At 50.8% G+C, this 119,574-nt stretch overlaps 2 protein-coding genes across 6 annotated transcripts; one reads left to right on the plus strand and one right to left on the minus strand.

Moving 5' to 3' along the window:
- Positions 1-4,237: 4,237 nt before the first annotated feature.
- On the minus strand, positions 4,238-89,505 carry fam234b (family with sequence similarity 234 member B). 4 transcript variants are annotated; one of them, XM_070861556.1, is made up of 13 exons: positions 89,466-89,505; positions 81,285-81,695; positions 66,271-66,387; positions 63,539-63,727; positions 61,674-61,804; positions 59,004-59,163; positions 47,764-47,905; positions 39,482-39,628; positions 30,127-30,208; positions 27,540-27,689; positions 26,160-26,277; positions 16,602-16,828; positions 5,314-5,399 (listed from the first exon to the last, which is right to left on the minus strand). In XM_070861556.1, exons 1-13 carry the CDS (start codon positions 89,503-89,505, stop codon positions 5,397-5,399), a joined length of 1,917 nt encoding a protein of 638 aa, XP_070717657.1. In that variant the 3' UTR covers positions 5,314-5,396. The 4 variants fall into 4 exon arrangements, 3 of the variants coding, with proteins under 3 accessions (XP_070717656.1, XP_070717657.1, XP_070717658.1); XM_070861557.1 differs by having other exon boundaries at positions 5,317-5,399; positions 16,734-16,828; XR_011587864.1 differs by lacking the exon at positions 5,314-5,399 and adding an exon at positions 22,476-22,757 and having other exon boundaries at positions 16,766-16,828.
- A 53-nt stretch (positions 89,506-89,558) lies between these two features.
- On the plus strand, positions 89,559-117,803 carry ddx59 (DEAD (Asp-Glu-Ala-Asp) box polypeptide 59). 2 transcript variants are annotated; one of them, XM_070861559.1, is made up of 8 exons: positions 89,559-89,626; positions 94,871-95,638; positions 100,044-100,226; positions 106,464-106,553; positions 107,386-107,637; positions 110,533-110,685; positions 113,407-113,535; positions 117,279-117,803. In XM_070861559.1, exons 2-8 carry the CDS (start codon positions 94,979-94,981, stop codon positions 117,546-117,548), a joined length of 1,737 nt encoding a protein of 578 aa, XP_070717660.1. In that variant the 5' UTR covers positions 89,559-89,626; positions 94,871-94,978; the 3' UTR covers positions 117,549-117,803. The 2 variants fall into 2 exon arrangements, with proteins under 2 accessions (XP_070717660.1, XP_070717661.1); XM_070861560.1 differs by lacking the exon at positions 89,559-89,626 and adding an exon at positions 89,971-90,130.
- Positions 117,804-119,574: the final 1,771 nt, after the last annotated feature.

The following is a 119,574-nucleotide window of genomic DNA, read 5'->3' on the forward strand; positions in this document are numbered from 1 at the left end:
TCTTGTGAATGGCGGTGCAGGCTCGAAGGGCCGAATGGCCTACTCCTGCACCTGTTTTCTATATTTCACCGAGGATGGGGAACAGGTCAAAGGGCATGAGGACAGCTGCATTGAGACCAGTGAGTGAGTGGGGATTGGGGTCATTGAGAGGGATTGTAAAATAATTATTGTCGTGTATTACAAGATTACTTATACTGTTAATGCGCGCACTTTCTGCTGCCACCTTTAAGCTGCATTTTTGTGCAAACCTTCTGATCATAAGATGAGGCGTTACATCAAGGCCCCGTCTGCTCTCTCAGGTGGACGTAAAAGATCCCGCGGCACTATTTCAAAGAAGAGCAGGGGAGTTATCCCCGGTGTTCTGGCCAATATTTATCCCTCAGTCAACATAACAAAATAGATTATCTGATTATCACATTGCAGTTTGTGGGAGCTTGCTGTCCGCAAGTTGGCTGCTGCGTTTCTCACATTGTAACAGTGACTACACGCCAAAAGTAATTCATTGGCTGTAAAGCGCTTTGAGACGTCCGGTGATCGTGAAAGGTGCTGTATAAATCCAAGTCTTTCTTTTCATAAATCCCAGTATTCACGTTTAGAATGGGAAGTTGCTATGTAAACATGTCACACTGCAATGACATCCTCCCACCACTTGTGGCGATGGAGTACATCAGCCGGCACTGCAGAGAAACTCACTGCTCCGACCAAGTCCACTTCACTCAGAATGCACGGCTTTAAAGCTAGGGACTGAATTACGACTGCATATAATATCCCTGGCTTTTGACCCGCATTACCTGAAGACTACTCTTGATTGCGACTGTCCATGGGAAGCACCACTGCAGAGTGTCCAGTAATGGAAACAATCTACCACCCTTAAACCATCAGGGCGTTATCAAATTATCATCATACGTGGTCCCTCGAACGAGGAGGACTTGCTTCCACACGAGTTTACAGATGTTTCAACGAAGGACCTGATGTTCCAGTCCTGAACTGCAATTGAGGGGGTGGAAGATGCCTGTGCGTGGATTTGTTTAACGTGTGGTGAACGTTGTACACCAGCCACCACACGGGCTTGACAGAGCTAGGTCTTCGTCCAGTGGCAAGGGTTAACCAGGACGACTGGAGACCTGCTCTGCTGCACGGACCTAGTGCGCACACATATCGCAGTGTGGGCTGGCCCGTGCTGCCCCTGGGCCCTCGCCTCTTCTGGGCCACATACCCTCATTCAACTTAACCCTGTTAACAAAAGCTGTTATTAACCAGTAATAAATAACAGTCAGCTCACACCTCCATACATTTTATGGCACTTTACTTCTACGATTCATGATCTGTGTCAAGCATCACACAAGGAGACAACTGGTGCCATTCTGGATTTACACACCATCCTTACGCAGATAGCTGACTAAAACGGCAGACAATTACATCTCGAAAAAGCAGCGAGCGTTCCCCCACACCCCCGTGATTATCCACACAGCCCCCGTGGTCTGGGTTTGTCTGCTGCATGAACTGGTGTCATCAATCCCGGATTATCGCAGTAACACACTCCGGAGTGACACGGAAATAACCCACACTCTCCAAGCACAGTTTACAAGGAATGCGGTTTTCATTAAAAAAAAATAGGAATGGATAAGGGAAAATACAGCACAATAAATGAAGGAAGCTGGCTACAGATTGGTGAAATAGAGAACAGCTTGGGACATGAACATACCCAGCCCCCTGAAAACTGGTGCAAGATTAAAAACTCACTGCACTCAGAACGGTCATGGGGAGAGTGCCCCCAGCTCAGTCCCGTGTGATGCACGGTTACGTTTTGGGGGGGCGGGGGGGTACTGACTCTTAATTGTTGGCCTCTTTTTGCATGTGACAGATGTTAATGTTGACACTGAAGGCGGGGTCCTCCCTGTAAATGGTGCATTGTTCGTTTTTCCTACAGTCAAGGTTTAATTGTCAGTAACCAGGGCAAGTTTATTTGGAATTACAGTAACCATCAACGCCCTGAATCCCGCTGAATCCCGAGAGACACACGACTCTGTAAAGAGGTTCGAGGTGACCTTGTCCTCCTGGCCCGGGGCGGGCACAGGTTGATGCAAAATAAATACCGTAAACACACACAAGACAAAGATTATATATTACATTTGCTTAAACTACACATAATACTAGTTTCGGGTATATCTTTCTATTTATAATCTGTCTATATATACAAATAAATAATCTATGTAACATCAATTTTTGTATTTGTATCAATATAGGTTCACATTCAAGTTTTCCGATTGGTTCAGTGAAGACATGTTCCATTTTTCTGATTGGCTTGGTGTTGCTACTGTCAAACAATCAGATGTTGCTAAAATGTTCCTGGCTCCCTGTTTGCCACGGTCGCTGTGTCCGTTCGCAGTCAGCCCAGGAAACAGATAGAGAGAGAAACAGAGGTCATTTCTAATTATCTGACCGTCTGCCCCATCGCCTCTTTCCCATCCACCTCTCCCCCTTTACCGCTGATGCCTGCACTGTGCGGGACCAAAAGTCTCTCAATACGCAGTCTGCCCAACGTTTACAACAATGGGAATAACCACCGGCCCCAGGTCTCGGCCCAGCCGCTCACTGGCAAGATGGCAGAGCAAGTCACTAGCTCCAGCCACACCCCTCACCGCATCTCCTCCACACCCCCCTCCCCTCAATCCATCTCCTCCACACCCCCCTCCCCTCAATCCATCTCCTCCACACCCCCCTCCCCTCAATCCATCTCCTCCACACCCCCTCCCCTCAATCCATCTCCTCCACACCCCCTCCCCTCAATCCATCTCCTCCACACCCCCTCCCCTCAATCCATCTCCTCCACACCCCCCTCCCCTCAATCCATCTCCTCCACACCCCCTCCCCTCAATCCATCTCCTCCACACCCCCTCCCCTCAATCCATCTCCTCCACACCCCCTCCCCTCAATCCATCTCCTCCACACCCCCTCCCCTCAATCCATCTCCTCCACACCCCCTCCCCTTAATCCATCTCCTCCACACCCCCTCCCCTCAATCCATCTCCTCCACACCCCCCTCCCCTCAATCCATCTCCTCCACACCCCCCTCCCCTCCCCTCAATCCATCTCCTCCACACCCCCCTCCCCTCCCCTCAATCCATCACCTCCACAACCCCCTCCCTCAATCCATTTCCTCCACACCCCCCTCCCCTCAATCCATCTCCTCCACACCCCCCTCCCCTCAATCCATCTCCTCCACACCCCCTCCCCTCAATCCATCTCCTCCACACCCCCTCCCCTCAATCCATCTCCTCCACACCCCCCTCCCCTCAATCCATCACCTCCACACCCCCTCCCCTCAATCCATCACCTCCACACCCCCTCCCCTCAATCCATCACCTCCACACCCCCTCCCCTCAATCCATCTCAACACCCCCCTCCCCTCAATCCATCTCCTCCACACCCCCCTCCCCTCAATCCATCACCTCCACACCCCCCTCCCCTCAATCCATCACCTCCACACCCCCCTCCCCTCAATCCATCACCTCCACACCCCCCTCCCCTCAATCCATCACCTCCACACCCCCCTCCCCTCAATCCATCTCCTCCACACCCCCCTCCCCTCAGTGCAACTCCTCCACCCCCCTCCCCTCAATCCATCACCTCCACACCCCCCTCCCCTCAATCCATCACCTCCACACCCCCTCCCCTCAATCCATCACCTCCACACCCCTCTCCCCTCAATCCATCTCCTCCACACCCCCCTCCCCTCAATCCATCTCCTCCACACCCCCCTCCCCTCAATCCGTCACCTCCACACCCCCCTCCCCTCAATCCATCTCCTCCACACACCCCTCCCCTCAATCCATCTCCTCCACACCCCCCTCCCCTCAGTGCAACTCCTCCACCCCCCTCCCCTCAATCCATCACCTCCACACCCCCCTCCCCTCAATCCATCACCTCCACACCCCCCTCCCCTCAATCCATCACCTCCACACCCCCCTCCCCTCAATCCATCTCCTCCACACCCCCCTCCCCTCAGTGCAACTCCTCCACCCCCCTGCCCTCAATCCATCTCCTCCACACCCCCCTCCCCTCAATCCATCTCCTTCACACACCCCTCCCCTCAATCCATCTTCTTCACACCCCCTCTCCTCAATCCATCTCCTTCACACACTCCTCCCCTCAATCCATCTCCTTCACACACCCCTCCCCTCAGTGCATCTCCTCCACACCCCCCTCCCCTCAATCCAACTCCTTCATACCCCACGCCCCTCAGATTTTGAATTAAGAAATCCAAAAAGGGCTAGACTATTAACGGAGTGAAGGTGTGGCCAAGATTCGGAGTGATGGTTGGAGAGAGACAGCTCTGGCTGGATTGGAATGAAAGGGAATTTGTTTCATAAAGAGAATGATAATCAAGGAAATGTTCCAGAGATAATGACATCTTCAAGATATAAAATGGGACACTGACAAGGCAGCTCCAATGTAGAGTAGGTACAAAGACAAGCTTCTACAATGGCCAGTAGCCATTGACAACAGTAGAGTACAGTAAACAACAGATTGAATGGGACACTCTTGTACACAGGAACTAGAATAGGATGCTCATCGAACGATGGCTGCCGTTTAGATCTTGCCGACAATAAGACACAAGATTGCTCCTTTCTAAAGTGCAGTTACGGAGCGAGACTCTTGTAAAGATGGGTGCCTTAAACAGGGCCTTGTGGCGATGACTCCCCCATCGCTATATCTAAAGATGGTTCTTGTGGACAACAGGCAGATCTGGACCCGCTTGTGGAGACAGCTGACTCGAGGCAACTGCAGCATGGAGGTGATCTGGCAGATGGTCGATTGTAGCAACGGAAGGAACTCCATTCTTTCCAAACACTGTTCTGCAGTAAGCGGAAGCTCTCAGGAAAGCTCCGGCTAGGATTCTGTCTCACTACCTCCAGCTCAAATGAGATGCTCCCATGAGGATAGTGGCTGGAAGGCTGTGACTGGGAAGGAATGGGACATTGCGCTCAGTGGCTGGATAGGGATGAGTGGATATGGCATCGTATGGGATAGGCTGACTGGGATGGGACAAGGTGCCTGGGATGAGAGATGGAAACCGGGATGGGACACATGGACTGGGGATGGGAGACAGGGACTGGGAATGGGAGACGGGGACTGGGAATGTGAGACGCAGACGGTGATGGGAGACAGAGACTGGGAATAGGAGGCAGAGACTGGGATGGGAGACTGGGAATAGGAGGCAGAGATTAGGATGGTAGACGGAGACGGGGACTGGGATGAGATGGGACAAGGAGACTGGGAGGAGACCTTCCTGTAGACAATGGTGGATGAGCGTCTTGTTTCGAACGTTGCTTCTGTTTGGTCTCTGGAGTGAGTGCAGGCCGTTATCGAACCGATAAGCAGACAGAGCCACTTCACTGATGGGGAAAAATGCAAAGTTAATAAAAGGGAAAGAAAGTATCAAGTTAGCAATGAATTGACAGCCTGCCATCTATTTCTAACCTCAAGGTTCCCCCAGACCCTCCGCACCACAGGCATTGCTGTACCCAGGTGGGAGGAGGGTCAGTTCAAGCTGGGAGTACCTCCATTCTACAGACACCCCGTTACTGAACATCAAACAGTAGGACGAAGCACAGAGCATGGAACAGTGTGGCCACAGGTATGGGGCTAGTCCACCAGGAAACTGTTCTGGTGGATTTACGAAAGGATATATTTGCTTTGGAGGCAGTTCAGAGAAGGTTCACTAGGTTGATTCCGGGGATGAGGGGATTGACTTATGAGGAAAGGTTGAGTAGGTTGGGCTGCTACCCATTGGAATTCAGAAGAATGAGAGGTGATCTTATCGAAACATATAAGATTATGAGGTGGCTTGACAAGGTGGATGCAGAGAGGGTGTTTCCACTGATGTGTGAGACTAGAACTAGAGGGCATGATCTTAGAATAAGGGGCCACCCATTTAAAACTGAGATGAGGAGAAATTTCTTCTCTCAGTGGGTTGTGGATCTGTGGAATTCGCTGCCTCAGACAGCTGTGGAAGCCGGGACATTGAATACATTTAAGACAGAAATAGACAGTTTCTTAAACGATAAGGGGTTAAGGGGTTATGGGGAGCAGGCGGGGAAGTGGACCTGAGTCCATGATCAGATCAGCCATGATCTTATTAAATGGCGGAGCAGGCTCGAGGGGCCGAATGGCCTACTCCTGCTCCTATTTCTGATGTTCTTATGATGGAGCCCAGTCGATACACAGGGCCACATGGACCAGCAGGTTCGATCCCAGGACGGTGCTGGTTGGTTGGGCCTTTGTGGGGATGGCAATTAGGGGGCGACACTTGCTTCTGCACCCCTGGGAGGAGAGGGTGGAGTGGGAGGTCCTCCTCAAACAGCCCAGTGCGTATGTGTGTGTGTTGGGAGAAGGCCTGGCCACTCTGTCCCTCGGGTTTGAATATCGTCCTCAGACGTATTGTGGCTGAGACGCCAGGGATGGCCCTTTGGAACCTTTACCCCAGAAAGGATCGGTGGGCAATGAAAAAGCAGTGTGACAAAGAGAGCCTGCCCTGACGGTGACAGCCTGGGGTGAGGGTGTACCCCGTGCCCACCTGATACTGCTCGGAAGCTGCAGAACCCCAACAAGAGCATCCAGTGACACAGCCATGGACTGTGGCCTGACAGTGATACACAGGTCTAACACCTCCCCACACCCCACAGGAACAGCGGGAGCAGACGCAGTACGGCGGCCCAGAGACAACGCTTGCTTCAAATCGCAAACAAGTCCCCCTCCCTCTCCCAGACACCGTTACAGGGCACACACAGCAGTTTCACAGCATCGACACAGGGCCTCGGCATACAGACACATGGAGAGCTTTCTCTTTTCAGGCCATGCAGCGAGGTCTGACCAAAAACCAATTGTTCCTGTTAACTGGATGGAACTGAGACGTTGCAGTGAGGGGGTGGGGCGTTCAGTGAGGGAATGGGGCGTTCAGTGAGGAGTGAGGGGGTGGGGCGTTGCTGTGAGTGTCAGTAACCAGAGGACAAAGATTATAGTTCAAGAAGTACAGGAGCCTCAGATTAAGCAGGCGAGGCCGGACTGGCTGCAGGCATCAGCCTCTTTATTCTGCGTCCTGTCTAGGAAGACCTAGAGGGGAAATGAGCGAATGATTTTTCCACACAAAGGGTTGTTAAGATCTGGAACGCATTACCTGAAATGGTGGTGGAATGAGCTTCCATGGTCACTTTCAAAAGACATTTGGACATATATTTGAAAGGGACAAATTTGCAAGGTTGCGGAGAGAAAGCTGGCTTATGGAACTAAATTCGACACAAGCTCGATAGGCTGAATGGCATCTTTCTGTGCTGTACCATTCATGACTGGTTGGTGTCAGTGACTGGGACTGGGACGGGGTGTTAGTGTCAGTGACTGGGACTGGGACAGGGTGTTAGTGTCAGTGACTGGGACTGGGACGGGGTGTTAGTGTCAGTGACTGGGACTGGGACAGGGTGTTAGTGTCAGTGACTGGGACTGGGACAGGGTGTTAGTGTCAGTGACTGGGACTGGGACGGGGTGTTAGTGTCAGTGACTGAGACTGGGACAGGGTGTTAGTATCAGTGACTGGGACTGGGACAGGGTGTTAGTGTCAGTGACTGGGACGGGGTGTTGGGTGTCAGTGACTGGGACTGGGATGGGGTGTTAGTGTCAGTGACTGGGACTGGGACGGGGTGTTAGTGTCAGTGACTGGGACTGGGACGGGGTGTTAGTGTCAGTGACTGGGACTGGGACGGGGTGTTAGTGTCAGTGACTGGGACTGGGACAGGGTGTTAGTGTCAGTGACTGGGACTGGTTCAGGGTGTTAGTGTCAGTGACTGGGACTGGGACAGGGTGTTAGTGTCAGTGACTGGGACTGGGACGGGGTGTTAGTGTCAGTGACTGGGACTGGGACGGGGTGTTAGTGTCAGTGACTGGGACTGGGACGGGGTGTTAGTGTCAGTGACTGGGACTGGGACAAGGTGTTAGTGTCAGTGACTGGGACTGGGACGGGGTGTTAGTGTCAGTGACTGGGACTGGGACAGGGTGTTAGTGTCAGTGACTGGGACTGGGACGGGGTGTTGGGTGTCAGTGACTGGGACTGGGACAGGGTGTTAGTGTCAGTGACTGGGACTGGGACTGGGACGGGGTGTTGGGTGTCAGTGACTGGGACTGGGACAGGGTGTTAGTGTCAGTGACTGGGACTGGGACGGGGTGTGTTGGATGTCAGTGACTGGGACTGGGACAGGGTGTTAGTGTCAGTGACTGGGACTGGGACAGGGTGTTAGTGTCAGTGACTGGGACTGGGACAGGGTGTTAGTGTCAGTGACTGGGACTGGGACTGGGACGGGGTGTTGGGTGTCAGTGACTGGGACTGGGACAGGGTGTTAGTGTCAGTGACTGGGACTGGGACGGGGTGTTGGGTGTCAGTGACTGGGACAGGGTGTTAGTGTCAGTGACTGGGACTGGGACTGGGACGGGGTGTTAGTGTCAGTGACTGGGACTGGGACGGGGTGTTGGGTGTTAGTGACTGGGACTGGGACTGGGACAGGGTGTTAGTGTCAGTGACTGGGACTGGGACAGGGTGTTAGTGTCAGTGACTGGGACTGGGACAGGGTGTTAGTGTCAGTGACTGGGACGGGGTGTTGCAGTGAGGGACTGGGACTGGGTGTCAGTGTCAGTGACTGGGACAGGGTGTTAGTGTCAGTGACTGGGACTGGGACAGGGTGTTGGATGTCAGTGTCTGGGACTGGGACGGGGTGTTAGTGTCAATGACTGGGACTGGGACGGGGTGTTGGGTGTCAGTGACTGGGACTGGGACAGGGTGTTAGTGTCAGTGACTGGGACTGGGACAGTGTGTTAGTGTCAGTGACTGGGACTGGGACAGGGTGTTAGTGTCAGTGACTGGGACGGGGTGTTGCAGTGAGGGACTGGGACTGGGTGTCAGTGTCAGTGTCAGTGACTGGGACAGGGTGTTAGTGTCAATGACTGGGACTGGGACGGGGTGTTGGGTGTCTGTGACTGGGACTGGGACAGGGTGTTAGTGTCAGTGACTGGGGCTGGGACAGGGTGTTAGTGTCAGTGACTGGGACTGGGACGGGGTGTTAGTGTCAGTGACTGGGACTGGGACAGGGTGTTAGTGTCAGTGACTGGGACTGGGACGGGGTGTTAGTGTCAGTGACTGGGACTGGGACAGGGTGTTAGTGTCAGTGACTGGGACTGGGACTGGGACGGGGTGTTGGGTGTCAGTGACTGGGACTGGGACAGGGTGTTAGTGTCAGTGACTGGGACTGGGACTGGGACGGGGTGTTGGGTGTCAGTGACTGTGACTGGGACAGGGTGTTAGTGTCAGTGACTGGGACTGGGACGGGGTGTGTTGGATGTCAGTGACTGGGACTGGGACAGGGTGTTAGTGTCAGTGACTGGGACTGGGACAGGGTGTTAGTGTCAGTGACTGGGACTGGGACAGGGTGTTAGTGTCAGTGACTGGGACTGGGACTGGGACGGGGTGTTGGGTGTCAGTGACTGGGACTGGGACAGGGTGTTAGTGTCAGTGACTGGGACTGGGACGGGGTGTTGGGTGTCAGTGACTGGGACTGGGACAGGGTGTTAGTGTCAGTGACTGGGACTGGGACTGGGACGGGGTGTTAGTGTCAGTGACTGGGACTGGGACGGGGTGTTGGGTGTTAGTGACTGGGACTGGGACTGGGACTGGGACAGGGTGTTAGTGTCAGTGACTGGGACTGGGACAGGGTGTTAGTGTCAGTGACTGGGACTGGGACAGGGTGTTAGTGTCAGTGACTGGGACGGGGTGTTGCAGTGAGGGACTGGGACTGGGTGTCAGTGTCAGTGACTGGGACAGGGTGTTAGTGTCAGTGACTGGGACTGGGACAGGGTGTTGGATGTCAGTGTCTGGGACTGGGACGGGGTGTTAGTGTCAATGACTGGGACTGGGACGGGGTGTTGGGTGTCAGTGACTGGGACTGGGACAGGGTGTTAGTGTCAGTGACTGGGACTGGGACAGTGTGTTAGTGTCAGTGACTGGGACTGGGACAGGGTGTTAGTGTCAGTGACTGGGACGGGGTGTTGCAGTGAGGGACTGGGACTGGGACAGGGTGTTAGTGTCAGTGACTGGGACTGGGACAGGGTGTTAGTGTCAGTGACTGGGACTGGGAGAGGGTGTTAGTGTCAGTGACTGGGGCTGGGACAGGGTGTTAGTGTCAGTGACTGGGACTGGGACAGGGTGTTAGTGTCAGTGACTGGGACTGGGACAGGGTGTTAGTGTCAGTGACTGGGACTGGGACAGGGTGTTAGTGTCAGTGACTGGGACTGGGATAGGGTGTTAGTGTCAGTGACTGGGACTGGGAAAGGGTGTTAGTGTCAGTGACTGGGACTGGGACAGGGTGTTAGTGTCAGTGACTGGGACTGCGACAGGGTGTTAGTGTCAGTGACTGGGACTGGGACAGGGTGTTAGTGTCAGTGACTGGGACTGGGACAGGGTGTTAGTGTCAGTGACTGGGACTGGGACAGGGTGTTAGTGTCAGTGACTGGGACTGAGATAGGGTGTTAGTGTCAGTGACTGGGACTGGGATAGGGTGTTAGTGTCAGTGACTGGGACTGGGACGGGGTGTTGGGTGTCAGTGACTGGGACTGGGACGGGGTGTTGGGTGTCAGTGACTGGGACTGGGACAGGGTGTTGGGTGTCAGTGACTGGGACAGGGTGTTAGTGTCAGTGACTGGGACTGGGACAGGGTGTTGGGTGTTGGGTGTCAGTGACTGGGACTGGGACAGGGTGTTAGTGTCAGTGACTGGGACGGGGTGTTGCAGTGAGGGACTGGGACTGGGTGTCAGTGTCAGTGACTGGGACAGGGTGTTAGTGTCAGTGACTGGGACTGGGACAGGGTGTTAGTGTCAGTGACTGGGACTGGGACAGTGTGTTAGTGTCAGTGACTGGGACTGGGACAGGGTGTTAGTGTCAGTGACTGGGACGGGGTGTTGCAGTGAGGGACTGGGACTGGGACAGGGTGTTAGTGTCAGTGACTGGGACTGGGACAGGGTGTTAGTGTCAGTGACTGGGACTGGGACGGGGTGTTAGTGTCAGTGACTGGGACTGGGACGGGGTGTTAGTGTCAGTGACTGGGACTGGGACGGGGTGTTAGTGTCAGTGACTGGGACTGGGACGGGGTGTTAGTGTCAGTGACTGGGACTGGGACGGGGTGTTAGTGTCAGTGACTGGGACTGGGACGGGGTGTTAGTGTCAGTGACTGGGACTGGGACAGGGTGTTAGTGTCAGTGACTGGGACTGGGATAGGGTGTTAGTGTCAGTGACTGGGACTGGGACGGGGTGTAAGTGTCAGTGACTGGGACTGGGACAGGATGTTAGTGTCAGTGACTGGGACTGGGATAGGGTGTTAGTGTCAGTGACTGGGACTGGGACAGGGTGTTAGTGTCAGTTAATTGGACTGGGATAGGGTGTTAGTGTCAGTGACTGGGACTGGGACAGGGTGTTAGTGTCAGTGACTGGGACTGGGATAGGGTGTTAGTGTCAGTGACTGGGACTGGGACAGGGTGTTAGTGTCAGTGACTGGGACTGGGACGGGGTGTTAGTGTCAGTGACTGGGACTGGGACAGGGTGTTAGTGTCAGTGACTGGGACTGGGACTGGGACTGGGACAGGGTGTTAGTGTCAGTGACTGGGACTGGGACGGGGTGTTAGTGTCAGTGACTGGGACTGGGAAGGGACTGGGAAGTGGTGTTGCACTGTGGGACTGGGACTGGGACAGGGTGTTAGTGTCAGTGACTGGGACTGGGAAGGGGTGTTGCACTGTGGGACTGGGACTAGGACGGGTTGTTGCAGTGTGGGACTGGGACTGGGACAGGGTGTTAGTGTCAGTGACTGGGACTGGGAAGGGGTGTTGCAGTGTGGGACTAGGAGTGGGACTGGGACGGGGTGTTGGTGTCAGTGACTGGGACTGGGACGGAGTGTTGCAGTGAGGGACTGGGACTAGGACGGGATGTTGCAGTGTGGGACTAGGACGGGGTGTTGGAGTCAGTGACTGGGACTGGGACGGGGTGTTGCAGTGTGGGACTGGGACTGGGACGGGGTGTTAGTGTCAGTAACTGGGACTGGGAAGGGGTGTTGCAGTGAGCGACTGGGACTAGGATGGGATGTTGCTGTGTGGGACTGGGAGTGGGACTGGGACAGGGTGTTGGTGTCAGTGACTGGGACTGGGAAGGGGTGTTGCAGTGAGGGACTGGGACTGGGACGGAGTGTTGCAGTGAGGGACTGGGACTGGGACGGGGTGTTGGAGTCAGTGACTGGGACTGGGAAGGGGTGTTGCAGTGAGGGACTGGGACTGGGATGGGATGTTGCAGTGTGGGACTAGGAGTGGGACTGGGACAGGGTGTTGGTGTCAGTGACTGGGACTGGGAAGGGGTGTTGCAGTGTGGGAGTGGGACTGGGACGGGATGTTGCAGTGTGGGACTGGGAGTGGGACTGGGACGGGGTGTTGGTGTCAGTAACTGGGACTGGGAAGGGGTGTTGCAGTGAGGGACTGGTAATTGATTCACACAGGCTGCAGGTTAACTGTAAGTGGCTGATTTGAAATGAGGAGAAGCTTTTTCACTCAGAGTTGTCAGGATCTGGAACACGACCAGAAAAGGTGGTGAAAGCTGACTCCATCAATAATTTTAAAAGGAGTTGGATAGGTAGTTAAGGATGAGGGACTTACAGGGTTACGGACAAAAAGTGGGGATGTGGGACTAAGCACGATCGCTCCTACAAACGCCAGCACAGGGTCGATGGGCCGAATGGCCTCCCTCTGTGCTGTACGTTTCTATAGTTCCAGAAGTACAGGAGCCTCAGATTAAGCAGGCGAGTCCGGACTGGCTGCAGGCATCAGCCTCTTTATTCTGCTTTCATGGTTCTTGGACGTCAGGCTAAAGCTGCCGCTAACAGGAAGCGGTGAGCAGCGATGGTATGAGCAGCACCTGCTGCTGTTATAGCAGCCTGCAGCCTCTCAGTCCCATGGATAAATCTGCGGTTTTACTTCCAGAGCAGATACGAAAAAGATAAAGAAAGACCTGCATTTCTCTAGCGCCTGTCACGACGGCCGGGCGTCCCAAAGCCCGTTACAGCCAATGCAGAGCCGTCGCTGTTGTAATGTGGGAAACGCAGCTGGCAATTTTCGGACAGCGGTATCTCACAAACAGCAATGTGATAATGCCCAGATGATAAGTTTTAGGTGTTGGTTGAAGAACACGGGGATAACTCCCCTGCTCTTCTTCGAAATAATGCCACGGGATTTTTTACATCCACCTGAGGGGGCAGACGGGGCCTCGGTTTAACGTCTCAGCCGAAAGACAGCACCTCCGACAGTGCGGCACTCCCTCAGCACTGCCTAAGAGTGTCGGCCTAGATTTTAAGCTCAAGTTTCCAGTGCTGAATTTCGCGACTTCCTGACTCAGTGGTGAGAGTGCGGCCGACTGAGCCACAGATGAATGAGAAGGGAAGATCTGCACAACCTTAACCCCAAAGGGTAATAATGACATGGAATGATTTACAAGGGAGGGAAGCCAAGGAAATGATAGAATTAGAGTGAATTGGCTGCATTTCTAGAGAGAGAAGGTAGAGAGCGTTATGGTGAGAGAGTGGGTAAGGGTTGCTCTATGAAAAAGGGATGGCGGTTGATGGACCCAATTGTGCTACCGTACTGTGGAAAGTTCTAAAGCCAGTGTGGCTCTCTGAGTCAGAAGCCTGTGGGTTTAAATGTAAGGTTGGAGGGGCAGCACTGAGGGAGCGCTGCACTGTCGGAGGGTCAGTACTGAGGGAGTGCTGCACTGTCGGAGGGGCAGTACTGAGGGAGTGCTGCACTGTCGGTGGGGCAGTACTGAGGGAGTGCTGCACTGTCGGAGGGGCAGTACTGAGGGAGTGCTGCACTGTCGGAGGGGCAGAACTGAGGGAGCGCTGCACTGTCGGAGGGGCAGTACTGAGGGAGTGCTGCACTGTCGGAGGGGCAGTACTGAGGGAGTGCTGCACTGTCGGAGGGGCAGTACTGAGCGAGCGCCGCACTGTTGGAGGGGCAGCAGTGAGCGAGCGCCGCACTGTCGGAGGGGCAGTACTGAGGGAGTGCTGTACTGATGGAGGGGCAGTACTGAGGGAGCACCGCACTATTGGAGGGGCAGTACTGAGGGAGCACCACACTGTTGTAGGGGCAGTACTGAAGGAGCACAGCACTGTCACAGGGCAGTACTGAGGGAGCACCGCACTATCGGAGGGACAGTACTGAGGGAGCGCCGCACTGTCGGAGGGGCAGTACTGAAGGAGGGCTGCACTGTCGGAGTGGCAGTACTGAGGGAGCACCGCACTATCGGAGGGGCAGTACTGAGGGAGCATCGCACTGTCACAGGGCAGTACTGAGGGAGTGCCGCACTGTCGGAGGGGCAGTACTGAGGGAGGGCTGCACTATCGGAGGGGCAGTACTGAGGGAGCATCGCACTGTCACAGGGCAGTACTGAGGGAGTGCCGCACTGTCGGAGGGGCAGAACTGAGGGAGCGCTGCACTGTCGGAGGGGCAGTACTGAGGGAGTGCTGCACTGTCGGAGGGGCAGTACTGAGGGAGTGCTGCACTGTCGGAGGGGCAGTACTGAGGGAGTGCTGCACTGTCGGAGGGGCAGTACTGAGGGAGCGCTGCACTGTCGGAGGGGCAGTACTGAGGGAGTGCTGCACTGTCGGAGGGGCAGTACTGAGCGAGTGCCGCACTGTCGGAGGGGCAGTACTGAGAGAGCACCGCACTATTGGAGGGGCAGTACTGAAGGAGCACAGCACTGTCACAGGGCAGTACTGAGGGAGCACCGCACTATCGGAGGGACAGTACTGAGGGAGCGCCGCACTGTCGGAGGGGCAGTACTGAAGGAGGGCTGCACTGTCGGAGTGGCAGTACTGAGGGAGCACCGCACTATCGGAGGGGCAGTACTGAGGGAGCATCGCACTGTCACAGGGCAGTACTGAGGGAGTGCCGCACTGTCGGAGGGGCAGTACTGAGGGAGGGCTGCACTGTCGGAGGGGAAGTACTGAGGAAGCACCGCACTGTTGGAGGGGTATTACTGAAGGAGCGCTACACTGTCGGAGGGGCAGCACTGAGGGAGCGCTGTATTGTCAGAGGGAAAGGATCGTTGTTTTGGATGAGACATTAAACATTGGCTTGCTCAGGTAAATGTAAACGATCCCATGGCACTATTTAAAGAAGATCAGGGGCATTCTCCCCGGTGTCCTGGGGCCAAACATCACTAAAAACAGATGAACTGATCATTATTAAATTGTCTGGTTAAGGGGTTTGCTGTGCGTACACTGGCTGCTGTCATTGCCTGCATTACACCAATATGGATTTCAGCAAGGCTTTTGATAAAGTCCCACATGCCAGACTGGTCACCAAAGTAAAAGCCCATGGGCTCCAGGGAAAAGTGGCAAGTTGGATCCAAAATTGGCTCGGAAGCAGGAAGCAAAGGGCAATGGTTGATGGGTGTTTAGTGACTGGAAGGATGTTTCCAGTGGGGTTCTGCAGGGTTCAGTGCTGGGCCCCTTGCTTTTTGTGGTATACATCAATGATTAGACTTGAATATAGGGGTATTATTAAGAAGTTTGCTGATGAGATTAAAATCGGCTGTGTGGTTGATAATGAAGAAGAAAGCTGTGGACAGCAGGAAGATATCAATCAACTGGTCAGGTGGGCAGAACAGTGGCAAATGGAATTTAATCCGGGGAAGTGTGAAGTAATGCATTTGGGAAGGGCCAACAAGGCAAGGGAATACACATTAAATGGTAGGACACTGAGAAGTGTAGAGGAACAAAGGTCCCTTGGAGTGCATGTCTACAGATCCCTGAAGGTAGCAGGCCAGGTAGATAAGGTGGTTAAGAAGGCACACGGAATGCTTTCCTTTATTAGCTGAGGCATAGAATACAAGAGCAGCGAGGTTATGCTTGAACTGTATAAAACATTGGTTAGAACACAGCTAGAGTACTGTGCGCAGTTCTGGTCACCACATTACAGGAAAGATGTGATTGCACTGGAGAGGGTGCAGAGGAGATTTATGAGGATGTTGCCAGGACTGGAGAATTTTAGCTATGAGCAAAGATTGGATAGGCTGGGGTTGTTTTCTTTGGAACAGAGGAAGCTGAAGGGAGACCTTATTGAGGTGTATAAAATTATGAGGGGCCTGGATAGAGTGGATAGGAAGGACCTGTTTCCATTAGCAGAGGGATCAACAACCAGGGGGCATAGATTTAAAGTAATTGGTAGGAGGTTTAGAGGGGAAATTTCTTCACCCAGAGGGGGTCTGGAACTCACTGGCTGAAAGGATGGTAGAGGCAGAAACCCTCATCACATTTAAAAAGTACTTAGATGCGTACTTGAAGTGCTGGAACCTACAGGGCTACGGACCGAGAGCTGGAACGTGGGACTAGGCTGGGTAGCTCTTGGTCAGCCGGCGCGGACACGCTGGGCCGAAATGGCCTCCTCCGTGCTGTAAATGTCTGTGATTCTGTGCTGCGCTGGTTGGTGTAGAGGACGTGCCGGGCGCTCCCGTTACTTGTGTACTCACCCTTCGCTGCTGCACAGCGGAGAAGCGGAGCTGGGAGAAGAACTTCCTGATGGGCTCGGTGCCGATGGCCTCGCCCCCCAGGGTCACCACCCCGCCGTGGGAAATGGCCCACTGCAGGCCCAGGCTGCTCACCAGCAGAGGCCCGCTCCGGCCTTCTTGGGCCCCCTGTGCGGCGTCCGTCGTCACGGCAACGTAAAACGCGTCCTTCCCTCGCTCCCGTATCCCAGCTACATAAAGGAGGAGACAAGTGGCAGAAAGTTCCACAGTTACGTCATACAAAGCAGCAGGGGTAAAAAGATAAAATCGGCAATTTAGAAGGACGTGTGAATGGTGCATCGATGACAGGTTGAGGAAAGATGCACCCGGCCTGCTGGGATAAGCTGCTTCGAGCGCTTGTGCAACCCCACCTGCATTCGATGGCTGTGGAGTACACGCTGTCCCAGACCGAGCCGGATAGATCAGGCACTTCCCGCCTGGGCCAGGTTTTGCTGTTCTGAGACGGAGCGGGGAAACAGGGGAAATCAGCTCCTGATCATCAACCAATCACCCCGCTCGGCTGTGATGCCTCCCACTGCCGAATAGCTGCTGGCACACCCTCCATGTACAAAGGACGCACTGGAGGATGCACGGTGTAGTGACACTGTCCCTGCCCCCCGCCCAGCGAGGTGTCAGCCTCGTTTTGTAAAATTTCATGAAATCATGCCCAGAAGGAGGCCATTCAGCCCATCATGTCTGTGCCTGCTCTCTGAAAGAGCGATCCAATTAGTTCCACTCCCCCTGCTCTTTCCCCATGGCCCTGCAAATGTTATTTTTGAAGTATTTCAAGTTACTATTGAATCTGTTTCCACCGCCCTTTCAGGCAGCGCGTTCCAGATCAGAACTCGCTGTGTAAAATAAATTCTTATCAGCCCCCTCTCCCCCCCACCCACAGCTCTTTTATCAATTATTTCAAATCTGTGCTCCCTGGTTACCGACCCTCCTACCAGTGCAAACAGTTTTCCCTCTGTCAAAACCCTTCATGGTTTTGAACACCTCGATTAAAGCTCCCCTCCACCTACTCTGAGGACAACAATTCAGTTCTCCACGTAGCTTAAGTCCCTCATCCCTGGAGTCATTCCAGTAAGTGTCTCTGCGCCCTCAGGAGAGAATGGGAAAGGGGGGGGGGCGGGGGGAGAAATTGCTCAGTAAATATTCCTCACCCACTCAATATTACAGTGAAAGCTTGCATTTATATAGCGCCTACTTACATTATACTGAATAATGCTTATTTATAATGTGGTTAAAAACCCTCAAGGCTCTTCACAGGAGCGTAATCAGACAAAAGGTTAACACCGAGCCAAAGGAAGAGATACTAGAACAGGTCATCATCATAGGCAGTCCCTCGGAATCGAGGAAGACTTGCTTCCACTCTTAGAAGAATGAGAGGGGATCTCATAGAAACACATAAAATTCTGACGGGATTGGACAAGTTAGATGCAGGAAGAATGTTCCCGATGTTGGGGAAGTCCAGAACCAGGGGTCACAGTCTAAGGATAAGGAGTAAGCTATTTTGGACAGAGATGAGGAGAAACTTCTTCACCCAGAGAATTGTGAACTTGTGGATTTCTCTACCACAGAAAGTTGTTGAGGGCAGTTCGTCAGATATATTCAAAAGGGAGTTAGATGTGGCTCTTACGGCCAAAGGGATCAAGGGGTATGGAGAGAAAGCAGGAATGGGGTACTGAAGTTGCATGATCAGCCATGATCATATTGAATGGCGGTGCAGGCTCGAAGGGCCGAATGGCCTACTCCTGCACCTATTTTCTATGTTTCTATATTTCTCAGGTGACTGAACAGTCCAATACAGGAATTACAGTCTCCGTCACAGGTGGGGAAGGCAGTCGTTGAAGGAAAGGGTGGGTGGGGAGTCTGATTTGCCACACGCTCCTTCTGCTGTCTGCACTTGGTTTCTGCATGCTCTCAGCGACGAGACTCGAGGTTCTGCAGTTTAGTTCCACTCCAGCGGAGAGCTTGTTGAGAGTGAGATGGCGCATTGCAGCGAGGACAACTAGGGCAGGTGGGTGGGTTTTAAGGAGCATCTTAAAGGAGGACAGATGCAGTGGCATCTAGGGAGGGAATTCCAGAGCTTAGGACCTGGGCAGCTGAAGGCTTGGCTGTCAATGGTGGAGCAATTAAAATGGAGATGCGCAAGAGGCCAGGATTGGACAAGCGCAGAGGTCTCGGAGGGGTTGTGGAGCTGGAGGAGGTTACAGAGGCCATGGAGGGACTTTTGAATTTGAGGTGTTGCCGGACGAGGAGCCAATGTCGGTCAGTGCGCACAGTGGACAGAGCAATAGGACAGGGTGCCACATTACGACAAGGAAACATTGGGATAGATTGACTGCCACATTTGAGATGCATTAATAACCTTAAGGGGTGTGGGACACCACAATGAAGCTCAGTGAAGCGTTTGATCCCTCGGGGGATTTGCACCCCCTGAAACTGGCCTCTCTCCCAACATTCATACTTAGCTGGCGCTCGGGTTCCTGCGCACAGGGCTCTACTGTCCCAGGGCGGAGAGTAATGCAGAGCAGGCAGTATAACTCGGGGTTATGTGCTCCGTGTCACACTGCACAGATCTGGGAACAGGCCTCTTACAGCTCGTCAAATAAGAGTAAAGAGTTTCTTCCAATATTTAACTTTTTTTTTAAATGAATTGGTCGGAAAGCCAGTGGACACGAGTATAAATTTCCACTGCAATGAGGTCATAGATGGTGCTTTTGTCCCAGGTAAATGCTGAGTCGATTAACTCCTTTCAAAGGAGCTGGATGAATGACTACGCATTGTAGCAATGAGAAGGGAGTGAGGTGATCAAACCCCATGTGAGACACAATGTCTGCTGTGTCAGGGGTTCCCCCAGGAGTCCCAGTAGATTGTCCCTGCCCGCTGAGTGCTGTGGACTGCGACAGCTGATATCTGGAGCCCTGCAGGTTTTACTTCAACACCTTTTGGGACCATGGAGAAAATTCAGACTTTGTTATCTCCTGACTCCACTGTTCCAGCGCGCTCCTGGCCAGCTTCCCACCCCCCACAAACTGAGAGCTCATTCAAAACACGGCTGCCTGTGTCCTGACTCGCACTGTGTCCCGCTCACCCATCACCCCCTGTGCTCACTGCCCATGTCCTAACTCGCACCAGTCCCGCTGACCATCACCCCCTGTGCTCACTGCCCATGTCCTAACTCGCACCAGTCCCGCTGACCATCACCCCCTGTGCTCGCTGCCCGTGTCCTAACTCACTCTGTGTCCCGCTCACCCATCACCCCCTGTGCTCGCTGCCCGAGTCCTAACTCACACTGTGTCCCGCTCACCCATCACCCCCTGTGCTCACTGCCCGTGTCCTAACTCGCACCAAGTCCCGCTCACCCATCACCCCCTGTGCTCGCTGCCCGTGTCCTAACTCACACTGTGTCCCGCTCACCCATCACCCCCTGTGCTCGCTGCCCGTGTCCTAACTCACACTGTGTCCCGCTCACCCATCACCCCCTGTGCTCGCTGCCCGTGTCCTAACTCGCACTGTGTCCCGCTCACCCATCACCCCCTGTGCTCGCTGCCCGTGTCCTAACTCACACTGTGTCCCGCTCACCCATCACCCCCTGTGCTCACTGCCCGTGTCCTAACTCGCACCAAGTCCCGCTCACCCATCACCCCCTGTGCTCGCTGCCCGTGTCCTAACTCACACTGTGTCCCGCTCACCCATCACCCCCTGTGCTCGCTGCCCGTGTCCTAACTCACACCAAGTCCCGCTCACCCATCACCCCCTGTGCTCACTGCCCATGTCCTAACTTACACTGTGTCCCGCTCACCCATCACCCCCTGTGCTCACTGCCCGTGTCCTAACTCACACTGTGTCCCGCTCACCCATCACCCCCTGTGCTCACTGCCCGTGTCCTAACTCACACTGTGTCCCGCTCACCCATCACCCCCTGTGCTCACTGACCATGTCCTAACTCACACTGTGTCCCGCTCACCCATCACCCCCTGTGCTCACTGCCCGTGTCCTAACTCGCACTGTGTCCCGCTCACCCATCACCCCCTGTGCTCACTGCCCATGTCCTAACTCGCACCAAGTCCCGCTCACCCATCACCCCCTGTGCTCACTGCCCATGTCCTAACTCACACTGTGTCCCGCTCACCCATCACCCCCTGTGCTCACTGCCCATGTCCTAACTCGCACCCAGTCCCGCTCACCCATCACCCCCTGTGCTCACTGCCCGTGTCCTAACTCACACTGTGTCCCGCTCACCCATCACCCCCTGTGCTCACTGCCCATGTCCTAACTCGCACCCAGTCCCGCCGACCATCACCCCCTGTGCTTGCTGCCCGTGTCCTAACTCACACTGTGTCCCGCTCACCCATCACCCCCTGTGCTCGCTGCCCGTGTCCTAACTCACACTGTGTCCCGCTCACCCATCACCCCCTGGGCTCGCTGCCCGTGTCCTAACTCGCACTGTGTCCCGCTCACCCATCACCCCCTTGCTCACTGCCCATATTCTAACTCGCACCAAGTCCCGCTCACCCATCACTCCCTGTGCTCACTGACCCGTGTCCTGACTCACACTGGGTCCCGCTCACCCATCACCCCCTGGGCTCGCTGCCCGTGTCCTAACTCACACTGTGTCCCGCTCACCCATCACCCCCTGTGCTCACTGCCCGTGTCCTAACTCGCACTGTGTCCCGCTCACCCATCACCCCCTGGGCTCGCTGCCCGTGTCCTAACTCACACTGTGTCCCGCTCACCCATCACCCCCTGTGCTCACTGCCCGTGTTCTAACTCGCACTGTGTCCCGCTCACCCATCACCCCCTTGCTCACTGCCCATATTCTAACTCGCACCAAGTCCCGCTCACCCATCACTCCCTGTGCTCACTGACCCGTGTCCTGACTCGCACCAAGTCCCGCTCACCCATCACCCCCTGTGCTCACTGACCCGTGTCCTAACTCGCACCAAGTCCCGCTCACCCATCTCCCCCTGTGCTCACTGCCCCGTGTCCTAACTCGCACCAAGTCCCGCTCACCCATCACTCCCTGTGCTCACTGACCCGTGTCCTAACTCGCACCAAGTCCCGCTCACCCATCACCCCCTGCGCTCACTGACCCGTGTCCTAACTCGCACCAAGTCCCGCTCACCCATCACCCCCTGGGCTCGTTGACCTACACTGGCTTCCATCCTTGTTTACAAATCACTCCATGGCCTCGCCCATCCCTATCTCTATAATCCCCTCCAGCCCCACAATGCCCCCCCCCACCCCACGAGATCTCTGCGCTCCTCCAATTCTGGCCTCTTGCGCGTCCCCACCATCGGTGGCCGTGTCTTCAGCTGCCTGGGCCCTAAGCTCTGGAATTCCCTCCCTAAACCTCTCCGCCTCTCTCTCCTTCTTTAATTCACTGCTTAAAACCTGCCTCTTTGACCAAGCTTTTGGTCATCTGCCCTAATATCTTCTTAGGTGGCTCGGTGTCAAATGTTGTTTGATAACGCGCCTGGGAAGCGCCTTGGGACGTTTTACTACAGTACAGGCGCTAACTCAATGCAATTTATTGTTGTAGGCTCTTGAATAAGGTCAGAACATGTGGAATCAGGGGATCTATGATAGAACGGATAGCAAGCTGGCTCCAAACAGAAAACAGAGAGTAGGGGTTAAATGTATTTAGTCAGACTGGCAATAGGTGGGAAGGGGTGTTCCACAGGGATCGGTGCTGAGACCAATGCTGCTCATCAACGATTAGGACCTGCCCTAATATCACCTGAAGTGGCTCAGTGTCAAGCTCTGTTTGATAATGTTCCTGGGATGTTGTCCTCGTTACAAGCTCTGTACAAATAGGAGTTGTTGTTTTACCTGAGATATTCCCCTCTCGGGACAGTGAATGAACCAGGGGCATACAGCAGACTGCACATAGTCCGCAGGGTTACTGGCCCCGTCTTGGGCTTTGAAATCTCCAGGAATTGTTTTTGTTCCGATTAAGGCAGATGATCTGTGGATTATTTGTAATCCTCCGCAATTTTCACTCCCTGACGCTTCCTTCCTGACGCGGGATACATCTGCTGCCATATGTTACTGACCCCACCTCAGCCTGGGCTGGGATCAGCTATCTGAGTGAGGTAATGCATTTGGGGAGGTCTAACAAGGCAAGGGAACACACAGTAAATGGTACGGCACTGAAAAGTGTAGAGGAACAAAGCCAACTTGGAGTGCAGGCCCACAGATCCCCGAAGGTAGCAGACCAGATGGATAAGGTGGTTAAGAAGACACACGGAATGCTTGCCTTTATTAGTTGAAGCATAGAATACACGAGCAGGGAGGTTATGCTTGAACTGTATAAAACACTGGTCAGGCTGCAGCTGGAGTACTGCGTGCAGTTCTGGTCACCACATTACAGGAAAGATGTGATTGCACTGAAAAGGAGATTTACGAGGATGTTGCCTGGACTGGAGAATTTTAGCTATGAGGAAAGATTGGAGATGCTGGGTCTGTTTTCTTTGGAACAGAGGCAGCTGAGGGGTGACCTTATTGAGGTGTATAAAATTATGAGAGGCCTAGATAGAGTGGATAGGAAGGACCCGTTTCCCTTGGCAGAGGGGTCAACAACCAGGGGGCGTAGATTTAAAGTAATTGGGGGGAGGATTAGAGAGGAAATTTCTTCACCCAGAGGGTGGTGTGGATCTGGAACTCACTGTCTGAAAGGGTGGAAGAGGCAGCAAAGTACTTGGATGTGCACTGGAAGTGCCGTAACCTACAGGGTTATGGACCAAGAGCTGGAAAGTGGGATTAGCTCTTGGTCGGCTGGTACAGACACGATGGGCCGAAATGGCCTCCTTCCGTGCTGTAAATTTCTATGATTCTATGATCTCGTCACAGAGCAGGAGTTGAGTACGGCTTAGTACCACACTGATCATTTATCCATCGAGTCAAAACTGAGATGGGCAAAAATAGCAGGAGGATTTAAACAATCAGCATTGAAGGTTTTTTAAAGTAATTACATGTTTTTTTTTTAAAGATTTTATTGGTTTTCTGATGCAGTGAGGATGGCCATCTTGTAAGCACAGTCGGTGCTGAGCTCCAGTAAGTGTCAGCTGTGGCTCAGTGGGCAGCACCCTCGCCTCAGAAGGTTGTGGGTTCAAGTCCCACTCGAGAGACTTGAGCACAAAATCTAGGCTGACACTCCCAGTGCAGGGCTGAAGGAGTGCTGCACTGTCAGAGATGCTGTCTTTTAGATTAGACATTAAACCGAGGCTCTGTCTGCCCTCTCAGGTGGAAGTAAAAGATTCCATGGCACTATTTTGAAGAAGAGCGGGGAGTTATCCCCGGTGTCCTGGGCCAATATTTATCCTTCAATCAACATAACAAAAGCAGATTATCGGGTCATTATCATATTGCTGTTTGTGGGAGCTTGCTGTGCGCAGATTGGCTGCCGCATTTCCCACATTACAACACTGACTACATTCCAAAAGTACTTCATTGGTTGTAAGGAGCTTTGGAATGTCCGATGGTCGTGTAAGGCTCTATATAAATGCACAACTTTCTTTCTTTGAGCTACACCAGCCTCTGATGCAGTAGGTGCTGAGCAGAGTAATCGCTGAATCTAACCTGGTGCGTCAGACATTGAGTGACGGATGTGGAGCGGCGGGTTCGGAGTGGCGACGGGTTCGGAGCGACAGGTTCGGAGCGGCGGATGTGGAGCGACGGGTTCGGAGTGACGGGTTCGGAGCGACGGGTTCGGAGCGACGGGTTCGGAGCGACGGGTTCGGAGTGGCGGATGTGGAGCGACGGGTTCGGAGCGACGGGTTCGGAGTGGCGGATATGGAGCGACGGGTTCGGAGCGACGGATGTGGAGCGATGAATGTGGAGTGACGGGTTCGGAGCGACGGGTTCGGAGCGACGGATGTGGAGCGATGGATGTGGAGTGACGGGTTCGGAGTGGCGGATGTGGAGTGACGGGTTTGGAGTGGCGGATGTGGAGCGACGGGTTCGGAGCGACGGATGTGGAGTGATGGATGTGGAGTGACGGGTTCGGAGCGACGGGTTCGGAGTGGCGGATGTGGAGCGACGGGTTCGGAGTGGCGGATGTGGAGTGACGGGTTCGGAGTGGCGGATGTGGAGCGACGGGCTCGGAGCGACGGATGTGGAGCGACAGGTTTGGAGCGATGGATGTGGAGTGACGGGTTCGGAGCGACGGGTTCGGAGCGACGGATTCGGAGTGGCGGATGTGGAGCGACGGGTTTGGAGTGGCGGATGTGGAGCGATGGGTTTGGAGTGACGGATGTGGAGTGACGGGTTCGGAGTGCTGGATGTGGAGCGACGGGTTCGGAGCGACGGGTTTGGAGTGGCGGATTTGGAGTGACGGGTTCGGAGCGATGGATGTGGAGCGATGGGTTCGGAGCGACGGGTTCGGAGTGGCGGATGTGGAGCGACGGGTTCGGAGCGGCGGATGTGGAGCGACGGGTTCGGAGCGACGGATGTGGAGTGACGGGTTCGGAGTGGCGGATGTGGAGCGACGGGTTCGGAACGACGGGTTCGGAGCGACGGGTTCGGAGTGGCGGATGTGGAGCGATGGGTTTGGAGTGACGGATGTGGAGTGACGGGTTCGGAGTGCTGGATGTGGAGCGACGGGTTCGGAGCGACGGGTTCGGAGCGACAGGTTTGGAGTGGCGGATTTGGAGTGACGGGTTCGGAGCGATGGATGTGGAGCGATGGATGTGGAGCGATGGGTTCGGAGCGACGGGTTCGGAGTGGCGGATGTGGAGCGACGGGTTCGGAGTGGCGGATGTGGAGCGACGGGTTCGGAGCGACGGATGTGGAGTGACGGGTTCGGAGCGACGGGTTCGGAGTGGCGGATGTGGAGTGACGGTTCGGAGCGATGGGTTCGGAGTGGCGGATGTGGAGTGACGGGTTCGGAACGACGGGTTCGGAGTGACGGATGTGGAGTGACGGGTTCGGAGCGACGGGTTCGGAGTGACGGGTTCGGAGCGACGGGTTTGGAGTGGCGGATGTGGAGCGACGGGTTCGGAACGACGGGTTCGGAGTGGCGGATGTGGAGTGACGGGTTCGGAGCGATGGGTTCGGAGTGGCGGATGTGGAGTGACGGGTTCGGAGCGACGGGTTCGGAGTGGCGGATGTGGAGCGACGGGTTCGGAACGACGGGTTCGGAGTGGCGGATGTGGAGTGACGGGTTCGGAGCGATGGGTTCGGAGTGGCGGATGTGGAGTGACGGGTTCGGAGCGACGGGTTTGGAGTGACGGATGTGGAGTGACGGGTTCGGAGCGACGATGGGTTCGGAGTGACGGGTTCGGAGCGACGGGTACGGAGTGGCGGATGTGGAGTGACGGGTTCGGAGCGACGATGGGTTCGGAGTGATGGGTTCGGAGTGACGGGTTCGGAGCGACGGGTTTGGAGTGGCGGATATGGAGTGATGGCTTCGGAGCGACGGGTTCGGAGCGACAATGCTCCGACCTGCAGAAGCCTGCTCATGTCCGACAGCGCTCTCTCTCACAGTCAGAGGCTGGGTGTTGGGCCTGTACTCACCGGCTGACGCAGTCACGGCCCCTGTGCTGTTGGCCAGCTGCAGCAGGACACTGGGGTACAGCGGGTGCAGGAGGTAGAGGTGGTGCTGGCTGTATGTGTCGGAGTCCGTCCTCTGAGCCTGTGATGAAACACAACAGTGAGTAATCAGCAACAAACACAGCCCTGGAAGTGACAGCCTTGCAGCGGGAGCTTGTACACTTCGCACTCTGTGAAGCAATGGCGGTGTCAGAGCAATTCAAACTGCCGACTTCCTCCCACCTCAGGATGTCAGTCATTTGTTTCTCGTGGCCGCCTCCCCTGATGGAGTAGACTCGCTGCTGAGGAACAGTCCTCAAGCTCCCAGCTCCCTCTGGTACCTCACCCAAACTGACACTGTTCACGTGAGCCCAGACCGAGTGTGGACCAGTTACTGGACCATGGACAGCACCAGAGCCGACCTCCATCTTCACTCGAGGGACTGACCCCCGGGGGGTGAACGGCGGGACCTGACCCACTTCCTGCCCGCTCCCCATAACCCCTTATCCCCTTATCGTTTAAGAAACTGTCTATTTTTGTCTTAAATTTATTCAATGTCCCAGCTTCCACAGCTCTCTGAGGCAGTTAATTCCACAAATTTACAACCCTCTGAGAAAAGAAATTTCTCATCTCAGTTTTAAATGGGCGGCCCCTTATTCTAAGATCATGCCCTCTAGTTCTAGTCTCCCCCATCAGTGGAAACATCCTCTCTGCATCCACCTGGTCAAGCCCCCTCATAATCTGATACATTTCAATAAGATTACCTCTCATTCTTCTGAATTCATAGAAACATAGAAAATAGGTGCAGGAGTAGGCCATTCGGCCCTTCGAGCCTGCACCGCCATTAAATGAGTTCATGGCTGAACATGCAACTTCAATGAGTAGAGGCCCAACCTACTCAACCTTTCCTCATAAGTCAACCCCCTCATCCCCGGAATCAACCTAGTGAACCTTCTCTGAACTGCCTCCAAAGCAAGTATATCCTTTCGTAAATATGGAAACCAAAACTGCACGCAGTATTCCAGGTGTGGTCTCACCAATACCCTGTATAACTGTAGCAAGACTCACTCACCGAGGGGTCACTCCCGACTCACTCACCGAGGGGTCACTCACTCACCGAGAGGTCACTCATTCACCGAGGGGTCACTCTGCACTCACTCGCCGGGGGGGCACTCCGCACTCACTCACCGAGGGGTCACTCCGCACTCACTTACCGAGGGGGTCACTCCGCACTCACTCGCCGAGGGGGCACTCCACAGTCACTCGCCGAGGGGGTCACTCCCCACTCACTCGCCGAGGGGTCACTCCGCACTCACTCACCGAGGGGTCACTCCGCACTCACTCACCGCGGGGTCTCTCACTCACCGAGGGGGTCACTCCGCAGTCTCCGGCCCAGAATAGAAAGACCGATCTGCCGTCAGACAGTGGTATCGCGGCTGCCTGCGAGCCCTGGCTCCCACATCCCAGCTCGGCCTTCCACAGCTGCTTGCCCGAACTTCCATCAATAATTAAACTCTAGAAGAGAGAGAGGTTTGTGAAGGCGGTCGGACTGTGCAGCCCATCGAGCGGCTCCAGCTTCGAACACTGGCATTCACTCAGAGGCAGCGGCCAATTGATAACAGGACACACACAGTCAGAAACACAACAAGCTCCCTCTGGAACCTTTGCCACACTCTCACTATCCCGGGGAGTTTACACATAGTTTTATACACGAATCAGTGGGATAACTTTAGGAGGAGTGAATATGAAGCAGGGAGCAGCAATATTAAGAGGAAGCGAGGTAAGTACATGAGGGAGAAAGGAATTGATGGGGTGAGATGAAGAGGACTGGGAGGAGGGTCTTGTGGAGCATAAACACCGAATGGCCTGTCTGTGCTGTACATTCTATATGTAACATAATTCTGTAAACAGAAACCCCAAATAAAACTACAAAATCCTAGAAACACGGAGCAAGTGGGTGAGCACCTGAGCCCAAAAGACGTCAACGTTTCCTGGGGGGGATTTCTGACGGAGCATCTCCACCCAAAACCAGCTCTACTCTCAGTGTCGGCCGTGGCTCAGTGGGCAGCACCCTCGCCTCCGGGTCAGAAGGTTGTGGGTTCAAGTCCCACTCCAGGAAAACTTGAGCACATAAATCTAGGCTGACACTCCCAGTGCAGTGCTGAGGGAGTGCCGCACTGTCGGAGGTGTCGTCTCTCGGGTGAGACATTAAACCGAGGCCCCAACTGCTCTCTCAGGTGGATGTAAGAGATCCCTTGGCACTATTTCGAAGAGGAGCAGGGGAGTTATCCCCAGTGTCCTGGCCAAAATTTATCACTAAAACAGATTATTTGGTCATTATCAACAGTGCTGTTTGTGGGAGCTTGCTGTGCGCAAATTGGTTAACGCCTTTCCTGCATTACAACAGTAACTACACTCCAAAAAGTACTTCATTGGCTGTAAAGCGCGTTGGGACGCCCAGTGGTCGTGAAAGGCGCTATAGAAATGCAAGTCTTTTGTCGGGTGCTATCGAGCTTGCTGTGTTTCGACACTGTTATTTGGTTTTAGTCGATTGGTTTTGCATCGAGCTCCTACTGTGTCTTCTCTACGCCGGGATGTCTGTGGCTCGTGATTACTACAGCCTGGATGGTGGGGTTGGGGGCTGGAAGCGGCCACACAGTTTCTAGCCATGCTGGGAGATGTTGCACTCACGTGGTGGTGACAGCGTTGTGGAACGTGTGGGAGCAAACGCCCGTATATTCCGAATGCCTCGCTTTATGGCGCGGTGTGGAGATGAACACACGCTGGATTAAACGTTGAAGCAGCTTTTCTGATGAGCATGGAGTGTATGAAGTTTGGACTAAAGCAGAGGATGCCAGACGGTGCGAGAGCCATTCATTGAGTCAATCTGGTCAGCTGTGTGTTTATGGTAATTCATGGCAGGGGTCGATTGCGGCAATAAGACCTGATCTCAGGACAATGGGAAGCTGGTCCTTTAGTCTACATCGTCTGTTTGTTAGTATTTGTTGATGTACCGTTGATAGTATGTTTGCAGGATCTTGTGGAGACACTGTATGGCTCAGAGACATGGACCATGTACAGTAGACACCTGAAATCGCTGGAGAAATACCACTAACGATGCCTCCGCAAGATCCTGCAAATCTGCTGGGAGGACAGACGCACCAACGTTAGCGTCCTCAATCAGGCCAACATCCCCAGCATCGAAGCACTGACCACACTCGACCAGCTCCACTGGGTGTGCCACATTGTTCTCATGCCTGACACAAGACTCCCAAAACAAGCGCTCTACTCGGTACTCCTACACGGCAAGCGAGCCCCAGGTGGGCAGAGGAAACATTTCAAGGACACTCTCAAAGCCTCCTTGATAAAATGCAACATCCCCACTGACACCTGGGAGTCCCTGGCCAAAGACCGCCCTAAGTGGAGGAAGAGCATCCGGGAGGGCGCTGAGCACCTCGAGTCTCGCCGCCGAGAGCATGCAGAAAGCAAGCTCAGGCAGCGGAAAGAGCGTGCGGCAAACCAGTCCCACCCACCCCTTCCCTCAACCACTGTCCCACCTGTGACAGGGACTGTGGTTCTCGTATTGGACCGTTCAGCCGCCTAAGGACTCACTTTTAGAGTGGAAGCAAGTCTTCCTCGATTCCGAGGGACTGCCTATGATGATGATGGTATGGAATGTTGAGTTCAAAGACCAGATTTTGTATAAGAGTGTTGAGCAAAGACTGTTTTAACAGAGACCCTAGAATTGGAGCGTGTTTTAAGCAGGGAGCACGCACTGGTTTTTGTGAAGTGTTTGTCTCAGTAACTTTCATTCTGCTTTATGTGTAGTGTGAAGATTTAAATAAAAACCTGATCCTGCCATTACTACAATTGAGAATGCTACGTGAGTTGCGGAGACACCGACGGAGATTAAAAAAAAAGAACTCCCAACAAAGCAAGTTGTCGCTCCCACCTTTCTCGTGTTGTTCCCGCTGGTGATCTGGATCAGGAAATCCAGGATCCTGTCCTCATTGAAGAACCCGGCCACAGGAGCGCTGCAAGGGAAACCATTCCTGTTAGTATTGCACAGACGGAATGAAGTGGGCACGCCCGAGCACGCGAAGGAACTCTCCATCTCCCACCTGCAGTCCCCGGCCCCTTCCCCCCGCCAACCCAGAGAGCGGTGTGGACATTGCACAGGCAGATCCACACCCAGGTTAACCCATGGACCACCCACCAATCGTACCGAGCAGTGAGCGCTTAGGGCAGTGCACAATAGACTGTGTTCTCCGGTATGGGGCCCTGGAACTTTGTGGGCCGCCCCGACCTGTGTGAGACCACCACCGCAGGTCAGGGCTATAAATGGAGCTGGAGCGCCGGGCCCGGGAACATCGTGGGCGAATGAGGGTACGGGGCCCAGAAGATCCGAGGGCCCAGGGGCAGCACGGGCCCAGCCCACACTGCGATATGTGTGGGCACTAGGTCCGTGCAGCAGAGCGGGTCTCCAGTCGTCCTGGTTAACCCTTGCCACTGGACCAAGACCTCGCTCTGTCAAACCCGTGTGGTGGCTGGTGTGCAACGGCCACCCCACGTTAAAACAATCCACGCACAGGCATCTTCCACCCTTCAACTGGAGTTCAGGACTGGAACATCGGGTCCTTCATTGAAACATCTGTGGACTGTTGTGGAAGCAAGTCATCCTCGTTCGAGGGACCGCCTATGATGTTGATAAGATGTTCTCTTATATCCGTTCCTGGGATGTGGGCGTTGCTGGCAAGGCCGGCATTTATTGCCCATCCCTAATTGCCTCTTGAGAAGGTGGTGGTGAGCCGCCTTCTTGAACCGCTGCAGTCCGTGTGGTGAAGGTTCTCCCACAGTGCTGTTAGGGAGGGAGTTCCAGGATCTTGATCCAGCGATGATGAAGGAATGGCCGATATATTTCCAAGTCAGGATGTTTTGTGACTTGGAGGGGAATGTGGAGGTGGTGGTGTTCTCATACGCCTGCTGCCCTTGTCCTTCTAGGTGGTAAAGGTTGTGGATTTGGGAGGTGCTGCTGAAGAAGCCTTCTTCGTTGCTGTAGTGCATCTTGTAGATGGTGCACACTGCAGTCATGGTGCGCCGGTGGTGGAGGGAGTGAATGTTGAAGGTGGTGGATGGGGAGCCAATCAAGCGGCTGCTTTGTCCTGGATGGTGTCGAGCTTCTTGAGTGTTGTTGGAGCTGCACTCATCCAGGCAAGTGGAGAATATTCCATCACACTCCTGACTTGTGCCTTGTAGATGGTGGAAAGCCTTTGGGGAGTCAGGAGGCGAGAATGACTAAAAAAAATAATTATGGGAAGATAGACTATGAAAGTAAACTAGCAGTTAATATAAAAACAGATAGCAAGAGTTTCTATAGGTATATAAAAAGGAAAAGAGTGGCTAAAGTAAATGTTGGTCCATTATAGCATGAGACCGGGGAATTAGTAATGAGGAACTTGGAGATGGCAGAAAGTCTGAACAAATATTTTGTATCAGTCTTTACAGTAGAGGAAACTAAAAATATCCCAACAGTGGATAGTCAAGGGGCTATAGGGGGGGAGGAACTTAACACAATCACAATCACTAAGGAGGTGGTACTCAGTAAGATAATGAGACTAAAGGCGGATAAATCCCCTGCACCTGATGGCTTGCAGCCTAGAGGCTTAAGAGAAGTTGCAGCAGGGATTGTGGATGCATTGGTTGCAATTTACCAAAATTCCCTGGATTCTGGGGAGGTCCCAGCAAATTGGAAAACTGCAAATGTAACGCCCCTATTTAAAAAAGGAGGCAGACAAAAGCAGGAAACGACAGACCAGTTAACCTAACATCTGTGGTTGGGAAAATGTTGGAATCCATTATTAAAGAAGCAGTAGAGGACATTTGGAAAAGCAAAATTTGGTCAGGCAGAGTCAGCATGGATTTATGAAGGGGAAGTCATGTTTGACAAATTTGTTGGAATTCTTTGAGAATGTAACGAACAGGGTGGATAAAGGGGAACCAGTGGATGTGGTGTATTTGGATTTCCAGAAGGCATTTGTCAAGGTGCCACATAAAAGGTTACTGCACAAGATAAAAGTTCACGGGGTTGGGGATAATATATTAGCACGGATAGAGGATTGGCTAACGAACAGAAAACAGTGTCGGGATAAATGGGCCATTCTCGGGTTGGCAATCAGTAACTAGTGGGGTGCCGCAGGGATCAGTGCTGGGACCCCAACTATTTACAATCTATGTTAACGACTTGGATGAAGGGACTGAGTGTAACGTTGCCAAGTTTGCTGACATTACAAAGATGGGAGGAAAAGCAATGTGTGAGGAGGACACACAAAACAAAAAACAAAAAAACGAATACAGTGGACAAGGGAGAACCAGTGGATGTAGTATATTTGGACTTTCCAGAGTCGGCGAGGGGCCTATAAAGGCCGCGAGTTCAGCAGTCGGAAGGTGCGTCGCTGAGGCGTGAGTCTGGGGTCGGCGAGAGGCCTATAAAGGCCGCGAGTTCAGCAGTCGGGAGGTGCGTCGCTGAGGCGTGACTCCGGGGTCGGCGAGAGGCCTATAAAGGCCGCGAGTTCAGCAGTCGGGAGGTGCGTCGCTGAGGCGTGAGTCTGGGGTCGGCGAGAGGCCTATAAAGGCCGCGAGTTCAGCAGTCGGGAGGTGCGTCGCTGAGGCATGAGTCCAGGGTCGGCGACAGGCCGATAAAGGCGGAGCTTGTGCAGCTACAGGGAGAAGGCAAAAAAGAAGTAGAAAGAAACAGAAAGGTGACGTCACAGCCAAGGGGGTAACTGATTGGCTGGTGATTGGTGAGTAGTTTTTCTTTTTTCTTTTCTATAACAGTGAGTAAACTTTAGCATTGTTGTTGCCAATTTAAGTGTATCTAAGGGTTAAGTCATGGCAGAAGAGCTCGGTCACGTGATATGCTCCTCCTGGTAACATGTGGGAACTCAGGGACACTTCCGGTGTCCCTGATGACTACGTGCGTGGAAAGTGTATCTGCCTCCAGCTCCTGACGGTTCGCGTTGTGGAATTGGAGCTGAGGGTGGATTTACTCTGGAGTATCCACGATGCTGAGAATGACGTGAGTAGCACGTGTAGCGAGTTGGTCTTACCGCAGGTGAAGGGTCCACAGCCAGATAGGGAATGGAAGACCAGCAGGAAGAGCAGTGCAAGGAAGGTAGTGCAGGGGTTCCCTGCGGTCATCCCCCTGCAAAATAGATACACTGCTTTGGGTACTGTTGAGGGGGATGACTCATCAGGGGAGGGCAGCAGCAGCCAGGTTCATGGCACCGTGGCTGGCTCTGCTGCACAGGAGGGCAGGAAAAAGAGTGGAAGAGCGATAGTGTTAGGAGATTCGATTGTAAGGGGAATAGATAGGCGTTTCTGTGGCCACAACCAAGACTCCAGGATGGTATGTTGTCTCCCTGGTGCAAGGGTCAAGGATGCCTCAGGGCGGGTGCAGGACATTCTGAAAAGGGAGGGTGAACAGCCAGTTGTCGTGGTGCACATTGGTACCAACGACATAGGTAAAAAAAGGGATGAAGTCCTACGAGATGAATTTAAGGAGCTAGGAGCTAAATTAAAACGTAGGACCTCAAAAGTAGTAATCTCGGGATTGCTACCAGTGCCATGAGCTAGTCAGAGTAGGAATTGCAGGATAGCTCAGATGAATACGTGGCTTGAGGAGTGGTACAGCAGGGAGGGATTCAAATTCCTGGGGCATTGGAACCGGTTCTGGGGGAGGTGGGACCAGTACAAACCGGATGGTCTGCACCTGGGCAGGACCGGAACCAATGTCCTCGGGGGAGTGTTTGCTAGTGCTGTTGGGGAGGAGTTAAACTAATATGGCAGGGGGATGGGAACCAATGCAGGGAGACAGAGGGAAACAAAATTTAGACAAAAGCAAAAGACAGAAAGGAGATGAGGAAAAGTGGAGGGCAGAGAAACCCAAGGCAAAAAACAAAAAAGGGCCACTGTACAGCAAAATTCTAAAGGGTCAAAGTGTAATAAAAAGGCAAGCATGAAAGCTCGGTGCCTCAATGCAAGGAGTATTCGGAACCCAGGAGAGGGCTCTGAGCTAGTGAGAGTGGGTGAGAGCTCAGATGAACAGGACCCCAAGAAAGAATGCAAAAGGCAGGAGGCAACAGAGCAGAGTAGCACTGGGGTACGTGTAAACCACAAGGTGATAGGAAGGACAATATGTATAAATATAAAGGGGCTGCAGGAGGGATCAAAACTAAAAATCATGATTTAAAAACTAGTATTAAAACACTCTACCTAAACGCACGCAGCATTCGAAATAAAGTAAATGAGTTGACGGCACAAATCATTACAAATGGGTATGATTTGGTGGCCATTACAGAAACGTGGTTGCATGGGGGCCAAGACTGGGAATTAAACATACAGGGGTATCTGACAATTCGGAAAGATGGACAAGAAGGGAAAGGAGGTGGGGTAGCTCTGTTAATAAAGGATGATATCAGGGCAGTTGTGAGAGACCATATTGGCTCTAATGAACAAAATGTTGAATCATTGTGGGTGGAGATTAGAGATAGTAATGGGAAAAAGTCACTGGTAGGCATAGTTTATAGGCCCCCAAATAATAACTTCACGGTGGGGCGGGCAATAATCAAGGGAATAATGGAGGCATGTGAAAAAGGAACGGCAGTAATCAAGGGGGATTTTAACCTACATATCGACTGGTCAAATCAAATCGCACGGGGTAGCCTTGAGGAATTCATAGAATGCATACGGGATTATTTCTTAGAACAGTATGTTACAGAACCTACAAGGGAGCAAGCGATCTTAGATCTGGTCCTGTGCAATGAGACAAGAATAATAAACGATCTCCTAGTAAAAGATCCCCTCGGAATGAGTGATCACGGTATGGTTGCATTTGTAATACAGATTGAGGGTGAGGAAGTAGTGTCTCAAACGAGCATACTATCCTTAAACAAAGGGTACTACAGTGGGATGAGGGCAGAGTTGGCTAAAGTAGACTGGAAACACAGACTAAACGGTGGCACAATTGAGGACCAGTGGAGGACTTTTAAGGAGCTCTTTCAGTGCTCAACAAAAATATATTCCAGTGAAAAAGAAGGGTGGTAAGAGAAGGGATAACCAGCCATGGATAACCAAGGAAATAAAGGAGAGTATCAAATTAAAAACCAATGCGTATAAGGTGGCCAAGGTTAGTGGGAAACTAGAAGATTGGGAAAATTTTAAACGACAGCAAAGAATGACTAAGAAAGCAACAAAGAAAGGAAAGATAGATTACGAAAGTAAACTTGCGCAAAACATAAAAACATATAGTAAAAGCTTTTACCGATATATAAAACGGAAAAGAGTGACTAAAGTAAATGTTGGTCCCTTAGAAGATGAGAAGGGGGATTTAACAATGGGAAATGTGGAAATGGCTGAGACCTTAAACAATTATTTTGCTTCGGTCTTCACAGTGGAAGACACAAAAACCATGCCAAAAATTGCTGGTCACGGGAATGTGGGAAGGGACGACCTTGAGATAATCACTATCACTAGGGGGGCTGTGCTGGACAGCAAATGGGACTCAAGGTAGACAAGTCCCCTGGTCCGGATGAAATGCATCCCAGGGTATTAAAAGAGATGGCAGAAGTTATAGCAGATGCATTCGTTATAATCTATCAAAATTCTCTGGACTCTGGGGAAGTACCATCGGATTGGAAAGCAGCTAATGTAACGCCTCTGTTTAAAAAAGGGGGCAAACAAAAAGCAGGTAACTATAGGCCGGTTAGTTTAACATCTGTAGTGGGGAAAATGTTTAAAACTATCATTAAGGAAGAAATAGCGGGACATCTGGATAGGAATAGTGCAATCAAGCAGACGCAACATGGATTCATGAAGGGGAAATCATGTTTAACTAATTTACTGGAATTCTTTGAGGATATAACGAGCATGGTGGATAGAGGTGTACCGATGGATGTGGTGTATTTAGATTTCCAAAAGGCATTCGATAAGGTGCCACACAAAAGGTTACTGCAGAAGATAGAGGTATGCGGAGTCAGAGGAAATGTATTAGCATGGATAGAGAATTGACTGGCTAACAGAAAGCAGAGAGTCGGGATAAATGTGTCCTTTTCGGGTTGGAAATCGGTGGTTAGTGGTGTGCCACAGGGATCGGTGCTGGGACCACAACTGTTTACAATATACATAGATGACCTGGAAGAGGGGACAGAGTGTAGTGTAACAAAATTTGCAGATGACACAAAGATTAGTGGGAAAGCGGGTTGTGTAGAGGACACAGAGAGGCTGCAAAGAGATTTAGATAGATTAAGCGAATGGGCTGAGGTTTGGCAGATGGAATACAATGTCGGAAAGTGTGAGGTCATCCACCTTGGGAAAAAAAACAGTAAAAGGGAATATTATTTGAATGGGGAGAAATTACAACATGCTGCGGTGCAGAGGGACCTGGGGGTCCTTGTGCATGAAACACAAAAAGTTAGTTTGCAGGTGCAGCAGGTAATCAGGAAGGCGAATGGAATGTTGGCCTTCATTGTGAGAGGGATGGAGTACAAAAGCAGGGAGGTCCTTCTGCAACTGTACAGAGTATTGGTGAGGCCGCACCTGGAAGTACTGCGTGTAGTTTTGGTCACCTTACTTAAGGAAGGATATACTAGCTTTGGAGGGGGTACAGAGACGATTCACTAGGCTGATTCCAGAGATGAGGGGGTTACCTTATGATGATAGATTGAGTAGACTGGGTCTTTACTCGTTGGAGTTCAGAAGGATGAGGGGTGATCTTATCGAAACATTTAAAATAATGAAAGGGATAGACAAGATAGAGGCAGAGAGGTTGTTTCCACTGGTCGGGGAGACTAGAACTAGGGGGCACAGCCTCAAAATACGGGGGAACCAATTTAAAACCGAGTTGAGAAGGAATTCTTCTCCCAGAGGGTTATGAATCTGTGGAATTCTCTGCCCAAGGAAACAGTTCAGGCTAGCTCATTGAATGTATTTAAATCACAGATAGATAGATTTTTAACCAATAAGGGAATTAAGGGTTACGGGGAGCGGGCGGGTAAGTGGAGCTGAGTCCACGGCCAGATCAGCCATGATCTTATTGAATGGCGGAGCAGGCTCGAGGGGCTAGATGGCCTATTCCTGTTCCTAATTCTTATGTTCTTATGTTCTTAAAAGGTTTTTGACAAGGTTCCACACAAGAGATTAGTGTGCAAAATTAAAGCACATGGTATTGGGGGTAATGTATTGAGAACTGGTTGGCAGATAGGAAGCAAAGAGTAGGAATAAACGGGTCCTTTCCAGAATGGCAGGTGGTGACTAGTGGGGTACAGCAAGGTTCAGTGCTGGGACCCCAACTATTTACAATATACATTAATGATTTAGACGAAGGAATTGAATGTAATATCTCCAAGTTTGCAGATGACACTAAGCTGGGTGGCAGTGTGAGCTGTGATGAGGATGCTAAGAGACTGCAGGGTGAGTGGGCAAATGCATGGCAGATGCAGTATAATGTGGATAAATGTGAGGTTATCCACTTTGGTGGCAAAATCAGGAAGGCAGAATATTATCTGAATGGTGACAGATTAGGAAAAGGGGAGGTACAACAAGACCTGGGTGTCATGGTACATCAGTCATTGAAAGTTGGTATCCAGGTACAGCAGGTGGTGAAGAAGGCAAATGGTATGTTGGCCTTCATAGCAAGAGGATTTGAGTATAGAAGCAGGGAGGTCTTACTACAGTTGTACAGGGCCTTGGTGAGGCCTCACCTGGAATATTGTGTACAATTTTGGTCTCTTAATCTGAGGAAGGGCATTCTTGCTATTGAGGGAGTGCAGCGAAGGTTCTCCAGACTGATTCCCGGGATGGCAGGACTAACATATGAAGAAAGACTGGATCGACTAGGCTTATATTCACTGGAATTTAGAAGAATGAGAGGGGATCTCAGAGAAACGTATAAAATTCTGACGGGATTGGACAGGTTAGATGCAGAAAGAATGTTCCCGATGTTGGGGAAGTCCAGAACCAGGGGTCATAATCTAAGGATAAGGGATAAGCCATTTAGGACCGAGATGAGGAGAAACTTCTTCACTCAGAGAGTTGTGAACCTGTGGAATTCTCTGCCACAGAAAGTTGTTGAGGCCAGTTCGTTAGATATATTCAAAATTAATTTAGATGTGGCCCTTACGGCTAAAGGGATCAAGGGGTATGGAGAGAAAGCAAGCATGAGGTACTGAGGTTGTATTATCAGCCATGATCATATTGAATGGTGGTGCAGGCTCGAAGGGCCGAATGGCCTACTCCTGCACCTATTTTCTATGGTTCTTTGTTTCTGATCACAAACATCTTCCTTTGTGCTGGGTATGACACCAGCCAGTGGAGAGTTTTCCTTCTGATTCCCGTTGACTTCAGTTTTAGTCAGGCTCCGTGATGCCACACTCGGTCAAATGCTGCCTTGATGTCGAGGGCAGTCACTCTCACCTCACCTCTGGAATTAAGCTCTTTTGTCCATGTTTGGACCAAGGCTGTAATGAGGTCTGGAGCTGAGTGGTCCTGGCGGAACCCAATCTGGGCATCTGTGAGCAGGTGATTGATAGCACTGTCGACGATACCTTCCATCACTTTGCTGATGATTGAGAGTAGACGGATGGGGCGGTGATTGGCCGGATTGGATTTGTCCTGCTTTTTGTGGACAGGACATACCTGGGCAGTTTTTCACATTGTCGGATCGATGCCAGTGTTGTAGCTGTACTGGAACGGCTTGGATAGAGATGCGGCTAGTTCTGGAGCACAAGTATTTAGCACGACAGCCGGGATGATGTGGGAGCCCATAGCCTTTGCTGCATCCAATGCGCTCAGCTGTTCCTTGATATCATGTGGAGTGAATCGAAACGGCTGAAGACTGGCTTCTGTGATGGTGGAGACATCAGGAGGAGGCCGATATGGATCATCCACTCGGCACTTCTGGCTGAAGATGGTTGTAAACGCTTCAGCCTTGTCTTTTGCACTCACGTGCTGGGCTCCGCCATCATTGGGGATCAGGATATTCATGGAGCCTCCTCCTCCCGTTAGTTGTTTAATTGTCCACCACCATTCACCACTGGATGTGGCAGGACTGCAGAGCTTTGATCTGACCCGTTGGTTGTGAGATCGCTTAGCTCTGTCACTGTTGTGCAATCTGATTATGCACAGACTGTGGGTCTTGAACGCTCCAAACTCTACATGGGAAGGGTAGAAAAGGACTGTGCCTTCAGTTACACTGAGAACCTACACGCACTGTACTCTCCACCTCCGGATTAAAATTCTCACCCTGCACACACCTTTCGATATAGGTGCTGTTTGCCGACCACACTTGCAGAAGGTGCTGTCCACTCAGGAGCAGCAGCCTGTTCCTTGTAGTGATCAATAAGTCACTGGAGTTCTCTCCAGGCCTGCCCAGGGTCTGCAGGTACCTTGCTGAGCCATTCCTGTTGGGTGGGAAAGACGTGTTCAGATCATAATTAACTGGTACAATTGCCTGTCACACACCGCGTGCAATCTCCGATATAGGCAGCTTAGATAGAGAGTAAAGATCCCTCCACATTGTCCCATCAAACGCTCCCAGGGCAGGTACAGCACACGGGTTAGATACGGAGTAAAGCTCCCTCTACACTGTCCTATTAAACACTCCCAGGGCAGGTATAGCACGGGTTAGATTGAGTAAAGCTCCCTCTAAACTGTCCCATCAAACGCTCCCAGGGCAGGTACAGCACGCGGTTAGATACGGAGTAAAGCTCCCTCTACACTGTCCCATCAAACGTCCCAGGGCAGAAATTGGACTGGGTGCGGGGACTGGGGATTGGGTTCTGATGATGTTGGGATTACCCCAGGGGTCCGTGAGATTTCCCCAGGGTCAGGGGTCAGTGAGATTTCCCCAGGGTCAGTGAAATTACCCCAGGGTCAGGGGTCAGTGAGATTTCCCCAGGGTCAGTGAGATTTCCCGCAGGGGTCAATGAGATTACCCCAGGGTCAGGGGTCAGTGAGATTTCTCCAGGGTCAGTGAGATTTCCCCCAGGGGTCAGGGGTCAGTGAGATTTCCCCCAGGGGTCAGAGAGATTAACCCAGGGTCAGGGGTTAGTCAGATTTCCCCAGGGTCAGTGAGATTTCCCCAGGGTCAGGGGTCAGTGAGATTTCCCCCAGGATCAGGGGTCAGTGAGATTTCCCCAGGGTCAGGGGTCAGTGAGATTTCCCCAGGGGTCAGTGAGATTTTCCCAGGGTCAGTGAGATTACCCCAGGGTCAGGGGTCAGTGAGATTTCCCCAGGGTCAGTGAGATTTCCCCAGGGTCAGGGGTCAGTGAGATTTCCCCAGGGGTCAGTGAGATTTCCCCAGGGTCAGGGGTCAGTGAGATTTCCCCAGGGTCAGTGAGATTACCTCAGGGTCAGAGGTCAGTGTGATTTCCCCAGGTTCAGTGAGATTTCCCCCAGGGGTCAGAGAGATTACCCCACGGTCAGGGGTCAGTGAGATTTCCCTAGGGTCAGTGAGATTTCCCCCAGGGGTCAGTGAGATTACCCCAGGGGTCAGGGGTCAGTGAGATTTCCCCACGGTCAGTGAGATTTTCCCCAGGGGTCAGTGATTACCCCAGGGTCAGGGGTCTGTAAGATTACCCCAGAGTCAGGGGTCTGTGAGATTACCCCTGGGTCAGTGAGATTTCTCCCAGGGGTCAGTGAGATTTCCCCAGGGTCAGTGAAATTTCCCGCAGGGGTCAGTGAGATTACACCAGGGTCAGGGGTCAGTGAGATTACCCAAGGGTCAGTGAGATTTCCCCCAGGGTCAGGGGTCAGTGAGATTTCCCCCAGGGTCAGTGAGATTTCCCCCAGGGGTCAGTGAGATTACCCCAGGGTCAGGGGTCAGTGAGATTTCCCCCAGGGTCAATGAGATTTCCCTAAGGGTCAGTGAGATTAACCCAGGGTCAGGGGTCAGTGAGATTTCTCCCAGGGGTCTGTGAGATTACCCCAGGGTCAGAAGTCAGTGAGATTTCCCCCCGGGGTCAGTGCGATTTCCCAGAGGGGTCAATGAGATTTCCCCAGGGGTCAGTGAGATTTCCCCAGGGTTAGGGGCCAGTGAGATTTCCCCCATGGGTCAGTGATATTAACCCAGGGTCAGGGGTCAGTGAGATTTCCCCCAGGGGCAGTGAGATTTCCCACAGGGGTCAGTGAGATTAACCTAGGGTCAGGGGTCAGTGAGATTTCCCGCAGTGGTCAGTGAGATTACCCCAGGGTCAGGGGTCAGCGAGATTACCCAGGGTCAGTGAGATTACCCCAGGGTCAGTGATATTACCCCAGGGTCAGTGAGATTTCCCCCATGGTTCAGTTAGATTACCCAGGGTCAGTGAGATTACCCCAGGGTCAGGGAGATTTCCCCAGGGTCAGTGAGATTTCCCCCTGGGGTCAGTGAGATTTCCCCAGGGTCAGGGGTCAGTGAGAATTCCCCCAGGGGACAGTGAGATTTCCCCAGGGGTCAGTGAGATTAATCCAGGGTCAGGGATCAGTGGGATTACCCCACGGTCAGTGAGATTACCCCAGGATCATGGGTCAGTAAGATTTCCCCAGGGTCAGTGAGATTTCCCCAGGGGTCAGTGAGATTTTGCCAGGTTCAGGGGTCAGTGAGATTTCCCGCAGGGGTCAGTGAGATTTCCCCCAGGGATCAGTGAGATTACCCCAGGGTCAGTGAGATTTCCCCCAGGGGTCAGTGAGATTTTCCCCAGGGGTCAGTGAGATGTCCCCCAGGGTCAGTGAGATGTCCCCCAGGGTCAGTGAGATGTTCCCCAGGGTCAGGGGTCAGTGAGATTTCCCCGAGGGGTCAGTGTGATTTCCTCAGGGGTCAGTGAGATTTCCCCAGGGTCAGGGGTCAGTGAGATTTCCCCCAGGGGTCAGTGAGATTACCCCAGGGTCAGGGGTCAGTGATATTAACCCAGGGTCAGGGGTCAGTGAGATTTCCTCAGGGTCAGCGAGATTAACCCAGGGGTCAGTGGGCAGTGAGATTTCCCCAGGGTCAGTGAGATTTCCCCCAGGGGTCAGTGACAATACCCCAGGGTCAGGTGTCAGTGAGATTTTCCAGGGTCAGTGAGATTACCCCAGGGGTCAGTGGGCAGTGAGATTTCCCCAGGATCAGTGAGATTTCCCCCAGGGGTCAGTGAAATTTCCCCCAGGGTCAGGGGTCAGTGAGATTACCCCAGGGGTCAGTGAGATTACCCCAGGTCAGGGGTCAGTGAGATTACCCTAGGGTCAGTGAGATTACACCCAGGGGTCAGTGAGATTTCCCCCAGTGGTCAGTGGGCAGTGAGATTACATGAGATTACTTCAGGGTCAGGGGTCAGTGAGATTACCCCAGGGTCGGAGGCAGGTCCGTGACTGAGCTGTGTAGCTCTGGTAGTTTGCAGTCTGGACACACAGCAATCCCTGGGCTGAGTAAAGCGGTCTGCGAATGAAACTCTCCCTGTACCGATTGAATGAAAGGTCTCGGATATTGAGGCCGCGGGTGGGATGACTTGGTCTGAAGCTATCGAGTCCCCTCACTCTCTGTCTCCACGAGAGAGTGGACTCTTTGTTAAATGATATTCTTTATCTCTGTCCAAATATCCTCGTAACCAACAGCCATGGAGCAAAGAGCTCCTGTCTGAATGGTGCGACACTGGAGGAGATGCTTGTGTTCCAGGGGACGGTGAAGCTGCTGACTGACACACAATCTGCCTGCTGCCTTGCCTCTCAGAGTTCTGTATTACATCCCTTCCGTGAGACTCACGGCAATGGAAAAATACAACTCAAAAGTTGAGCACAACCATTTAAACTGACACTCCCAGTGCAGTGCTGAGGGAGTGCTGCAGTGTCGGAGGTGCCATCTTTCGGATGAGACGTTAAACCGAGGTCCCGTCTGCTCCTTCAGGAGCAGGGGAGTTCTCCCCGATGTCCTGGCCAATATTTATCCCTCAATTAACATCACTAAAAAACAGATTATCTGGTCATTATCACATTGGTGTTTGTGGGAGCTTGCGGTACGCAAACTGGCTGCCGCGTTTCCCATGTTGCAACAGTGACCACACTCCAAAAGTACTTAATTGGCTGTAAAGCGCTTTGGTACGTCCGGTGGTCGTGAAAGGCGATATATAAATGCAAGTTTTTAATTTTCTTATCTGTCGTCGAGCCTTCACCTCTATTTTAGTAGCTAATTTTTCTTCTCTTTCGAGGTCTCCCTTCCCGCGTGCCCCACACACACAAATCCGAGCGCTGATGGAGAGGACAGACGGGCTGCTCGTGCCCGGGCTCCTGCCCAGACTGAGCAGTGTAGGTGACAGGGGTCGTGCCTGGGTCCCAGCCTGGAGGCCCTGCCACATTCACACCCTGTCCGATGGGCACTGGTGCTGCCCAGCACTCCGATCGGCATCGAGGGCCCACGTTCAGCCAGCAGAGGTCTCTCAGCCGATGAAGCCCCCAAAACGGCAGGCAGGGAGCGTGCACTCAGTTTTGGCTAATACGGCATCTGCCATCTTGGTAGAGGAGGTTGCGCTGGGGATAAGGACCCGGTGGCAGCAACATTCAGAGTCAACAACAACCCGTGTAAATGAGGGTCTGGAAAACACTGCACCAAAATGACAAAAACCCATCCACATCCCCAAACCACAGCATTCAACGCAGCCAGTACCCTGCGTCAACTCAGTCTGTACACTGGGGGGGGGGGCAGCGGCCTGCCCGCGGGGGAGAGCGCGGCATGCGCACGGGGGAGAGAGGGGCCTGCGCACGGGGGGAGAGAGGGGCCTGCGCACGGGGGGAGAGAGGGGCCTGCGCACGGGGGAGAGAAGGGCCTGCGCACGGGGGAGAGAAGGGCCTGCGCACGGGGGAGAAGGGTCTGCGCACGGGGGAGAAGGGTCTGCGCACGGGGGAGAAGGGTCTGCGCACGGGGGAGAAGGATTTGTACATGGGGAGAGAGGAGTCTGTACACGGGGTATCTTTGACCACACTTGATCAGCTCCGCTGGGCAGGCCACATTGTCCGCATGCCAGACACGAGACTCCCAAAGCAAGCGCTCTACTTGGAACTCCTTCACAGAAAACGAGCCAAAGGTGGACAGAGGAAACGTTACAAGGACACCCTCAAAACCTCCCTGAAAAAGTGCAACATCCCCACCGACACCTGGGAGTCCCTGGTCAAAGACCACCCTAAGTGGAGGAAGTGCATCCGGGAGGGCGCTGAGCACCTCGAGTCTTGTCGCCGAGAGCATGCAGAAAACAAGCGCAGGCAGCGGAAGGAGCGTGCGGCAAACCTGTCCCACCTTCCCCTTCCCTCAATGACTATCTGTCCCACCTGTGACAGACGCTGTGGTTCCCGTATTGGACTGTTCAGCCACCTAAGGACTCATTTTAAGAGTGGAAGCAAGTCTTCCTCGATTCCGACACGGGGGAGAGACAGCGGTCTGTGCACGGGAGGGAGAGTGGTCTGTATACGCAATGTTGCACTTGAACACCGTCTGTTCACACTCCATTAACTGTTGAGACTTCGCACCGACACAAACCCCCTGTATAGTCACCCCACCTGCCTTAGCAACACTTAACATGCACCCCACGGGTAAATCTTTCAGGGGTTGCTGCTGTCTTAGCCCAGTCACCTCAACTGGCCATGACCTTAGCTGTCAATGTCATGTTTAAAGTCTATTCTGCCTGTTTGTTGACAGGACAATGCAGTCATGTGAGCCCTGTGAGAAAGATATGCTCCAACAGCTCGCTCGTGTACGTGCCTGCCTGCAGAAGCAGGTCACTTTACTGCTATTCTGGGCTGCAGGATGACGAGTTTATTTTGGCATCGCTCCCACGACGTGACTGAGTGCTGTCTCCTGGCAGGCTTTCAGCATCACATGCACCCCCCACCCGAGGCCAGGCACAAAGGCAGGTACTGACCTCATACAACCATCAAGCCATGCTGTTCACCTCAAGCTAGCTCGTCAACAAGTCGTTGTTAGAAAGACTTTATTCTGCACAGACAACTGATACATCGTGAAATCTTTCTCTCTCTACCTGAGGCCCTGTCTGCTCTCTCGGGTGGACGTAAAAGAAGAAGAGCAGGGGAGTTCTCCCCGATGTCCAGGGCAATATTTATCCCTCAACCAAGTCACTAAAAACAGATTATCTGGTCATGATCATACTGCTGATTATGGTAGCTTGCAGTGTGCAAATTGGCTGCCTACACTACATTAAATACAGTAAAAGTACTTTAATGGCTGTAAGGCACTTTGGGACTTCCCAACCTCATGAAAGGCGCTACATAAATGCAAAGTCAGGTGACTGAGCTCCTGTGTTTCGAGGACAGAATATTTCCTAAAATAGTCATCAAATTCCAGTCAAATACGAGTCCAAGTGACATAGTAACAGTTGCAAGGTGTGCCCTTAATCTGTGTCTCAGGCTCATTCCTGACCAATGATTGGGGCCCACTCTCCCTGACCAATGATTGGGGCCCACTCTCCCTGACCAATGATTGGGGCTCACTCTCCCTGACCAATGATTGGGGCCCACTCTCCCTGACCAACGATTGGCCCCACTCTCCCTGACCAATGATTGGGGCCCATTCCTGACCAATGATTGGAGCCCACTCTCCCTGACCAATGATTGAGGCCCACTCTCCCTGACCAGTGATTGGGGCCCATTCCTGACTAATGATTGGGGCCCACTCTCACTGACCAGTGATTGGGGCCCATTCCTGAGCAATGATTGTGGCCCAATCTCCTTGACCAATGATTGTGGCCCACTCTCCCTGACCAATGATTGGGGCCCACTCTCCCTGACCAATGATTGTGGCCCAATCTCCTTGACCAATGATTGGAGCCCACTCTCCCTGACCAATGATTGGGGCCCACTCTCCCTGACCAATGATTGGGGCCCATTCCTGACCAACGATTGTGGCCCAATCTCTTTGACCAATGATTGTGGCCCACTCTCCCTGACCAATGATTGGGGCCCACTCTCCCTGACCAGTGATTGGGGCCCACTCTCCCTGACCAGGGCCCACTCTCCCTGACCAGTGATTGAGGCCCACTCTCCCTGACCAGTGATTGAGGCCCAATCTCCTTGACCAATGATTGTGGCCCAATCTCCTTGACCAATGATTGGGGCCCACTCTCCCTGACCAATGATCGGGGCCCATTCCTGACCAATGATTGGGGCTCATTCCTGACCAATGATTGGGGCCCATTCCTGATCAATGATTGAGGCCCACTCTCTCTGGCCAATGATTGGCGCCCATTCCTGACCAATGATTGGGGCCCACTCTCCCTGACCAACGATTGGGGCCCACTCTCCCTGACCAACGATTGGGGCCCACTCTCCCTGACCAACGATTGGGGCCCACTCTCCCTGACCAACGATTGGGGCCCACTCTCCCTGACCAACGATTGGGGCCCACTCTCCCTGACCAACGATTGGGGCCCACTCTCCCTGACCAAAGATTGGGGCCCACTCTCCCTGACCAACGATTGGGGCCCACTCTCCCTGACCAACGATTGGGGCCCACTCTCCCTGACCAGTGATTGGGGCCCACTCTCCCTGACCAACGATTGGGGCCCACTCTCCCTGACCAACGATTGGGGCCCACTCTCCCTGACCAGTGATTGGGGCCCACTCTCCCTGACCAGTGATTGGGGCCCACTCTCCCTCACCAGTGATTGGGGCCCACTCTCCCTGACCAGTGATTGGGGCCCACTCTCCCTGACCAGTGATTGGGGCCCACTCTCCCTGACCAGTGATTGGGGCCCACTCTCCCTGACCAGTGATTGGGGCCCACTCTCCCTGACCAGTGATTGGGACCCACTCTCCCTGACCAGTGATTGGGACCCACTCTCCCTGACCAGTGATTGGGGCCCACTCTCCCTGACCAGTGATTGGGACCCACTCTCCCTGACCAGTGATTGGGGCCCACTCTCTCTGACCAGCGATTGGGGCCCACTCTCCCTGACCAGTGATTGGGGCCCACTCTCCCTGACCAACGATTGGGGCCCACTCTCCCTGACCAGCGATTGGGGCCCACTCTCCCTGACCAGTAATTGGGGCCCACTCTCCCTGACCAGTGATTGGGACCCACTCTCCCTGACCAGTGATTGGGGCCCACTCTCCCTGACCAGTGACTGGGACCCACTCTCCCTGACCAGTGATTGGGGCCCACTCTCCCTGACCAGTGATTGGGACCCACTCTCCCTGACCAGTGATTGGGACCCACTCTCCCTGACCAGTGATTGGGACCCACTCTCCCTGACCAGTGATTGGGGCCCACTCTCCCTGACCAGTGATTGGGGCCCACTCTCCCTGACCAGTGATTGGGGCCCACTCTCCCTGACCAGCGATTGGGGCCCACTCTCCCTGACCAGTGATTGGGGCCCACTCTCCCTGACCAGTGACTGGGACCCACTCTCGATCTTTAACATCCCCCAGACTGAGGGAGTGGCTGAGCTCGGCCTGGTGACTGCAGTGAGTTGGAGCAATCTCCCTCCACATCCCAGCGCACCCCTGGCCAAAGGAAATGGCTGCTCTCGGAAGCTACTGTCAAATCCATCAGAGGTCATCACCAAAACACCTGTATAATCACCTGTACACCTCCAACAGTCCAGACCGGTTTCCCTCTCTCTTCGGTTCCCAAACGGAGTCCTGGATTTGTAGAGGTGGAGGCAAGCTGCCTTTGCCATTGGCCTGCTTGTATATGTCCCTCACGGACATAGCCTGGATGTTCCCTTTAAAAGCAAGGACTCTGGGTTAGTGAAGAGCAGGAGGATTCTCGACCGACAGCGCATGTTCCCCATTCGAGTAACTCGGAGTCTTGCTTTGTGCTCCCACTGTGTCTTTCTTTCAAATGTTTCAGCTGCTGTTCACTGATTTACAAAGCTGATCTCTGACCCAGGGCTGTCTGCACGGATATCATTGAAATTTATGGCACAGAAGGAGGCCATTTGGCCCATCGTGTCCGTGCCGACCGAAAAGGAGCTATCCAGCCTAATCCCACTTTCCAGCTCTTGGTCCCTAGCCCTGTAGGTTACGGCATTCCAAGTATACATCCAAGTACTTTTTAAAAGTGATGAGGGTTTCTGCCTCTACCACCCTTTTAAAGGGCAGTGAGTTCCAGGCCCCCACCACCCTCTGGGTGAAAAAAGTTCTCCTCAACTCCCCTCTAATCCTCCGACCACATAATTTAAATCTATGCCCCCGAGCTATTGGTCCCTCTGCTAAGGGAAACAGGTCCTTCCTATCCACTCTATCTAGGCCCCTCATAATTTTATACATCTCAATCAAGTCTCCCCTTAGCCTGCTCTGTTCCAAAGAAAACAACCCTGGCCTATCCAATCTTTCCTCAGAGCTAAAATTCTCCAGTCCCGATAACATCCTGGTAAATCTCCTCTGTGCCCTCTTGTAATGTACGCGATTGTGTCGAGCTGTTGCATTGAGTGGCTTAGCCAATCACGCGATGTTCACAAGACTCAAAAAAAACTCCAGCCAGTTGAATTTCGGTCATCCACGATGAGGTATGCAGATGTGAGCCTAGTGGACGAACCGGTAATGTGTAGTGCGATTGTTAAACCTTTGTTGTAAACCAACTTGTTCTTAATAACAATGTGTTGTTATGAATTCTTAAGCAAAGAACCCATGAAGCAAATACATTACACCTCGCCAGTGCAATCACATACTGCATGCAGTACTCGAGCTGTGGCCTAAAGAGTGTTGTATACAGTTCAAGTTATTTAGTTAGTTGTATGATGAGCGATGAAGCCACCAATGTACCCCCGCTCCGGATCTCCGGGAGTGACAAAGCGACAGATGCACCCAAACTCCAGAACACTGTGAGCGACGACACCATAGGGGATACACACAAGGAACAACCAACACCAGGCGAGAGCAGCCCAGTTGACTTGGAGGACCCTCCGTCCACACTGCTGGTGTCCCCTGGTCAAACAATCCCCAAGGCAGAGGACAATCCATATCTCAGCCAAGATGCAGTAGAAAAGTTTAAAGCTAACCTATGCATACGGGAACAGGCCACAGGGCCAAAGGACTGCGTGATCTAAATGTAATTTTTGGATTGTAATCACCAATTTAAAAATGGGTTTAAAGATTGCATCCATTAACGTGCATAGCATTAAGTCAACTACGCGATGTGTTTCCACCTTGGGGTAACTTGCCAAGGTCAAGGCAGACCTGCTGTTCTTGCAGGAGTGTGGCCTGCCGCACTTCAGTAGTTACCAGCATTGGTCGCAATCCGTCTGGTCAGGAGGCAACGACAGCCGGGCTTCCGGCCTGGGCATTCTGCTGCGGGGAGGCCACTTCACCATCACCGAAGTTAAGGAGGTGGTGGGCGGCCGCCTCCTCGTAGCAGATGTATTGTATAAAAATGTTCCTCTCAGGCTAATTAACGTGTATGCCTCGCCTCTCAAAAGCGAGCGGCTGGCCCTCTTCCAGCAGCTCCCACTGCTGCTGGTGACACCCAGACCGGTCATTCTGGGCGGTGACTTCAACTGCATCATCGATGCGGCTGGACGATCCAGCAGAGCCGACAGCAAACAGGACGCCACGTCCAAACTCCTGATGGACGCAGTAAAAGACGCCAAGCTGTGCGACGTCTTCAGCAACCCTGCAGACGGAGCACCGCGCAGATACACCTGGTCGAGACCAGACGGGTCCGTCTGTTTCAGAATAGACTTCCTGTTTGTGTCCCACACGCTCAAGGTCAGATCCACCGACGTCACGCCGGTGTTCTTCTCTGACCACTGCCTCCTACTGGCCGACTGTCGCCCACAGGAAAACCAGAAAGTTGGCAGGAGGATATGGAAACTCAACGTGAAACTGTTGACCCCGGAAAACGTTGAGGAACTCAAGAGGGATTACAAAAGTTGGAGAACCGTAAAACCCCTCTGTGATTCCCCAATGCACTGGTGGGAAACAATCAAGACGAACATCAAGAGGTTCTTCATCCTCAAAGGTGTTCAGGAGGCGAGAGGGAGACAGAGGGAATTGTCCCAACTCCAGAAGAGGATGCAAAACCTGCTCCTGCTGCAGTCGATGGGGTCGATGTCGCGGAGGAACTCGAAGAGGTGAAGGGCCAGCAAGCCTCACTCTTTGCCTCAGAGTCCTCCAAAATCATTTTCCGCTCCAGAGTCCGCTCCGTCGAGCAGGATGAGACATGTTCGCGTTTCTTCTTCCAAAAGGTACACAGGGGGAGCTCTGTGATCACCAGCCTAAAGGAAGAAGACGGTTCTGTGACGTCTTCGCAGCCCGACATGCTGAGGGTCAGCAAATCCTTCTATGCCGGGCTGTACGACGTCAAGCCCACAGACCGCGCAGCCTCTCAGTCTTTCCTGTCGTCTATCTCAGAGGTCCTAAACGACAGCGAGCGGGAGAGTCTGGATCACCTGTTAACTCTGGACGAGATGACAAAGTCCGTCCGGTCCCTTGCGACGAGTAAAATTCCTGGAAGCGACGTCTTATCGGTCGAGTTGTATTCGGCTCTGTGGGACTGGATGGGCCCAGACCTGCTGGAAGTGTACGGAGGTATGCTTCTGGCCGGCAGTATGTCAGAATCAATGAGGAAAGGCATCATCACCCTCATCTACAAGCAGAAGGGGGAGAGGGAGGAAATCAAAAACTGGCGGCCCATCTTGCTGCTCAATGTGGACAACATTTTCATGTCAAAGGTCATCGCCAACAGGGTCAAGTCTGCTCTTGAGCTGGTGATTCACCCGGACCAGACCTGCGCCGTCCCCGGCAGGAAGATCTCTGATAGCCTCGCGCTACTCAGGGATACGATCGCCTACGTGCGGGACAGGAGGGTGGACACCTGCTTAATCAGCTTAGACCAGGAGAAGGCCTTTGACAGGATATCACACACGTACCTGATGGACGTGCTCTCCAAAATGGGTTTGGGGAGGGTATCCGCAATTGGGTCAAATTGCTCTACAGAGACATCGGTAGTGCAGTTCTAATCAACGGGTGGGAACTGAAAGTTTTCCGATCAGATCTGGAGTCAGGCAAGGCTGTGCTCTCTCGTCTGTCTTGTTTGTGTGTTGTATCGAGCCCTTTGCTGAGTCCATCAGGAAGGATGCGGGCATTAGAGGGGTGACGATCTCAGGCAGCGGAGGCGCTCAGGTCAAGACCTCCTTGTACATGGACGAAGTCACCGTTTTTTTGCTCGGATCCGCAGTCGGTCCGCAGATTGCTCACAATCTGCGACTAGTTTGAACTGGCCTCGGGAGCGAAGGTCAATCGCAGCAAGAGAGAGGTCATGCTCTTCGGCAACTGGGCCGACCGATCCTTTATTGCCCTCACCGTTAAGCCAGATTACCTGAAGGTGTTGGGAATATGCTTCGGAACGGACGGGGCGTGCGCCAAAAACTGGGAAGAGCGTATCGCCAAAGTGAAGAAAAAACTGGGATGGTGGAAGATGCGCTTCCTCTCCATGGCAGGAAAGAACCTGGTCATCAGGAGTGAGGTGCTCTCGGTGTTGCTGTACGTGGCACAGGTCTGGCCCATCTCGCGCTCCTGTGCCATAGCAGTCACCCGGGCCGTCTTCCACTTTGTTTGGAGGTCCAAAATGGAACGTGTCCGCAGAGACACAATGTACAAATCTCTGGACAGTGGAGGAAAGGATGTTCCGAACGTGGCCCTCATCCTGATGGCCACCTTTGTGTGCGGCTGCATCAAGCTATGCACAGACCCCCGGTACGCAAACACCAAGTGTCATTACGTGCTGAGGTTCTAGTCCCCAGTATTGCGAAGGATGGGTCTGGCCACACGCCACGAAACACCCCCACCAGTTGGACCATGCCTGTCCACCTGTCCTTCGTGGAAAAGTTTTTCAGAAAAAACCCCTTTGACCACAAGGCCATAAAACAGTGGTCAGCACGTAAGGTCCTGGACGCCCTACGAAAGGAGAGGGTGGACCCTGTCAGGTGGTTCCCCGAGCAAACTGTCAAACTCGTCTGGCAGAACGTCTCATCGCCAGAGCTTTCACACAAGCACCAAGACGTAGCTTGGTTGGCGGTAAGGAGGGCCTTACCCGTCAGAGCGTTCATCCACAGCCGGGGTTTCAGAGACACGGCACTCTGCCCCCGAGTTGGCTGTGGTGCGGACGAGACTGTCATCCATCTCCTTCGGGATTGCCCCTTTGCAAGCAGGTCTGGATGGAGATGCTGTGGTTGCTGTCGAGGTTCATCCCGAGCAGCTCCGTAACACAGGACTCTGTGCTCTACGGGCTGTTCCCAGGGATACACACCGAGACAGACATCATCTGCTGCTGGAGGGCCATCAACTTGGTGAAAGATGCCGAAACTTGCTGGTCTTCCAGAGCAAGGAGATGTCCACGTCTGCGTGTTGCAGACTGGCACAATCCAAGATCCAGGATTACGTGCTGAGGGACGCACTTAAAATTGGTGCAGTTGCCGCAAAGGCACAGTGGGGAAGGGCCACAGTTTAAAGCCTTTCCGCCACGGTAAACCCAGGGGCTGGAATCAGTATAAAACTCCCCTCGGGCCGTACTTTTTGTATACATAGAGCACCGTGATCTGAAAACACCTATGTCGTGCCATGTATAATGCAAGTTCTGTTTAGTAATGTATGTTGCAAAGAAATGTAACTGTACCCTCACCCATTCCGTGTACTGTATAGTGTCACTAGTAAATTAATTTGATGACTGTATTACAATGTATCCTGGATTGTACTGAAATGTACCTTGAAATGTAAAGCAAGCAAATGAGTTGAACGGAACTGCGGTCAGCATCCAAATGTATTGTATGGAATTGCTGACTGCATCCAAATGTACTGAACTGTCTTCCAATGTATTGTGCAAATTTTTATATGAATAAAGTATATCTTGAAATTAAAAAAAAATGATGTTACAAATCAAGACCAGAATTTAAAAATAAAAGAGAAAACGTGAACTGTTGCGGGAATTGGGGCAAGTTTCTGGTGAAATCGCGGCTGGTTAGTTTGGGATTCACACGGTGTATCTCATCATCATCATAGGCAGTCCTTCGGAATCGAGGAAGACTTGCTTCCACTCTTAAAATGAGTCCTTCGGTGGCTGAACAATGCAATACGAGAGCCACAGTCCCCGTCACAGGTGGGACAGATAGTTGTTGAGGGAAGGGGTGGGTGGGACTGGTTTGCCGCACTCTCCTTCCGTTGCCTGCGCTTGGTTTCTGCATGCTCTCGGCGACGAGACTCGAGGTGCTCAGCACCCTCCCGGATGCACTTCCTCCACTTCGGGTGGTCTTTGGCCAGGGACTCCCAGGTGTCGGTGGGGATGTTGCACTTTATCAGGGAGGCTTTGAGGGTGTCCTTGTAACGTTTCCTCTGACCACTTTTGGCTCGTTTGCCGTGAAGGAGTTCCGAGTAGAGTGCTTGCTTTGGGAGTCTCGTGTCTGGCATGTGGACAATGTGGCCCGCCCAGCGGAGCTGATCAAGTGTGGTCAGTGCTTCAATGCTGGGGATGTTGGCCTGGACGAGGACGCTAACGTTGGTACGTCTGTCCTCCCAGGGGATTTGTCGGATCTTGCGGAGACATCGTTGGTGGTATTTCTCCCGCGACAATGCAGTGGTCACCTCACAACTGTGCCGCTCCTTGACTCTCCGTCGTCCTCTCCACCGACAAGCTGCAGGCCTTGAACACCTAGGCTTGCTGTCACCTGATCACCACTTCCTGAGTGACCTCCCCTTCTCAGTCACTTTCTCAGCCTCCGTGTTGTTCAGCACCGTGGCCACAGCCCACCTCACTGAAACTAAACCTGCGGCACTGCTCCGCAAAGTGTAACTCTTCGGATATTTCTTGTGCCGCCTTATATTCGCCAGGAGGTGGTGCTAGCGACTGTGGAACAACAGTCACCCTCTCATCCTGTTCCCAAAGATCGGTCTGTTGCCGTCAGCCATTCATAAACAACGAGTATTTAAAAGCTATTTCTGGTGAATTTTTTGCCTTATTGTTGAATATTTACATTAAAGGTGGTCTATAAATACAGGTTGTCCGTATATGTATCATCAGAGGCAGTCCCTCGAAATCAAAGAAGACTTGCTTCCACTCCAAAAGTGAGTTCTTAGGTGGCTGAACAGTCCAACACGGGAATTACAGGTGGGACAGATAATCGTTGAGGGAAGGGGAGGGTGGGGAGTCTGGTTTGCCACACGCTCGTTCCGCTGCCTGCGCTTGTTTTCTGCATGCTCTCGGCGATGAGACTCGAGGTGCTCAGCGCCCTCCCGGATGCACTTCCTCCACTTAGGGCGGTCTTTGGCCAGGGACTCCCAGGTATCGGTGGGGCTTGGAGCAGGCTGGAGAGCGAAAGAAGCAGCGTGGCGGCCTAGCCCAGCAGTCTGCGCAGTCCCCGGCCTGCGAGTAGCATCGGAGTAGGCCGGGGAGTGGAAGGAGCAGCGTGGGGCCGACCACTCCAGGGAACAGCACGTGCTGGAGCAGGAGAGCAACGGCAGTGAAGAGTGACATCATCAAGGTCCAGGTCAGTGATTGGAGCGTGGGCAGGTACAGCAGAAGCGGCGAGGTCGGGGCGAAGAAGCGGCCAGAGATTGTAGAGGGATGTGATCGGGGCCCGGGAGAGGCAAGAGTTCAGGTCCCAGGGGCAGCACGGCCCAGCCCACACTGCGATATGTGCACGCACTGAGTCCGTGAAGCAGAGCTGGTCTCCAGTCGTCCTGGTTAACCCTTGCCACTGGACCAAGACCTAACTCTGTCAAGCCCGTGTGGTGGCTGGTGTGCAACGGCCACCCAACGTTAAAACAATCCACACACAGGCATCTTCCACCCTTCAGGATTTAGTTTGGGACCGGGAATATTAGGTCCTTCATTGAAACACCTGTGAAAGCAAGTCATCCTCGACTCGAAGGACTGCCTAGGATGATGATGATGCACTTTATCAAGGAGTACTTGAGGGTGTCCTTGAAATGTTTCCTCTGCCCACCTGGGGATCGCTTGCCATGTAGGAGTTCCGAGTAGAGCGCTTGCTTTGGGAGTCTTGTGTCGGGCATGCAGACAATGTGGCCTGCCCAACGGAGCTGGTCGAGTGTGGTCAGTGCTTCGATGTTGGCCTGATCGAGAACACTGACGTTGGTGTGTCTGTGCTCCCAGGGGATTTGCAGGATCGTGCGGAGGCAGCGTTGGTGGTATTTCTCCAGTGATTTGAGGTGTCTGCTGTGTATGGCTCACGTCTCGGAGTCATACAGGAAGGCAGGTATTACTACAGCCCTGTAGACCATAAGCTTGGTGCCAGATTTGAGGGCCTGTGAGTAGCTGTAAGGAGCACACAGAAATGCCTCCTCCCTCCAGGACTGAAGCGCACAAGTTCAGGTCACCGTGCAAATTTTATTTGTAGCTTTTTAGAAGTGAGAGAGATTTACGAGAATGGTTCCAGGGATGAGGGACTTCAGTTACGTGTTGGATGAAAGAAGCTGGGGTTGTTCTCCTTAGAGCAGAGAAGGCTAAGGGGAGATTTGATAGAGTGTTTAAAATCATGAAGGGTTCAGATAGAGTAAATGAAGAGAAGCTGATTCCAATGGCTGAGGGGTCGATAACCAGAGGGCTCAGATTTAAGATGATTGGCAAAAGAACCAGAGGCGACATGAGGAAAACGTTTTTATGCAAGGAGTGGTTGGGATTTGGAACGCACTGCCTGATAGCGCGGTGGATACGTTCAATAGTAGCCTTCAAAAAAGAATTGGATAAATACTTGAAGGAGAAAAAATTGCAGGGATCTGGTGAAAGAGCGGGGGGAGTGGGACCGACTGGATTGCTCTTCGAAAGAGCCGGCGCAGATTCGATGGGCCGAATGGCTTCCTTCTGTACTGTATGATTCTATGGCAGCCCAAAAGTTCCAAAATGGTCACAATAACCCAGTTCATCCAATAAAAGGCTTTTCTTCCCCACTTACTCCGCCCCCCCCCCCCCCGTGACTTATGATGTTGCGCTATTATTTACGGAGATTAATTTTCATGGTAATTTAGATTTTTGAGGTGCTGCTCACACCGAGGGAGTGTCAGAGCGACATACAGAATGCACACTGAGCGGGAGGGGAAACATAAGAACATAAGAAATAGGAGCAGGAGTAGGCCATACGGCTCCTTGAGCCTGCTCCGCCATTTAATATGATCATGGCTGATCCGATCATGGACTCAGCTCCACTTCCCCGCCCGCTTCCCATAATCCTTTATCCCCTTATCGTTTAAGAAACTGTCTATTTCTGTCTTAAATTTATTCAATGTCCCAGCTGCCACAGCTCTCTGAGGCAGCGAATTCCACAGATTTACAACCCTCAGAGAAGAAATTTCTCCTCATCTCAGCTTTAAATGGGCCCCTTATTCTAATATCATGCACACTAGTTCTAGTCTCCCCCATCAATGGAAACATCCTCTCTGCATCCACTTTGTCAAGCCCCCTCATAATCTTATACGTTTCGATAAGATCACATCTATTTCATCTGAATTCCAATGAGTAGAGGCCTAACCTACTCAACCTTTCCTCATTAGTCAACCCCCTCATCTCCGGAATCAACCTAATGAACATTCTCTGAACTGCCTCCAAAGCAAGTATATCCTTTCGTAAATATGGAAACCAAAACTGCACGCAGTATTCCAGGTGTGGCCTCACAAATACCCTGTATAGCTGTAGCAAGACTTCCCTGCTTTTATACTCCATCCCCTTTGCAATAGCCAAGATTCTATTGGCCTTCCTGATTACTTGCTGTACCTGCATACTATCCTTTTGTGTTTCATGCACAAGTACCCCCAGGTCCCGCTGTACAGCAACACTTTGCAATCTTTCTCCATTTAAATAATAACTTGCTCTTTGATTTTTTTCTGCCAAACTGCATGACCTCACACTTTACAACATTATACTCCATCTGCCAAATTTTTGCCCACTCACTTAGCCTGTCTATGTCCTTTTGCAGATCTTTTGTGTCCTCCTCACACATTGCTTTTCCTCCCATCTTTGTATCGTCAGCAAACTTGGCTACGTTACACTCAGTCCCCTCTTCCAAGTCGTTAATATAGATTGTAAATAGTTGGGGTCCCAGCCCTGATCCCCGCGGCACCCCACTAGCTACTGGTTGCCAACCAGAGAATGATCCATATATCCCGACTCTGTTCATTAGCCAATCCTCTATCCATGTTAATATATCATCCCTAGCCTCGTGAACTTTTATCTTGTGCAGGGTTAGGGACTGGAGTGGGGGGGGGGGGGGGGGGGAAAGAGAGCATCAACGAGATAGGCTCGATGAAAGCTTCCGAAAGCAGGAAGGAACTTGCCGAGGTGGAGAGATTACGGGATGGAATCTCAGAGCATGGCGCTGAAGATGCAGCTGTTTGATTGAGTGGTTGGTAACAGGGTCAGGGAGGAGGAAATATTTCTCTCTATCTACTCTATCAACTCCATTAATCATCTTAAATAGCTCACTTCGATCATCATTTAATCTTCTCTATTCAAGTGAATACATGCCTAGTATGTGCACCTGTCCTCATAATTTAACCCTTTTTTATCCCTGGTATCATTCTGGCAATCTTCCCACAAAGACTTGCATTTATAAAGCGCCTTTCACGATCTCTGAATGTTCCAAAGTGCTTTACAGCCAATGAAGTACTTTTTGAAGTGCAGTCACTGTTGTAATGTAGGAAATGTGGCAGCCAATTTGAGCATGGCAAGCTCCGGAAACAGCAATGTGATAATGACCAGATAATCTGTTTTTTTATGTTGGTTGAGGATCAAATATTGGCCCCAGGACGCCGGGGTTAACTCCCCTGCTCTTCTTCAAAATAGTGCCGTGGGATCTTTTATGTCCACCTAACGTCTCATCCGAAAGACGGCACCCTCAGTGCTGCCCCTCAGACAGTGCGCAGCACTCCCTCAGTGTGCGTCAGGGGTGTCGGCCTGGATTATGAGCTCAAGTCCCCGAAGTTCATTCAGATTAGGTGTGCTTCTACAGCGAGCCAGTGGGCACAATGGCTTGCCTCGGTTGGCAATTGGTTTGGCGACAAATTAATTTGCGTCTGACGTTGCCCCCTCCCCAGGACGTAGACCCCGGCATTGCAGCGACTGAATGTCTCGTGGTCAGAAGCAGGAACTCCCTCCTCAGCCAACCCATCCCCTGAACCCAGCGGCCCAAAGTGTCAACTGCGGCACCCTGCTACCACCCCAGATCAGCTGACTCACCAGCTGGGGTTAAAGTTCACTCCAGCCTGAGTGGCCAATGTTGTCGCAATCCACCACCTCCCTAACCACCATCATCATAGGCAGTCCCTCGGAAACAAGGAAGACTTGCTTCCACTCTAAAAATGAGTCCTTCGGTGGCTGAACAGTCCAATACTGGAACCACAGTCCCTGTCACAGGTGGGACAGATAGTCGTTGAGGGAAGGGGTGGGTGGGACTGGTTTGCCGCACGCTCCTTCCGCTGCCTGCGCTTGGTTTCTGCATGCTCTCGGCGATGAGACTCGAGGTGCTCAGCGCCCTCCCGGACGCACTTCCTCCACCTAGGGCGGTCTTTGGCCAGGGACTCCCAGGTGTCAGTGGGGATGTTGCATTTTATCAAGGAGGCTTTGAGGGTGTCCCTGTAACGTTTCCTCTGCCCACCTGGGGATCGCTTGCCGTGAAGGAGTGCCGAGTAGAACGCTTGCTTTGGGAGTCTCGTGTCAGGCATGTGGACAATGTGGCCCGCCCAGCGGAGCTGATGGAGTGTGGTCACTGGGTCACACCACAATGAGGGGCGCTGAGGAGCAGAGGAACCAGGCGTGGAACGGTCGTGAAATGTTACAAAGGGGATCGGGGGAAGACAATTCTGTTGTCTCTTGCTTACCGTAACCAAACAGAACGTAGAACGCCCTTCCTCCGGACACGTAGGCCTTTGGGCCTATCAGCTTGCCGTCACCGGTGACGTTGAAAGAAACCGGCTGACCAATCAGGACCCCATTTGCTCCAGACACAAACACAAAGGACACGTCACGAAGCCGATTGTTCTGGAACAGAAACAATTCGTTAGGACAGTATGCAGCAAGGCTTGGCTCTTCTCTGGTGGTCCCGATTCCTCGCTCTATCCTGAGTGAACTCCTCGCCCCCAGCGCTCGCCCATTCCCCAGGCAAGGGCATGCAACGCAGCTACCCTGCGCCCAGTCATCTCCCCGTGCCGCTTCGTGGCTGGGTGCTGGGAGCATGGGGTGCATGGTTATGTCACTGGACCAGTAATCCAAAGGCCTGGACCAGTAATTCAGAGGGCCGTGTTCAAATCCGAGTCTGAGCATTGAATTTGGAATTAAAAAGCTGGTCCCAGTAAACACAGAAACATAGAAAATAGGTGCAGGAGCAGGCCATTCGAGCCTGCACCACCATTCAATACGATCATGGCTGATCATGCAACTTCAGTACCCCACTCCCGCCTTCTCTCCATACCCTCTGATCCCTTTAGCCGTGAGGGCCACATCCAACTCCCTCGTGAATATATCCAACCAACTGGCCTCAACAACTTTCTGTGGTAGAGAATTCCACAGGTTCACCACGCTCTGGGTGGAAAAAGTGACCCTGAAGATTGTCGTTAAAAACCCAACTGGTTCACTAATGTCCTTTAGGGAAGAAAACCGGCCGTCCTTACCCGGTCTGGCCTATACATGACTCCAGTCCCACACCAGCGTGGACTCTGGGGGTGAAGGATTTTGGGGTGATCTTATTGAATGGCGGAGCAGGCTCGAGGGGCCAAATGGCCGATTCCTGCTCCTATTTCTTATGTTCTTAACTACCCCCTGAAGTGGCCCAGCAAACCCCTGTTTGTATCAAACCGGTGATGTTGAAAGAAACCTGCTGACCAATCAGGACCCCATTTGCTCACCACCAAAGATGACCCACCACTTTCTCCGGGCAACTAGAGATGGGCAATAAATGCCAGCGATGCCCACATCCCGAGAATCAATCAAACGACTCACTGTCTAAGTCTATACGCTAAGAATGGGGAGTGGAGCAAGCTCTCCTTTAGGAGAGGGGAGAACATTGAATAAAGGCAGACCAAGTCCTGTAACATCCTCGAGCTGATTCAATGAAGCTGCAGCCCACTCGAGGGGGCATCAGAGCAGTCGTGTTTCGAGGGTCCTCCTGAGTGATGGGCCTGACCCACTCCATTTCACACGCAGCTCGCTGCTCCAAACCGCAAACGGCACCTTTCTGTCAGCTCGCGACAGGAGTTGTCTGATCAGTGCCCATTACCCACCGCCTACACATCAACACCAGGCAGCTTGGCCTATTGTTGATTGGCAAAATAACCATGGTGATAAGATGCCAGGGTCTGTTGCAATTGTTGTATCAGCAGCGGGCAGGGGTACTCGAGACTGGGCACTAGCTGTGTGCACGGGTACTCAGCACTGGGTGGGGCCAGGGAGCGTGTGCCCCCGAGACTGGCGCAGTTGGTACAGAGCTCTGGGTGGGGGCAGGGCACCTCTGGGTGGGGCAGTGCACCTCTGAGTGGGGGCGGAGAGTGTGTGGTCGAGATTGGCGCAGTGGGTACAGAGCTCTGGGGGAGGGGCAGGGCACCTCTGGGTGGGGGCGGGGAGCGTGTGGTCGAGACTGGCGCAGTGGGTACAGAGCTCTGGGGGAGGGGCAGGGCACCTCTGGGTGGGGGCGGGGAGTGTGTGGTCGAGACTGGCGCAGTGGGTACAGAGCTCTGGGGGGAGGGGCAGGGCACCTCTGGGTGGGGGCGGGGAGCGTGTGGTCGAGACTGGCGCAGTGGGTACAGAGCTCTGGGGGGAGGGGCAGGGCACCTCTGGGTGGGGGCGGGGAGCGTGTGGTCGAGACTGGCGCAGTGGGTACAGAGCTCTGAACGTGAGCCCCTGCGACTGGCTCGGTGGGTACAGAGCACTGATCAGCAAATGTCAAGAGACAGTTGGAAAGCACGATAGTTTTATTCCCACTGTAACCAAGCAACACACTCAGGCGTACCTAAACTGACTAGGGGCTGATGGGTTGCGGCTCAGTTGCGCATAGCAAGGTCCCACAAACACAGACTGTGGTGAACGGCCAGCGAATCTGCTCACTTGTTGGTGTTGATGGACGCAGGGATGCTGGCTCCAACAGTGCGACGACTCTCGGCTCTGTTTCGAATAGTGCCCCGGGATCTTTTACGTCCACTCGGTTTAACGCCTCATCCAAAAGACGGCACGCCTCTGACAATCGAGCTGCCCCTCAGTCGACTGTCAGCCGGGGATAAATTTCCACGGAGGCTTTTCTCCTTAACCGCTGCAACCTCGCCAGAGCGGGGGCATACAAGCGGGAGGATGCCTACAGAGATTTACCCCCCCCCCCCCCCCCGTGTGCCCAAATGCTGGAATGGTGATTGACCGAGTAAGCTTCGGAATCAAGAGGCAAGAGCGCTGCCACTGCGCTCAGTGGGCATGAACGGTGCCCGCCAGCCGAGGGTGCCATGCTGCGGCGGCCGCACTGGGAGCGCTGCAGTTCTGCCACGCGGAGGTCGTGGGTGGTTCCCTACCTGTGCAGCCGGCCTGCTCCCGAGCAGTAGGTCTGCGAACCCATCGCCGTCGATGTCGGGGAGCACCACGGCCGGGCCAACGGGGGTCCGATGGGCTCGGTACACACTCTTCATTTCCCACAGGCTACTTCCTGAAACACAACAGTGAACGAGGTGGTCACTGACCGCGTGGAACTGCTCTGTCACAACACAGGGTCCCGTCACCCCGAGGCAGCTCTCCAGAACAAAAGATTCGCATTTATACGACCACCTAAAGCGCTTTACAGCCAATGAAGTACTAACACAGGAAGTGGAGTCACTGTTGCAATGTGAGAAACACAGCAGACAATTTGCACACAGCAAGCTGCCACAAACAGCAATGTGATGACGACCAGGCCACTAATCTATTTGTGATGTTGATTGAGGGATAAATATTGGCCCAGGACACCCGGGAAGAACTCCCATGCTCCTTTTCGAAATAGTGCCACGGGATCTTTTACATCCACCCAAGAGAGAGCAGACGGGACCTCGGTTTAACGTCTCATCCGAAAGATGGCACTTACGACAGTGCAGCGCTCCCTCAGCACTGCACTGGGAGTGGCTGCCGAGATTTTTTGTGCTCAAGTCCCTGGAATAGGACTTGAACCCACAAGCTTCTGACTCAGGGGAGCGAGTGCTGCCCAGTGAGCCACAGCTGACACTGACTATCACAGGGAGACTGTACTGTAACAATATAGGGTCCTGTCACAGGGAGACTGTACTGTAACAATACAGGGTCCTGTCACAGGGAGACTGTACTGTAACAATACAGAGTCCTGTCACAGGGAGACTGTACTGTAACAATACAGGGCCCTGTCACAGCAAGACTGTACTGTAACAATACAGGGCCCTATCACAGGGAGACTGTACTGTAACAATACAGGGTCCTGTCACAGCGAGACGGCACTGTAACAACACAGGGTCCTGTCACAGCGAGACTGTACTGTAACAATACAGGGTCCTGTCACAGCGAGACTGTACTGTAACAATACAAGGCCCTGTCACAGCGAGACTGTACTGTAACAATACAGGGTCCACTCACAGCGAGACTGTACTGTAACAATACAGGGCCCTGTCACAGGGAGACCGTACTGTAACAATACAAGGCCCTGTCACAGCAAGACTGTACTGTAACAATACAGAGTCCTGTCACAGGGAGACTGTACTGTAACAATACAGAATCCTGTCACAGGGAGACTGTACTGTAACAATACAGGGTCCTCTCACAGCGAGACTGTACTGTAACAATACAGGGCCCTGTCACAGGGAGACCGTACTGTAACAATACAAGGCCCTGTCACAGCGAGACTGTACTGTAACAATACAGGGCCCTGTCACAGGGAGACCGTACTGTAACAATACAGGGTCCTCTCACAACGAGACTGTACTGTAACAATACAGAATCCTGTCACAGGGAGACTGTACTGTAACAATACAGGGCCCTGTCACAGGGAGACTGTACTGTAACAATACAGAGTCCTGTCACAGCGAGACTGTACTGTAACAATACAGGGTCCTCTCACAGCGAGACTGTACTGTAACAATACAGGGCCCTGTCACAGGGAGACTGTACTGTAACAATACAAGGCCCTGTCACAGCGAGACTGTACTGTAACAATACAGAGTCCTGTCACAGGGAGACTGTACTGTAACAATACAGGGTCCTCTCACAGCAAGACTGTAGGATAGTGTGGTGACAAATCCCAGGTCCCAGCACTCTGCAGGATGGTGGGTGGGTTAAAGGTGCAGTCGGCGTCGGTCAGAGGGAAGCATGTGAAGATGCCGAGATAGCGCTCGGTGCTGAGAATGGGTTCCCCAAGGTCTGGCCGGGCTGGGGCACCGCGTACCTGAGCTGCTGTTGACGGCCTTCAGCATGTGATTGACCCCGACCAGGAGGCAGACAGAGCCCCGGCCTTCCCCCACATCGTCGACGCCGCACTGGATGAACTTCAGCTGCTCCGAGGCCGGGGAGGTCCACAGGACGCTGCCGTCCACTCCGGACAGCACCGCTACCGACACATGAAGCTTCAACGCCACTGCGGGAAGAGCAAAGAGGAGGGTCAGCCAATCGGGCACGCCGCCATGTCGGGGAGGCTTTCCCGCTCCGAGTTACAACTATTTTTGTAAAACACTTAAATCAAGTGCCCCCTTTTTTTTAAGGGGCACCCAAACGCACAAGTTAACTAATAAACATTAAAGGGAACCCTTGTGAAATCAAATTCAATTAAAATTCTGTTCCCTGTTGAAATGATGCACTCCAGTCCCATCGGCGCCCACCTCCCACGGAAGGCCGCGAGCGTACCGGTGGACACCGCGTGCTCCATCTGCGGGGACACCCTGGCGCGAACGTAGCCGCGGAAGAGAGGCAGGCAGTCGGGCTGAACGACCCCCTTGACCGCCCGCTGCCTGGACCTGTCCCGCTCCGAGTTACAAGCCCCTCCGTCGTTTACGCGCTCTGCCGTTACGAAAGCGTCCCAATCCCCCTGCTGGCTCCCGCCGACGGTCTCTCCCGAACCGCCCCCCCTGCCGAGTAGCCATTCATTCAGCGTCAGCCTGCACAACACGCGCTGACAAGCTATTACACCGCAGGCGCTTCCCCGATGGCCACACGTGTGTAGTCTCCCGCAGGAGCAACCGGGAGCAGGAAACCTGGATGAGTTACGGCCCCTCGCCAGCCTTGAGCTTCAGGCCAATTGCACCAGCCTCCTGCCTGCACAGCACAGACACCTGCTCCCCTCCTGTTAACAGACAAGGGTGAGGATTTCAAAACTGAGGCATTGTTGGACCAGGAGCCAATGTAGGTCAGTGAGCTCAGGGATGGTGGGTGAACGATACTTGGCGAGATATATTCAAGAGGGAGTTAGATGTGGCCCTTGCAGCTAAGGGGATCAGGGGGTATGGAGAGAAGGCGGGAGTGGGGTACTGAGGTGAGTGATCAGCCGTGATCATATTGAATGGCGGTGCAGGCTCGAAGGGCCGAATGGCCTACTCCTGCACCTATTTTCTATGTTTCTATGAGATACAGGCAGCAGAGTTTTGGATGAGCACAGGTTTATGTAGGATGGAAGATGGGAGGCCAGCCAGGAAAACATTGGACTAGTCAAGTCTGGAGGTAACAAAGGCATGGATGAGGGTTTCAGCAGCAGATGAGCTGAAGCAGGGTCGGAGTCGGGCGATGTTATGGAGGTGGAAGTAGGCAGTCTTGGGGTCAAACACAACACCAGGGTTGCTAAACGGTCTAGTTCAGCTTCGGACAGTTGGCAGGATTGAAACAGTCAGGGAATGGAATTTGTGGCGGGGTCCAAAGCAATGGCTTCAGTCTTCCCAATATTTGGTTTGAGTTATAGGGCTTATCTGAACAAACTATTGGAGGAACACTGGGAGACAGCAGAGTCACTGAGGGAGTGACAGAATCAGCAAGGAGAGAGCAGTCACTGAGGGAGTGACAGAATCAGCAGGGAGAGAGCAGTCACTGAGGGAGTGAGGGTATCAGCAGGGAGAGAGCAGTCACTGAGGGAGTGAGGATATCAGAAGGGAGAGAGCAGTCACTGAGGGAGTGAAGGTATCACAGCAGGGAGAGAGCAGTCACTGAGGGAGTGAGGGTATCAGCAGGGAGAGAGCAGTCACTGAGGGAGTGAGGGTATCAGCAGGGAGAGAGCAGTCACTGAGGGAGTGAAGGTATCACAGCAGGGAGAGAGCAGTCACTGAGGGAGTGAGGGTATCAGCAGGGAGAGAGCAGTCACTGAGGGAGTGAGGGTATCAGCAGGGAGAGAGCAGTCACTGAGGGAGTGAGGGTATCAGCAGGGAGAGAGCAGTCACTGAGGGAGTGAGGGTATCAGCAGGGAGAGAGCAGTCACTGAGGGAGTGAGAGAATCAGCAGGGAGAGAGCAGTCACTGAGGGAGTGAGAGAATCAGCAGGGAGAGAGCAGTCACTGAGGGAGTGAGGGTATCAGCAGGGAGACTCCTTGTATAACACTGAAACCAGAGCATGCAGATCTGTAAATGTTATGTATGCAATAAAGATTCAAACCGAGTACTGTTTAACTAAGCAAGGTACAACCTTGGCTCTGCTGTATTTAGGCCCAAAGTGCCTGACTCTCAAAATGGCTGGCCTTTTATACCAGAGCAGCACCATGTGCGTGCTGCTCAGTGGCCTCCAACAATGACGCCATCTGGTGGCTACAAACAGAATGTACATACATGACAGTAACCCAGCAAGAGTGAGCCCTTATGAAAGGAGTGAGATAAAACGTAGGATTGAGAGCGCTTCGGGTCCCTGCCTGGTGTGGGATTATATGCTTCACTGCGCTTGGTTACAATGTTGAATATATGTTATAATGGGACAAAGTGACTTTACATAAGAGCATAAGCAATAGGAACAGGAGTAGGCCATTTGGGCCCTCGAACCTGCTCCGCCATTTAATATGATCATGGCTGATCCGATCATGGACACAGCTCCACTTCACTGCCCACTCCCCATAACCAGTTATCTTTAATGGATTGAGTATTCTGGAATCCTGTCCAGGAAGTAACAGTACTGGGAGGGCTGTAGGAGAGACTCCACACAGCCCAAAATTACCTTGTGGTCTGAAGCCTCCTCGCTGGTCCCGGGCTTTCCCAGTGGAGCTGAACGAAATAATAATATCAGAAACCTGGTCATCATTGACATCCCAGAGGGTGATCACAGGAGGAAAACCTACGGGAAAGAAAGAGAAGCCCTTGATGAACAGGAAGGATTGTAGTCACAAAGATTCAGAGAGAGACAGTGACACAAGAGAGAGCCTAGAATAAGAAAAGGCCATTTGGGGCCTAGAGCAAGGGTTGCTGTGTTAAGGAGGGTCAAGATTGTTGGGTTTTTCTGTCTGTTCCTAAAAATTATTCGTTCTTATGTAATGGGACTGTCTCCAGCTGCTGCAACAGGCCCTACTGGACATTCCTAGGCGAGATAGGGAGCTCCCAGTCCCTCGTCAAGGCGATGCACCAAGGAGAGAGCAGAGTCACTGAGGATACATCAGTGTGTATCACCCAGTGCACCGCCCGGTGTATCTCCCAGTGTGCCCGCTGTATCTCCCAGTGTGCCACACGGTGTATCTCCCAGTGTACCCGCTGTATCTCCCAGTGTACCACACGGTGTATCTCCCAGTGTGTCCGGTGTATCACCCAGTGTGCCCGCTGTATCTCCCAGTGTGCCCGCTGTATCTCCCAGTGTGTCCGGTGTATCTCCCAGTGCACCACCCGGTGTATCTCCCAGTGTACCACCCGGTGTATCTCCCAGTGTACCACCCGATGTATCTCCCAGTGTACCACCCAGTGTATCTTCCAGTGCACCACCCGGTGTATCTCCCAGTGCACCACCCGGTGTATCTCCCAGTGCACCACCCGGTGTATCTCCCAGTGCACCACCCGGTGTATCTCCCAGTGTACCACCCGGTGTATCTCCCAGTGTACCACCTGGTGTATCTCCCAGTGTGTCCGGTGTATCTCCCAGTGCACCACCCGGTGTATCTCCCAGTGTACCCGGTGTATCTCCCAGTGTACCACCCGGTGTATCTCCCAGTGTGCCCGGTGTATCACCCAGTGTACCCATTGTATCACCCAGCGTACCCATTGTATCTCCCAGTGTGCCTCCCCAGTGTACCCGGTGTATCTCTGAGTACCTGGTATATCACCCAGTGTACCCGCTGTATCTCCCAGTGTACCACCCGGTGTATCTCCCAGTGTACCACCCAGTGTATCACCCGGTGTATCTCCCAGTGTGTCCGGAGTATCTCCCAGTGTGCCACCCGGTGTATCTCCCAGTGTGCCACCCGGTGTATCTCCCAGTGCACCACCCGGTGTATCTCCCAGTGTGCCCGGTGTATCTCCCAGTGTACCACGGTCAGATTGGATGGGCTGGGGTTGTTTTCCTTGGAACAGAGGAGGCTGAGGGGAGATTTAATTGAGGTGTATAAAATTATGAGTGGATAGGGATGACGTATTTCCCAAAGCAGAGGGGTCAATAACCAGGGGGCATAGATTTAAAGTAGTTGGTAGAAGGATTAGAAGGGAGATGAGGAAACATTTCTTCATCCAGAGGGTGGTGGGGGTCAGGAACTCACTGCCTGAAAGGATGGTAGAGTCAGAAACCCTCTTCACATTTAAATGGTACTTGGATTGTCATTTAAAGAGCTGTAACCTCTACGGACCTAGTGCTGGAAGGTGGGATTAGGCTGGGTAACTCTTGTTCGACTGGCAGATACGATGGGCCGAATGGTCTCCTCCTGTCTCGTAATTTTCTATGATTCCCCTTCACAGATCTCTTGCTCTCTGTACAGCCCTGCAGCACCCTACTTTACAAAAGAATATCGGAGCAGGAGTAGGCCATACGGCCCCTCGAGCCTGCTCCACCATTCAATACGATCATGGCTGATCCGATCATGGACTCAGCTCCACTTCCCCGCCCGCTCCCCATAACCCCTTATCGTTTAAGAAACTGACTATTTCTGTTTTAAATTTATTCAATGTCCCAGCTTCCACAGCTCTCTGAGGCAGCGAATTCCACAGATCCACAACCCTCAGAGAGAATAAATTTCTCCTCATCTCAGTTTTAAATGGACGGCCCCTTATTCTAAGACCATGCCCTCTAGTTCTAGTCTCCCCCATCAGTGGAAACATCCTCTCTGCATCCACCTTGTCAAGCCCCCTCATAATCTTATACGTTTCAAGAAGATCACCTCTCATTCTTCTGAATTCCAATGAGTGGAGGCCCAACCTACTCAACCTTTCCTCATAAGTCAATCCCCTCATCCCCGGAATCAACCTAGTGAACTTTCTCTCAACTGCCTCCAAAGCAAGAATATCCTTTCGTAAATATGGAAACCAAAACTGCACGCAGTATTCCAGGTGTGGCCTCACCAATATCCTGTATAACTGTAGCAAGACTTCACTGTTTTTATACTCCATCCCCTTTGCAATAAAGGCCAAGATACCATTGGCCTTCCTGATCACTTGCTGTATCTGTATACTATCCTTTTGTGTTTCATGCACAAGTACCCCCAGGTCCCGCTGTACTGCTGCACTTTGCAATCTTTCTCCATTTAAATAATAACTTGCTCTTTGATTTTGTTCTGCCAAAGAGCATGAACTCACACTTTCCAACATTATACTCCATCTGCCAAATTTCTGCCCATTCACTTAGCCTGTCTATGTCCTTTTGCAGATTTTATGTGTCCCCCTCACACATTGCTTTTCCTCCCATCTTTGTATCATCAGCAAACTTGGCTACGTTACACTCAGTCCCTTCTTCCAAACCGTTTATATAGATAGTAAATAGTTGGGGTCCCAGCACTGATCCCTGAGGCACCCCACTAGTTACTGGTTGCCAATCAGAGAATGAACTATTTATCCCGACTCTCTGTTTTCTAATAGTTAGCCAATCCTCTATCCATGCTAATATATTACCCCCAATCCCGTGAACTTTTATCCTGTGCAGTAACCTTTTACGTGGCACCTTATCAAATGCCTTTTGGAAGTCCAAATACACCACATCCACTGGTTCGCCTTTATCCATCCTGTTCGTTACATTCTCAAAGAACTCCAGCAAATTTGTCATAGAAACATAGAAAATAGGTGCAGGAGTAGGCCATTCAGCCCTTCTAGCCTGCACCGCCATTCAATGAGTTCATGGCTGAACATGCAACTTCAGTACCCCATTCCTGCTTTCTCACCATACCCCTTGATCCCCCTAGTAGTAAGGACTACATCTAACTCCTTTTTGAATATATTTAGTGAATTGGCCTCAACAACTTTCTGTGGTAGAGAATTCCACAGATTCACCTAACCTATCCAAGTCGCTCTGCAGCCTCATAGCATCCTCCTCACAGCTCACACTGACACCCAACTTAGTGTCATCCGCAAATTTGGAGATACTACATTTAATCCCCTCGTCCAAATCATTAATGTACAATGTAAACAGCTGGGGCCCAGCACAGAACCTTGCGGTATCCCACTAGTCACTGCCTGCCATTCTGAAAAGTACCCATTTACTCCTACTCTTTGCTTCCTGTCTGACAACCAGTTCACAATCCATGTCAGCACACTACCCCCTATCGCATGTGCTTTAACTTTGCACATTAATCTCTTGTGTGGGACCTTGTCGAAAGCCTTCTGAAAGTCCAAATATACCACATCAACTGGTTCTCCCTTGTCCACTCTACTGGAAACATCCTCAAAAAATTCCAGAAGATTTGTCAAGCATGATTTCCCTTTCACAAATCCATGTTGACTTGGACCTATCATGTCACCTCTTTCCAAATGCGCTGCTATGACATCCTTAATAATTGATTCCATCATTTTACCCACTACCGATGTCAGGCTGACCGGTCTATAATTCCCTGTTTTCTCTCTCCCTCCTTTTTTAAAAAGTGGGGTTACATTGGCTACCCTCCACTCGATAGGAACTGATCCAGAGTCAATGGAATGTTGGAAAATGATTGTCAATGCATCCGCTATTTCCAAGGACACCTCCTTAAGTACTCTGGGATGCAGTCCATCAGGCCCTGGGGATTTATCGGCCTTCAATCCCATCAATTTCCCCAACACAATTTCCCGACTAATAAGGATTTCCCTCAGTTCCTCCCTCTTACTAGACCCTCTGATCCCTTTTATATCTGGAAGGTCGTTTGTGTCCTCCTTAGTGAATACCGAACCAAAGTACTTGTTCAATTGGTCCGCCATTTCTTTGTTCCCCATTATGACTTCCCCTGATTCTGACTGCAGGGGACCTACGTTTGTCTTTACTAACCTTTTTCTCTTTACATACCTATAGAAACTTTTGCAATCCGTCTTAATGTTCCCTGCAAGCTTCTTCTCGTACATTATTTTCCCTGCCCTAATCAAACCCTTTGTCCTCCTCTGCTGAGTTCTAAATTTCTCCCAGTCCCCGGGTTCGCTGCTATTTCTGGCCAATTTCCTTGGCTTTAATACTATCCCTGATTTCCCTTGATAGCCACGGTTGAGCCACTTTCCCTTCTTTATTTTTACGCCAGACAGGAATTTACAATTGTTGTAGTTCATCCATGCGGTCTCTAAATGTCTGCCATTGCCCATCCACAGTCAACCCCTTAAGTATCATTCGCCAATCTATCCTAGCCAACTCACGCCTCATACCTTCAAAGTTACCCTTCTTTAAGTTCTGGACCATGGTCTCTGAATTAACTGTTTCATTCTCCATCCTAATGCAGAATTTCACCATATTATGGTCACTCTTCCCCAAGGGGCCTCGAACAACGAGATTGCTAATTAATCCTCTCTCATTACACAGCACCCAGTCCAAGATGGCCTCCCCCCTAGTTGGTTCCTCGACATATTGGTCTAGAAAACCATCCCTTATGCACTCCAGGAAATCCTCCTCCACCGTATTGCTTCCAGTTTGGTTAGCTCAATCTATGTGCATATTAAAGTCACCCATTATAACTGCTGCACCCTTATTGCATGCACCCCTAATTTCCTGTTTGATGCCCTCCCCAACATCACTACTGCTGTTTGGAGGTCTGTACACAACTCCCACTAACGTTTTTTGCCCTTTGTGTTCTGCAGCTCTACCCATATAGATTCCACATCATCCAAGCTAATGTCCTTCCTAACTATTGCATTAATCTCCTCTTTAACCAGCAATGCTACCCCACCTCCTTTTCCTTTTATTCTATCCTTCCTGAATGTTGAATACCCCTGGATGTTGAGTTCCCAGCCCTGATCATCCTGGAGCCATGTCTCCGTAATCCCAATCACATCATATTTGTTAACATCTATTTGCACAGTTAATTCATCCACCTTATTACGGATACTCCTTGCATTAAGACACAAAGCCTTCAGGCTTGTTTTTTTAACACTCTTTTTCTTTTTAGAATTTTTCTGTACAGTGGCCCTTTTTGTTCTTTGCCTTGGGTTTCTCTGCCCTCCACTTTTCCTCATCTCCTTTCTGTCTTTTGCTTTTGTCTCCTTTTTGTTTCCCTCTGTCTCCCTGCATTGGTTCCCATCCCCCTGCCATATTAGTTTAACTCCTCCCCAATAGCACTAGCAAACACTCCCCCGAGGACATTGGTTCCGGTCCTGCCCAGGTGCAGACCGTCCGGTTTGTACTGGTCCCACCTCCCCCAGAACCGGTTCCAATGCCCCAGGAATTTGAATCCCTCCCTGCTGCACCACTGCTCAAGCCATGTATTCATCTGCGCTATCCTGCGATTCCTACTCTGACTAGCACGTGGCACTGGTAGCAATCCTGAGATTACTACTTTTGAGGTCCTACTTTTTAATTTAGCTCCTAGCTCCTTAAATTCATTTCGTAGGACCTCATCCCTTTTTTTTAACCTATGTCGTTGGTACCAATGTGCACCACGACAACTGGCTGTTCTCCCTCCCTTTTCAGAATGTCCTGCACCCGCTCCGAGACATCCTTGACCCTTGCACCAGGGAGGCAACATACCATCCTGGAGTCTCAGTTGCGGCCGCAGAAACGCCTATCTATTCCCCTTACAATTGAATACCCTATCACTATCGCTCTCCCACTCTTTTTCCTGCCCTCCTGTGCAACAGAGCCAGCCACGGTGCCATGAACTTGGCTGCTGCTGCCTTCCCCTGATGAGTCATCCCCCCAACAGTACTCAAAGCAGTGTATCTGTTTTGCACAGGGGACCCCTGCACTACCTTCCTTGCACTGCTCTTCCTGCTGGTCTTCCATTCCCTATCTGGCTGTGGACCATTCACCTGCGATAAGACCAACTCGCTACATGTGCTACTCACGTCATTCTCAGCATCGTGGATGCTCCAGAGTGAATCCACCCTCAGCTCCAACTCCGCAACGCGGTCCGTCAGGAGCTGGAGGCGCACTTCCCGCACACGTAGTCGTCAGGGACACTGGAGTCGTCCGAGTTCCCACATGGTACAGGAGGAGCATAACACGTGACTGAGCTGTCCTGCCATAACTTAACCCTTAGATAGGCAACAACAATGCTAAAGTTTACTCACTGTTATAGAAGAGAAAAAAGAAAAGCTACTCACTAATCACCAGCCAATCACTTACCCCCTTGGCTGTGACGTCACCTTTCTGTTTCTTTCTACTTCTTTTTTGCCTTCTCCCTGCAGCTGCACAAGTACGCCTTTTATAGGCCTCTCCACACACCTCCGACGCTGCTCCCGACTGCCGCCGACGCTGGGCCCCGGACTCCCTGCTGTGCCTTTTATAGGCCTCTCCACACACCTCCGACGCTGCTCCCGACTGCCGCCGACGCTGGGCCCCGGACTCCCTGCTGTGCCTTTTATAGGCCTCTCCACACACCTCCGACGCTGCTCCCGACTGCCGCCGACGCTGGGCCCCGGACTCCCTGCTGTGCCTTTTATAGGCCTCTCCACACACCTCCGACGCTGCTCCCGACTGCCACCGACGCTGGGCCCCGGACTCCCTGCTGTGCCTTTTATAGGCCTCTCCACACACCTCCGACGCTGCTCCCGACTGCCGCCGACGCTGGGCCCCGGACTCCCTGCTGTGCCTTTTATAGGCCTCTCCACACACCTCCGACGCTGCTCCCGACGCTGGGCCCCAGACTCCCTGCTGTGCATTTTATAGGCCTCATCAACGGACCTCCTCGACGCTGCTCCCGACTGCCGCCGACGCTGGGCCCCTGACTCCCTGCTGTGCCTTTTATAGGCCTCACCTGTCAAACATGACTTCTCTTCATAAATCCATGCTGACTCTGTCTGACCAAATTTTGCTTTTCCAAATGTCCTGCTACTGCTTCTTTAATAATGGACTCCAACATTTTCCCAACCACAGATGTTAGGCTAACTGGTCTATAGTTTCCTGCTTTTTGTCTGCCTCCTTTTTTAAATAGGGGCGTTACATTTGCAGTTTTCCAATCTGCTGGGACCTCCCCAGAATCCAGGGAATTTTGGTAAATTACAACCAATGCATCCACAATTCCTGCTGTTACTTCTCTTAAGACCCTAGGATGCAAGCCATCAGGTCCAGGGGATTTATCTGCCTTTAGTTCCATTATCTTCCTAAGTACTACCTCCTTAGTGATTGTGATTGTGTTAAGTTCCTCCCCCTCCCCCCCACCGCCTCCATAACCCCTAGACTATCCACTGTTGGAATATTGTTAGTGTCCTCTACCGTAAAGACTGATACAAAATATTTGTTCAGAGTTTCTGCCATCTCCATGTTCCCCATTACTAATTCCCCGGTCTCATCCTCTGAGGGACCAACATTTACTTTAGCCACTCTTTTCCTTTTTATATGTTTGTATGGGGATCAAAGGGTATGGAGAGAAAGCAGGAAAGGGGTACTGAAGGAATGATCAGCCATGACCTTATTGAATGGCGGTGCAGGCTCGAAGGGCCGAATGGCCTACTCCTGCACCTATTTTCTATATACCTATAGAAACTCTTGCTATCTGTTTTTATATTTCGTGCTCGTTTACTTTCATAGTCTATCTTCCCTTTCTTAATCATTCTTTCCAGTCATTCTTTGCTGGCTTTTAAAAGCTTCCCAGTCTTCTGTCCTCCCACTAATTTTGGCCACTTTGTATGCCCTTGTTTTTAATTGGATACCGTCCTTTATTTCTTTAGTCAGCCATGGATGGCTATCTTTTCTCTTGCATCCTTTCCTCCTCACTGGAATATATTTTTCTTGAGAGTTGTGAAATACCTCCTTAAATGTACACCATTGTTCATCAACCGTCCTGCACTTTAATCTATTTTCCCAGTCCACTTTACCCAACTCTGCCCTCATACCTTCATAGTTGCCTTTATTTAAGCTTAGTACGCTGGTTAGCGATCCAACTTTCTCGCCCTCCATCTGAATTTGAAATTCAACCATGCTATGATCACTCATTCCAAGGGGATCCTTTACTAGGAGATTGTTTATTAATCCTGTCTCATTACACAGGACCACATCTAAAATTGCTTGCCCCCTGGTTGGTTCCGTTACATACTGCTCAAGGAACCCGTCCCTTACGCACTCTATGAACGTCTCCTCAAGGCTACCCTGACCAATTTGATTTGTCCAATCAATATGGACGTTAAAATCACCTATGATTATTGCTGTTCCCTTTTTACAAGCCCCCACTATTTCTTGGTTTATGTTCCGACCAACAGAGTTGCTACTGTTAGGGGGCCTATAGACTACGTCCACCAGTGACTTTTTCCCTTTATTATTCCTTATCTCCACCCAAACTGTTTTAACACCTTTATCATTTGAACCAATATCGTTTCTTACTATTGCAGTGATTCCATCCTTTATCAATAGAGCTACCCCACCTCCTTTTCCTTTCTGTCTGTCCTTCCGGATTGTCAAGTACCCCTGAATATTTAATTCCCAGTCCTGGTCATCTTGCAACCACGTCTCTGTAATGGCTATCAGATCATATCCATTTGTCTCAATTTGTGCCGTCAACTCATCTATTTTGTTACAAATGCTACGTGCATTTAGACAATGTGCCTTTAAATTTGTTTCCTCTCTCCTTCAAACTCACTTTCTTTATTTTTGCTTTCTAACTCCAGCTTTACTCCCCTCCCTACTGAATCTATTTTCAGGTTCCCATTCCCCTGCCACACTAGTTTAAACCCTCCCCAACAGCACTAGCAAAACCCCCCCGCGAAAATATTGATCCCAGCTCTGTTGAGGTGCAACCCATCCGGCTTGTACAGGTCCCACCTCCCCCAGAAGCGGTCCCAATGCCTCAGGAAACTAAAGCCCTCAACAACTTTCTATGGTAGAGAAGTCCACAGGTTCACAACTCGCTGGGTGAAAAAGTTTCTCCTCATCTCGGTCCTAAATGGCTTACCCCTTATCCTTAGACTGTGACCTCTGGTTCTGGACTTCCCCAACATCGGAAACATTCTTCCTGCATCTAACCTGTCCAGTCCCATCAGAATTTTATAAGTTTCTATGAGATCCCCTCTCATTCTTCTTAACTCCAGTGAGTATACGCCCAGCCGATCCAGTCTTTCCTCATATGTCAGTCCTGCCATCCCGGGAATCAGTCTGGTGAACCTTTGCTGCACTCCCTCAATAGCAAGCACATCCTTCCTCAGATTAGGAGACCAAAACTGTACACAATACTCAAAGTGTGGTCTCACCAAGGCCCTGTACAACTGCATTAAGACCTTCCTGCTCCTATACTTAAATCCCCTCGCTATGAAGGCCAGCATGCTATTCGCTTTCTTTACTGCCTGCTGTACCTGCATGCCAACTTTCAATGACTGATGTACCATGACATCCAGGTCTCGTTGCACCTCCCCTTTTACTAAACTGTCACCATTCAGATAATAATCTGCCTTCCTGTTTTTGCCACCAAAGTGGATAACCTCACATTTATCCACATTATACTGCATCTGCTATGCATTTGCCCATTCACCAAACATGTCCAAGTCCCCCTGCAGCCTCTTAGCATCCTCCTCGCAGCTTGCACTGCCACCCAGCTTAGTATTATCCGTTGATGTTGAATCAGTTTGGGTGGAGATAAGGAATAATAAGGGGGAAAAGTCGTCGGTAGGCGTAGTCTATAGGGCCCCCTGACAGTAGCTACACTGTTGGACGGAGTATAAATCAAGAAATAATGGAGGCTTGTAATAAAGGAACGGCAATAATCATGGGCAATTTTAACCTTCATATTGATTGGACAAAGCAAATTGGCCAGGGTAGCCTTGGGGAAGAGTTCATAGAGTGCATCCGGGATAGTTTCCTTGAACAGTACGTTGCCGAACCAACCAGGGAGCAGGCTATCTTAGATCTGGTTCTGTGCAATGAGACAGGATTAATAAACAATCTCATAGTAAAAGATCCTCTAGGAATGAGTGACCATAACATGCTTGAATTTCAAATTCAGTTGGAGGGTGAGAAAGTTGGATCTCAAACCAGTGTCCTAAGCTTAAATAAAGGAGACTTTATTCAGGCAGAGTTGGCTAAAGTGGACTGGGAAAATAGATTAAAGTATGGGACAGTTGATGAGCAATGGCAGACATTTAAAGAGATATTTCATAACTCGCAACAAAAATATATCCCAATGAGAAGTAAAGACTGTAAGAGAAGGGATAACCATCCATGGCTAAGTAAGGAAATAAGGGATGGTATCAAATTGAAAACAATGGGGCCAAGACTAGTGGGAGGCCAGAGGATTGGGGAACTTTTAAAAACCAGCAAAGAACGACTAAAAAAATAATAGAGGGGGAAGACAGATTATGAAAGTAAACTAGCTTGAAATATAAAAACAGATAGTAAGAGTTTCTACAGGTAGATAAAAAGGAAGAGAGTGGTTAAAATAAATGTTGGTCCTCTAGAGGATGAGACTGGGGTTTTAATAATGGGGAACAGGGAAATGGCAGAGACGTTGAACAAATATTTTGTATCGGTCTTCACGGTAGAAGACACTAAAAACATCCCAGTAATAACCAAGGGGCTATAGGGAGGAGGGGGGGGGGAACTTAATATAATCACGAGAGTAGTACTCGGTAAAATAATGGGACTAAAGGTGGACAAGTCCCCTGGACCTGATGGCTTACATCCTAGGGTCTTAAGAGAAGTGGCTGCAGAGATAGTGAATACATTGGTTGTAATCTACCAAAATTCTCTGGATTCTGGGGAGGTCTCAGCGGATTGGAAAACTGCAAATGTAACGCCCCTGTTTAAAAAAGGAGGCAGACAAAGGAAAATACTGGAGTCCATTATTAAGGAAGCAGTAGCAGGACATTTGGAAAAGCAGAGTTCAATCAAGCAGTCAGCATGGTTTTATGAAAGAGAAATCATGTTTGACAAATTTGCTGGAGTTCTTTTGAAAATGTAACGAGCAGGGTCACGAGGTGGATAAGGGGGAACCAGTGGATATGGTATATTTGGATTTCCATAAGGCATTCGACAAGATACCGCATAAAAGGTTACTGCACAAGATAAAAGTTCACGGGGTTGGGGGTAATATATTAGCATGGATAGAGGATTGGCTAACTAACAGAAAACAGAGAATTAAATGGGATAAATGGGTCATTTTCCGGTTGGCAATCAGTAACTAGTGGTGTGCCGCAGGGATCGGTGCTGGGGCCTCAACTATTTACAATCTATATTAATGACTTGGATGAAGGGACCGAGTGTAATGTAACCAAGTTTGTTGATGATACAACGCTGGGTGAGAAAGCAAATTGTGAGGACACAAATATCTGCAAAGCGATATAGACAGGCTAAGTGAGTGGGCAAAACTTTGGCAGATGGAGTATAATGTGGGAAAATGTGAGGTTATCCACTTTGGCAGGAAAAATAGAAAAACAAATTACAATTTAAGTGGAGAAAAAATTCAAAGTGCTGCAGTACAGAGGGACCTGGGGGTCCTTGTGTATGAAACACAAAAAGTTAGTTTGCAGGTACAGCAAGTAATCAGGAAGGCGAATGGAATGTTGGCCTTTATTGCACGGGAGATGGAGTATAAAAGCAGAGAAGTCCTGCTACAAGGATATTGGTGAGGCCACACCTAGAGTACTGCGTACAGTTTTGGTTTCCATATTTAAGGAAGGATATACTTGCATTGGAGGCTGTTCAGGGAAGGTTCACTAGGTTGATTCCGGAGATGAGGGGGTTGACTTATAGAAGATAGGTTGAGTAGATTGGGCCTATACACATTGGCGTTCAGAAGAATGAGAGGTGATCTTATTGAAACTTATAAGATAATGAGGGGGCTCGACAAGGTGGATGCAGAGAGACTATTTCCACTCATAGGGGAAACTAAAACTAGGTGACGTAGTCTCAGAATATGGGGCTGTCCATTTAAAACTGACATGAGGAGGCATTTCTTCCCTCAGTGGGTTGTAAATCTATGAAATGCTCTGCCCCAGAGAGCTGTGGAGGCTGAGTCATTGAATATATTTAAGGCAGAAATAGACAGATTTTTGAGAGATAAGGGAATAATGGGTTATGGGGAATGGTCAGGGAAGTGGAGCTGAGTCCATGATCAGATCAGCCATGATCTTATTAAATGGCAGAGCAAGCTTGAGAGGCCAAATAGCCTACTCCTGCTCCTATTTCTTATGTTCGTATGACCGCTGACACACCAGGCAGTGCAGTTCTACGACAGCAGACTACTTCTGTGTTTTAGATCTTATGGAAGATTGACAGAATGGTGTAAAATACTGATTTGAACTTCAATGGGGATGGCAGGTATGTGTGACACCAGCTGGCCCGGCAGTGCTTCCTGTTGCTCTGCTCTGGAGCTCATGTGATGCTGGACACTCGAAGGCGCCGTGAAAGCAGACCGCACAATGCCAGGCTCCCAGGGGCAGAATGAGCCACACATACAAGTTTAAGTTCGGGATGCTAGTCGACTTTAAAATTCCCAGCCTTGTGTTCAAATCCCTCCACGGCCTCGCCCCTCCCTATCTCTGTAATCTCCTCCAGCCCTAAAACCCTCCGAGATCTCTGTGCTCCTCTAATTCTGGTCTCTTGCACATTTCCCAATTTTAATCGTTCCACCATTGGTAGCCGTGGTGAGGAATATTGTGTACAGTTTTGGTCTCTTAATCTGAGGAAGGACATTCTTGCTATTGAGGGAGTGCAGCGAAGGTTCGCCAGACTGATTCCCAGGATGGCAGGACTGACATATGAAGAAAGATTGGATCGACTAGGCTTATATTCACTGGAATTTAGAAGAATGAGAGGGGATCTCAGAGAAACGTATAAAATTCTGACGGGACTGGACAGGTTAGATGCAGGAAGAATGTTCCCGATGTTGGGGAAGTCCAGAACCAGGGGTCACAGTCTAAGGATAAGGGGTAAGCCATTTAGGACTGAGATGAGGAGAAACTTCTTCACTCAGAGAATTGTGAACCTGTGGAATTCTCCAGCGGAGAGTTGTTGATGCCAGTTCATTAGATATATTCAAAAGGGAGTTAGATATGGCCCTTATGGCTAAAGGGATCAAGGGGTATGGAGAGAAAGTAGGAAAGGGGTACTGAGGTGAATGATCAGCCATGATCATCTTGAATGGTGGTGCAGACTCGAAGGGCCGAAAGGCCTACTCCTGCACCTATTTTCTATGTTTCTGCATACTATCCTTTAGTGTTTTATGCACAAGTACCCCCATGTCCTGCTGTACTTTGAAATCTTTCTCCATTTAAATACTAACTTGCTCTTTGATTTTTTTTTTCTACCTCACATTTTCCAACATTATACTCCATCTGCCAAAATTTTGCCCACTCACTTAGCCTGTCTATGTCCTTTTGCAGATTTTTTCTGTCCTCCACATTGCTTTTCCTCCCATCTTTGTATCATCAGCAAACTTGGCTACATTACACTAAATCCCTTCTTCCAAGTCGTTAATATAGATTGTAAATAGTTGGGGTCCCAGCACTGATCCCTGCGGCACCCCACTAGTTACTGGTTGCGAACCAGAGAATGAATCATTTATCCCGACTCTCTGTTTTCTGTTAGTTAGCCAATCCTCTATCCATGCTAATATATTACCCCCAACCACATGAACTTTTATCTTGTGCAGTAACCTTTTATGTGGCACCTTATCAAATACCTTCTGGAAGTCCAAATACACCACATCCACTGGTTCCCCTTTATCCACCCTGTTCATTACATCCTCGAAGAACTCCAGCAAATTTGTCAAACATGACTTCCCTTTCATAAATCCATGCTGACTCTGCCTGACCGAATTTTGCTTTTCCAAATGTCCTGCTACTGCTTCTTTAATAATGGACTCCAACATTTTCCCAACCACAGACATTAGGCTAACTGGTCTATAGTCGGGTGCCTCGTGCGAAAGACGGGCACCTCCGACAGTGCCTCAGCATTGCTCTGGAATGTCGGCCTAGATTTTGTGCTCAAGTCCCTGGAGTGGGATTTGAACCCGGAACCTTCTGACGAGAGGCGAGAGTGCTGCCCACTGAGCCACGGTTGACATCATCGGAAGAAAAGAACGGAGAAAATATGAAGCAAGTTACAAAGAAGCAGCGGCATTTGTTCAAAATTTCGTTGCATTTTCCTTTCCCTCCAATGACTCGTCCCCACCAAACGAGGCCGTCTGCAGCCTAGCCTCAGCCACTGTAGTTTTGCCATCTGCCACTAGAAGGTGCCTGTAATGTATGCACCTGTGAGGATGCTCAAAAGAGTTGTAGAGCTGTTGAGTGGGAGGGGCTTAGCCAGTCATGTGATTCTATGTTCACAAGACTCAATAAAACCCCAGCCAGTTGGGTTCGGGGGATCCACGATGAGTCAGGTGGTTGTGAGCCTGGTGGATGAACCGGTAATGTGTAGTGTGATTGTTAAACCTTTTGCTAATAAACCAACTCATTCTTAATAGCAATGTGATGCTATGAATTCTTAAGCAAAGAACCCACGAAGTAAATACATGACATTGCCGAAGAGCAGCTGGAGGTGCCTGGCCTCCACTCAGCACCTCCCCAATATGACCTTGGTGGGATCACCAGCCCTTAGTCCCTAGTCTGAGACACTGAGCTAGCGAGCCGTCGAACGTCTCCTCCCCTCCCCTCCGACACCCCCCCCCCCCCCCGTCACCCTGATGCACAAAGTATGGCTGCCATTTGCATTTTCACCATCTCCGCCCTGCTCACCAGCGGTTTGGCCTAGGCTTCTGTTCCAGGAGGTCCACAGCGGCTGGCTCTTGGGACATGGGATGAAGAAAGCACAGACTAGGACCAGGACCATGGTCAGCGCGAGGGTGAGGAGGAAGGCAGCTGTGCGCAGGCAGGGGAAGACCGAGGTTCTGGCTTTAACGCTAAACTCGTCAGACACCTCGGTCGCGTGGACCTCCGCGGAGCTGGGCTCATCCGGCCGCCGCTGTTTCGCCTGCAGCGCGTGCATCTCGACCGCGGAGTCCGCGTCTCCGTCGAGCACGGCCTCAGTATTGGCCCCAGCCTGGAGATTGCCATTTTTCTGATAGTTGAGGTCGCCATCGTCCTCGCTGTCGTCGCTGTCTGCCTGTCGCAGCGGGTCGTACTCTCCCAGGTCGTGAGACTTTTTACCTGGAAAATAAAGAGCTATTGAAAGTGATGCTCGCTCTCTAATGCACCTCCTGCCACTAAATACTTCAATAATAATAACAACTTTGATTTATATAGCACCTTTAACGTAGTAAAACATCCCAAGGCACTTGAACAGCAGTGTTACAAGACAAAACAGATAAATTTGACACCAAGCCACAAAAGAAGAAATTAAGGCAGATGACCAAAAGCTTGGTCAAAGTGGGAGGTTTTAAGGAGTGTCTTAAAAGAGGAGAGGTAGAGAGGTTTAGGGAGGGAGTTCCAGAGCTTGGGGCCCAAACAGCTGAAGGCACGGCCACCGATGGTTGAGCAGTTAGAATAAGGGATGTTCAAGAGGGCAGAATTTGAGGAGCGCAGACATCTTGTGGGGTTGTGAGGCTAAAGCAGATTACTGAGAAATGGAGGGGTGAGGCCATGGAGGGATTTGTAAACAAGGATGAGAATTTTGAAATCGAGGCGTTGTTTAACCGGGAGCCAATGTAGGTCAGCGAGCACAGAGATGATGGGTGAGCGGGACTTGGTGCGAGTTAGGACATGGGCAGCGAGCACAAGGGGTGAAGGGTGAGCGGGACTTGGTGCGAGTTAGGACACGGGCAGCGAGCACAGGGGTGATGGGTGAGCGGGACTCGGTGCGAGTTGGGATATGGGCAGCGAGCACAGGGGTGATGGGTGAGCGGGACTTGGTGCGATTTAGGACATGGGCAGCGAGCACAGGGGGTGATGGGTGAGCGGGACTCGGTGCGAGTTAGGACACGGGCAGTGAGCACAGGGGTGATGGGTGAGCGGGAATTGGTGTGAGTTAGGACATGGGCAGCGAGCACAGGGGTGATGGGTGAGCGGGACTTGGTGCGAGTTGGGACACGGGCTGCTGAGTTTTGGATGACCTTAATTTTACGTCGTGTAGAATGAGGGAGGCCAGCCAGGAGTGAGTTGGAGTAATCAAGTCAAGTTTTCACCCCGTTGTTACACCATTTTCTGATCTTCTTTCAGCCTCCTCCCCCACACAAGAGTGAGCAGATGACCTTCTCCCAGGCATCATCCGAAGCCTATTACAAGTTGGTTGGATAACCTCTGTGGTGCAATAGGTCAGTACATATGGCTGTTAACATGAAGGTCGGTGTTTTGAGCCCACCCAGGGACGCAACTGACCGAAGCGCCTTCTTTTTCCAGCACGGGCATGATGGGCCGATTGGTTTCCTTCTGCATTGAATCATTCCATGATTCTAACCCAGGGTGTTGTTCCCATCAGCTGTCACGCATCAAGTCAACTAAATAGATCAGGGAGAACTGGGGGCTCACAATGTTAAAGAAAGGGAATATAGAATATGAGAGTAAACTAGCGAGAGACATAAAAACAGACGGCAAAAGCTTCTATAGGCATTGTAAAAATGAAAAGATTAGCGACAGTAAACGTGGGTGGCTTACAGGCTGAGACAGGAGAAATTATAATGGGGAATTAAGGACATGGCAGAGAAATTAAACAACTACTTTGCTTCTGTCCTCACGGAAGAAGACGCAAAAAAGTTCCCGGAATTAGTGGAGAACCAAGGGTCCAGCGAGAATGAGGAACTGAAAGAAATTGGTACATGAATTAGTTAAAAAAAATTAATGGGACTGAAAGCCGATTAAGCCCCTGGACCTGATGGCCTACATCTCTAGGGTTTTGAAAGAGGTGGCTATAGATAGTGGTCGGTCGTCATCTTCCAAAATTCCACAGATTCGAGAACGGTTCTCACGGATTGGAAGGTAGCAAATGTAACCCCACTATTTCAAAAAGGAGAGAGAAAATGGGGAACTACAGACCAGTTAGCCTGGCATCAGTAGTCGGGAAAATGCTAGAATCTATTATTAAGGATGTGGTAACAGGGCACTTAGAAAATAATAATAGGATTAAACATGGATTTATGAAAGGGAAATTATGTCTGACAAATCTGTTAGTCTTTTGAGATTGTAACCAGCAGAATAGATAAGGGGGAACCAGTGGATGTGGTATATTTGGATTTTCAGAAGGCATACGATAAGGTGCCACACAAGAGGTTATTAAACAAAATTAGGGCTCATGGGATTGAGGGTAATATACTAGCATGGATTGAGGATTGGTTAACGGACAGAAAAGAGAGAGTAGGAATAAACGGGTCATTTTCTGGTTGGCAGGCTGTAACTAGTGGGCAAGGATCAGTGCTGGAGCCTCAGCTATTCACAATCAAATCAGTGATTTAGATGAGGGAACCAAATGTAATATATCCAAGTTTGCTGATACAAAGCTAAGTGGGAATGCAAGTTGCAAGAACATGGCAAATGGAATATAATGTGGAGTAGCAGAGTATTTTTTTAAATGGCGAGAGATTGGGAAATGTTGGTGTTCAGAGGGAGCTGGGTGTCCTTGTACATGAATCACTGAAAGTTAACATGCAGATACAGCAAGCAATTAGGAAAGCAAATGTTATGTTGGCCTTTATTACAAGAGGATTTGTGTATCAGAGTAAATACATCTTACCGCAATTACACAGGGCCCTGGTGAGACCACACCTGGAGTATTGTGCACAGTCCTGGTCTCCTTACTCAAGGAAGGATATATTTGCCATTGAGGGAGTGCAACGAAGCTTCACCAGACTGATTCCTGGAATGCAGGGATTGTCCTATGAGAAGAGATTGAGTAGACGAGGCCTATATTCTCTAGAGTTTAGAAGAATGAGAGGTGATCTCATTGAAACATACAAAATTCTTACAGGCTTGACAGGGTAGATGCAGGGAGGTTGTGTCCCCTGGCTGGGGAGTTTAGAACCAGGGGTCACAGTCTCAGAATAAGAGGTCGGCCATCTAGGACAGAGATGAGGAGAAACTTCTTCACTCAGTGGGTGGTGAATCTCTGGAATTCTCTACCCCGGAGGGCTGTGGAGGCTCAGTCGTTGAGTATATTTAAGACAGAGATCTTTTTGATATTAAGGGAATCACGCGATATGGGGATAGCGCTGGAAAGTGGAGTTGAGGTCGAAGATCAGCCATGATCTCATTAAATGGCCTATTGGAGTATGAAGCTGGGCAGGTGGAAGGGGTATTAGTGGGAGAGCACCATAATTCAGTAAGATTCAAGTTGGTTATGAATAAGGACAAGAATAGGCCTGAAATGAAAGTTCCAAATTGGGGAAAAGCTAAATTTGCTAAGTTGAGGAGTGATTTGGTCATAGTGGACTAGAAACAGTTACTTGTAGATAAATCAGTGCCGGAACAGTAGGAAGCATTCAAGAAGGTCCGGAGGGCTCAGGCCAAACATGTGCCCTGAAAGAAAAAGAGTGGGAATAACAATTCGAGAGCCCCTTGGATGTCTAGGGACTTACAGGGGAGGATAAAGAAAAAAGGGAAGCTTATGTCATATACTGTCGAATCTTTGGAGGAATATAGAAAGTTCAAAGGTAAAATTAAAAAGGATATTAGGAATGCTAAGAGAGAGCATGAACAATTCTTGGCAAGTAAAATTAAGGAAAACCCAAAGATGTTCTATAAATATATTAAGAGCAAGAGGATAACTAAAGAAAGGGTAGGGCCTATTAAAGGCCATGAAGGTAATCTTTGTGTGGAGGTGAAAAATGTTGGTATGGTTCTTAATGAATACTTTGCATCTGTTTTCACAAATGAAAGGGGCAAAGCAGATACTGCTATCAAGGGGTTTAGCAGCTTTGTAAGTAGATGTGTCCCTAGGCCCGGATGAAATGCATCCCAGGCTGTTGAGCGAAGTAAAAGATGAAATAGCAGAGGCCTTGACCATCATTTTCCAGTCCTCTTTGGATTTGGGCATGGTGCCGGAGGACTGCTAATGGAATTTAAGAAGGGAGAAAGGGATAGGCCGAGTAATTACAGGCCCGTCAGCCTAACCTCTGTGGTGGGAAAATTATTCAAAAAACTCCTGAAAGACAGGATAAATCTACATTTAGAAAGGCAAGGATTAATTAGGGACAGTCAGCATGGATTTGTTAAGGGAAGATCGTGTTTGACTAACCTGACTGAATTTTTTGAGGTGGTAATCAGGAGGGTCAATGAGGGTAAGTGCATACGATGTAGTGTGTATGGACTTTAGCATAACTTTTGATAAGGTCCCACATGGTAGACTGGTCACGAAGGTTAAAGCCCATGGGATCCAGGGAAAAATGGCAACTTGGATCCAAAATTGGCTTAGAGGTAGGAAGCAAAACATAATGGTTGATGGATGTTTTTGTGACTGGAAGGATGTTTCCAGTGGGGTTCCACAGGGCTCAGTACTGGGTCCCTTGCTTTTTGTGGTATACATCAATGATCTAGATTTGAATACATCAATGATTTAAATCTGAATATAGGGAGTATGATTAAGAAGTTTGCAGATGATACTAAAATTGGCTGTGTGGTTGATAATGAAGAGGAAAGTCATGGACTGCAGGAGGATATCAATCTTCTGGTCAGGTGGTCAGAGCAGGGGCAAATGGAATTTAATTCAGAGAAGTGTGAGGGAATGCACTTGGGGAAGGCTAATAAGGAAAGGGTATACACATTAAACGGTAGGCTACTTCGAAGTGTAGATGAACAAAGGGACCTTGGAGTACTGAAAGTAGGTCAGATGGATAAGGTGGTTAAGGCGGCATACTGAATGTTTGCCTTTATTGGCTGAGGCACAGAATACAGAGCAGGGAGCTTACATTGTATAATACTCTGGTTAGGCCACAGCTGGTATTGTGTGCAGTTCTGGTCGCCGTATTATAGGAAGGACATGATCGCACTGGAGAGGGTGCAGAGGAGATTTACTAGGATTCTGCCTGGAATGGAGAATCTTAGCTATGAGGAGAGATTGGATAGGCTGGGTTTGTTCTCCTTGGAACAGAGGAGGCTGAGAGGAGACCTCATTGAGTTGTATAAAATATTGAGGGGCCTGGATATAGTGGATAGTATGGGTCTATTTCCCTTGGTGGAGGGATCAATTATGAGGGGGCATAGTTTTAAGGTGGTGGTGGAAGGTTTGGAGGGGATTTGAAGGGAAGCTTCTTCATGCAGAGGGTTGTGGGGGTCTGGAACGGTGGTGGATGCAGAAACCCTCGCCACATTTAAAAGGTGCTTGGATGGGAACTTGAAGTGCCGTAACCTGCAAGGTTACGGACCTAGAGCTGGTAAGTGGGATTAGACTGGATAACCTCTTGTTGGCTGGCATAGATACGATGGTAAGTACTGCAAGGAATCGAATACGGCCAGGGTGATCTCCTGGACTAGTTTCGATCACCTGGATGAGTCAGAGAGGAATTTCCCAGATTTTTTCCTTCAATTGGCCTGGGTTTTTAATCTGTTTTTTGCCTCTCCCAAGAGATCGCATGGCTCCAGTTGGGGTGGCGTGTAGAATGTTGCGGTGCAAGGGGTGTGTGGGGCGGACTGGTTGGGCCCGATGCTCTTTACCTTTCCACCATTCTTCATAGGCTTACATGTAAGCTTCAGGGCTGCTGACCGAGGGCCTTGTGGCTCTTTATCGGCCAGCGTGGACACAATGGGCCGAAATGGCCTCCTTCTGCACTGTAACTTTCTATGTTTGTACTCCTGTTCCTAGTTATGTTCTTATGTTACCCATTGAATATCCAAGGCATAATATTTACTGTTCTTCTTGGTTAAGTATATACATTTTCTCAAATAATGTTCCGAAGAATCTAGATCAAATCTCGAGTCAACAGCAAGACATGTCTCCCTGCCGGTTGCTGTTGAATTCTCCTCAGCTTGATGCTCTCGATGGTCATTGCGTCAATCCAAATTTTGGTTCAACAAATTTTTTTTCTTCCCATTAATTTTCTAGCATTCTCTACTGACGGTGATGATGATTTTAGTTCTGACAGGTGCCAGTGAGTGTTGGCTGCATAATTGACCAGAAGGGGCACATCACAACCAAGCACAGCCCCTTCCCTTACCAGACACCTCCACCCTCAGGAGATGTACGGGAATGTTGCCAGGTCTGGAGAATTTTAGCTATGAGGAAAGATTGGATGGGCTGGGGTTGTTTTCTTTGGAACAGAGGAGGCTGAGGGGAGACTTGATCGCGGTGCATAAAACTATGAGAGGCCTAGATAGAGTGGATAGGAAGGACCTATTAGCCTTGGCAGAGAGGTCAATAACCAGGGGTCATAGATTTAAAGTAATTGGTAGAAGGATTAGAGGGCAGTTGAGGAAAACCTTTTTCACCCAGAGGGTGGTGGAGGTCTGGAACGCACTGTCTGAAAGGGTAGTAGAGGCAGAAACCCTCACATTTAAAAAGTACTTGGATAGGTACTTGAAGTTCCATAACCTACATGGCTACGGACCACGAACTGGAAAGTGGGCTTAGGCTTGATAGCTCCTTTTTGGCCGGCGCGGACATGATGGGCCGAATAATCTCCAGTAAATTTCTATGATTCTTTGAATCTCACACCTGTCTTGCCAGTAGGAGAAGTGTGAGGTAAAGCACTTGAGGAGGGCTAATAAGGAAAGGGTATACACATTAAATGGTAGGCCCTTAGAAGTGTAGATGAGCAAAGCGGATCTTGGAGTGCTTGTCCACAGATCCCTGAAAGGAGGTCAGGTGGATAAGGTGGTTAAGAAGGCATACGGAATACTTGCCTTTATTGGCCAAGGCATAGAATACAGGAGCAGGGAGGTTATGTTTAAATTGTATAATACTCTGGTTAGGCCACAGCTGCAGTACTGTGTGCAGTTCTAGTCGCCGTATTATAGGAAGGACGTGATTGCACTAGAGAGGATGTAGAAGAGATTTGCTGAGTGTAAACCAATAAATCGTTTCCCTTCCTAGCCCTGGGGTGCCAAGGCTCGGTTTAGAATCCCATGACTAATCTGGCAGGGAGCAACTTAGTCAGTACAAACCAGGGGTTAAAACTGGCTCAGCAGGTATCACAACCCATTAAACCACCAGAGGAGTTTGAACAGGGACTCCTGTATCCAGGTCACAACTGGAGGACTTGGCCAGCTGGCTAAGCTCAGGAGCCCTAGAGAGGAGATATGACTCCAAAATTGGAATTATCTCTCTACTGTCTCATAATAACATAAGAAATAGGAGCAAATTATGGCCCCTCGAACCTGCTCTGCCATTTAATACGATCATGGCTGATCTGATCATAGACTCGGGTCCACTTCCCTGCCCGCTCCCCATGACCCCTTAGCCTACTTTCTCTTCAGCAGAATGCTCAGCCTCATACAAAGAAATGTCCAGACTTACCCAATAAGGGAAGCAAGTCCAAATATTAGCATATGCTAACCTCTTAATTCAAAGTTGGCCTTGAAAGAGGGTCCTCTGCATTACAATGAAAGATGCCAGCTCCCAATCCTTGCATCTGACTAGAGCATGTTAAGAATTATTTCACATCTGCCCGCACTTTCCTTGCAGGATCAGAAGCAGCAACCTAGGCTGGTTTTCCCTTCTCCAACGGCAGTGACCCTATTGCTGAGATTGTCTAATTCAGCACAGGACCGGCACACTTCAAATGAGATTGGAGCGCCACCCAACAGCAGGAGGGTGTCATGGCAGTGTGACAAGTTTACATAGTTTCCATTATAAATATGGATATAAGAATTTATAATGCAGAGAGGGAAGGTGCGGATGGACATGAGCGGTGGGGGAGGGGAGGGAAAGGAGGGGGAGGGAGGAGGGACTCACAGGTGGAGGGGGAGGGGTAAATATCCCTCATTGCAAACAATTCTCATCTAACCACTGGCTGAGAGAGGCCATGGTCGCCCTGACACCAGAAGCCCGTCGCTTACCGGGAAGCTTCAGCGCCCTGGACAGAGCCGCCGCCATCATCCGTTCTTCGCCGCGCATGCGCGCGGGGCTGCTGGGAGTTGTAGTCCGGCCCGGGTGCCAACCGTCCCGCGCATGAGCTACGCGCAGCCTCACACAGAGCCGACAAAACTCGGGGAATTCCGTGAGTCTGGTCCAGTCACTCGCTTTGTCTGTATCCGGAAGTTTTATTGTACATTTAAAAAAATATATAATGACTAGAGATTCCCATCCGGATCCTATATGCGGTTGCACACTATCCAGTGAATATGTGCGGCATCGAATGGATCCCGGCCGACATTTTAATTTGAAATTGCGATTCTCTCCGGACCGACCTCCCGTTGCACCCGTTTGCCGGCCGGAGTGTCACCTGCAATTGGTTCGGCTCGAAACATTTCGATTCGCCGAACGATCCCCCCACTTTGTGCTCCGAACTGAAGGAAATTGTGGCGAGAGGCCGGAGGGAAATCCGTGAGTGTTTCTGTGGGAACTGGAGAGAGTCCGGGGTGTGGGGAGAACTGCTCTACTGCACACCCGGGCCCTCTGTCCTACTTTTCACTTTTTCTTCTTTTGTATGATAGTAGCAAACTCACCATCATCATCATTGGCAGTCCCTCGGAATCGAGGAAGACTTGCTTCCACTCCTGAAGTGAGTTCTTAGGTGGCTGAACAGTCCGATACGAGAACCACAGTCCCTGTCACAGGTGGGACAGATAGTCGTTGAGGGAAGGGGTGGGTGGGACAGGTTTGCCGCACGCTCTTTCCGCTGCCTGTGTTTGTTTTCTGCATGCTCTCGGCGATGAGACTCGAGGTGCTCAGCGCCCTCCCGGATGCACTTCCTCCACTTAGGGCGGTCTATGGCCAGGGACTCCCAGGTGTCGGTGGAGATGTTGCACTTTATCAGGGAGGCTTTGAGGGTGTCCCTGTAACGTTCCCTCTGCCCACCTTTGGCTCGTTTGCCGTGAAGGAGTTCCGAGTAGAGCGCTTGTTTTGGGAGTCTCGTGTCTGGCATGCGGACGATGTGGCCTGCCCAGCGGAGCTGATCGAGTGCGATCAGTGCTTCAATGCTGGGGATGTTAAGAAGGCATGCAGGATACTTTCCTTTATTAGCCCAGGCACAGAATACAAGAACAGGGATGTTATGCTTGAACTGTATAAAACACTAGTTAGGCCACAGCTGGAGTACTGTATACAGATCTGGTCATCACATTACAGGAAAGATGTGATTGCACTGGAGAGATTGCAGAGATTTATGAGGATGTTGTCAGGACTGGAGAATTTTAGCTATGAGGAAAGATTGGATAGGCTGGGGTTGTTTTCTTTGGAACAGAGGAGCCTTATTGAGGTGTCTCATTATATGGGGCCGAGATATAGTGGATTGAAAGCACCTATTTCCGAGAGGCATAGATTTAAAGTAATTGGTAGGAGGTCTGGAGGGGAGTTGGGGAGAACTTTTTTCACCCAGAGGGTGGTGGGGGTCTGGAACTCACTGCCTGAATGGGTGATAGAGGCAGAAACGTTCATTGCATTTAAAAAGTACTTGGATGTGCACTAAAAGTTCTGTAACCCACAGGGCTACGGACCTAGAGCTGGAAAGTGTGATTAAGCTGGGTAGCTCTTTTTCGACCGCCACGGACACGATGGGCCGAATGGCCTCTTTCTGTGCTGTAAATATCTATGATTCTACCATGAGCTAGACAGAGATACACGACTGCACCAGCTACCGGGCAGGGGTCAGCTCCAGCCTCACTATGGCAGACGGTGATACACTGCCAGAATTATCCAAAGCTCTTTGAGTCTTCCTTTTGTTCTGGATGGTTTATTGTCTCCCCTAATATTAATATGGAAGTTTTAACAAAGTGTCAAAGGGAGATGGTGACACAAGCAAGCAAGAAAGATTTGCATTTATGTAGCGCCTTTCATGAGCATCGGACGTCCCAAAGCGTTTTATAGACAATGAAGTACTTTTTGGAGTGTTGTCACTTGTAATGTGGGAAACACGGCAGACAATTTGCGCACAGCAAGCTCCCACAAATAGCAATGTGATAATGACCAGATAATTCTGTTTTTTTTTGTTCTGTTCACTTAAGGCCAGGGCACCGGGGATAACTCCCCTGCTCTTCTTCGAAATAGTGCCATGGGATCTTTTACATCCACCTGAGAGAGCAGAGAGGGCCTCGATTTAACGTCTCAGCCTCAGTAATGTACTGGAGTGTCAATCTAGATTTTTGTCTGGAGTGAGCCTTGAACCCACAACCTTCTGAGTCAGACGAGGATGCGACCAACTGGGCCATGGCTCACCGTATGAGATGAGAAGGTTTTGTGACAACGGGCCATTGAGCTGAACATAAGAAACGGGAGCAGAAGTCGGCCATTCGGCCCCTCGAGCCTGGCATGCGTACTATGTGGCCTGCCCAGCGAAGCTGATCGAGTGTGGTCAGTGCTTCAATGCTGGGGATGTTGGCCTGGACGAAGACACTGATGTTGGTGTGCCTGTCCTCCCAGGGGATTTGCAGGATCTTGCGGAGACATCGTTGGTGATATATCTCCAGCAACTTGAGATGCCTTCTGTACATTGTCCATGCCTCAGACCCATACAGGAGGGCGGGTATTACTACAGCCCTGTAGACCATGAGTTTGGTGGTAGATTCGAGGGCCTGGTCTTCAAACACTCTTTTCCTCAGACGGCCGAAGGCTGCGCTGGCGCACTGGAGGCGATGCTGAATCTCCGCATCAATGTCTGCCTTTGTTGATAAGAGGCTCCCGAGATATGGGAAATGGTCCACGTTGTCCAGGGCCGCGCCGTGGATCTTGATGATTGGGAGGCAGTGCTGTGCAGCGATGACAGGCTGGTGGAGGACCTTTGTTAAGCGTAAGGCCCATGCTGCGGGATGGAATCGAGAACACTCGAGTCAAAGGCAGAGTCTTGATTGAGGAGATCTTCAAAGTGTTCCTTCCATCGGGCCCTGACAGCCTCGGTGTCCTTGATGAGTGTTTCCCCGTTCTTGGCCAGGATTGGGGTGGGGCCTTGGGAGTTTGGACCGTAGGTGGCCTTGACTGCAGCGAAGAATCTTCGCATATTGTGGCTGTCGGAGTTGTTGTATCTCCTGTGCTCTCTCCATCCACCATCTGTTCTTTAGGTCCCGGGTTTTTTGTTGGACCTGAGCCTTGAGCCATCTGTAATGTTTTGCAGCTCCCGAGTTGGACTGTTGCTTGAGGCTCAGAAATGCTTTGCGCTTGCGATCTATTAGTTCTTCGATCTGATCATTTTCATCAAACCAGTCCTGATGTTTTCTGGTTGAGTGACCAAGTGTCTCTTCACAGTCACTGGTTATAGAGGCCTGGAGGGCAGACCAAGCGCTGTGGGCATTCAGCACCTCGGGCATCAAGGCACGCCAGATTAGCTGTGAGGCACTGGCTGTATAGGGCTCTCTTAGCTGGGTCTCTAAGTGCCCCGGCATTAACTTTTTTGCGAAGCTGCTTCTGCTGTCCCCTCTGATTTGGGGCAATGTTAATGTTGATGATGGATCGGATTAGGTAGTGGTCCGTCCAGCAGTCGTCAGCTCCTGTCATGGCGCAGGTGATGCGCACATTCTTGCGATCCCTGGCTCGGACGATGACATGGTCAAGCAGGTGCCAGTGTTTGGAGCGAGGGTGTTGTCACGATGCCTTGTATTTGTCCCTCTGGCGGAACAGGGTATTGGTGATGAGGAGTTCATGTTCTAGACATGAAGTTGGAGTTGGCTTTCCCTACCCCCTCTCTGCAAATCATGTCTCCCCAGAGGGCTGTGTCTTTGCCAAACCTGGAATTAAAATCACCCAGGAGGATCAGTTTGTCGTCCGTGGGGTCACGGGACAAGACTGTCTCGAGGTTGGAATAAAAATCCTCTTTAGCCTCATCCGTTGCATCGAGTGTGTACGTACTGATGACTGTGGTACATTGGTTCTGAGATAGGGTGATACGGAGAGTCATGAGGTGTTCGTTAACCCCACAGGGGGAGTCTTTGAGGCGGTCAACAAGCTCATTCTTGACGGCAAAGCCGACTCCATGGTGTAACCTCCACCATGTTCCTTCAACTGGCCTTCCGGGTCTTGCTTAGGGAGGCGATGTCAATGTCAAAACGTCTGAGTTCCCGGGCAACTATGGCGGTGCGGCGTTCCGGCCTGTTGCTGTTGGGATTGTCCATGAGGGTCCTGACGTTCCAGGCCTCGAACTTCATACTGATGAAGGGGACGATGCCTGAGAGTGAGTTCTTTTAACGTGGGGTGGCCGCTGCACACCAGCACCACACGGGCTCAGCTGAGCAAGGTCTTGGTCCAGTGGCAAGGGGGCCCAAGACACCTGGAGACCAGGCACAGCTCGATAAGCCTAATTGCCTACGGCGAAGTGTTGGCCGCAAGCTCGGCGCCGGGTAGCGCCATTGATGGTAGACGGCCCGAGGCTAGGTTGGGGGGCAGGCATTAGGAAGGTGACTTCCAAAGTTATTTTAAAAGTTCAAAGTTGGTAAAGGTTCCCAATTTATTTTAAAAGTTTGTAAGGCTTGTTAAAAGTCAAAGATGTAGATTAATAATAGATATTTAAACGTATTTCGATTGAGAGTCTAAAATGTAAGTTTTAAAAGTTCTCCCAAATTGTTTAATATTTACTGGTGCCCCTCCCCTATCCCCCCATTTACTGGTGCCCCTCCCCTATTGCCCCCATTTACTGGTGCCCCTCCCCATCTCACATTTACTGGTGCCCCTCCCCTATCCCCCATTTACTGGTGCCTATCCCCCATTTACTGGTGCCCCTCCCCTATTACCCCCATTTACTGGTGCCCCTCCCCTATCCCCCCATTTACTGGTGCCCCTCCCCTATCCCCCCATTTACTGGTGCCCCTCCCCTATCCCCCCATTTACTGGTGCCCCTCCCCTATCCCCCCATTTACTGGTGCCCCTCCCCTATCCCCCCATTTACTGGTGCCCCTCCCCTGTCCCCCCATTTACTGGTGCCCCTCCCCTGTCCCCCCATTTACTGGTGCCCCTCCCCTGTCCTCCCATTTACTGGTGCCCCTCCCCTATCCCCCCATTTACTGGTGCCCCTCCCCTATCCCCCCATTTACTGGTGCCCCTCCCCTATCCCCCCATTTACTGGTGCCCCTCCCAATACGGTCACCACCATGCACAGGCATCTTCCTGAATTGGAGTTCAGGACCGGAACATCGGGTCCTTCATTGAAACATCTGTGAACTCTCGTGGAAGCAAGTCCTCCTCTTTCGAGGGACCACCTACGATGTGATTGGTTAAGAAACTGTCTATCTCTGTCTTAAATGTTTTCAATGTCCCAGCTTCCACAGCTCTCTGAGGCAGCGAATTCCACACCCTACCCTGTGTTTCTCTCTCTCCACAGATGCTGGCCGGCCTGCTGAGTATTCCTGGTGTTGTCCCAAGGCTCTGTCGGGGAATGTGGTGACTGATCGGCACCATCTCGCTGTGACTCCGCACTCGTTGACGGACCATGTTTGTCCCTCGCTCCCTGAAGGTGAAGAGGGCTGAAGAAAGCCCGGGTCCCGCTGCCAAGAAGGCCAAGGCCCTGAGCGAAGACAGCCAGCCGTCGCCGCCAGGAGAGGCTGCTGCCGGAACCCCAGAGGAGGAGGAGCCGGTGAAGGCCCTGCGCAGGACACAGCGCTGGCCCGAGCCCGGGGAGCCGGCCTGCTCCATGTGCGGCCGCTACGGCGAGTACATCTGCGACGAGACCGATACGGACGTGTGCAGCCTGGAGTGCAAAGCCGAGCACCTGCGGCAGGAGGCTGGGCCGGCTCCCGAGGCCCTGGGGGCTCCCGAGGAGGAGGCGGAGGGCTCGGTGCCGGCCGGCCACTACCGGGAGCACCCCTTCGTTTCCGGACTGTCCCCGCAGCAGGTGGAGGCCCTGCAGCAACAGCTGGGCATCAGCGTGCAGGGCCCGGCCGCCAGGCCCATCGTGGAGTTCCAGCACTGTGGCTTCCCCCACACCCTCACCGCCAACCTGGCGCGCCTGGGCTACCACAGCCCCACCCCGGTGCAGATGCAGCTGCTGCCGCAGGGCCTGTCGGGCCGGGACGTGCTGGCGACGGCCGACACCGGTTCGGGCAAGACTGCCGCCTTCCTGCTGCCCGTCACCATGGCAGCGCTGCAGGAGGTGAGGGGTCGGCGCCAGAGGGGAGGGCGGTTTCTGTCGTCTGCCACCTGCCAGTTGGGGAAAGGGGTGGGGCAGGGAAGGAGGTGGAGGGAGCGGAGGCAGGGCCGGTGGAGGGAGCGGAGGCGGGGTCAGAGGAGAGAGTGTGGTCGGAGGCGGGACCAGTGGAGGGCGTGGGGAGGAGGCAGGGTCAGTGGAGGGTGCGGGGAGGAGGCGGGGCCAGTGGAGGGAGCGTGGTCGGAGGCGGGGCCAGTGGAGGGCACGGGGGAGGAGGCGGGGCCAGTGGGAAAGGAGATATATTACAAAAGCAGAGCATTTCTGGTTTCAGTTTGTATCAACAAAACTCTCGGGCTTTTATACAATTCTTGGTAAAGGAGATGCCCGAATTGTGAATTTTTACGCAGCCAGTTGTTGTGATCTGGATCGCGCTGCCTGTAAGGGCAATGGAAGCAGATTCAATAGTAACTTTCAAAAGGGAATTGCATAAATACTTGAAACAGATAAATTTGCAGGGCTATGGAGATAGCTCTTTCAAAAAGCCAATACACGCATGATAAGAACATAAGAAATAGGAGCAGGAGTTTGCCATTCGGCCCATCGAGCCTGCTCCGCCATTCAATGAGATCATGGCTGATCTTCTACCTGAAGATGGGCTGAATGACCTCCTTCTGTGCTGTATGTTTGATTCTATAGGTTATGTTGTGTTTAGAATCACGGTTAGACCACATTTAAAGTAGTGTGTGCAGCCCGGCCTCTACATTACACAAAAGATATCGAGGCACTGGAGAGGGTGCAAAAATGATTTACAAGGATGAGACCAGAACTAAGAGGGTATACCTATCAGGAAAGACTGAATCAGCTGAGGCTCTTTCCTCCAGAAAAGGGAAGACTAAAGGGTGACCTGATTGAGGCCTTTAAGATTATGAAAGGGTTTGATAGGCTAGATGTAAAAAAGATATTTCCACTTGTGAGGGAGTATGTAAACAAAAGATCGTCACCAATAAACCCAACAAGAAACCTCTTTACCCAGAGAATGGTGAGAATGTGGAAGGATTAGTTGAGGCATTTACAACCATCTTCAGCCAGAGTGTCGAGTGGATGATTCATATCGTCCTCCTCCTGAGGTCCCCACCGTCACGGAAGCTAGTCTTCAGCCAATTCGATTCACTCCACGTGATATCAAGAAACGGCTGAGCGCACTGGATACAGCAAAGCTCTATGGGCCCCAACAACATACCGGCTGTCGTGCTGAAGACTTGTGCTTCAGAACTAGCCGCGCCTCTATCCAAGCTGTTCCAGAACAGCTACAACACTGGCATTTATCCGACAATGTGGAAAACTGCCCAGGTATGTCCTGTCCACAAAAAGCAGGACAAATCCAGTCCAGCCAATTACCGCCCCATCAGTCTACTCTCAATCATCAGCAAAGTGATGGAATGTCGTCGACAGGGCTATCAAGCGGCACTTACTCACCAATAACCTGCTCACCGATGCTCAGTTTGAGTCCAGACCTCATTATATGGACAAAAGAGCTTAATTCCAGAGGTGAGGTGAGAGTGACTACCCTCGACATTTGACCGAGTGTGGCATCAAGGAGCCCAAGTAAAACTGAAGTCAATGGGGATCAGAGGAAAACTTTCCACTGGCTGGAGTCCTACCCAGCACAAAGGAAGATGGTTGTGGTGGTTGGGGGTCAATCATCACAGTCCCAGGACATCACTGAAGGAGTTACTCAGGACAGTGTCTTCGGCTGCCTCATCAATGACCACTCCATCATAGGATCAGAAGTGGGGATGTTCGCTGATTGCACAGTGTTCAGTTCCTCAGATACTCAGTTACAACTCCTCAGATAATGGAGCAGTCCATACCCGCATGTTGCAAGACCTGGACGACATTCAGGCTTGGGCTGATAAGTGACAAGTAACATTCGCGCCACACAAGTGCCAGGCAATGACCATCTCCAACAAGCAAGAGTCTAAACACCTCCCCTTGATATTCAATGGCATTACCATCACTGAATCCCCCACCATCAACATCCTGGGTGTCACCATTGACCAGAAACTTAACTGGACTAGCCACATAAATACTGTGGCTACAGGAGCAGGTCAGAAGCTGAGTATTCTGTGGTAAGTGTCTCCCCTCCTGACTCCCCAAAGCCTTTCCACCATCTACAAGGCACAAGTCAGGAGTGTGATGGAATACCCTCCAGTTGCCTGGATGAATGCAGCTCCAACAACACTCAAGAAGCTCGACACCATCCAGGACAAAGCAGCCCGCTTGATTGGCTCCCCATCCACCACCTTCAACACTCACTCCCTCCACCACTGGCGCACCGTGGCTGCAGTGTGCACCATCTACAAGATGCACTGCAGCAACTCGCCAAGGCTTCTTTGGCAGCACCTCCCAAACCCGCGACCTTTACCATCTAGAAGGTCAAAGGGCAGCAGGCGCGTGGGAGCACCACCACCTGGGGGAATTAGAAGCTGTTCTGTCACAAGAAGATGTAGATTTAATAGCGCAACAGAAACTTGGCTGAAAACTGGGCAGAAGTGGAAAGAAACATTGGGCCGGAATTTGCGACGGGTAATAAGAGTGAACAAACAGCGTTCGCTCTTCTTTCCCCTTTGAAACTGACCGCAACACTTCAGGATTTAGCGCTTGCGCATCTAAACATGGATATCCTGAAGTTGTGGTCAGTCATTCACTGCTGCGACACAGACTGCGCTGCGGACCCCCCACCGGCCCCCAGCTGGCAATCAGTTGATGCAAACTTGGGTTTTTCTGTGGTAATATCGCTGTTAAATACCCCATTAAAAGTTGGATCTTGTTGGATTGGGTATAACTGGGGTTTTAACAGCATATTGACTGCTAAACTAATGTTATGGCCCTGAAAAATTAATTTTATTTTGTGGAGTGTCTGGTTTCTCCATTTTAATTAAAAAAATAATAATTTTTTTAGAAAGTTTGTTCCTATTAATTTTAGGTTTGCCATTTCCCCATGTTTTGATTTGCTGTCTATAATTTTTTTTAAAGTCCGAATAAAAGCACCACTTCTCTTCCTGGTTTCCCATCACAGCAGCTCGCACTATGGAGTTCCCACTACACTGCGCTGATCTCAGTCGCACATCGGAAAAGCCGAACTTCCCGCCGCGCAAGATATTTTCGGGAAGCTTTCCTCGGGGCCAGTGGTAAACGCTGTAGCGTCGCCATTGACCGCAAATTACAGGCCATTGGGTTGGACTATTTTTAGGAGGCCTCAATAGGCCAGGAAGCGGGTGGGTTTAGGGAAGAGGACGTTGCAGGGTGATTTGATAGAAGTGTTTAAAGTTAATGGATTGAACAGAGTGATAGAAGCCGACTGATTTCAGTGATCAACGAGCGAGGGGACAAAAGGGACGGAAATGAGATTAAATGCAAGAGTTTTAGGACCAGGAGAAACCTTTTCTCACAAGGGTTGTGAGGGTGTGATTGAAGCCGGGACCATGTCAATATTTGAAGGAAAGGGGGATAAAGGGATATGGGAACAGAGCGGGCACATGGGTTTGGGACAGTGCTTATGTCGGATAAAAAACACTCAGCGTGGACTGTTTGGGCCGAATGGCCTGATTAGTGTTGCAATTTCTATGAAATTCTGTATTTAACCATGTAACACCTGACTAGATAGATTCCTGGGATGAGAGAATTATCCTATGAGGAGAGAGTGAGTAGATTGGGCCGATACTCTCCGACATTTAGAAGAATGAGAGGTGATCTCATTGAAACATACAAGATTCTGAGGGGGGGGATTGACAGGGTAGATGCTGAGACGTTGTTTCCCCCGGGCTGGAGAGTCTAGAACCAGGCACAGTCTCAGGATAAGGGGTCGGCCATTTAAGACTGAGACAAGAAGGAATTTCTTCACTCGAAGTGTTGTGAATCTTTGGAATTCTCTGCCCCAGAGGGCTGTGGATGTTGAATGGTTGAGTATATTCAAGCCTGAGAGAGATAGAGTTTTGGGCTCCAGGGGAATCGAGGGATATGGGGAGCGGGCAGGAAAGTGGAGTTGAGGTCGAAGATCAGCCATGATCTTATTGAATGGCGGAGCAGGCTCGAGGGGCCAAATGGCCGACTCCTGCTCCTAATTCTTATGTTCTTATGTTCTGACCTGGAAATTTTGACTCTATATCGCTGTTATATTGACCTGGGAGTGTTTGACTCTCTATCTGGGAGTATTTGATGGCACTGACTGCCCAAAATAAGACCGTGTTGCTTTCTCCAGCAAGTTGCATACCTTTAATTGATGCGTTCAAAAAAAAAAATCAGAGGACTGCTTTTTCCTGTTCCACATTGTATCGATGGAGTAACAATGGTACTGAAGAGTTTGGGACAGAGTCGGAATAGTAATATCTTTTGTTTTCCTTCCATTCAGAATAAGACCGGTTCACCCCAGCAGCCCATGGGGTTGATCCTGACTCCAACACGGGAGCTGGCCATTCAGATCGAGGGCCAGACCAAGGAGCTGATGATGGGTCTGCCCAACATGAGAACGGCACTGCTGGTCGGGGGCATGCCCTTGCCCCCCCAGCTCCACCGCCTCAAACAAAACATTAAGGTAGGATGTGGAGCGGTTCGGAGTGTGCAGCCCACATTACCCTCTCCGGCTTGTTTAGGTGTCAGCTGTGGCTCAGTGGGTAGCACTCTCGCCTCTGAGTCAGAAGGCTGTGGGTTCAAGTCCCACTCCAGAGTCCTGAGCACATAGAAAATAGGTGCCTGCACCACCATGCAATATGATCATGGCTGATCATGCATATAAATCTAGGCTGACACTCCAGTGCAGTGCTGAGGGAGTGCCGCACTGTCGGAGGTACCGTCTTTCGGATGAGATGTTAAGATGAGGCCCCGTCTGCTCCCTCAGGTGGATGTAAAAGGTCCCAGGGCACTATTTTGAAGAAGAGCAGGGGAATTCTTCCCGGTGTCCTGAGGCCAATATTTAACCCTGAATCAACACAACAAAAACAGATTATCTGGTCGTCATCATCGTGCTGTTTGTGGGAGCTTGCTGGCCGCAAATTGGCTGCCGTGTTTCCCACAATGCAACAGCGACGACGCTCCAAAAAGTTCGTCATTGGCTGTAAAGTGCTTTGAGGCGTCCGGTGGTCGTGAAAGGCCGAGTACAAAAAGTGACAAGTGGCTCCTCCAGAACTCAAAACATGGGATACTGCTGAGTGTCCCCACAGCTGCTGAACTATCTCTCCAGCACCAGCCTCCTCCCGTAATACAGCAACAACAACAACAACAACTTGCATTCACGCAGCAAAACCTCCCACCGTGCTTCACAGCAGCGCTCTCCGAAACAATTTGACACCGAGCCACCTGAGATATTGGGACGGGTGACCAAAAGCTTGGTGGAAGAGGTATGTTTTAAGGTGCATCTTAAAGGAGGAGAGTGAGAGGCGGAGAGGTTGAGGGAGGGAATCCCAGAGCTTGGGTCCCAGGCCGCTGAAGACGGCCGCCCATGATGGAGCGATTGCACAAGAGGCCAGAATTGGAGCAACGCAGAGATTGCGGAGGGTTGTAGGGTTGGAAGAGATTGGCTCCAGCATCCTGCCACTCTATTCAAACACTAGTGCCCCCCCCCCCCCCCCGCCAGCTGCTCCCCTTCCACCGGAAATCTCAGCACCCCTCAATTCCATGCTTTTTCTGACCTACAGCAGCGTCGGACTTTCTTGCCTGCATGTCACAATCGGGGCTCTTTAAGAGCTGTCGGTGCCCGTGGAACCGTTCTTATTAAGTGTTGGTGCCTTCAGGGAACACGGGGGAGAAACTCTAACACGCTTGTTATAGGTGCAACAGCTGAAGGACTTTGCCGTGGTTTATAAACGCTGATCTGTCCCGCTTGGGGTTGGTGTGCCGATTACGTGATCAAGCTCCCAGCTCACTCTCCATTTCACTAATTCTGGCCAACCACATTCCCCACAGTACGCAGGTTTACAACAGCTTGCCTTTGGCTTCAGCAGCCTCCTTCACTGCCTCTGATTTGTCGTGCTGCTTGTCCGCCATCCAGTGTTGCATGAGCAGAAAATTCCTGCAATGAAACATTGGAAAGACCAAAGTCATTGTCTTCGCTTCCCGCCACAAACTCCGTTCCCTAGCCACCGACTCCATCCCTCTCCCTGGACACTGCTTTAGGACGAACCTGACTTCGCAAGCTCAGCAGACTATATACTCTGAACTGAACAATATCTACTCCCATCGCCAAGAACACCGACATCGCTTGTTTGCCGCTGCCTCAGCTCATCGGCTGCTGAAACCCTCATCCATGCTCTTGTTACCTCCAGCCCCAACTATTCCAGTGCTCTCCTGGCCAGTCTCCCATCTTGCACCCTTCCTAAACCTCAGCTCATCCAAAAATCTGCTGCCAGTGCTCGCTGGCTCCTGAATTGGCAAATTTTAAAATTCTAATCCTTGTTTTCAAATCCCTCCATGGCCTTGCCCCTTCCTATTCCTGTAGCCACCTCCAGACCTACAACGCCACCGCCCCCTCCCCCCCTCCGCAAGATCTCTGCGCTCCTCCAAATCTGGTCCCTTGTGCACCCCTGATTTCCTTCACCGCACCATTGCCGGCTGTACCTTCAGCTGCCTCGGCCCTAAACTCTGCAATTCCTGTCAGCCGTGGCTCAATGGGCAGCATTCTCGCCTCTGAGTCAGGAGGTTGTGAGTTCAAGTCCCTCTCCAGTGCAGTGCTGAGGGAGCACTGCACTGTCGGAGCTGCCATCTTTCAGATGAGACGTTAAACCGAGGCCTCGCCTGCTCTCTCAGGTGGACGTAAAAGATCCCATGGCACTATTTCGAAGAAGAGCAGGGGAGTTATCCTCAGTATTCTGGCCAATATTTATCCCTCAATCAACATCATAAAAAGACAGATTATCTGGTGATTATCACTGCTGTTTGTGGGAGCTTGCTGTGCGCAAATTGGCTGCCGCGTTTCCCACATTACAACAGTGACTACACTCCAAACGTATTTAATTGGCTGTAAAGCGCTTTGGGCCGTGCGGTGGTCGTGAAAGGCGCTATATAAATCCAAGTCTGTCTTTTTCCTAAATCTCTCTATCTCTCTCCTCCTTAAAACCTACCTCTTTGACCTAGCTTTTGGTCACCTGTCCTAATATCTCTCAATGTGATTCATGTCAAATTTTGTCTGCGAACGCTCTTGTTGAGCGTTTGAGGATGTTTTACGATGTTAAAGGCCCAGTATAAAGGCAAGGAGTTGGACATTTTGCTGTACTACAAGAGTATTTCACAATGAGGATCAGCCACTGAGGGGTGATGGGAAACCGAGTCGAGGGAGGTGACTGAAAGCCGGAGGGAAGAGGTTGGTGGATGGGTTCAGGGAGTGACTTGCAGGCAGCAAGGCTGTGACGGCTGGAGGCGGAGCGACCAGTGACGGAACAAGGGAGGCCACATCAGTGCGGAGAGTGTGAACACACAGGGGGCTAGTTGAGGTTGCAGGAGTGGCCAATTTTCAGCATGTGGGTCATCATCATCATCATAGGCAGTCCCTTGGAATCGAGGAAGACTCTTAAAATGAGTCCTTTCACGTGCATCTGTGCACATACAGAGGCTGAACTACAGGACGTAGTCAACATATTTACTGAGGCGTACGATGCATGGGCCTTACGTTAAACATCCATAAGACAAAGGTCCTCCACCAGCCTGTCCTCGCCGCACAGCACTGCCCCCCAGTCATCAAGATCCACGGCACGGCCCTGGACAACGTGAACCATTTCCCATACCTTGGGAGCCTCTCATCAACAAGAGCAGACATTGATGATGAGATTCAACACCGCCTCCAATGCGCCACCGCAGCCTTCGGCCACCTAAGGAAGAGAGTGTTCGAAGACCAGGCCCTCGAATGCCACCAAGCTCATGGTCTACAGGGCTGTAGTGATACCTACCCTCCTGTATGGCTCAGAGACATGGACCATGTACAGTAGACACCTCAAGATGTCAGTGTCACTGGCGGGGTTGACATTTATTGCCCATTCCAAGTTTCCTTTGAGAAGGTGGTGATGGGATGTATTTCTAAACCACTGGCAGCAATTGAATGTCTTGTTGGGACACTTCAGAATGCAGTTAAGAGTCCCCCACATTGGTGTGGGACTGGAGTCCCATACAAGCTCAGACCGGGTAGGGGCGGCAGGTCTCCTTCCCTAAAGGACATTCGTGAACCAGTTGGGTTTTTAACTGGTTCGTGGCCACGTTTACTGATACCAGCTTTTTATTTCTAGATGCTTTTTAAAAACTGAATTCAAGTTGAGAAAGCTGTTTTTTTTTAAAAAAGCATCTGGAATCTTTGTATTTATAAACAGTGTGTAGTGTACAACAGCAAGGAAGTTATGCTAAACCTCTGGGGAAGTCCAGAACCCGGGGTCACAGTCTAAGGATAAGGGGTAAGCCATTTAGGACCGAGATGAGGAGAAACTTCTTCACTCAGAGAATTGTGAGCCTGTGGAATCCCCTACCGCAGAAAGTTGTTGAGGCCAGTTCGTTAGATATATTCAAAAGGGAGTTAGATGTGGCCCTTACGGCTAAAGGGATCACGGGGTATGGAGAGAAAGCAGGAAAGGGGTACTGAAGTTGCATGATCAGCCATGATCTTATTGAATGGTGGTGCAGGCTCGAAGGGCCGAATGGCCTACTCCTGCACCTATTTTCTATGTTTCTATGTTAACAGCAAGGAAGTTCTGCTAAACCTTTATAAATCACTAGTTGGGCCCCAGCTGGAGTAATGTGTTTATTTGTAGACACCACGTTTTACGAAGGATGTCAAGGCTTTTAGAGAGGGTGCAGAGGGGATTTACTAGAATGAGGAACTTCAGTTCTGTGGAGAGATTGAAGAAGCTGGGGTAGTTCTCCTTAGAGCGGAGAAGATTAAGGGGAGATTTGATCGAGGTGTTCAAATCCATGAAGGTTTTTGATAGAGTAAATAAGGACAAACTGTTTCCAATGGCAGGAAGGTCGGCAACCAAAGGGTACAGATTTAAGGGGCTAAAGAACCAGAGGGGAAAATCGTTTTGGGGGCATGTTATGATGATCTGAAAGGGCGGTGGAAGCAGATCCATTGTAACTTTAAAAAGGGAATTTAATAAATACTTGAAGGGGGGAAATTTGCATTGCCATGGAGAAAGAATAGGTGAGTGGAACTAATTGGATAGCTCTTTCAAAGGGCTGGCACTGGCACGATGGGCTGAATGGCCTCCTTCTGTGTTATATCATTCTATGGAATTCTCAAATTGGTATTTGAGGTCATGTTCTCTGCATTACGAGTCCAGTAACGTAACTAATACCATACCCATTTAAGACATACGTTATCTACTTCAGCTGTGTGATGGATACTTGTAAATAATGTTTTAATACCTACCTACTAGTATATTAACTATCTGCTATCCAGTGCACACTTCCTGTTTATGACACTTGTTTCCCGTGTCACGCTTGTGTGCAACATCTAGCTATTACTTCTAACTGTGAGGCTTGTATAAGAAAGACTTGCATTTATATAGTATCTTTCATGACCTCGGGATGTCCCAAACTACTTTACAGCCAATTTAGAACTTTTGAAGTGCAGTCACTGTTGTAATGTGGGAAACAGAGCAGCCAATTTGTGCACAGCAAACTCCCACAAACTGCAATGGGATAATGACCAGATAATCTGTTTGCAGTGATCTTGGTTGTGATTATTAGCCAGGACACTGGGGAAAACTTGGTCTGGATTTTGCGCTCAAGCCCTGGAGTGGGACTTTAACCCATGACCTTCTGATGCAAGAGGTGAGAGTGCTGCCCACTAAGCCATGGCAGAAACATAGACTTCTTATGGCACTTGCCGTTCAGTCCTCCCAGTGTTAGGTGGCACTGCTGCTCCTGCAAACTGTTTTACCTGATGCTGGTGACATTACTGTTCGATTGCCAGGTCAACGTTTGAACATGCGGGTAGATTTTCAGTAAGTGTAAGCCCCAACTCGAAGCGGAGCTGGATCTACTGGTGTGACTGAGACCGTGACAGCTAATCGCTCACTCTACAGTGAGAAATTCTATTTGAGACGCCACCTGCAGGCGTGCAGGTAAATAAGGGAGAGGGCGGGTAAGTGGAGCTGAGTCCACGGCCAGATCAGCCATGATCTTATTGAATGGCAGAGCAGGCTCGAGGGGCTAGATGGCCTACTCCTGTTCCCAGTTCTTATGTTCTTATGACGGGAAAAGGTGACACCCAACTGTTGACCGTTTAACATTGGAAAACCCCACAGGAGATGTTTGTCCGCCTCTCGAATGGAGCATGCAACACACATACTGATTATAATACATTATTCAAATTCTCCGACTCTAGGATATGAATAATCCCAAACTTCCCCCCTGAACAACAAACAACTCGGGCTGACCCTCGACCCTCACTGCTGACCCCTGAACCCACCAGAAGACCCCAATCCTCTTTTTTTTTTACCTGAAACACCAATTATCGGGAGCTCATGGACCGCTTCATCTCAACGATGGAGACCACCTGCCTGGCTGCCACACCCTCGCCAAGACCTCTCATCATTCTTCGCCCCCCCACCCCCCCACAGCATCCCCTTCCGCCCCCAAACAAGCTCATCTCCGTCAGACCTGTCGGACCTATGTATGCCCTTCCTTGAGTCATCCTAACTCAACTCCTCATCACACACTTGGCCCAATGCTCTTGTGTCATCCTTGGCTCCTTCTCTTCAGGATCCCTTTCCTAGGACTGCCTCTCCTCCGAACGCCCTCCCTGCCCTCTCTCAGCTGCTGTTAACCGAGATTGTGCGGTTCTATTCAACAGGTTATTATCGCAACCCCGGGGCGGCTGCTGGAGATTCTGAAGCAAGAAGCAGTCAGCCTGTGCGGAGTACGGATCGTGGTGGTGGACGAGGTAAGTGCGAACGAGGCAGTATCGGCATCCCTCTTTAAAAACTCATCTGAATTCACTACTGCCACTTCGTCTCAAAGCAGCCCAGGCTGATTGGAGGAAACTGCCCCCTGCCTCACACTGTTCAGTTGGCCAGTGTCCGTCTCATTCCCTGCGGGTGTGACCCCCACAGCACAAGAACATTGGTCCAGAGAGACCACTAAGTGTCAAGATCAGGAACTGTCCTCCTGGTGCAGTAGGGAGAGCTCTTCTGAGATTGGGGCACTGTAGGGGGATCTTTACTCTGTACCTAACCCCATGCTGTACCTGCCCTGCAAGTGTTTGATGGGACAGTGTAGAGGGAGCGTTACTCTGTATCTAACCCTGTGCTGTACTTGCCCTGGGAGTGTTTGAATGGACAGTGTAGAGGGAGCTTTACTCTGTACCTAACCCCGTGCTGTACCTGCCCAGCGAGTGTTTGATGGGACAGTGTAGAGGGAGCGTTACTCTGCATCTAACCCTGTGCTGTACCTGCCCTGAGTGTTTGATGGGACAGTGTAGAGGGAACTTTACTCTGTACCTAACCCCGTGCTGTACCTGCCCTAGGAGTGTTTGATGGGACAGTGTAGAGGGAGCTTTACTCTGTATCTAACCCCGTGCTGTACCTGTCCTGGGAGTGTTAAATGAGGTTCCCTCCCGAGCAGCACACGGACTGCAGTGGTTGAAGATGGCGGTTCACCACCACCACCTTGGGGCAATCTTGTCAGCGATGGACATGTCCTGGAAAGCAGTAACTAGTGTGTATGTTGCACCGTTGCTTACAATAAAACTAAAAGGTGTTTTGATTTCTGTTCAGGTGGACACCATGTTGAAGATGGGATTCCAGCAGCAAGTGTTGGACATTCTGGAGAAAACGCCTGAGGAGCATCAAACGATTCTGGTCTCTGCCACGATCCCAGCAGGCATCCAGCAGCTGGCCAGTCGGTTCCTGCAGGACCCAGTCAGGATCACGGTGGGAGAGATGAACCAGCCTTGTTCCAACGTCCGTCAGATTATCCTGTGGGTGGAGGAACCATCAAAGAAGAAGAAACTGTTTGAGATTCTGAACGCAAGTAGAATTGGAGCTTTCTGTGTGAATGAAAAGTAGGAAATATCCAGAGCACCCAAGGAGCATGAGTATGTGCAGGGGACGGGAGGAATCGCGCTCGTATTCATCAGACAGAGATTGGCGAGAGGGCAGAGAAGTTTCCCTCGTAGATGAGTTGGGAAGTGTGGAAGTGAACCACCACAGAATAGGAAGGACCCTGGTTCGATCCCCAATCTGTGCAGACTTCGCTGGTCTGCGTACCGAAGGAAGTACAAACTTGTGATCGAGGGGGTACAACTGAGGCTCACTGGACCGATTTCAGGGTTGTCCAATGAAACAGAAACATAGAAAATAGGTGCAGGAGTAGGCCATTCGGCCCTTCGAGCCTGCACCACCATTCAATAAGATCATGGCTGATCATTCCCACAGTCCCCCTTTCCTGCTTTCTCTCCAAATCCCTTGATCCGTAAGGGCCATAACTAACTCCCTCTTGAATATATCCAATGAACTGGCATCAATAACTCTCTGCGGCAGGGAATTCCACAGGTTAACAACACTCTGAGTGAAGAAATTTCTCCTCATCTCAGTCCTATATGGCTTACCCGTTATCCTTAGACTGTGACCCCTGGTTCTGGACTTCCCCAACATCGGGAACATTCTTCCCGCATCTAACCTGTCCAGTCCCGTCAGAATCTTATATGTTTCTATGAGATCCCCTCTCATCCTTCTAAACTCCAGTGTATAAAGGCCCAGTTGATTCAGTCTCTCCTCATATGTCAGTCCTGCTATCCCGGGGATCAGTCTGGTGAACCTTCGCTGCACTCCCTCAATAGCAAGAACGTCCTTCCTCAGATTAGGAGACCAAAACTGAACACAATATTCCAGGTGAGGCCTCACCAAGGCCCTGTACAACTGCAGTAAGACCTTCCTGCTCCTATACTCAAATCCCCTAGCTATGAAGGCCAACATACCATTTGCTGCCTTCACTGCCTGCTGTACCTGTATGCCAACTTTCAATGACTGATGAACCATGACACCGAGGTCTCGTTGCACCTCCCCTTTTCCTAATCTGCCGCCATTCAGATAATCTGTCTTCGTGTTTTTGCCCCCAAAGTGGATAACCTCACATTTATCCACATTGTACTGCATCTGCCATGCATTTGCCCACTCACCTAACCTGTCCAAGTCACCCTGCAGCCTCTTGGCGTCTCCCTCACAGATCACACCGCCACCCAGTTTAGTGTCATCTGCAAACTTGTAGATATTACACTCAATTCCTTCATCCAAATCATTGATGTATATTGTAAAGAGCTGGGGTCCCAGCACTGAGCCCTGCGGCACTCCACTAGACACTGCCTGCCATTCTGAAAAGGACCCGTTTATCCCGACTCTCTGCTTCCTGTCTGCCAACCAGTTCTCTATCCACGTCGGTATATTACCCCCAATACCATGTGCTTTGATTTTGCACAACAATCTCTTGTGTAGGACCTTGTCAAAAGCCTTTTGAAAGTCCAAATACACCACATTCACTGGTTCTCCCTTGTCCCACTCTACTAGTTACATCCTCAAAAAATTCCAGAAGATTTGTCAGGCATGATTTCCCCTTCATAAATCCATGCTGACTTGGACCGATCCTGTCACTGCTTTCCAAATGCTTAATAATTGATTCCAATATTTTCCCCACTACTGATGTCGGGCTAACCGGTCTATAATTACCCGCTTTCTCTCTCCCTCCCTTTTTAAAAAGTGGTGTTACATTAGCTACCCTCCAGTCCATAGGAACTGATCCAAAGTCGATAGACTGTTGGAAAATGATCACCAATGCATCCACTATTTCTAGGGCCACTTCCTTAAGTACTCTGGGATGCAGACGATCAGGCCCCAGGGATTTATTGGCCTTCAATCCCATCAATTTCCCTAACACAATTTCCCACCTAATAAGGATATTCTTCAGTTCCTCCTTCTCACTAGACCCTCGGTCCCCTAGTACTTCCGGAAGGTTATTTGTGTCTTCCTTCGTGAAGACAGAACCAAAGTATTTGTTCAATTGGTCTGCCATTTCTGAGGAGACCTTGAGTAGATTTGGTCTATACTGTCTGCAGTTTAGCAGAATGAGAGGTGACCTCATTGAAACATATAAGATTCTGAGGGGGATTGACAGGGTAGATGCTGAGGGGTTGTTTCCCCAGGTTGGAGAGTCTAGAACTAGAGGGCACAGTCTCAGGATAAGGAGTCGGCCATTGCGGAATGAGATGAGGAGGCATCTCTTCACTAGAGGGTGGTCTTTGGAATTCTCTACCTGAGAGAGTTGTGGGAGCTCAGTCATTGAGTATATTCAGGGCTGAGACTGATAGATTTTTGGACTCTTTAAGGAAATCAAGGGTTATGGGGATTGGGCGGGAAGGTGGGGTTGAGGTCAAAGTTCAGCCATGATTTTATTGAATGGCGGAGCAGGCTCGAGGGGCCATAGGGCCGACTCCTGCTCCTATTTTTTATGTTCTTGTGTATTCCTACTGCCAGCTGAGTTATAAGTTGTAAATTAGCATCAGTGCCTCTGGGATAAGGAGGAGAATCGGTCAGAGCTTCTGCTCACTGTCTGCACCTACTGGAAGGAGTGTGTGTGCGTGTGTGGATAATTTTGGGTGAGGGCATCATTGGGCTCCACTATGATGCACCCATAGTTGAATAGCCCACTTGCACTGGTCTGGGCTCATACCTGATCATTTGGGTGAGGGACTGGAGGGCTCTTTTGAACCACAGGAATCGGTATCTTCAGGATTGGAGGGAGGGAGTGGAGATGAGTGTCCGTCTAAACTTCCTCAGCCTCTGTGTTGTATCTGCATGTTACATTAGCATTTATAAATGCTTGTTAAGATGCAATTTTTCACCCATTTTCTGTCCATTCCTCTTGTACAGGATGCCAAGCTCTTCCAACCCCCTGTGCTGGTGTTTGTGGATTGCAAACTGGGAGCTGACCTCCTCTCGAACGCCGTGCAGACGATCACAGGCCTGAAAACGGTGGCCATTCACTCGGACAAGGCCCAGTGTGAACGGAATCAGATTCTGCAGGTAAAAGGCTGGTGGAAACCAATGTGTGGGTACCTGCTTGGCCCAGCGTTTTACTGAGCCAGAAAGCCCAGAGTTCCCAGCATCCAACTGAGCTCTGTCCTATTTTAGGGCGGTATTTGGAATGTTGCAGTTGGGCTCGGGTAGCCCTGGGTTCAGGAGAGGAACGGTCACTCTCCTGTCTGCTGTTTGTGTTACAACACTTTAGGACGTGATGCCTGCTGTAGCCTAAAAGCCTGCCCGCACTCGCTGTCTACGTTCACGTCTTCAGAACAGCCACTGGGCAAAGTACCGGAAAGAAAAACTTGCATTCCTAAAGCACCTTTCACAACCTCAGGGTGTCCCAAAGTGCTTTACAGCCAATTAAGTACAATTGAAGTGTAGTCGCTGTTGTAATGTGGGAAACGCGGCAGCCAATTTGCGCACAGCAAGCTCCCACAAACAGAATGGGATAAATGACCTAATTAGCTGTTTTTAGTGATGTTAGTTGAAGAATAAATACTGGCCAGAAAACAGATGAGAACTCCCCTGCTCTTCTTCAAAATAGTGCTGTAGGATCTTTTACGTCCTCTCTCTCTCTCTCTCTCTCTCTCTCGAGAGAGAGAGAGAGAGAGAGAGCAGCTGGGGCCTCGATGAAACGTCCCAACGTTAAAAAGTGCTTCACAACAAATGAAGTATAGTCACTGTTGTAATGTGGGAAATGTGGCAGCCAATTTGTGCACAGCAAGCTCTCACAAACAGATAACCAGATAATCTGTGTGTGATGTTGGTTGAGGGATAAATATTGAACAGGACACCGGGGAGAACTCTCCTGCTCTTCTTCGAAATAGTGATCTTTTATGCCCACCTGAGAGAGCAGACGGGGCCTCGGTTTAACGTCTCATCCGAAAGGCGGCACCTCCGACAGTGCAGCACTCCCTCCGTACTGCCCTGGGTGTCAGCCTGGAGAATGTGCTCGAGTGTCTGGACTTGAACCCATGACCTTCTGATCCAGAGGGGAGAGGATAAGACTCAGCCACAGCAGGAGGGTTTGCCAATGTGCGTGAATCCGTACTGCAGCAGGGAGAGGTCCTACTGATATCGTAAGAAAGACCGTCAATGAGAAAGCATTAAGAATCAACTAGATACATGTAGGCCAGAGCACGTAGGGGGGGGGCGAAAGGTTCTTTACATGTGATTCCAGTCTACGCTCTGTTGTTGAATGTCTTGTTTTCCAGTTGATTCCCCAAGGACATTAATGAATCAGTTGGGTTTTTACACCATTCCAGAATTTTCACCGTCATTTGCATTTCTGAAGCCAGCGCGCAAATGACCAGATTTAACGGTCCTGAAATTCCGGCCTCCCCGGATCCGTACGGAATGTGTACGGATCCGGGAAGGCATCGGAAATCCGGTTTTCAGCGCACAATGCGCATATGCTAAAAACCAGCTTTCCTGATCTGTCACGTTTCTGGCTTGACCAGATGGCTGCATCTCTGGGAGAAGGACATTCCCTCGGCAGACATTTGCCCATCTCTTGCCCTGAGAATGTCCTTAAAACTCTTGCGCCTGGCACATAGCCTACTTTTACCAGCGTAAGAGTTCAAAAACATATTAAAATAACATTTTAAAAATACATATTTATGTTAAAAACCCTGCCCACGCAGGTAATTTTAAACCATAATTAAAACTTTTTTTTAATCGGCAAATTTTTTTTTTCAAAAACATTTCTATCAACTTTTAATTTCTATAGTGTATTTATGTGAGTTTTTTTTTAAATGTTTTATGTAGTGTTTGGGGCTGTTTCTCATTCATAGCAATAGGAGTTTCGGACTTACGAAACTCCGATTACTATGAATGAGAAAATACTTTACCGTGATTGGGTGTCCAGGCCCATGTGACTCCCACGGACGTCCCAATGTGAATGCGCAAGAAGGGAAGGCCTTGAGCCTGGGATCTCTGGCGGTCATTCGACCAAAAGGTAAGTCCTATTTTTAGTCGAACGCCCGCGGGAAGAAGAAACCAGGATTTCAGGGCCTACATTTATTTATTTCAGTTTTGAAATTTAGTGGGATATGAACACGCAGCCTCCAGTGTCACCGGGAGTACGTCAGTATTTGCCGGGAAAAAAATTGCCCAAGAGCAGTCGTCTTCTCAGTCACATGCTTCTTCGGCAGCTCCCAAACCCACGACCTCTACCGCCTAGAAGGACAAGGGAAGCAGGTGCATGTGGACACCACCACCTCCACGTTCCCCTCCAAGTCACACACTATCCTGACTTGGAAATAGAACGGCTGTTCCTGGGTCAAAATCCTGGAACTCCCTCCCTAACAGCACTATGGGAGTTCCTACACCTCACGGACTGCAGTGGTTCAAGAAGACGACTCACCACCATCTTCTCGAGGACAGTTAGGGATGGGCAATAAATGTCGGCCTTGTCGGCGACGCCCACAACCCAGGAATTAACAATAAAAAAAGAAAAAGAAGCGAACTTGCTGCAGACCTGAATGGCTTTGCTCTGTTGTGGAAGCTGAGCCCCCAGAACATATCCTTTTGGTACTTCGCCTACTGCGAACCTCACCACCCCCATCGATGGGCCAAAGGCCCAGTTCCCCCCCTTACCTGTGGTGGGGGCGTGTAAATGTTAGAGAAGGAGGCACACTGAGCGCTCTCGGGTGTGTGTGGGAGCGGATCTTTGCCCAACTTGTCATTGCCTCAAGGCCTGTTAATGCTGCTGTTTTCCAGGGTCTGCTTCAAGGGGACTACGAGGTTGTGGTCAGCACGGGCGTCCTTGGCAGAGGGCTGGACCTGGTCAACGTCAAGCTGGTGGTGAACTTTGACATGCCGCCCACCATTGACGAATATGTGCATCAGGTAGAGAGAGAATTCTATCACGCCTTCACCATCACCGGATGGCCCAAAGCACTTTACAGTACAGCCCATGAAGTACTTTTGGAGTGTAGTCATTGTTGTAATGTGGGAAATGCAGCAGCCAATTTGCGCACAGCAAGCTCCCACAAAAAGCAATGGGATAATGATCAGTTTTAGTGATGTTGATTTGAGGGATAAATATTGGCCAGGACACCAGGGATAACTTGCCTGCTCTTCTTCGAAATAGTGACATGGGCTCTTTTACATCCACCTGAGAGGGCCTCGGTTTAACGTCTCATCTGAAAGACGGCACCTCCAACAGTGCAGCACTCCCCCAGCACTGCACTGGGAGTGTTGGCCTGGATTTGTGCTCAAGCTTCTCGAGTGGGACTTGACCCCACGACTCTCTGACTCGGAGGCTAGCGTCACGGTTGACATAGAAGAGTTTTACGGTGTGAAGTCTCCACCTCCTTTCACTGCTCCCTGCTGCTGTCCCGTACTCCCAAATGCACAGTAGTCACAACACGGGAAATGGCTATTCCGCCCAAGCAGTCTGCGTCAGCGTGGATGGCTTGAGGGGTCCTTGTGTCACATCATTACGGTTGATGCGATTTGAACTGTTTCTTTTCCTGATCCGATTCCCCTTTGAATTCTTCAGCTGACTCGCTTTTCTCAGTGGCATCCATTTCACCGATTCCTTTTTTTTTAATTGAACGCGGGCACAATGGGCTGAATGGCCTAGTTTTGTGCTGTCAGTTCTGTGATTCTTAATCCTTTACCTCTTTGAGTTGTCTTTCTTACCACTAATTTATTCATCTCTTCATAGCTTGGTGACCTGAAACCTGCAATCGTCTCTTTTCCCCTTCTCTGAACCCTTTCTCCTGCGGTTGTACATCCCATAGTGAGCACAGCCGATACAACGCTCCATGTGTGGCTTCACCATTGCTTGATGGAGTGTCAGTAACACTTCTTTGGATCTGTTCATACAGCCCATAGTTTATTTGCTTTCACGGCTGCTGTCACGTGCTGTTAAAATATTTCCAATATGTAAGGGGGCAAATTGCTCCCTTTGATTAAATTTGGCGTGGAACGTACAGCACAGAAACAGGCCATTCGGCCCACTATGGGTCCATGCTGATGTTTATGCTCCACATGAGCGACCTCCCACTCTTCATCTCACCCCATCAGCATAACCTTCTATCCCTTTCTCCCTCATGTGTTTATCCAGCTTCCCTGTAAATGCATCTGTACAATTCACCTCAACCACTCCCTGTGGTAGCAGGTTACATAGAAGCATAGAAAATAGGTGCAGGAGTAGGCCATTCGGCCCTTCGTGCCTGCACCACCATTCATAAGAACATAAGAACATAAGAACATAAGAACATAAGAATTAGGAACAGGAGTAGGCCATCTAGCCCCTCGAGCCTGCTCCGCCATTCAACAAGATCATGGCTGATCTGGCCGTGGACTCAGTCCCACTTACCCGCCCGCTCTCCATAACCCTTAATTCCCTTATTAGTTAAAAATCTATCTATCTGTGATTTGAATACATTCAATGAGCTAGCCTCAACTGCTTTCTTGGGCAGAGAATTCCACAGATTCACAACCCTCTGGGAGAAGAAATTCCTTCTCAACTCGGTTTTAAACTGGCTGCCCCATATTTTGAGGCTGTGCCCCCTAGTTCTAGACTCCCCGACCAGTGGAAACAACCGCTCTGCCTCTATCTTGTCTATCCCTTTCATTATTTTAAATGTTTCTATAAGATCACCCCTCATCCTTCTGAACTCCAACGAGTAAAGACCCAGTCTACTCAATCTATCATCATAAGGTAACCCCCTCATCTCTGGAATCAGCCTAGTGAATCGTCTCTGTACCCCCTCCAAAGCTAGTATATCCTTCCTTAAGTAAGGCGACCAAAACTGCACGCAGTACTCCAGGTGCGGCCTCACCAATACCCTGTACAGTTCCAGAAGGACCTCCCTGCTTTTGTACTCCATCCCTCTCGCAATGAAGGCCAACATTCCATTCGCCTTCCTGATTACCTGCTGCACCTGCAAACTAACTTTTTGGGATTCATGCACAAGGACCCCCAGGTCCCTCTGCACCGCAGCATGTTGTAATTTCTCCCCATTCAAATAGTATTCCCTTTTTTTGTTTTTTTTCCCCAAGGTGGATGACCTCACACTTTCCGACATTGCATTCCATCTGCCAAACCTGAGCCCATTCGCTTAACCTATCTAAATCTCTTTGCAGCCTCTCTGTGTCCTCTACACAACCCGCTTTCCCACTAATCTTTGTGTCATCTGCAAATTTTGTCACACTACACTCTGTCCCCTCTTCCAGGTCATCTATGTATATTGTAAACAATTGTGGTCCCAGCACCGTTCCCTGTGGCACACCACTAACCACCGATTTCCAACCCGAAAAGGACCCATTTATCCCGACTCTCTGCTTTCTGTTAGCCAGCCAATTTTCTATCCATGCTAATACATTTCCACTGACCCTGCGTACCTTTATTCAATAAGATCATGGCTGATCATTCACCTCAGTACCCCTTTCCTGCTTTCTCTCCATACCCCTTGATCCCCTTAGCTGTAAGGGCCATATCTAACTCCTTCTTGACTATAGCCAATGAACTGGCATCAACAACTCTCTGTGGTAGAGAATTCCACAGGTTAACAACTCTCTGAGTGAAGAAGTTTCTCCTTATCTCAGTCCTAAATGGCTTACCCCTTATCCTTAGACTATGTCCCCTGGTTCTGGACTTCCCCAACATCAGGAACATTCTTCCTGCAGCTAACCTGTCCAATCCCGTCAGAATTTTATATGTTTCAATGCGATCCCCTCTCATTCTTCTAAACTCCAGTGAATAAAGACCCAGTCGATCCAGTCTCTCCTCATATGTCAGTCCGGCCCTGGAATCAGTCTGATGAACCTTCGCTGCACTCCCTCAAAAGCAAGAATGTCCTTCCTCAGATTAGGAAACTAAAACTGAACACAATATTCCAGGTGAGGGCTCACCAAGGCCCTGTACAACTGCAGTAAGACCTCCCTGCTCCTATACTCAAATCCCTAGCTATGAAGGCCAACATACCATTTGCCTTCTTCACCGCCTTCTGCATCTGCATACCATGACACCCAGGTCTTGTTGCACCTCCCCTTTTCCTAATCTGCCGCCATTCCACATTCTAACCACGAAGGAAAACAATCCCAGCTTTGCCAGTCTCTCCACATAACTCAAGTCGCTCATTCCTTATTTACTCAATCAAAACCCTTCATGGGTTTGAACACCTCTATCAAATCTCCCCTTAACCTTCTCTGCCCTAAAGAGAACAACCCTGGTTTCTTCAGTCTCTCCAATGAAGTCCCTCATCCCTGATACCATTCTAGTAAATCGCCACTGCACCCTCTCTAAGGCATCCCTTCTAAAGTGTGGTGCCCAGAATTGCACACAATACTCCTGCTGAGGGCTAACAGTGATTTATACTGGTTTACTATCATTTCTGTGCTTTTGTACATTGTGCCTCTATTTATAAAGCCCAGGATCCTATAAGCTTCTTTTTAAACGGCCTTGTCAATTTGTCCTGCCACCTTCAGAGATTTGTGTATGTGACCTAGTTTGTGTGTGACTAGACATGGATAGATCTTTGACTGAAGCAGTGGCGGAGACATTGGACACACTGTAAAGCGGTTTTAGTCCAGGCCAGTGGTGCTCTAACGCAAGTTGTACACGCTTGTTTTTCCAGGTGGGGAGAGCGGGTCGGTTGGGCCATCGGGGAACGGCCATCACCTTTGTGAACAACAGCAGCAGCCGGCATTTCCTGGAGCTGGTGAAGCGGGTGAAGCCAACGGGCACGCTGCTGCCCCCACAGCTCCTCAACTCCCCGTACCTGAGCGAGCAGCAGCGCAGGGAGCAGCAGAGGAGCAAGCAGCGAGCACAGCACGACGTGGTGACTGGAGAGAGTCTGATCGACATCATCAGGAAGCACGATCGCCGCGCACTGCAGAAACGATAGTCAGTGAGCCGCGGGCGAGGGGACAGGCTGGGCTCCTGGCCCTGGGTAACAGCAGCCTGTCGCTGTTCCACTGGGCTCCTCCTCTGTTGCCGTGTCCGGGTACAGTCCGAGCTCAAGCGGGATGATATGAATACGGCCTCGTTGCAAGAAGCTGGGCAGGGGAAGTTGAATGTAAACGATGAGGATTTTCAAGTATTCTGTATTAAGTGTGTGAACCTGTCTAATACTGTAAATACACTTTTGATCATTTGTAAACTGGTTTCTGCTTGTCTAAATGGCAACGACTAGCAGTGCCAGATCTTCTGGGCATCTTTCCCGTTCACCATCAGGATCTGACCTCCCAGGAGGTGTGTGGTCCTGTCTGTCTGTGTCGATGTGTGTGTGTGTGTCTGTCTCTGTCACTCTGTGTCTGTTACTGTCTCCCTGTCCGCGTATGTCTGTTCCTGTGCGTGTATGTGGTCTCTGTCTGTGTCACTATGTGTGGGTGTGTGAGATCTGTGTGTGTGTCTGCCCGTCGTGTCTGTGTGTCTGTCACTGTCTGTCTGTTTCTGTGTGTGTGGTTTCTCTGTCATTGTCTCTGTGTATGTCTATTTCTGTGTGTGTGTGGTATCTATCTGTGCCTGTGTGTGTGTGTGTGTGTGTGTGTCTGTCACTGCCTCTCTGTCTGTATGACTGTTTGTGTGTGTGTGTGTGTGGTTTCTGTCTGTGCCTTTCTGTGTGGTCTGTCTGTGCCTCTCTATGTGTCTGTCACTCTGTATGTCTGTTTGTGTGTGTGTGTATATGGTCTCTTGTCTGTGTCTGTCACTGTGTATGTGGTCTCGTGTGTGTGTGTTTGACAGACAACAGGCCACTCTGGAGGGCTGCATTGCATCAGTCTGAGCAGACACAAGTACACACACAGGTCCTTTGATTTGAGTGGTGGGCTTGCTGCGGGGATGGGACACTGCCGTGTCTATCCGCGACCACTAGCACTCGAGCCTGCCTGCCAGCAATGTGACGGGCTCCGGGGCTGCATGTTGGGATGGTGGCTTATTGTGGACAGGTGCAGCAGGTGTAGAAGAAGCCAGCCTGCTCCGTTAACATTCTCTGCGTTTCACCGACACCGTGTCTGGTTGCTGGGTTTTCTCGTCTTGCGCTCATTTCAGGCATCAATCACGCCCTTGGTCGGGTAGCGTGTGCTATGGTTATATAGAGAGTAGATGCTTCCTCTCCTGTCTAACAATCTGCCTGAGTACCACCTCCTATTGCACCAGTTCCATTTCTTATACTCCCCATCCTGCAGCCTCTCGCAATGAGGTTGCCAGTTCGGTGCTGAATTAGGAGCAGTTTTGTGCCACGGGCGAACACTTCCACCAGCAACTGGGTCGCGATGGCTCAAACTCATTTCATTTATTTGCTTATCACAGGCATGTAGAGGAAACTTTCATCCTATCGGTGCGAGCTTGCTTTGAACCCTCTCCAAGGTGAAAGGTGTGGTCACTATTTGAGCAATATCCCTTTGTCCATCTCTTGCTTTCTATCTCTCCATCTACCTGTGTCTCATGCTATCTATCCTGTCTCTATTTCTGGGCTTCTATCTCTCAGTCTCTATCTGTCCTTCTAATTATACAAGTATTAATAAAATGATTGTGGTGCCTTTGATTATAGCAGATGGAGCAATCAGCCCTGTCAAACTTCTGTTGAAAGGTCTGAAAAAGTAACATCATCAAACTGGCCCGTAAGCTGCTTTAAATAGGGAGCCCAAAACTACAACAACAACAACTTGCATTTATATTGCATCTTTAATGTCATAAAATGTCCCAAGACACTTCACAGGAGCATAATCAGACAAAGATTGATACTGAGCCACATGAGATATAAGGACAGGTGACTTGGTCAAAGATATGGGGCTCAATTTTCCCCAAGTCTGTTTTCTGACATATTGCCAGAGTTACGCCCGTTTTTCTAGGCCTGAAATGTGACAGAAATAATTTGGCAAAGTTTCCCCGATGTATAATTCGAATTTGGCGCTGCGCCGCGTGTCCAG

Source organism: Pristiophorus japonicus, chromosome 19 (genome assembly GCF_044704955.1).
Source record: "Pristiophorus japonicus isolate sPriJap1 chromosome 19, sPriJap1.hap1, whole genome shotgun sequence".
NCBI lineage: Eukaryota > Metazoa > Chordata > Chondrichthyes > Pristiophoridae > Pristiophorus > Pristiophorus japonicus.

What these genes read in the sequence shown, in the direction of transcription:
- fam234b (XM_070861555.1), bottom strand. Translation starts at nt 89,505, where the DNA reads ATGATGGCGGCGGCTCTGTCCAGGGCGCTGAAGCTTCCCG. An exon ending in GGAGCAGGCCGGCTGCACAG is followed by an intron (nt 59,164 to 61,673) that starts GTAGGGAACCAC and finishes TTTCTGTTCCAG; the next exon opens with AACAATCGGCTTCGTGACGT. An exon ending in CTACGTTCTGTTTGGTTACG is followed by an intron (nt 47,906 to 59,003) that starts GTAAGCAAGAGA and finishes TTGCTTTTAAAG; the next exon opens with GGAACATCCAGGCTATGTCC.
- ddx59 (XM_070861559.1), top strand. Translation starts at nt 94,979, where the DNA reads ATGTTTGTCCCTCGCTCCCTGAAGGTGAAGAGGGCTGAAGAAAGCCCG. An exon ending in GGATCGTGGTGGTGGACGAG is followed by an intron (nt 106,554 to 107,385) that starts GTAAGTGCGAAC and finishes ATTTCTGTTCAG; the next exon opens with GTGGACACCATGTTGAAGAT. An exon ending in AACGGAATCAGATTCTGCAG is followed by an intron (nt 110,686 to 113,406) that starts GTAAAAGGCTGG and finishes GCTGTTTTCCAG; the next exon opens with GGTCTGCTTCAAGGGGACTA.